The sequence below is a fragment of the Pantherophis guttatus genome, chromosome 1, assembly GCF_059756535.1.
Source record: "Pantherophis guttatus breed Tessera chromosome 1, ASM5975653v1, whole genome shotgun sequence".
Classification (NCBI taxonomy): domain Eukaryota; kingdom Metazoa; phylum Chordata; class Lepidosauria; order Squamata; family Colubridae; genus Pantherophis; species Pantherophis guttatus.
The window spans coordinates 118,947,764-119,091,942 of NC_142063.1; the positions used below are offsets into that span (position 1 = coordinate 118,947,764).

The 144,179-nt window shown below is 41.9% G+C and overlaps 2 protein-coding genes across 2 annotated transcripts; one reads left to right on the forward strand and one right to left on the reverse strand.

Moving 5' to 3' along the window:
- Nucleotides 1-23,850: 23,850 nt before the first annotated feature.
- On the forward strand, nt 23,851-86,289 carry WNT10A (Wnt family member 10A). Its single transcript, XM_034433736.3, has 4 exons — nt 23,851-24,939; nt 47,689-47,951; nt 65,790-66,166; nt 85,149-86,289. Exons 1-4 carry the CDS (start codon nt 24,875-24,877, stop codon nt 85,614-85,616), a joined length of 1,173 nt encoding a protein of 390 aa, XP_034289627.1. The 5' UTR covers nt 23,851-24,874; the 3' UTR covers nt 85,617-86,289.
- A 47,093-nt stretch (nt 86,290-133,382) lies between these two features.
- LOC117675264 (A-kinase anchor protein 4-like) lies at nt 133,383-135,306 on the reverse strand. Its single transcript, XM_034433735.2, has one exon. It carries the CDS (start codon nt 135,192-135,194, stop codon nt 133,653-133,655), a length of 1,542 nt encoding a protein of 513 aa, XP_034289626.1. The 5' UTR covers nt 135,195-135,306; the 3' UTR covers nt 133,383-133,652.
- Nucleotides 135,307-144,179: the final 8,873 nt, after the last annotated feature.

A 144,179-nucleotide genomic window follows, 5' to 3' on the forward strand; every position in this document is an offset into this window, starting at 1 on the left:
TGTGATTGGCTTCCGTGGATCAATATGATGCTGCTTAAGCTTCTTGAGAGCTTCTAGTTGAAAGCATTGGTCACTGGAAGGAAAGATGAAGACTTGTAGCTATTTCTCTTTCTCCTAGAAACTTTTCTTTTCACATGGCAGTGGAAACAAACAGCTAGCCAAGATTACTGGGATAAAGATTAGGGAAATAATAAGAATCCTTGTTCCTCCCAATCACGTGAAAATTGTGGAGGAAGAGAAAAGCCTCTTCACTGTAAAGAACTGAATTTGTAGGGAATGTATGTGTAAGTGCTAGAGTACCTGATTCCAGAGTGCCAAAGTTGGAATTTGTGCATTTTTGCCAATCTAATGATTTCTTCATTGCTAACACTCTTCAAGCAGCCAAACCTGTGCCAATATACACGGACATCACCAGAATGGAGTACTCAGAAATAAAATTAACTATATTATTGGAACAGAGAGATGGAAGAATCCAGTTATCATAGCAAAGACATGACTAGGGGTGCCAGGATACATCAGCTTCCAAGTTCCAAGTCAAGCTAAAGTGGAAGAACAAAGCAAACCAGTTTCACCAATATTGTACTGAGCATATACCTGGCCCACCATTTTCAAGGACAACATTATAAATAATTTTGAAGCCCTTAAGCTTTTTTTTTATAGGGAATAAGGGGAACTGTATAATTATTGTTGTTAAGGATGGTGAAAGTGACTGCCAAAGACCAGGAAAAAGAAAAGCCAAACAAACTGGAGGTCAGAACAAATGGTGGAAGATGCCAAGAGGAGAGGCCACAGCCAAGAAAGACAAATGATCTCAAGAAGGAACTTAGCAAAGACTTTTAGAAAGCTTTTAGAAGAAACAAGCAGTATTACAATGACTTCGGTAAAGACACTGAAGATGGAAATGGAGAAAAACAAGGAAATACTTCCAAATGATTACCAAACTCAAACTGGCATGCTAAAGAATGGCAATGGATAATAACTAACCAGTGTATTTAGAATAACAGAAGTGGAAGGGACTTTGGGGGTCTTCTACTTCCAACCCCTGCTCAGGCAGGAGACCCTATGTCATTCCAGACAAGTGCCTGTTCAGTCTCTTCCTAAAAGTCTCTAATGATTGACCACCCACAACTTCTGAAGGCAAGCCATTCCACTGGTTAATTGTTTTCCCTGTTAGGAAATTTCTCCTTATTCTAGATTGCTTCTCTTCTTGATTAGTTTCCATCCATTGGCTTCTGGTGCTTTAGAAAATAGGTTGACCCCCTCTTCTTTGTGGCAGTGCCTCAAATATTGGAACACTGCTATCATGTCACCCCTAGTCCTTCTTTTCATTAGTCCTGACAAACCCAATTCCTGAATCAAGGTCATGGGACATATTAGTACTATTTTATGAAGCCTTAGTAAGACTACACTGAGAATACTGCATCCAATTTTGATCACCATATTATATAAAAGTTATAAAGACTCTAGAAAGAGTGCAGAAAAAAGCAACAAAGATTAGGAGGCTGGAGACTAAAACATGAAGAAAGGGATTTTTCGATATTCAAGTCTGTTGAGATCCATCTGGATCTTGAGACTATCTTCTGGGATGTTGGCTATTCCTGCCAGTTTAGTGTCATCTGCAAATTTGATGAGTTCCTCTTCTATTCTGTCATCTAAATCATTTACGAAGATGTTGAAGAGTACTGAGCCTAAAATAGAACCTTGGGATACTTCCCTCCATGTAGATGTAGTTCCATTAAGGACTATATGTTGAGTGCAGTTTGTCAGCCAGTTACAAATCCATTTGGTAGTGATGCCGTCTATCCCACATTTTTAGCTTATCAAGAAGCTGGTTGTGATCTACTTTGTCAAATGCCTTACTGAAATCCAAGTATATTATGTCCACTGCATTTTGCTGGTCCACTAATTTAGTCACTTTGTCAAAGAATGAAATAAGATTTGTTTAGCATGATCTGTTTTTGACAAATCCATGTTGGCTTCTGGTTATAACATTGCTTCCTTCTAGGTGTTGCTTATCTTTTCTAGAATCTTTCCAGGTATTGATGTTAGGCTGACTGGTTTGTAGTTTCCTGGATCTGAAACTCAAAGAGGATCAAACAAAAATGGAAGGAGCATTCTGTATAACCGATGTCAGAATACAGCGTACCTTAGAAGGTATTTTCTATTTAAAAGAACCATAAGTGTTAGAAGATGAAATTAGATTAGCACTCTGGTGATTTCATTTCCAAGTTGGAAGGCTCTAGCAACTGATGGAATATCTACAGAACTATAGTAAGCAATCGGTAAAGGCTTTTAACCAAACTATGTTAGCAAATCTAAAGAGTTGCATAGTGGACCACAGATTGGAAAAGGTCAGTCTGCTTTCCAATATCAAAAAGGGGGCTTAGTAGAATGTGCAAACTATCATACCATATCCCTAATTTGGAACATCAGCTGATGTAATGCTGAAGATTGTACACCACCAATTAGAGTTCTACAAGGAAAGAGATGTCAGATATTCAAGCTGGTTTTAGAAAATGTCAGGGAACAAAAGACGTTATTGTTCATGCACAGTAGGTAACTGAGGAAGACAAAGATTACCAAGAGATATGTGCTTCACTGATTATAGAAAGGCCTTTGATTATATTGACTATGTCAACCATGTCAAGCTGTGGAATGTTCCTAGAACATTTGATTGTCCTCATGCAAAACTCACCCATAGGATAGGAATAAATAGTCCGGACAGAACTTGGTGAAACCGAGTGGCTTAAAATTGCCAAAGGAATGAGACAATGTTGTATAAGCTCTCCTTACTTTGTCAGTTTAAGTCTGCTGAATATATATTAAAGGAAGTTGAATGGGAAGATCATGGTCTACAAATTGAGGAAAAAACTTCAATGTTACATTACATTACTTTCCTGACCATACTCTGGTAACTGAAAATACAAATAGTTTTTGAGCTCTAGTAATGAAAATCAAGGAACACATCAAAATAGTTGAACTTAAGTTTATACATAAAGAAAACTAAAGTAATGACAACTGGTACAGTAACAACTTTTGAATTGGCAGTGAAGATACCATACAGAAGTGGCAAACAGCATCTGATTTTTAGGATTATCCAGTAAAGGAATATCCAGTAAAGGAATCCAGTAAAGTCTTTCCATAGTCAAGAAAAACTTTTTTAAAAAAAGGCAGTACTTACTGAGCATTCATTCAGTGACCATTCAAAGATACGAAAGCACTGAAAAAGGAGACTTATGACCAACCCTCAAAGTTATGCCCATCGGCGCATCAACAGTATCAACAGTAGAGGCCTTCAAATTTCTAGGTTCTACCATATCTCAAGACCTAAAATGGACACCTAACATCAAAAATGTCATCAAAAAAGCACAAAAAGAATGTTTTTTCTGCACCAACTCAGGAAACTCAAACTGCCCAAGGAGCTGCTGATACAGTTCTACAGAGGAATTATTGAGTCTATAATCTGCACCTCTATAACTGTCTGTTTTGGTTCTGCAACCCAACAAGAGAGAGACAGACTTCAGAGGATAATTAGAATTGCAGAAAAAACAATTGCTATCAACCTGCCTTCCATTGAGGACTTGTATACTGCAGGAGTCAAAAAGAGGGCTGTGAAAATATTTACAGACCCCTCACATCCTGGACATAAACTGTTTCAACTCCTACCCTCAAAACAGTGCTATAGAGCACTGCACACCAGAACAACTAGACACAAGAACAATTTTCCCCTGAACACCATCACTCTACTAAACAAATAATTCCCTCAACACTGTCAAACTAGTTACTAAGACTGCATTACTATTAATCTTCTCATCATTCCTATCACCCATCTCCTCCCACCTATGACTATATGACTGTAACCTTGTTGCTGGTATCCTTACGGTTTATATTGATTGTTTCCTAATATGATTTGATTGCTTATTTGTTCCCTATGACTATCATTAAGTGTTGTACCTTATGATTCTTGACGAATGTATCTTTTCTTTTATGTACACCGAGAGCGTATGCACCAAGACAAGTTCCTTGTGTGTCCAATCACACTTGGCCAATAAAGAATTCTATTCCCCACAATCACATGATCGCAATTTGGGCACATGGTGACTGTCATGTATTTACGATGTTCATAGCATCCTGCAGGCACATGTTCTTCATGTGCAACCTTCAGAGCCAGCTTCCAACAAGCAAAATCGTTGGGGAAGCCAGCAGGAAGTTGCAAGTCATGGTCAGGTGAGATTGTGCTTATGACTTGTGGCGATTTGCTTAATATTCATTTTTATAATATTTTTCTCTTAACGTGAATTTTATATTCTTTATATTTGTTTTCGTATTTGCTGTTTTATTTGACTGTTGTTTTATTTGACGCCGCCCAGAGTTTCTTTTTGTAAGATGGACAGCTACATACATTTGATCAATCAATCAATAATAACCACGGCTGCAACTGATGATGTTAAGGGTGCAGTCACGTGATATTTCTCTATATGACTGCACCACCTAGTGATTGAATTGTTGGTCCCAATTGTGGTTAGTAAATGAGGATTACCTATTACCTATATATAAAAAAAACCCCAAACTGGTTTTAAAGTAGGACAGGTACAACAATCAGCCTTAGAATGAACAATGAAAAATAAACAATGAAGATATTTATTCTACCTTTTAGGATAGATTGTCCTATCAATTGTTCTTGTGTCTAGTTGTTCTGGTGTGCAGTGCTCTATAGCACTGTTTTGAGGGTAGGAGTTGAAACAGTTTATGTCCAGGATGTGTGTCTGCTGTCAGTATGAAGGCTATTGCTTAACGCATTGTAAGCCGCCCTGAGTCTCCGGAGAAGGGCGGCATATAAATAATAATAAAAAAAAAAATAGTAAGGAACTCGTGGTAATGTAGTTGGTGCAGATAAGCAATAGTTAAGGTAGCAATGAAGGCTTTGGAAAAGACACTCAGATATGATGTGCCTATATCTAAAAAGATTAAAATCATGTTAGCAATGGTTATCCTTGTGACATTATGAAAGTGAAAGTTGAAGAAGTCGGATAGAAAGAGTATGATGTTTTCCCAACTTTGGTATTGAAGAAGACTTCTAAGAATACCAGGGATAACTAAGAAAACAAACCAATGAATTAGAGAAAAAGGAAGAGCGGAAAAGGACAACCAGCAACATAATGGATGAACTTGATTACAGAGGTGATAGATTATCCCTGGAAACCTGAAGAGCCAGGCTGGGGACACATCATACTGAAAATGGTCTGAGTGATTGCTGAGAGCAGACACCGGCGTAATAGTACATAAGCAATCAATCACTGTATCCTCTTAGGCTAAACTTAAGAGTAATGTACATGCGTGATTATGGGAGATTCTCAAGTACTTTAGCAACTGAGAAACAGCAGACATCAAAGTACATAACAGAGAAATTATATGCCAAAAGCATTTTGGCATTTGAGCCTTCTAATATTGTAGCTCCCCCCCCCCATCCCCACCCCAGGGGCATCCATTTGGGATCACTTCTCTTTGATTCTTGCCTCCTTTTTTCACTTACTACTTTTCTCAATAAGAACGAAACTTTATTTCCCTCCCCCTTTGTTTCTCTCCCCTCTGCTTTTCTTTCTGTTTCTTACAAATGGAGATGTTTCCCCTGGTTATTTTTAATGAACATTTGGAAAATATTTTTTCCCCCACAAGAGGGCACCAAGGGATTAATTTAATGCAACTTGTGCCTGCATTGGGAAGTGAGCATCTGTATTATAATGGATTTCTAACTCTGTATGTGAACCCTGACAGGAGAAGGTAAGATAAAAGGTGCCTTCTAGTGTGAATCCATAAGGGATGCGGTGGTTCAGTGACTAAGATGCTGAGCTTGTCGATCAAAAGGTCGACAGTTCAGCAGTTCGAATCCCTAGTGCCACGTAATGGGGTGAGCTCCCATTACTTGTCCCAGCTTCTGCCAACATAGCAGTTCGAAAGCACGTAAAAAATGCAAGTAGAAAAATAGGGACCACTTTGGTGGGAAGATAACAGCGTACTGTGCACCTTTGGTGTTTAGTCATGCCAATCACATGACCACAGAGATGTCTTCGGACAGCGCTGGCTCTTCGGCTTTGAAAAGGAGATGAGCACCATCTCCTAGAGTTGAGAATGACTAGCACATATGTGTGAGGGGAACTTTTACCTTTACCTTTTAGTGTGAATCAATAGGACTCAGAAGTGTTGTCTTTTTCAGCCCCTGCTTCCATTTTATAGATAAAAGGTGTTTTAATCTGATTAAACATACCTCTCAAAGGATTTGGGTCTCTACTTCTGAGTCTCGGCTTTTTCCCCCATGATAATGTTCTTTTAATGTCCCTGGTGTGACTCTGAGCATTTATGGTTGGCATGACCTTATCTCTATGATGCTCTACAAAATATACCAACTTTGGCTCAGTGACCTTATGGGGAGAAACCTTTGTAATGTATAGAGATACAGTAGCAATGTGACCCTTTGAGGGAAATCTAATTTATGCATATCTGATAGTGTGAGGGCTACATGTTGGTTGGGTTGGTGAGAGAGCTCAAAACATCCACAGGCCATCCATAGATACAGGATCCCCTAGAGGAAAGACAGATAATTGCAACACTATATTTTAGGTCAAAATAGATAACACTGACAATATAACCAACCTACCCCCCCCATAACATATCACATGACTGCTAAATGGAGGGGAGATTGTGTTCATGTGGGGCACTCTGTCGCACATGAACATGAATATTTATGAGTAGGCAAACCGAGACACACAAGGGCTGTGCTCTCTTTGTCCTCTGTTGGTTCATTGCTTCCTCCATACTAAGCCAGGCTGCATGGATGGGATAACTTAGTGAAGTTATAGTAGGATAAGAACGTCTGATTCTCTCAAAGTGGAGCCATGTGTCAGCCTTACCACAACACAAGCAGATAATGAGAGGTTTCTTTCAGCATGGTGGGAGCAGCAGAAGGGGCTCCTCTGGCCTTTTTTGCCCCCAGAATTCCTCAAAGGGGTCAGTGCAGGTCATGCTAAAGCTTCCCTGACTTCATCTTCGTCCAGCTTGGATTGTGCTGTCATTAATTTTTAAGATTTTGATAGGTTCTTGGAGCTCTCTGTTCATAAACCTCTCTTAGATTCCATGAATAAAGCTCCAAGAATAGATGATCCTTTTTGTGCCTGGAACAGATACATACATACATACATACATACATGCATACATACATACATACACATATACATATGTATGTCCGCTCTTGTCCGTCACCACGTTTCAGCTTTAGCCGCCTGTTATACGGCTTAGTATATTACTCCTATGGGAAGGCAATACAAGAAATAAAGAAAAAGTAGTAATATTTGATATAGCATGTATTTCCCAATGTGGAAGGACACTGCAATTGCCTTGCTTCTGTTCTGTTGGGTAGGCCCTAGAACAGAATGTTTGTCTCAAAATCCTGCCCTCACCAGGAAACTGCTAGAAGTCAAGACAAAAAACAATATATATATGAGAATAATGTAAGAGAAGGTTTGGAATAGTGGAATAGAGTTAAAATAAAGGTTATTGATGGGAAAAGATTTACAGAGCCCCCTTTTCTTGCGTTTAACTCTCCCCTCACTGCTATCCAGGGGTGGGTTCTACTTACCATTACTACCGGTTTGCAATGGGATCGCGCATGTGTGATCACTTCGCTCATGTGCGTGCCTTGCTTCTGCGTATGCGCAGATCGCAGATGATGACATCCGGGCAGTGGGCGGGGCCTCCCGCCGGTTTTACTACTGGTTCTTGCGAACCGGTCCAAACTGGGGACAACCCACCACTGCTGCTATCCCACATTAAAGAATTGTGAAAAGAATCAGCATTTAAATTTTCATTGTATGATTGTGAAAACCTCAGTTAAAAGCTCTAATTTCCAATAATGCCATGGGAGTATCAATTTAATAAATAGCCAGTATTTTAAGGTATAGAAAAATCCACCAGCATTGACAATCTTCTATTCTCCTCAATTTTATGTTTCTTTGTTGTAATCTAAAAATTACTAGTTTTGCAAATGAGGCCAAGCCATGATTTGCTTAAACCCAGGTTGGTGAATAAATCTCAAACAGCTGTTCTTAAAACACGTGGCCAAAAAAAATACCCTAATGGGATATATGACCCCAACCAATATGAGCACAAAAATGAACAGTCAATAAAATACTCCTGCCTTCAAGTCAGAATCATAGAAATTGAACTGATACATTTATACTTAAAATAGTATATGTTCTATTGCTTAGTGTAATGTAATTCCAGAGTTTGCAGTTTCTAAACCATGATTTCTGGATATTATGCAAATTTGCCACTTATGGTTTATTCAATAAACCATTAAAACCCCTTAGCATGCTATAGGAATACATCATACTCAGGGGTGAGTTCTACTTACCTTTACCACCAGTTCGCAATGGGATCACGCGCACGTGTGAGCGAAGCGAGCACATGTACCTCGCTTCTGCGCATGTACAGAAGCTTCTGCGCATGCGTAGATCGCTAATAACGACATCCGGGGCAGTGGGCGGGGCCTCCCACTGGTTTTACTACCAGTTCTTGTGAACCGGTCCGAACCGGGAGCAACTCACCACTGATCATACTTCATTCTGGTGTGTCTGTGCTTAGAGAACACCAGAATTGTATGTTCCCATTTCAGAGAATATCAGAATACACTTGATATGCAACTTCACTTAATCAGGCTACCTTCCTAGAGGCAAGCTTGCTTACTCTTTATGTGAGGATGGTGGTAGGGTCTCCTTCCTCCTCATTTTTAAGGTGGTACAAAGTCATTGCTGTACAGGGGTGGAATCCAAATTTTTTACTACCGGTTCTGTGGGCGTGGCTTGGTGGGTGTGGTGTGGCTTGGTGGGCATGGTTTGGTAGGCATAGCAGGGGAAGGATACTGCAAAATCTCCATTCCCACCCCACTCCAGGGGAAGGATGCTGCAAAATCTCCATTCCCACTCTACTCTGGGGCCAGCCAGAGGTGGTATTTCAATGGTGGGTTGCCCCCGATTTGCACCGGTTCTATAGAACTGGTAGTAAAACCGGCAGGAGGCTCCGCCCACTGAACTCAACGTCATCAAAACGCTTCTGCACATGCGCAGAAGAGCACGCACACGCATTCGCTTCGCATGCATACGCACGCCCTGCTGCAAACCGGTATTAAAGGTAAGTAGAACCCACCCCTGTGGTATTTGCCGGTTCTCCGAACTACTCAAAATTTCCGCTGCCGGTTCTCCAGAATCTGTCAGAACCTGCTGGATTTCACCCCTGCTGCTGTACATTATGATTGGTAGGAGAGCTATTTCAGAATAAGAAATTGAAATGAAGGTGAAATGCAGACTTGCTCAAGTAACTCCAAAGTTGAGTGTCTGGATTTAGTAAACAGCAGCAGGAAGGGGATATTTTCACTTGGAACCAATTATGTAATTAAGGCTTGGAAATAGATCAAAGCACTTCCCTTCACATTTGACCAGATATTGATGTGTGTGTTTAGGTTCCCCACAAACATCTGCTCTTCTTAAAGCAGCTCTTGTGGTCATTCATTAGATAAGAAGGCGGTGGCCAGGTAATGTGATTATTAGGTGGAAGCTGTTATCTAGCAAAGAGGTTATGCAATTGAGGACATGCATAATGCTTAGGTATTACCACATGTAGAAGGTTAGCAGAATGAAATATTCTAGGAAATATTAAAAAGGCAGAATATTATATTTCCCTAGATGAGAAAAGAAGAAACATGTTTTTAAAGACAAAAAGCAGCTCCCTGCAGCTCCCTGCCCCCAGCAGATATTTGGTGTCCATTGAGCAGGACTGGGCCAGCCTATCTACAAGACAATTAGACCTTCAGCTCCAGGGTGATGGGATTAAGACATGACCCCTCAGGACATAATAGGATTAGCCCTCTACACATCTAGCAGCAGGGCTCACTCATTTCAAAATTTCCTAAGGAGGTTGCATCACCCAGCAAGGTTCAACCAAACTGATCTCAGACAAACTCAGCTATGACCCCTGCATCAGGGGTGGTATTCACTTACCTTCACAAATGGGAGCGCATGTGCCACCTCCGTGCATTCGCAGGATCTTCTGCACATGCGCAGAGCATCAAAAACGGAATGTGATGACATCCGGGTGAGTGGGTGGAGTCTCCCGCAGCTGCCGCTCCCGGTTCACCTGAACCGGATAGAACCGGCTGAATAGCATCACTGCCCTGCATAGCCCCGTGGGAGTCTGACAGCAGCCAATAGAATACATATTCTTACACAGGAACAGGAAGCTCAAGTTCAAAGCCCATGACAGGGTATAAATACCTCTCATTCTCCACTTGATGTGTTCAGCTCAGGGGTGAAATGTTCCCGGTTTGGCAGCGGGTGGTTCAGAGAACCGGTAGCATAAATCCGTGCGCCCCCCCCCGCCCAGCTGAGCCGCACGATCATCAGAGGCTTTTTTTTTTTGCTTTTAAAAGCATTTTTTCTACAACCTCTTCCGACGAAAAAATGTTTTTAAAAGTTAAAAAAAAAAAGCCTCTGATGATCGTGTGGCTCAGCTGGGATCGTCAGAGGCTTTTCAAAGCATTTTTTTCTGCAACCTCTTGGCCGAAGAGGTGGTAAAAAAAATGCTTTGAAAAGTCTATGATGACCCCAGCTGAGTTGCCTGATCGTCAGAGGCTTTTCAAAGCATTAGAAAAAATGCTTTGAAAAGTTAAAAAAAAAAAGTTGGTCACACCCACCCAGTCACATTACTCCCCCCCACCAAGCCACGCCCACAGAACTGGTAGTAACAGATTTTAATTTCACCCCTGGTTCAGCTGCCCAGGACTTCAAACTCATGTGGTCCTGTCCCTCAATAAACCATCTTTCCAATCAGCCTTCATGTTTCCAGTGTCTTTCTCTTCACTTGGAACTGGACCAGATGGATATTTCTTCCAACACACAATTAATATGGACTGAGGAGAAGAAAGAGAGAGATACAGCTAAAACATTTTGTATATAATTTTCTTCTCTACTCCAGCACAATTTAAAAATACATAAATATATTAACTTGCATTTAAATATTAGGATTTGAAAGCTGCTATAAAAATTCAATTTTCAAAGCAGTATCTTAGCTCTCAGTTTCACATTTGTCTGTTACAGCTTTTCTTCTGGTTAATGAGGTTGCTAAATCTCAATAAATCAAATGTCAGCTATTGCAGCAAATTAGCTATATAACATTAAAAAAAATCATTTTTGCTTTTAATACTGTATCAAATACATGCAAATATTTGAAGTAAATAGAAAATGACACTTTTTATAGCTCTCCCAACTCAAAAGAGTCTGGGTGGGTTATAACATATTATACATGCTACAATAACATTAAAATCTATATTATAAAGACAACAATAACAAGAAGACAACAGTAGCAAGCTAAACCTCTCCCAAGATGGAGGTAAATAAAAGTTAGTCAGAGTTGAAAACTCAGTAAAATATTACTGTCTTTAAACATCTTCTACAACCACAAGGGAACAAGTGAGCTTTACGGTGGTTAGAGTGCAGTACTGCAGGCTACTTCAGCTGACTGCTAGCTGCAGTTCAGCAGTTCAAATCTCACTGGCTCAAGGTTGACTCAGCCTTCCATCCTTTTGAGGTCGGTAAAATGAGGATCCAGATTGTTGGGGGCAATATGCTGACTCTCTAAACTACTTAGAGAGGGCTGTAAAAGCACTATGAAGCAGTATATAAATCTAAGTGCTAGTTGCTAATTGCAAAGAGTGGTGATCACCTCAAAAAAGGCCTCTTGTCTTATGCAGGTCTCCTAACTTCAGAGAAAGGAGGGACTGTCAACAAATGTTTCTGGAATGTTCTCTTTACATGGGAAGAGTTTATTTCTTCTGAAAAGAGGAGGAAGAGGAGATCCATCTGTAAACAATGGTCCAGCAGTGCACCAGAAAAAATAGAGCTTTATGCTAAATATGTAAAACTCATAAGAGTTGGATTGATAATGCTCATTTGTTAATATGTAGAGTTTGTTCCTATACTGTATAAACAGAAAGTTTAATCAAGTAGATAGATGATATGTCAAGATGATATCCCAGGAATAGGCCACTCTAGATGGAAGCAAGATAAATCCAGATGTTGGAGCATAGAATAAATATGAAATAATTATTTTAATGCTACACACTATAAAGATTGTACACTATAAACTGTGCAATTGCACACTGCACACTATAAAGATGTTGAGACTCTAGAAAGAGTGCAAAGGAGAGCAACAAAGATGATTAGGGGACTGGAGGTTAAAACATATGAAGAACGGTTGCAGGAACTGGGTATATCCAGTTTAATGAAAAGAAGGACTAGGGGAGACATGATAGCAGTTCCAATATCTCAGGGGTTGCCACAAAGAAGAGGGAGTCAAACTATTCTCCAAAGTACCTGAGGGTAGAACAAGAAGCAATGGGTGGAAACTAATCAAGGAGAGAAGCAACTTAGAACTAAGGAGAAATTTCCTGACAGTTAGAACAATTAATCAGTGGAGCAACTTGCCTCCAAAAGTTCTGAATGCTTCAACACTGGAAGTTTTAAAGAAGAAATTAGATAACCATTTGTCTGAAGTGGTGTAGGGTTTCCTGCCTAAGCAGGGGGTTGGACTAGAAGACCTCCAAGGTCCCTTCCAACTCTGTTATTCTATTCTATTTGGGCAAATTGATGAGGTTCTTTACATAATATGTAAAGAAAACATTCTGGTTTATGGTCAACCTAAAATATTATGTGGAATTCCAGTAGGGTTGATTAGATGTATTACTCTGAGGAGGCAAAGGCAAAATATAATGAGCTGTAAAAATAACCTTGAGGAAAAGGAAGAAGAGCCATAACCATGGGCAACAGCTCTCGAGTCCGAAGCAGGAATGTAATTTGAAAAAGCATCTCAGACTCAACCTCCCTGGTTCTATTGTAGGGAAAGGAAAAACACATTCAAACTTCCAAGATTCTGTTATGTAATCTTGTAATAAAAGTCTTATTATTCATAACCTTGATTTCCTAGTGGACTACTTGAAGGGTAAAAGACACAAGTACTGGAATGTTCAGTGATGGTTACTTTAACTAATCTCAAACAGAAATTAATAGTTTGCTTTTAGAGGAACTAATTCAGAACCATCCTGTTAAAATTCCTGAATGTTGTTTATTCTGCCCATCACTGTCTTTATATGAAGAACTCAGACCAGAAAATTTCCTGGAAGTCTAGCAGTTTTATGTAGTAGGATGCCATTTTAGCATGCAATTTGTTGCTAAGATGCCATTTTAGTTCAGGGCCCTCCAGGTGCTTGAAAAAGGTTATTAGATTTGCATGCAGTTAACTCTGGTTTGTAACTATAGACTTATCTTTATCAATGAATTAATTTTTGTCTACATTACCCTCCTCATATTGGCATCTTCCAGTTTGGATTACAAGTAGAATTCCTTTCCAGTTGGCTGAAGATTCCAAGGGTTGCAAACTGAACACAGATTGGGGAAAACTGGTTTGTTCTCAGGACAGGCATACTTTACCTGGGTTGTAACCTTCTGACTGATAGATTGTAGGAGAAGATTAGCTATTTTGTATCTCTTTGTTGAGGGACATGGTGGCTCAGTGGCTAAGATGCTGAGCTTGTCGATTGAAAGGTTGGCAGTTCAGCAGTTTGAATCCCTAGTGCCGTGTAATGGGGTGAGCTCCCGTTACTTGTCCCAGCTTCTGCCAACCTAGCAGTTCAAAAGCAAGTAAAAAAATACAAGTAGAAAAATAGGGACCACTTTGGTGGGAAGGTAACAGCGTTCCGTGCACCTTTGGCATTTAGTCATGCCAGCCACATGACTATGGAGATGTCTTCGGGCAGCGCTGGCTCTATGGCTTTGAAACAGATGAGCACCGCCCCCTAGAGTCTGGAACAAATAGCACATATGTGCGAAGGGAACCTTTACCTATCTCTTTGTTGCCCACTAAGACTCACCCGGATTTTTGCAATACAGATGTTACAATTTAGGAGTAAAAGTTTTACTTGGGACAAAATCTGATCACTGGGCCTCAATCAACAATGTTGATTTGACTTTGGACAGGAGGGCTGTGTAGTGGATTCCCAAACTTAACTTTTTGATTTGATTAATCAATATATAACAATTCAGAACATTTATATTTTATAAAATCTTGGGGCACCTATCTTTCTAAAAGAGTAAAAAATATATATCATGCTGATAGCCTGCTGAGGGAAGTAGGAAAGTGAATTGAAAATAAGCTAATAACTTATTGAATGACAAACATTTAATAACATAGTTATTAGTCTAATATAACTCAGCATCCCATCAAATATTAGTTAATGGGGCACACAATTTGAGTATCACTTTCCGACCTAGTGTGTGGACTTAAAAACACAGGTGTTTTCCTGGTTACTGTGGAAAAAGATGCTAAGCTTAGTGGATCATTTATTCAATCTAATAAAGTTATTCTACCCATTTAGCTGTCTATCATCCATAATCTTAAAATATTGTAAGGAACGAGAATTCTCGACTGTCTTGGCCCAATGTTTTAGAGAGGGCCCTATCTAAATTGCTTCTCCTTCTCTTTCTGTTCTTTCTAGGTATTGGTGTACTCGTCTGTAGGAGCAAGCTGATGGCATTGTTTTGAAAACTTACTGGATAGATTGCAGGTTTGTGGTTGTTCTCTAGAAGGAGGGCACCTATTACAGAAGAGCAGCTGTTTACATGAAGGTCAAATGTACAACTCTAAGGTTATAGCCCAGTCATAGCCCCTAGTAATAACAGCTCCCACCCTAGCTAGAGAAAAACATGGATCTCTGCCTAGGTGGAACTGCTGAGCCAGCTACTGTCATGATATACCACATTTAAGCACCCCGCCGAGCCCATTTACACAAAGGTTATGATTATAGAGATGAAAGCAATGATTTAGACACCTGTAAATACTAGAGCAAAACCCCATTGCTATCTAGCTGATTCCGAGGAACTCAATGATCTCATATCCACTGTGGTCAAAAGTGACCAGGGATCCCCCCCCAGCTGATATACCCTGCTCAATGCTAGGTTATTCATGAAGTAGAATTCTATGGTTCTGGAATCATTTCTGCTATAGTCAACTTCAGATGCAGAACAGAAACAGATTTGCTTACTCCATCTTTAAAACACTCAGCCTAGGCCTTCTCCATACATTTGTATTAATTATGAATATAAAGGAGTTGCACTACCATCTAATTAATATGCAGGCTCATTTAAACATACCGGTTCTCAAGGTCAAAGCCCAAGATCAGGGATGGGCTGTCTGTGAGCTGAAACCTCTTGGCATAGAAACTAGTGTCTGCTGTGGTATTCCGAGCCCTTTCTTGAGAGAAGAGGGCCAGTCTCTTGACTTCTATTTTGCCTTCCAACCAGAGTGGATCCAAATTGCTGCACTAAAGCAGCTTATCCTTTATAAGAAGATAAGAAAACCCTCATGGGGGAAACTAGGTCTTTTCCCCTTCATCACAACTTGATCTCCACTGCTTCAGTTCTTGGTGTGTGCTTTAAGGTAGAGGTAGTCAAACTTTGGCATCCAGTAGAATCAGGGCGATCAGTTCTAGGTGGAAAACAATATTAAGAATGTGTAAAAAAAATCCCCACGACCTCAGTGGGTGCTTTCATTTTGCTTTCTCAAAAAGAAGGCCAGATCCTGAAGATCAACTCAAATACTTTGGCCACCTAATGAGAAGGAAGGACTCACTGGAGAAGAGCCTAATGCTGGGAAAAATTGAGGGCAAAAGAAGGAGGGGACGATAGAGAATGAGGTGGTCGGATGGAGTCACTGAAGCAGTAGACGTGAGCTTAAATGGACTCCAGAGGATGGTAGAGGACAGGAAGGCCTGGAGGAACATTGTCCATGGGGTCGCGATGGGTCAGACACGACTTCGCAACTAACAACAAAAAATCCCAAGTATGTGAATAAAAATGGTGTTTAATGTCTGCCTTGGTTCTTTTATATCCATATACATAAATACAGGTTGTATCCTTGTATAGTTGTGCCTTGGAATGTAGTGGAAATCATATTTTGTTTTAAATGAAGAAAAGGCTTTACTCCCGGGACTAGGCAAAAGAGTGCTAGGGGCACTTTCCTTGGCACTGATAGGGCTCCCTGGTTCCATTTTTTAATTTTAGCCAATTCTTTTAATTAAAAAAAAATCACAAGAGAAGATGACATGAGGCAAAATGAAGTTTCAGCCTCTGGCAACATTTTTAATAATGAAAAGAAAAGAATATTCTTTATTGGCCAAGTGTGATGGACACACAAGAAATTTGTCTCCAGTGCATAAGCTCTCAGTGTATAATAGAATGCCTCTAAACCCCACATACGGCCCATAGGCATTCCTAGCACATAAAATGGAGGGACACCGTTCAATATTCCATGAAAAATGTGTTGTGGGGTAAAAAAAGCAACACATTTGTATGGGACAACCCAGAAGATCCTAAGGGACTCGTGAGGGCATACTGATCTATCTTATTCACTTCATCTTCTGATATCTGATCATTTCTGAGGAGGATCAGACATCGTGGCAGCCATGTTGCCAACAATCTCAAAGCACATTTGCATATTTAAAAAATGCTCAGTAGCCAAACCTCCCCCTGCCACAAAGTATTAAAGATTGGGGGGGGGAGAAAAGAGATTTAATTAAACTAATTGCTCTTTGATTGACCTAATTGCTGCTAGCAACAGAATAGGAATTCATGAAAAGGAGCCTGCAATAGTTTTCAGTGATTTGCATTTTTCCAACACAATGTCGGAAAGAAAGTCTGTAAAAGAGCATCTTTTGGCAGGATCTGTGTATGAAAAACTGTATAGAATTTGAAGTGGAAGACAAAGAAAGAAAAGAAGATTTTAAAAATGAATGGGATCTGAGGGCTGTGGAGAAAAATAATCCAGGGGAAAAAAAAAAAACACCCAACAACCATCCCTGTGGAAAAGGAAACTGACGGGCCCATGATTCATGGTTGGGCTACTATTAAAAAAAATTCCCTGAATTATTTTATTAAGATTTTGCTATTTTCTTTTTTAAAAACCTGAAGAGCATTTTATGCTCCGCATGTAATCCCTCAAGCACCCCCATATTTGTCCTGTTGAGATTTTAAGTGAAAATTACTGATTTTGAACCATGTGATTTGTTTGTTTGGGTTTCGGACAGAAATAACCAGCATAATAGATGCCTTCCCCAGTGGCCAGCTAATTAGTATGAGCAGCTAGCCAACAAAAACTGTTTCTTTTATAATTAATGACAACAGGAGGCTGATCATCTGCTCCTTGCCAGCTAGCTGATTTGCTGACTGCTGGTGGAATGGGATGCGGATTGTGGGTGCTTCCATGGGGATTTATACATGTGTCTGGGAGAGGAAGAGTGTACTTAGGTGTAGCCCTCAGGCTAAAAAAAATAATGCCTCACAATTTTTATTTGAAATAGTTAATTGATGGCATCATGATATTGGGTATAAAAAGGAATTTAGGAATCCAGGGAAATCACAGGGCTGTAGACTTTTCCAAAATGAATTTTATTTTAAGTTATTATACCTTTAATGACCGTACATCCTTTATTATAAAGGATGGTCCTTTATTTCAGAAAACCATCCTTTGCATTTATTTAGTTTGCAAAAATTGTCTTTTGTCCTTTATGTTGGTGATTTAACTTTTACTGTACTAATGGTAACACTTAATGCACATGTTTTCTTTAATTTTGCTCTTGAGTTTTCCTTTATAAAGTGAAGTTATATAAACAGAAGCATTAAAAATGTTTATCTTTATTACTTCTTTTAGATTTGCTCCCTTTTCAGATTTGTTCTTTATTTTTTCAAAGAAAATGTGGTCACAGGAGTTATACCCCCTCCTTTCTGGATCTACTTCTAGCAAGGCCAAGAAATTGCATAAAACAATTTTTGAAATACAGCCATTACACTGTGAACATAATTTGATTAGGTCAGTCCAAAAATCTATGTAATCCTGTTCCCAAAATGGGAGAATAAAATGGGTGGATTCAGCTGTTTGTGGGAAACCCAAACACAGATAGTAGTCACCCTTTCTCTCATGCACCCGAAAATTGGTGTTGAGAGATTTATTGTCTCTAATATTGGAGATAATATATAGCCAAAATTAAAGCCATTCCAGTTGATAGCATTTTAAAGTAATGTATAGTTTAATTATCCTTTGTGTCTTTGAAGTACTTACTTTTATCTGTCCAGAATTGTCTACCATCCAACTTTATTGGTTGACCTCGCATTATGGAAGACAGAGAAAAGGTAGCTTCCATTTAATCTACAGCAGGTATAACTTTATGTATTTCACTTATATCTTCTGTTGACATGCTTGGTTTTTTTCCGTCAAGGTCTATCCTAGGAATATTTTTGTCCCTTGATTATTCTGTTTGCCTTCAAAGTGCAGAATGGATTGAAACTGCAGCAGAATTAATACCTATTCAACCACAGCTTAGTAGGAAAGGATGATTAAAATAGGATGCTTCCATTTGGCTATTAATATGGTTTTTTCCCCCCTCCAATGGTCTAGTGCGTTGACACTAATCTGGAATAAAGAAAGATTCTCACCCTTTGTTGTAAAAAGGCTATTTCACTTGATCTGGCAAACCATCATGTTTCCCGACTATCCAAAGATGCCTGGTGGCACAAAACATTTTGCTGCTCAAAGTGGAATGCAAACCCACTTCCTGTCCCAGCACAGCTAGGTCAACTCTTTAAAATCTTGCTGCATCATACTTGCCCTTGATACATGCAACCTCTCTTTCTCTATTATAGATAAAGCATTGCCTGAAGCAAATCACTTCAGCCTACTGCATGGCGGAGCTGGCCCCAGCTTAAAGATCCCTTCAATTCAAATGCAACTGCTGCATTTAATCCTGGTTGCTGGTCCTTTTCTTTGAAGTCTTCACCACAGCTGTTTCCCATACCGAGGACTGGATTATCTCGTCTGTACATGGTAACTTTTTCAAAGAATTATAATGAATAGCAAAAGTGACACCATTTATTAAGTGCCTCAAAGAAAGATAACCTTAGCTGCCTGCACACCTACCTCGAGCAACCGGCATCACACAAATAGGAAAGATAACAGGATGAATAGAAACAATCTAGTCAAATCTGCAAGAAAATGTTGGAGTATTGGGGGGGGGGGAGGTTGATTTGTAATGCCATCCAATGCCATAGAGTACAAGAGACAAATAGATATTCTGGTCTGGTTCTCTATATTTCTTCCACTAGCAATGAGCATTTCCTGACTATGAATAATCTAAGTAGGGCTTTATTTGAAGTCTTCTCCAATAAAGACTCATAGTAAAGTTATTTTTTAAAAAACACTCTTCTCATCTTTGACTTTTCTCAGCTCTCCAGTATTCTCCTTTTGGATTTGGACTGGGCCATTTGGATTACATGACATAATATTTAAGGAATACTTTTCTATTAATATACGTATAGGACCCTTCCCCAAAGTAGCGTGTTCTAGGTCTAATGGACCATAATGCCTGGCCAGTCTAGCTTTTGAGATGAGGTTTACTTAGATAAACATAGGCTAGGAGAAATCTGAAGAAAGAAGTATAGAGACTATATTGATATTTAGAAAATATGACCCGGTCATAAAGCGCATCATGGGAGAATGGGAGGGCTAATTAAATGAAAGTAGATTACTTTGAATACCTGGACATGGTGTTCTTAAGAGAAATCATCAGCATAGCAGCACCAGAGAAAATATGGGCAAAATAAAGGCATGTTCCTGAATTTATGGCTTCTATTAGAATAGCAGCTAGAAGCCATAGCAATGGGAAGTTTGCCCCATTTCTTTTGGTGCACCAGTAATGCAGGAAGACCTAAGAATATTAAACTAAATCCTCATTACTACCATAGGACCACTGCAATATGTTGTTCATGGAGCTGCCTTTAAAGACCACTTGAAAACTACAACTGGTCCAAAATACAGTGGCCCATATGCTAACTGGTATCTGCTTCCTGACCAGCTCAAGTCTGACTCAGCCTTCCATCCTTCCAAGGTTGGTAAAATGACAACCCAGATTATTGGGAGCAATATGCTGACATTTGTAAACTGCTTAGAGAAGGCTGTAAAATGAGGACCCAGATTGTTGACGATAATATGATGACTCTGTAAACTGCTTAGAGAGAGTTGTAAATCACTGTGAAGTGGTATATAAGTCTACTGCTATTGTAGCTGGGAGCAAATTACACCTGTTCTTCAGGTATAGAAGAAGCCAGCAGTGGCTTCTAATAGGCTTCTGGATACTTGAACCCAAAATGTTGGTTTAACCTGTACAGCCCTTTATTGCTTTGCCCTTAGCTATCTCTAGGTGGAATTGGAAAAACTCAGTCTCAGGAGAAACAATTGATAATTTCTCTCTTCCAGGGAAATAAACATGAGGGAAGCAGGGAGACTTTTCAGCAGCAGAGCTGGCTCTTTGGAACAGCCTTGCAGTAGAAATTAGACTGATTCCTCCTTGATCGTATTTAGGAAAATATTAAAAACTGAGCCCTTTCATAGAGCATTTATGATCTAGACGTAGCCACTAATATAGCTATGGATTCAACACGATGGCATATGTTTTTATCCATTATGTTCAATTATTTCAGGGCTTTCCAATTAGGTGTTTTTAATTAGTTTATGATGGGGATTTAATCATTTTATAACTTGTAAACTACAGAGAGTCATACCTAATCATGGCAGAACTCTCTGTGGTTTATAATATATACTTTTCTTGAAAATAGATACATTTGATATTGAAAACTGGCTCTGGACACTGCAACATACTTGCTTTCTAGTTTTGCCCTTTATTAAAATAATTTTAAAAATCAGTAAGTGTCAGGTGCACTGATATGCTGGGTACCACACTGAGAAATCCAAGAGTAAAGGCCTCCTGTTAAACAATCAATCTAATTATCCAATCTTTTGTGACACTCTCCCATCAGAAAGCCATCCTCTATCCTTCAACAAAGAATAAATGGGCAAGTCTTGTGGAGTGCTCCATCACTGGATGTTTTCAAGAAGAGACTAGACATCCTCTTGTCTGAAATGGTATAGACTCTCCTGCTTGTGCAGGGAGTTAGACTAGATGACCTACAAGGTCCCTTCCAATTCTGATAATTTATGTTATTCTCTGAAATGGTATAGGGCAGTGATGGCTAATCTTTTTGCTGTTGTGTGCCAAAAGTGGGGGGAGCACAAGGGGTTTGCGTGCGTGCATGCCCACACCCATAATTCAATACGCCCCACCCCCCCATGCATGCGCTCCCCCCCCGCTTTTGGCACATGATGGCATGGGGGGCCTGGTAGGCCTGTTTTTCGACCTCCCTAGGCTCCAGAGGCTTTCTTGGAGGCTGGGGAGGGCAAAAACAGCCTTCCCCATTCCCCAGAGGCCCTCTGGAGGCCGGAAATGGCCTCTTTCCCGACTTCCAGTGGGCCCAGAACAGCCAAAAACCAGGTGGCCAATGCGCAAATGCATGCTGGAGCTGAGCTAGGGCAACGCTCGCGTGCCCACAAATATGGCTCCACGTGCCACCTGTGGCATGCATGCCATAGGTTTGCCATCATGGGTATAGGGTTTCCTGCTTGAGCAGGAGCTGGACTAGGTCCCTTCCTACCTCCTGCTTCAGTTGCTGAAGATGGGATTGGACCTGATGGCTTAAACATATTTTTCCAACGCTATAATTCTTTAGGTCCAAGGGAACCAAACAAGAGGACCCTCTACTATAGAAGGACGATTGAATTGTGTACCTGCTTGGGTATATATATGCACTTGTCCATTTAAATATGGAAAAGTGCTGCTGGCTATATGTAATTAATTGTACTTTTAAAAAGCCGCAATTGATTTCTGAATCAATTTCTGTTTGGCAATTTAAGTAATCCTCAACGTATGACCACAATTGAACCCAACATTTATGTTGTTAAGTGAGAAGTTTGTTGAGTGAGTTTGCCCCATTTTACGACTTTTCTCATCACATTTGTTAAGCGAATCGCCGCAGTTCTTTAATTAGTAACACGGCTGTTTAAGCGAATCCGGTTTCCCCCATTGACTTTGCTCATCGGAAGGTCACAAAGGGGGATCCCTTGACTCTGCGACACTGCAACCTTAATAAAAAATGTGAGTCCATTGTCTAGCATCCAAGTGTCAATCACGTGACCCTAGGGATGCTGCAATGGTCATAAGGGTGAAACATCGGTCCCTTTTTCCAGTGCCACTGTAACTTTGAACAGTCATTAAATGAACTGTTGTAAATTGAAGATTACCTGTATAAGCCCGCGGGGAGTTCCTAATAGTAGCCGGCCCTTGCTTTGTTTGTCCTCAGCACAAGAATATAGAGCAGTGGTTCTCAACCTGTGAGTCGCGACCCCTTTGGGGGTCAAACGACCCTTTCACAGGGGTCGCCTAAAACCATCGGAAAACACATATTTTCGATGGTTTTAGGAATAATTTTATGTGTGTGTCCACCATTGGTGATAGAATGTTCCATAATTAATCTTACACTTCCAGCATTTCGGAGAATTGCTGGGGAACATTTTTGCTATTCTTGCTGGTGGAAGATGCCATCTGTGAAACATTTTTAGTCTTTTTAACTATGTTTAAAATAAAAAACTTTTTTTTTTAAAAAAAGGAATAATTTTATGGTTGGGGGTCACCACAACATGAGGAACTGTATTAAAGGGTTGTGGCATTAGGAAGGTTGAGAACCAGTGGTGGCATTCAGCCGGTTCGCACCACTTCGGGAGAACCGGTTGTTAACTTTCTGAGCAGTTTGTTAAACTTGATAGAGCCTTGATAGTACAGTGGTTTAGTGCACCCTGTCATTAACACAGCTGCCTGCAATTTCTGCTGGTTCGAATCTCTCCAAGGCTCAAGGTTGACTCAGCCTTCCATCCTTTCTAAGGTAGGTAAATTCAGGACCCAGTTTGTGGGGGCAATAAGCTGACTTTGTATAAAATATACAAAAGAATGAAGGCTATTGCTTAACGCATTGTAAGCCGCCCTGAGTTTCCGGAGAAGGGCGGCATATAAATCAAATTAAAAAAAAAAAACTGGTTGTTGGAAGAAATCATTAGGGCAGAGAACCGGCTGTTAAATTACTTGAATCCCACCACTGTTGAGAACCACTGATATAGAGTAGCAAGGCAGCAGAGAGAGAAAAGTGCTGCTGTGGGTGTTTCGTAGGGGTGCATCTCCAGGGTGCATCTTGGGGAGCCCTTTGGCGATGTGGCTTGCATGCTCCCCGTAGAAAGGGGAGCGAGCGAGCGAGTGAGCCTCTCCGAAAGAGGCTTAAGAAAGCGCCAAGTGACAAGCGCGGCCGAGCAAGCTTTGCTAACCCGGGCGAGCGCCTGAGCTGAGCGTCGCTCGCTCTCCAGCTGTGCCAAAACGGAGCAGCGCGCCCGGCCGCTTAGAATAGATGCTTGCTTAGATGTCCGCGTTAGGCGACGGCCGTGCGTCTTGCTGTGGCGCGCAACGCCTTTGAAAATGCGCCTGCCTTTAGGAGGGCGGTTGGCACACGCTTCCCGACCCGTCCTTTGCCTGCTCGCCCGCCTGCCCGAGGGCTCCTGAGCACGGGCGTGTCGGGACTCGGGCTTGGGGCGCTGGCTCGGTAGTTGGGAGAGAGAGAGAGAGAGAGAGAGAGAGAGAGGGAGGGAGGGAGGGAGGGAGGGAGGGAGAGAGAGAGGGAGGGAGGGAGGGAGAGAGAGACAGAGAGAGAGAGAGAGAGAGAGAGAGAGACAGAGGGAGGGAGGGAGGGAGAGAGAGACAGAGAGAGAGAGGGGGAGGGAGGGAGAGAGAGAGACAGAGAGAGAGAGAGGGAGGAAGGGAGGGAGAGAGAGAGACAGAGAGAGAGAGAGAGAGAGAGAAAGAGAAAGAGAGAGACAGAGGGAGGGAGGGAGGGAGAGAGAGAGAGACAGACAGACAGAGAGAGAGAGAGAGAGAGGGAGGGAGGGAGAGAGAGACACAGAGAGAGAGAGAGCTTAATGCTTGCCGTCCCGTCCGAGAAACCACCGCCGCCGTCAGTTTGCCTCCTTGTTCACTTTCTTTCTGGCACCTCAAGCGCCAGGACCTCCGCGCGGGCATTTGGGGCACTGGCTGAAGCAGAGGGTGCCCAGTGGGGTCGGGCTGCCAAGGGGCGCACGTGCCTCCTGACCTCCACCTTCCCCCCCCCGCCCTGGAGAAAGATCGCTCTGCCCAGGAAGAGCTGCTGCAGCCCTGCTGTAATTTCCACCGTCGGGGTGGGGTGGGGGTGGCTGGGGGTGGGGGTTCCCAGTTGCAAAAAAAAAGAAAAGAAAAGAAAAGAGGGTGTGTACTTAGATAGCAGGGCGTGGGGGGGGGGGTGGGGGTGGGAGAGAGAGAGAGAGAAACCATTGCCAGCCTCCTTTTCTTCCCTTCTGCGCCCAGCGCGCTCAGATGGGGGCGGAGGAGAAGGACCTGTCCGCATGGAGTTCCGAGAAGCTTCGCGGAGCCTGTTGCTCTCTTCTGCAAAGGGCAACGTCCGACGTCTCTTCGCCAACCAGCCACCCTGGTGAAGAAGGGAGAGACGGGTGGAGAGGAGGGAAGGCAGGCCCCGAGGTGCTCACCGCAGGTTAGCTCGGCAGATCTTTGGGAACAGCTGTCAAATTAAAACAGCCTCCCCTCCCCCCCCAATTGACATAAACAGAAAAACCCAAAGCCGAAAACTCTCCACTGGGAGGCAATTGGTGAAGTCCTAAAAAAAAATAAAGTAGCCAGAAGTGACAAGGCGAAGAGTCCAAGAGTAGAAGGGAAGGAGAGACGGACCTACTGCCCCATCTTATTTGGGCTGGCCGCTTAAAGGAGAGGAACCAGCTGGTGGAGACAGAACTTCCAACATCCAGGATGGGACAAGCCTGGCTGCTTCTTTGGCTCTGCCCCCTGCTTCTCCTCAGCCTCTGGGGCCAAAGGTAAGAAAGACCCCCTCTTCCTCTTTTTCATTTCGGATTTCCTTAGCAAACTCCCTCTTGCCAGAATCTGTTTCTTCTTCTGTTGGTAGGCAAGACCTTAACACCCCCCCACCCCCATAGGCGGGCTTGGCAGGGTCCTTCTTCAAATTCTCCTGCCCCTGGGCCAGCAAATGCACCGGTACTAAAGGGAGATTAATGACACATCCCTCGCTAATGCAGCTCTTGTAAGCCCCCCCAAGGGCCTGGAGGCTATGTCACTTGGGAGCTGTTTCTGTAATTACAGCTCTCCCAGGAATGTAGTGTCGAAGCAGATTTGTCTTTTTTACGAGTGGCTCTAGTCATCAGGATTATTTCACCCCCACTCGTCCCCCCCACCCCCCCAACAGCACATTATAATCCAGGCTGTCATCTCCTTGTAACAGACGTATTCTCACCCCGTTGGTAATCTTGAAATTCTCACCAAGAGGCATTTGCTTTGACATGAAAGCGTCCTGGAGGGGGGGGGGAGCCTTCATTTGTCAATGTCGATTTTGGAGTTCATCTCTGAATCTCTAGGGTTAGGAATTTGCTTCTTGCATCTTCTAGAAATGGGGTTAGAGAAAAGGAAGAAATCAGTCTCTCCCAAGTGGTTTTGTTCTAACTTGTTAGCCATATTTCTCCTACCGTCAAAGCCGAGGACGGTAGAAAGATTGATTCCTGCTTGATCCATGTATGGAGCAGCTCAATTCACTTCTTAAATTTGGAGAAAGATGATCATTATCTGTAGCTGGGGGTGGTGGTGGTGGAATCCTTCAATGGATAAATTTTAAAGATTCTTTTGATCTCTGCCATCATTCACTTGAGAGGGTCACGGACTTGAGATGGTCTTCCCTGAAACTGTGTTATCTTTTCTACAGCATAGTCACTAATTGAAAACTTACTATTTAAACTTGGTTGAGCATGGTACGTATCCTGCATTGAACTGTTTGCCATGGCTTATCTGGGCTTACCCTGTTCTATCGTAAAACAAGGTAACAAAAAACATCACATTTGTGGTTTGCCTGGTCTTTTTGCAGGCCTTGATGTTCAGCTGGTGTTTGTGTTACACAACTACCCATGTTATGTGTCAAAGTACCACAGAACCCAATTCCCTTACTGTAGCGGAGTTTTGGGACATAGTTTGAATACTTGTATTTAGAAAAGGAAGAGCTGGTCTAAATTTCATTTATAGCATGAAGCTTATTAGATAACCTTGAGTGACAATCTCATACAATAATGCTTTCCTTGCAACCTTTTTTTTTTAAAAAAAGAAGGTAATGTAGAACAGATTATAAAAGGAAATAAGAGACTGATAACTTGTATCAAGTCTCAGAAATTTGATAACAGAAATGGGGAGAAATTTAAAAGGATAAAGGCGGCTCAATGGTGGGGTGGAAAACACCACCCTTTCCAATTTAGGGAGAAAGGTGGGGGTCAAATGGAGAAATGGGACATGTGCTTGGTTCTGAGTCCAGGGGGGGTTTGTCTCATTCTGCATACAAATTAGTAGTTAACTTCTTTTCTTTCATCTCAGTGACTCATTTTTACAATAGGGTTGGGCAGGAGTTGTTTATGTTGCTCAAAAGCCAACGGATTGGAGATATTTTATTTACTTTTTAATGGGGCAGAGGATAAGTTTATGAATGAATCAATCAGCGTCACGTTTGGAAAAGGCTTGAGGATGCCACGCGGAGTGCTTTCATTATAGCAAGCAAAGCTAGGCTGTTCAGAGCCGCCTTATTTTAAAACACACACACACACACACAATCTCTTAATCATTTCTTCGAAGGGCAAGTCCCTTGCTTGAGGGCTAGGAGCTGATCACTTCCAAGAGCAGACATGCCTCTCTTAAGCAGGGCCCACTTACTTCGGGGCTTCAAGTGAATTTTGGATTTGGCATGGATTTTCAGACTGGATCAGGAGAGCCCTTCCCTTTTCATAAATAGGCAATGCAAACTGCCTCTCTGTTCTAGTTCCTCGACATGGGTACAAGAAACCAGACATGATTTCGAATGGGTTCAAGGGGAAGAGAGTGCACACAGTCCTCAATTAACAACAGCTTGTTTAGTGACCGTTCGAAGTTACAATGGCACTGAAAAAAGTGACTTAAGATCATTTTTCACACTTACGACCTTCGCAGCATCCCTGTGGTCACGTGATCAAAAATTCAGCCGCTTGGCAACTTAACTCATATTTACAACGGCTGCATCCTGGGGTGATGTGACCCCCCCCCCCCTTTTGTGACCTTCTGACAAGCAAAGTCAATAGGGAAGCCAGATTTAACCTGGTACTAACTTAACAACTGCAGCGATTCACTTAATGACAATGTTAAGAAAGGTCATAAAGTGGGGCAAAACTAACTTAACAACTGTCTTGCTTAGCAATAGAAATTTGGGGCTCAATTGTGGTCGTATGTCGAGGACTACCTGTACTTCCTGACACTCTGAGCCACGTATTCTTCTTCAGTTCATGATATGTAGATCATTCGTATTATTTTGTGCACTGAGAATCAGACAAGAGATCCCATAACTTCTAGAAAGATAGCTGTAATTTAAGGGGGAGACTGACCAATGTAGTAGAACTTTTATGTCTTGTGATTTAAAAAAATCTGTGGGAGCAACTTAACACTAAATTTGCCTTTTTAACAACCATATCACACTTCTCTTTCATTTGTCATCAACTACAATTCCTGCTAGGTATGTATTATTAACAAGCCAGATATCCCTGTCTTATGGCTGTATGACTTCTTTTTCTTAAATGAAATGTTTTGCATTTGTTTATATTAAATTCCAATCTGCTACATCAATCTCATTCTCTAATACATGAAGATCATTTCTAAATTTTGCCTGTCTTCTGGAATATGAGCTGTCCAACCTAGCTCGTTTGATAATGTCCAACCTAGTTTGTTTGATAAATTTGATCTAAGTTATAAATTAAAATGTGAAAGATTCAGGAGCAAAACCCACGGTACCCCTTCAATACTTAACTACACTTTAATTAGGAATTATTATTATAGTTTTCAGGCCAACTGTAGACCTACATCAAGCCCCAGCTTAATCAGTTTGCTAATCAGAATGACATGGGATGCTTTGTCAGATAGTATTGCTGAAGTTCTTCCATCTACCACATCGCCACAATCTGCTAAGGAAATTACCCAATTAAAATATACTGCTCAAAAAAATAAAGGGAACACAAGCAGAAGACATCTGAGATCTGAATGAATGAAATAGCCTTATTAAATACTTCGTTCTTTACATACAGTAGTTTATACACTGCTCAAACAACTAAAGGGAACACAAAACTACTGTATGTAACTAACAAAGTATTTAATAAGGCTATTTCATTCATTCAGATCTCGGATGTCTTCTGCTTGTGTTCCCTTTATGTTTTTGAGCAGTGTATAATAGTTCTCTGCCTGGCAAAGTAGTTCCCTGGATCCTTCCTTTTCCCTATTTTGACGATTGGGACAACATTTACATTTAATTTCAAGTTATCTGATATTTCAGTCACTCTTCAGGATTTCTCAGAGATCATACATAGAGGTTGGCCAAGTGATTAGCACATTTCTCTTCAGATTCTAAGGCAGAATTCCTTTGGCCTGGAGATCTGAACTCATTCAAGGTCAGTAAATATTCCCTGACTTCCTTTCTGTCAGTGTTGAATGGGAATCCTGCTATTCCCGCCAGGCCTTCACAGATGCTCGATGGAAGATCCCTTCCACCTCTGTTACTGTTAAGCTGTTGAGGCATTTCTTTCTCCAGAGAAGACTGAGACAAAACAGGAGTTCTACTTGTTCTTGGTTATCAGTTGCCATTCTGCTATGTTGACTTGAGTAGCTTGATTTGAGAGTTTTCCTCCTTCCCTGATGTCACCTTTATAGTTCTGAGCTATCTATATGTACCCTTTCAGATATTCTGTATATGTTTTCCATAATTTTTGCTAACCTTTTTGTACAGCCATATTGGAATTTTTTGGCCGTCTTCCATCCTCCCCTTGTTGGAACGGTTGCATAACGTCCCTTCCATATTTCCATTTTTTAGAGCTTTCTGGTGATCATAAGCTTCTTTTCCCATTAAAGTCTCTTGCCATCCTATTTCTCGCTGTTCTGAATTTGTTAAGCTGTTTTCTGTATAAGTACTCATCTGTAGTTTGAGTGGCTGAAATCTGGAGGGAAGTGATGGGTTTTGGGGGGGGGTATTAAGGAGTGTTCAGAGATATTCTGCTCCCACTTCCTTCCCAAAGTGTCCCCAAATAGCGGGTGAAAAACATTCATTCATGTACCTTTAAGATATCACTGGATAGCTCCTTACGGTTTCTTAGATGATTGGAAAGCTGTCTTAGCCAATCAGAGATTGCCTGTTCATGTCTTAATATGAAGAAATCCAGCACTACGCAATCATTTTCCCCACAGCTTCCAGTTTGCCCACCTGCACTGATCATAATCAGATCAAGGATAGTTGATCCCTTGTGCCTTCCTTCATTCTCAGAGACAGTTATAAGCAAGAAAAGGCAGAAATTTCCTCTCAAAACATGCATCCAGAGTTTCTTTTCTAATGAAGTATTACTATAATTGAACCTCCCCTTCAACATTGCTACTTTATGTCCTCTTGGAGAATCTGCAGTTTGTTTTCGGGAAATATGATCCGTATCTTATTCTTGGGTGATGGTTAATAGTGAACACAGGGGTGAAATTTACTTACTTTCCCTACCGGTTCGGAAGTGCACGCGCCCCACACACGGACCCTCTGTGCATGCGCAAACCCTTCTGTGCATGCGTAGAGGGTAAAAAACAGGTTACTTCCTGGTTAAAACCGGGTAGATGGGCGGAGCCTCGTGCTGCCATCGCTACCGGTTCTCCGAACCACCCGCTACCATCGCTACCGGTTTGGCTGAACCAGTCCGAACTGGTAGCATTTCACCCCTGATGAACACCCAGTAACAGTATTGCTGTTATTTCTTTTTCCACTGATTTTAATCCAGATTCAAATTAATTCCAAGTTAACCCAGCTAATTCCCTCGGATTTCTGTGCAGATGTGGATATTTTTTTTTAAATATATGGTGCAATTGTTCCTCCTTTTTTATTATTCAGTTCCTCTTGAATAAGTTACAGCCTTTCATTGTATTCAGTTGCTGCAAACTCATGCTAAGGCTTGTTATTATTATACAGCGTTCTCCAATGGGTACACAAATTGGAAGTGACAAGAACTCTATACTCTGCTATCTTCCAGGTACTCCTCGCAGAGATGGCCAAACTGACTGCTCTGATTAAAGAAAAGAATTAACAATTAACTGTTAATTGTTAATGGAATTAACAATTAACATGGAAACCATTTTTGGACTTTGTGTTTGAGGGGGGGGAAATGAAACTTTGATTTTGGGTTTTGCCAATTAGATAGGTTTGTTGCTATAGAATTGGCTAGTGTATATTATTATACAAAAGTAAAAACTTGAGATTTGATGCTATTCTCTTATTCTACTGCACCAAAAGGAGTTGGAAGCCAACGCTTTTTCTTTCTTTTTTCCCCTTTGTCCCACACTTTTCTCTTTCCCCTTTCCTCCCTTATTTTTCCCTTATTTTCTTTTGTATTTTTGCATTTTATATTGTATTTGGATAAACTAATAAAAATTTTGAATTGGCAGCGTACGGGTAGTCCTCAACCTATGACCGCAATTGAGCCCAAATTTTCTGTTACTGAGAGACTTAAGGGAGTTTTGCCCCATTTTATGACCTTCCTTGCCACAGTTGTTAAGTGAATCGCTGCAGTTGTTAAGTTAGTAACATGGTTGTTAAGTGAATCTGGCTTCCATATTGACTGCTTGTCAGAAGGTTGCAAAAAGTGATGACATGACCCTTGAATACCATAAGCGTCATAAATATGAGTCAGTTGCCAAGTGTCCATATTTTGATCACACGACCACGGGGATGCTGCAATGGTCTTAAGTGTGAAAAACAGTTGTAAGTCACTTTTTCAGTGCCATTATAACTTCAAGTGATCACTAAATGAATGATTGTAAGTCAAGGGCTACCTGGAGAGACCTCTGTTTGATCAGTCTGCTCACTCTAGATGAGATGGACACATTGCCAGATGCTAATATTTTACTCAAAGCGTTAGGAATAGGGCTCCTTTTTGTCACAGGCACAATAATCCCCCAGTTTAGCAAATTTTATATGCAGTAGACTAAACCTGATGGTACATTGTGTGCTTCTGCAAATGCATGAAATCCTGTTTTGAAAATATGCAAAATATGCCTACATAAAATGCATGTACATATAATCCTATTTGGATGAAACAAATATTCCTTTCTAGCATTGCAAAAAAAAAAAAAAAATTATTGCAATTACAAAAAAAGAAAAAAGAAAAATACAGCGAAAACAATGTACAGAAACAAATGAATAGAAAAAAGATTAGTATACAGTTCTAGTCTTTCTATGGCATGAAAGCCGGCTGAGTGACAGTCATGCTCTCTCAGCCCAACCCACCTACAGAATTGCTGTGGGGAAAATAGGAGGAGGAAGGAGCATGGGGTATATTCCCTGCCTTACAGTGGTCGGATTCTATCGGTTCTACCCGGTTCGAGCGAACTGGTAGCTGCAGCGGTGGGAGGCTCCACCCATCCGCCCGGCTCTGCACATGCACAGAAGTGGTGCGCGCTCACATTTGTGAACCGGTAGCGAAGGTAAGTGAATACCACTACTGCTACCTTGAGTTATTTGTAAAAATCATTATCCAAAATGGAACTTTACTCATTCTTGTCAAAGACCTAGTTACAGAACTAGATCTTCAGGGCTCTCCAAAATATGAGCAGAGTGGAGCCATCTGGTAGGAACTTCATTACAGAAGTCAACATCTGTGGAAAAATGAAAACATGCTCACTGATTATATTGCCACTGTTGCATATTAGGCAAAATTAATTCTGTCTATAATTGCTGAACATCCTTAAAATAAACATTATAGATTCGAAGAAGCTATTCCAGACTGTGCCGTACTTTCCAATAAAACATCTTACCACCTATCTTTATAGTAGAGTTTTGCACCGGGTTAATGAATCATGAGATTCAAAACTCAGTTTATGCTCCAATAGGACCCAAATCTGCCTAGCTGCTTAGGAAATGAAACACCCTTTTTTTGGCATACATTGACAGGAGTCATTGCCAAGATTTTAACCGAGATAACGTAAACTTTCCATTAAAGCCCGTTGAGGCTGAAAAGTCGGTTCAGCACCCATTCCATGTAAAATGTAGGTGATAAAATAAAGCAAGAATGGTTTGTTAAGAGTGTACAGAGGAAGCTACTCACATGTCTGCTACTATAAGTAGTTTAATTAATTGAATTAATTTGATGATGTGGGAATTGGAGGGAGATAATTGTTTGAATAGCAATCATCAGAAGGAATGAGATGCACCTTGTTTTGACTTGTAATCATGGCCAGCGCTTTTGTTTCTTGGCTGTAGTTTCCTTGCTCAAACAAAAAAAAAAAAAAGTCAGCATTGAAAGCAAGGAAGGGAAGGGTTAATAAGGGAATCCCTCCTTCTTTCCTAAGTTGCCGGGAGTTTTAATAGTTCTGCTTCTGAGTCGCTTTTCTCTCCCCCTCCTTAATATATTATCGTTGGAACTTGCATTAATTAAAGCAGCAGCAACCACCACTGCTTGTGACCTGCGGCCATTCCTGGTGAAATCGTGTTTCAACTCATGTAGAGCTATGGAGTGGGGAGGAGCAGGAAGGCAGGTTATGCAGAGAGAGTATGCCCATTCTTGGAGCCCTTTGGTTTTCTTCCCCACTGCTGTGGGGCTTGGACCTCTCTTGCTTAGCCTTCTCAGGTCAGGAAAAAATAAGTGTTTGTACATGGGAATTGATAGTCCTGTGGTTGGGTGGTGAGGGATTTTTTATTGAGCAGACTCCAACTCCCCCAGAGAGTTGTAAAGTTGGAGTGCAGCTTTACAACTTTTGTGGGTTCCTTCAGTGGTAAAGGAGAGATAGGCATTCTGGTCAAAGTGGGTGACCAATGAGGTTTGTCTGCAAAATAGGGTAAGTGAAAAAGGAATCTAGACATATTTCTTAAAACTTGTTCTTTGTCCTTAAACACTGTCTATTTGGTTAGACCAGGCTGTCGGAATTTAACTCAATCTCATTTGGCCATCATTCCTGCATCCCAGGTAACTATAATAGGCTTTGTTTAATGGATGATAAACACTGCCTCTTTTGACAAATTTCATCCTATTTTTTTCCTGGGAAGGGGTCATGCTGCGTAAACAAGGGGTGAATGTCTGAATGGTTCTCAAGCATTCACGCTGTGCAGTCCCTGTTGCCCCCTCTGTCAAAGAACCTAGGTAACTTTTACTGTTACACCTATACAGGTTTTCTGCTACTGTACAGAAAGCACTAGATTGGGCACAACATACTGTATGTCCCTTAATTATCATTTCAGTGCATTACCCTGTGTCTCACCTAGACTATTTCTGGGTCCTACCCTGATATGTGTATTATCACTGCCCTTCTTGAAGGCCTAAGAAAACATAGTTGAGAAATATATGGAATAGCATTAAGTTTCACCAACTGCGACATCTAGCGTGGACTAATTTTGAGAATGCCCCAACATGTATGACCATTTCTGGAGAGTCTACCATAGCTATGTTCATGTTGCATCCATAGTTGATATAACCATTTTTTATTAAATCCAATTTTATTAGCTTGTCTAACACATAAAATCAGAAGTCAATATTTTAGGGCTTGCTTAACATGCTAGGTTAAAATACGGTTAGCTGCTTATGATTCAGCTTCTTAGATGAAGACAAATAGGTAGTCTGTAAATGATTTATGAAAACAATTTTATCAAATGCATTGACCTTTTTGAGAGCCGCTTTGGCCCCGATTACAATTAGATGTCAGGCAGTGTTAAAAAAATAAACAAATGTATAAGATGCTTTTAATTTTGCTGGTACTGGCTGCAGACACAAAGACTTAGTCTTATTTTTGTCCTACTGGGTGTGCATGTTTTATATGGGACCCATTCCCCAATTAAGGAGAAGATGAAGCTTTTTAAAATCTTGTCCCAGGCAGCACTGAAAATCCAAAGCAGAGGAAGGAAGGAGAAATATCTGTTCATTCTAGACAGTTTGTGGGTTACTCAACTCAAACGGTGTAACATGCAACAAACAAGCAATAACCAAGATAATCATGTAACTTTAAAAGATACCCAACATATAATGTATAAAATGGCAACTAAACACAATCATAAAAGCAACTAAAAGGTGACTCTTCTCAGCTGGGCTCAAATGTCTGTTAAAATGTTGGTTCCAACAAGCCTTAACTTCATCTTTCCAGAACTCCTCTCCCCTTAAATCTGAGCCAGGTAGAATCTGAGACTTGTAGAGACCCACTCTGCTTATTTCAGGATTATAGGTACAAGTGTTTGGCTTTAGATACATAACAATGTGTGTTCTAATTCATAGCAGGTTACATAGTTGTATGCATAGCACGGAGAGACATTGTGGTAGAACTGAAGAAGAATTTAGTGTAGGGTTATTATTTCATCCTATGAAAAATCTACATATGTATGTAGACAATTAACTTCAGACTCATTTGACTATGTGGAGTAATTAATAAATTGGACTTTCATGCTGCCCTGAGCCATGATTTGTTTTAATTATGGCTTGTACAATATGCTACAGTGGCTTAGTTTTTTACACCATGATTAGCCAAAACAAACCAGCCTGATAGTGGCATGTCACAATGTGTGAATCCAATGTGAATGATTAGCTGCCACTTTACCATCCTCATATAATTTTGCAGATAAGATTACTTTCTGATTTTTATTATGTTTGTACTACTAAGTAAATGTTAACACCAGTGTTACTTGCACTACATACTGGACCACAGCAATTTTAAGAAGCGTGTACTTCAACTGAATTCTGGGAAATGAAGTTCCACTTATCTTGAAGCTTCTGAGGTTGAAAAACACCGCTTTACAGATATGGGATGAATTCCCAGCATTATGGATCTATAACTGAACTCTATCATTTACTATAGAACAAAATGCTTCATAATGAGCCATGGTGGCGCAGTGGTTAGAGTGCAGTACTGAAGGCTACTTCTGCTGACTGCTGGCTGCTTGCAATTTGGCAGATCGAATCTCACCAGGCTCAAAGTTGACTCAGCCTTCCACCTTCCGAGGTGGGTAAATTGAGGACCCAGATTGTTCGGAGGCAATATGCTAACTCTGTAAACCACTTAGAGAGGGCTTAAAGCACTGTGAAGCAGTATATAAGTCTAAGTGCTATTGCTATAATTTTATCAAGTAATGGCACACCCTTTCAGAGTGATGCTCTGTTGTTGGACATGGTTGCAAATACTGACAGGTGATGTTGCTGATTTTCGAAGTTTGGACCACTGCTTATTTTGAAGATCTAGCAGAATTGGAAAAGCTCTTTTCTGATTTGGGGATTGTAGACACCAGTATGTCATTACAATGTTTACATTGTCCACCCTGGGTCATTAACATGGAGAGAATGTCCTAAAAGGGACCAGAAAGCTGGATAGTCACAACCAATTAGGAGCTGGAATAGGTTCCCGTATCTGCCTTGCATAACCCTCTCATCTTTAGATAACTGAACTGTGGATTATTCAAGTAATCCCATTTTTTGGGTTTTCACAATATAGTGACCCATTAATTAACCAAGGACAGAATTCATACAATATGCTGGGCTGCAATATGGCTGGATAGTTTGAAATTAATGGGAATTAATTTCCCATTAATTTCCAGGTGTTTGAGGTGCACATATCATACAGACACCTTATTGTTTTTAGCCTGTTTAGGTCCAAATAAAGGTTATTGAAATAAATGAAGGATTAGGTATGCTAGGGTTTGGACAGATTGCCAGTTAGGCTAACCCTTTCACAATTTCTATGGGAAGACGTTGCTTTTCCTTCTAATGGATGCAGGAAGGTTCTAATTTGCATTAATGCCTGCCTGACTGCATATGTGCGCTTGCTTGTTAGTTAACAAGGATGTGATCCTCTTTACATGGTGTCTGATGCTTGATGGATGAGAATTTAGCAGTTTTACTTGGGTGCATTGGGTAGCATTTTGCAGATTTGTGACTGCCTGCTATTTCTGTATGCCATAAGGTGGGCATACAGGTAAGGTATGCCTGGAGATGCATGAATGCATCCATTTCAATGTTCATTTCAGTTTTGGATGGTCAGTTCATGTTCTTCTTAAGTTATCCTGTAGCAAGTAAATATATGGTGAGTCTAGACCAGGGGTGTCAAACTCGTGGCATCATGGCGACATCACATGACTTTTTTCCCTTCGCTAAACCGGACGTGGGCATGACCAGTGCGTGACTCATCTGGCCTGCGGGCCAGGAGTTTGACAGCCCTGGTCTAGGCCACAGCTGCAGGCTTGTTTTATCTTCATGTAAAAGAAAATAAAACTTGATAAAACTTTTAAACCACTTGAATTCGCCCATCTCAGACTGTTACTGTAGCTTTGATGTTTCTTAAACAGTGGAATAATTACCACCATGATAAATTGACAAATCAACAGCATAAGAGAATATTTCATCCACATAACCCAGAGAGTGTTGAAAAACCAGTCAAGAAATGGAACAGAGGGACAAAAATACCCCGTGGCATGTTATTTCATACCACTGTACATGTAGGGGCAGATTCTAGAGCAATCCTATATATTGGTAATCGGGCTGATGGCTCATAAAGCTTGGCAGAAGCCCTGTTATACAAGGAAGTCATTAGCATGAAAGACACCGAAACAGAATGCCTGAAACTGGTGGAGCTCTGGGCAAGAGAAGACTGAAAATAACTTGAGAGAGAGGAATCTTTGCAGGTAACAAAGTGTCTCCAGGATTCACGTGTTTCTCTACCCAGAATATTTTTGTGTATTTCACTTTGGAACTCTAGACATAAATCTCTAATTTAGTCTTACAGCTGGAAGTGTCAGGACAGAGCATACCACATTGGTAAGCAAGCAAGAGAGACCTCGCTTGTTGCCAACTCTGTTGTGTGTGGGGTTTTTTTTTTGTCTCCAGTGCTTCCTGGTCAGAGCTGAGTTATGGGCTGCAATCTGAGTGGGCTCTAAGTAGAAGATACAGTGGGACTCCAGTAGCAGGACATTGAAGGACTAACCAAGAGACAGAGTCAGAATATTGTATGAGTTAGAAGCAAGGGTGGGTTCTACTTACCTTTACTACCAGTACACAACAGGACAGCTTCTGAGCATGCGCAGATCGCCAATGACAACATCCGGGGTGGTGGGTGGGGCCTCCTGCCGGTTTTACTACCGGTTTTTGCGAACCGGTCTGAACCGGGGGCAACTCACCACTGGTTAGAAGTCAAGCCAGAGGACAAAACCAAAGCCCACGAATGCATTGCTGAAATAGGAATATTTAAGTAAAGCAGTTCCTTTTTGTTTGATTTGTATACTGTATTGAGGCATACCTTGTTTAACCATGATTTGTTGAATAGATCCCATTTGGCTGGATTCATGTATTAACCAGGTCTTAGAAAACCACAATGTCTTGATTGATATAAACTTACTAAGACAAACAATCATGCTCTGACTTCCTCATGAATGAACCAGCTCATAAGCTCCTTTGCAACCCAGGAAGAATATGTGCTACTTAAATGAAAGGATTTGATCTAATGCAGGAAAGTTCTCCTAGGTAAGATCCCTCTTCGGCAAAAGATCAGCCACTGCACCCAAGAGTGGTTTGGATGGAGGCACCAGTGTGGATGAGAGCATCGTTGTCATGCAAGGACTCCCATCAAAATGGTTTTATTCCCTATAACTATTCAAAGTACAAACATTTTTAATACAGCTACGAAAAGCGCATCTGGCCACCTTGTTTCATCCCAACCATAGTCATTGCTGAAGAATTACTTGTGCACACTTTCTATTCACAGAATCCCAAACTCGGTTTATGGAGCAGAGCAAATTGTCATTACACACACATATAATTCCACTGTCTACATAGGAAAAAGGGTTTGTCTTTGTATAGACCTGGCAGCCTCCCCCTCTGCCCCACTGTGCGCAATTGGAGACTAAAGCTACAGCACAAATATTGGAAGAACATTCAGGTGATAACCCCCAATTTTTTTTCTTTCCCAATCTCATGAAAATTTACTCTATCCAAGTCTTCCTTTACTTTCACAGAATTCTCTCTTACAGCATAAGATCAGTCATGGTCCAGATGGAAGTGTGCCTCATGAATACCAGTAGGGAATAGGATGCTTTCTTCTGGTAGATTACCAACACATTTGCTCTAAACGGGCTGCTCTTCCATTACAAGCTTTCCCATGTCTATCTGTTTTCTCCTTAGTTTCAGAATCTTCTCCGTGTTAATAAAAATATGGTTTGTTATGTATGTTGATTCCAAGAGTGTGGCAAACTGAAATTAATTTCTGATATCCTAAAGTAAGGATGCAGAGCGGAACCCATGGCCCAGGATCTGCATATTATTTATTTCTTATAAAATTTGTTTGCTGGATCATCTTGCTGCAAGGTTTTGTTGGGCAGCTTGGACAGCTTTTGTTGTTGTTGTTAGTTGCAAAGTCACGTCCGACCCATCATGACCCCATGGACAAAGTTCCTCTAGGCCTTCCTGTCTTCTACCATCCTCTGGAGTCCATTTAAGCTCACGCTGTCGTCCCCTTCTACTTTTTCCCTCAATTTTTCCCAGCATTAGGCTCTTCTCCAGTGAGTCCTTCCTTCCACTTTTTGTCTGGTAGCAATAAGCTTCCACATGACCATCTTACATCTGTCATTTTCTCCTGTTCATATTATATATAATATGGACAGTTGGGAAAGGTCACATTTTCTTTTACTTTATTTGGAAATCAGTTGAGCTGTGAAGAGAAGGAAATTGTTCAGTGTGGGGATGTTATTCCAGTAGTACTACCAAGTACTACCAGTATTGAGCTATGCTTCCTGTATCATCAAATCATCAAATCAGAGAGATGCTGTTGTCAGGGTTAACGAGGCAGCCAGTTATAGAGGGACCTGGCCAATGAAGTACTTGTTTGGAATACTGGTCTAGTCTGCAAAATTGAAGAGTGATGCATTGGATCACGAGGACAAGAGGTGTCCTAAAATGGCTATGAGGAAGCCTAACACTGTTCTCATTGGCTTGGCCATGAGTTTATGTTTTCTTATAATATATTATGGCATTGTTTTCATGATCCACCACCTCTTTGGTCATTCTGGTTTCTTATGTATCTGTAATCAGATATTGAACAAAGATCCTACCATATGTTTTATTCTTGTTTTCTGGTACACTTAAAGCATAAGTTCTGTGGTACTTATAATGTAGATTTAGATCCTGGGAGACTTCTGGCTTCACTCTGTGTAAAAAGTGTAGGGGATTTATTGTTCCATGCTCCAATTGCATTCAGGTTCTTGGGACGTCACAATCAGTTGCCTTAATCTACTTCTGGGGCTCCCTTTCTCGCACTTCCTGGGTCTGTCTTTAGCTGCTGAATGAATTTGCTCCTTGGGGAAATCATGAACTTTTGGTCCACAAGGCTATGTTTTCTGAATAAGATGCTGTCCGTGTTCTTGTTTGTGTGTAGGATCTCTTTTCTTTTCTCTGGGTGTGCAGTTGATGAGCAGAAACAGCTGCTACAACTTTTACTAGCAAGGTGGACTAAAGGAATTCTGGTGAGCATCTCTGTGCATCTGTCTTTCTTCTTCATTTGTGTACCTGGATACAGGTGTGATCAATTCCATTGTGTTCCCAGGTATGTGGGGTACAAGTTTATACACTACTAATTTTTCAATTGTGTATTTTTATCTACCCCCCTGGATTGACCAGGCCTAGGATAGAATACTAGATCTGAGGTACAAAACTCTAGACAACCACAAGTGATAATAGTTTTGTGCATATCTTTGCTGCCATTTAGTGATTTTTTTTTTGCAGCTGCTTTATCTGCATCATCTCTTCTCTTTGGTCAATATAATTGGTATATAGGGTTGTTTGGTTAGCCTCTTCCTAGGAATACACATTACTTATCTATTTCAAATTATCTATTAGCACAGGCTTGCTAGAGGGTGCTACTTTCAGATGAAAACTGGTTTTCAGATACTTTCAATTCTAACAATGGATTCTATGTAGCCCTTCTGAATAGTTTGAGAAGTCCATTGGAGAATTCCCTAATTTCTCTGTGAAACAAAAAGTCCTGCTTGGAGAGAAAGCCATCAGAATTAAACCAGCATATTTATATAGCATGTTCATGTTTTAATCTTCAGACTCAGAGTCAATGCTGTCTTGCAGACATAAATATCACCATCCCATACTAATACTTACTAGCTCTTTTTTGTGATATGTTGATGGCCGGAATAACAATAATAAGGTAACCATCTTTATTTACCAAGTGGGGGATACCGTAATGCAATTTCTATTTAATGTAGGCTTAGTTTCCTTAATCACAGTTTGAGCTGCATTGCAGGTATTTGCATGTTGTGTCCCAAAGGTGCTTTTTCAAGAGGCAACTGGACGTCCTTGTTTTTCTTAGAAGATGTTTCACTTCTCATACAAGAAGCTTCTTCTACTCTGACTGAATGGTGGGGAATGGAAGGGTTTATATTCCTTTCAGACAGCTGGCCATTTGCATTCTTTTATGCAATGAAACTATTGATCTGCTGATGGCCTCTGTGGTTCAAACTGTTGATAAATGAAACAGCGGACTGAGGTATTCTTTTTGGATAATAATTGGCAAACTTGGGGTGGTACCAAGTAATTGACTCTAGGTTGTTATGACTTTTATATGCAGGGAACTGTATGATAGACACAGTTACCCAAAGTTGTTATAAGATGCTGATATTGAGCCTCACAACCACCAAAATTACGGTGAGATGTAGGATTTCTGGAACTAGAGGTTGATTACAGCTGCCAACTTGAGCCAGTAAGTAAGGTCATGTTGCATAGAAAACAAATTATCTAGTCTAAGGAGCTTCCCCTCTGGTTAAAGATTCCCTCTTACACAACCATGAAATGTAGTCATGTGTTGTGCTTGGCACCTGTACTTCCAGCACATTTAGAAGGCTAGCAGGGTGTAGAAAAATGCTTCACAGGAATCTGGAATTGTCACTCATTTTCTTTAATAATAAGGACTCATCAGCTTGCTTTGCAACTGGGAGCTGCCATACATTGTATTATATAGAATGTGGATTGCTGTATTAGTCAGAAACGTATACAAGTTGTGATAGATCAACTAAATCTGGGAAACTGTTGGTCTGAGAGAAGCCCTGATCATCTCTCATATTGACTACTTCAGTGCAATGTACATGGGGTTATCCTTGAAGAGTATCCAGAAGCTGCATCTGGTTTAGTATATGGTGACACAAGCATTTCAACTGGCAGCGTCTATTCTGGGGAAGAGCCTTCTCTGCTATTGGGTGGATGGATAGATATAGTCAGATCAGTGGCGGATTAAGGCTCACTGGTGTCCTAAGCACTGACAAATCTCGGTGCCCCCTCCTTTCAATGAAGAACCAATCTTCATTGGGTTTTTTTTCTTTCTCAATTTTGTGGTGTCCCCTTTGGGCCTGGTGCTTAGCACATTCTTAGTCTGCTTAATGGTTAATACACCACGGAGTCAGACAGACTGCTAGAGAGATGATAGATGATAGATATATGATAGACTGCTAGATTAGATAGAGATAGAGATAGAGATAGATAGATAGATAGATAGATAGATAGATAGATAGATAGATACATAGAAAGATAGATAGAGAGAGAGGGGGGGGTAGATAGATAGATAGATAGATAGATAGATAGATAGATAGATAGATAGATAGATAGATAGATGAAGGTCAGTAGTTATGTGTTGAGTCTTATGCATTTTATCTATCTTGTTTCTTTTGCTGCCTCTATTTGCAACTTGGCCTCATCCAAAAAAATAATAAAAATCCCCCCTCCCCTTAACAAATCCCATTTGGGCAGCAATCCATAGCTGGTCACGTTGCTGAAATACAAAGCTTGTAATAGAATGACAGGCATTTTCAAAGAAGTGGTTGGAGGGACAGAGCAGTTTATATCAAAAGGTGGTGAACTATGATCCTGTGGGAGAGAAGACACCGTTTCGTGCCTCTGCCTTTGATGAAGCACTGGTATTAAGGAGTTACAACCACCTTTACATCTCTTAAAATTGAGCTATTAGAGGCTTGGAACTCTGATTTTTAAAACTGCCAAAGGAAACACTGTACTGTGTAATTAGAGCCTTCTTGACTATTATTAACCTGTGTCTCTCTGATTTTTTTTTTCTCTGTTCACCTGGTCTAGTCAACTTACAGATGGTGTGATTGTGGGAAATCTGGTGATATTTAGACGAAAGAAGATGGATTGGCCTTTCTATTCTGCAAACACAGACAGAAACTACAACACTGATTGTTGTGTGATAATGATTTTTAAAGGCGAAGGGAATTTTTCATGTTTTTAGTGGCTTCCACGGGTATATCAGTTATAACAGGGGTGAAATGCTACCAGTTCACACTGGTTTGGGCGAACTGGTAGTAGTAAAAGCTACCGGTTCAAGCGAACCAGTAGTAAAAAAATACTACCGGTTCATCTGAACTGGTATTTCCGACGATCAGCTGGGCCGCGCAATTTACAGTATATTCGCTAAAAGGAAATCCTACTTTCTAGCTAATTTAAATTGTGTGGCACAGCTGTTCCCCCCCACTCACTGTTCTACTTATCTTCTTAAGCCTCTTTTTTCTGCGCTGCATGGGAGCGCCTGCAGTGCGCATGCACACAAAGTGCGCATTTGGCGCACACTACACATGCAGCGCACCAGTGGCAAATCTTGGAGGATTTCACCACTGAGTTATAACATGAGGAGAGGGCCATGGCAGAATATATTTTCTCCTATATTACAAATGGAAAAGACCATTTAAGCCACTGAGTACAAATTTAAATTTATGCAGGAATGCAAATGAAATCCTTACCATCAGATTGTTACTTAGCCTCTGTTTGGTCAATTCCAGTAGGGGGGAATCCATCACTTCTCTGACTAGTTAGATCTACTGTCATATTATGAAAAGTTTCACCTCCTAGAATTGGAATTTGCCTTCCTGTAATTTAACTCTATCATTCTATTTCCTGCTCTCTGGAACAATGGAAAACACATCTTGACTAGTTTCTGATGTGACATGCTTTCACGTATTTGAAGAATGCTGTTGTATTCTCCCAGAGTTTATTGGGTCTGAACGTTCCCATTTTCTTGAATGCTTCTTCATATGGCTTAAGTTTCTGATTATCTCCTTTCCTTTCCATTCCTTTCTCTTCTCCTTCCCTTCCCTTTTCTTCAAGTGAGGTTTCAAAACTGGACAAGCTACTTTAGGTGAAAGTACCTGGGAGTGCACTATTTGCCAAGCAGGCTCCAGTCCAGGGGTGAAATCCAACAGGTTCTGACAGGTTCTGGAGAACTGATAGCGGAAATTTTGAGCAGTTTGGAGAACCGGTAGTGGAAATTTTGAGTAGTTCAGCGAATCGGTAGCGGAAATTTTGAGTAGTTCAGCGAATCGGTAGCGGAAATTTTGAGCTGTTCAGAGAACTGGTAGCGGAAATTTTGAGCAGTTCAGAGAACCTCTGGCTGGTCCCAGAGTGGGGTGAAAATGGAGATTTTGCAATATCCTTCCCCCAGGAGTGGGGAGAGAATGGAGATTTTGCAGTATTCTTCCCCTGCCACGCCCACCAAGCCACACCATGTCCACCAAGCCATGCCCACAGAACTGGTAGTAAAAAAATTTGGATTTCACCACTGTTCCAGTCCCAAATGATGTCCATTTTCTCCTCTGCAAAATATTGCTGAACAAGGCAGTTTGCAGTTGAGAAATGCCAGACTGGGAAAGGTTTCTCTCAGGTTCTCAATTTCACCTGTTCCAAAATAGCTTTTCATTGTTTCCATGTGATGTGGAGTTTTGTGAATTGTGATGACTGGCTCTTATTAAGCCATTGGGCTACAAATCTTGATTTAACAGACCATTTTGGAGGAGGGATGCCCATTAAACCCAAATATTCACCATTTGTGTAAGTTTACGTGATTTTGTGTAATTATGTAAATGACATAAAGGAATCGTTTTGAATGAATCAATTTAATGCACATTGCCCTGATTTAGCTGATAGAAATCTCTTAAATAGTGTAGAAATTGAATGTATAAATGACTGAAGAATGTGTTCATTGTATCCAAACCAAAGTCCAGTAACTGAGAATTTAAGGCAGTATATTCTTCATACAAGATAACTTTCTGTATAGTAAACTTTATTTTATTACGCGTGGCATGTCGTCATTTAAGTATTAGACAAATAAACGTTGCAGTTACTATAGCATTGAATCCATGAGTTTTCCTTTAGATCCTAATAGAAGGTTATCAATGGACCTTTAGAACTGGGGAAAAAACCAGTAATTTATTTTGTGGTTCTTTTTACTGTTTGAAATTTCATTTCATTTCATTTTATTAGATTTCTATACCGCCCTACTCCCGAAGGACTCAGGGCGGTGCACAGCCAAACAATAAAAACACATACAATACAAAATTTAAAAAATAGAATAAAATCAAATTAAATAATTTTGGCCCCGACAAATTTAAAACCCCAAACTTTTAAAACCAATTTAAAATTGAATATATAAAATACTAAAAGATATTTAAAATTTTAAAAATCTTTTATAAAAGAGGGGGAAAATTAGGCCAGGCCGGCCTGGTGAAATAGTAAGGTCTTTAAGGCGCGGCGGAAGGTGCGCAGATCCGGGATCCTCCGTATCTCTGGGGGGAGCTCGTTCCAGATAGTAGGTGCCCCCACAGAGAAGGCTCTCCCCCTGGGGGCCATCAGTCGGCATTGTTTGGCTGACGGCACCCGGAGGAGCCCCTCTCTATGGGAGCATACCGGCTGGTGGGAGGCTATTGGTGGTAGTAGGCGGTCCCGCAAGTACCCGGGTCCTAAGCCATGGAGCGCTTTAAAGGTGGTAACCAGAACCTTGAAGCACACCTGGAAGACCACCGGGAGCCAGTGCAGCTCGCGCAGGAGGGGTGTTACATGGGAACGCCATGTCGCTCCCATTACCACCCGCGCGGCCGCACTCTGCGCCAGTTGGAGCCTCCGGGTGCTCCTCAAGGGGAGCCCCATGTAGAGAGCGTTGCAATAGTCCAGGCGGGAGGTGACAAGGGCATGAGTGACCGTGCGTAACGAGTCCCGATCCAGAAAGGGACGCAACTGATGAAAAATCAGGTCACGGCCATCAAGTGCTCTTCTAAAGACAGCCGTGAATCCAGGAGGACGCCCAAGTTGCGAGCCCTCTCCGTGGGGGCCAATGATTCGCCCCCAATAGTCAGTGATGGCGTCAACTGACTATATCAGGACATCGGAAACCACAGCCACTCAGTCTTGGATGGGTTGAGCCTGAGCCTGTTCCTCCCCATCCAGATCCGTACGGCCTCCAGGCACCGGGACATCACTTCAAGGGCATCGTTAGGGTGATCCGGGGTGGAGATGTACAGCTGGGTGTCGTCAGCGTACTGATGGTACTCCACCCCGAAACCACGGATGATTGTTTTATAATTTTAGGATTGTAAACTGCCCAAAATCAGTTGAGTTGGGCAGCTAGAGAAATTGAATAAAATAAATACATAAATAAATAGTTCAGGTGCTATATTCATTTACAGAAGATTTGTGTGGATCTATTTGCATAATAGATTCCCCCCCCCCAATTTCTATCTGAATAGAAAAACACGGGGCTGCTGAGATGCACGACATACTTTCTCTCTGTGGGTATTTATGAACTAGTAAGCTGTGTTGTCAACTCTGATTATATCAGCATTGTGTCTGGACAGGGAACAGACTGAGTAGACACAGCAAACTTCTGCTGCGCAAGAGCATGTTTTGAATTAGGGTTAGGAAATACCTCCTGATACTTCAGCTGCACTCTGTTTCTGAATCACTTGGCCATGGAAGAAAAGAAGTAATGCCTGCCACAACAGCCAGATGTTCATACCTTAGAGAGAAAGGCTTGTTTCCCAGCTGTTCCTTGCCTTTCAGCTCCCAGTGGCCAAAGTTAGAGAGCAAAAGGATTTATAAAGCTTCCTTAATCTTCAGATGTTCCAGCTGTCCCTCTCTTCCTAAATCTAGAAGATCTAACTTTACAGGTTAGAGATTCCAGCCACTAAGAGAACAGCCAGATGTGGTCTTTCACAAGATCCACCTTCTTTTTTAGCCACTTTGCTGCTTTTGATGCCATTGAAGCTGCAGCAAGTTTGGCCTCAGGAGGCCAAAATGGAAATATTCTTGAAGTAAGCAAGGTGAAAACAAGGTAAAGGATCATGAGGCGGAAGGCAATTTAATTTCTCCATTGCCTGAGATAACTGTAAAGGTTACACACATTTATATGTAGAACAGAATCCAGAATTTTGGTAAAGTCCTCTTGTATTAGGAAAAAAAAAGGAATGATCTGGTCTTGATGACGACAGGATGTCAAAAGTGTCTGAGTGTTGTGGCCCATCAGCAGCCTGTGCAGTTAGTAGCTGATTCTGACAGTGAGGAGGCTGGTGTGGTAGTGTGCCACAGCCTGTGCAGTTGGCACTCGAGTCAGACAATGAGGAGGCTGGAGAAGATGTGATGCCAGAGGCGGGGATTCAGCCAGGGCCTTCAGAACCTCCAGAAGCTCCCTTAAGTAAAGAGGATGAAGAGGAGGAGCCTCTTTGCGATGCACGAGTGCACAGAGCTGCGAAAAGACAGGAGTGGCTCCTCAGGAGGAGGTCTCCTCAAGAGTAAGGCTTGGGGCTAATTGGCCACTCCCCTAGCCTATTTAAGGAAGGACGATGATTGATGCAATTTGCAGGAAACAACTTCATTCACATTCCTTCGTGTCTTAATTCGGCTCTTGTTTCTCTCTTATCAGTTTTCCTGCAAATTGCTTCTGGGCATTCTGCCAACCACAGTAAGATTACAGTTATCTGAAATATTGTGCCTCAGAACTGATTTATTATTCTTTGGATTCTTGTTGGCTGTTAATGAAGTTAACAGGGCCTGGTGCCTCAGCAGACTAAAAGCATTGTGATTAACACCAGCTGTCTGCAATTACTGTAAGTTCGAATCTCACCAGGCTCAAGGTTGACTCAGCCTTCCGTCCTTTCTAAGGTAGGTAAAATGAGGACCCAGTTTGTGGGGGCAATAAGCTGACTTTGTATAAATATACAAAAGTATGAAGGCTATTGCTTAACGCATTGTAAGCCGCCCTGAGTCTCCAGAGAAGGGCGGCATATAAATTCAAATTAAAAAAAAAAGTTAAATTAACAGCCTTTGTTCAGAAAAGACTAATTTAAATTAGTAAACTAAGGTTTGTACAGATTTTGTGTGTGCTGTGTTCTTTGGGGTCCGTAGCTGAGGCAGAACAGTGAGTGACCCTCATCTCTTATAAAGTTAGCTCCAGCAAACATCATAGCTGTAGGCATCATATCAAAATCTTCACCTTTGCTTGTTGTATTGACTTTTTAAAATTTTAAATAGATGAGTGAGTGGATGGAAGGATGGATGGATGGGTGGATAGATTATAGATAGATAGATGATAGATGGATGGGTGGGTGGATGGATAGATAGATAGATAGATAGATAGATAGATAGATAGATAGATAGATAGATAGATAGATAGATGAAGTGTTTACAGGAAAAGTGCTCTTAGATTGTGGTAATGACATTGCTGATGGTCTGTTTTCTTTCCAGCTCTTTCTCTAATGAAATCCTGGGCCTGAAACTGCCTCTGGAGCCTGTGCTTAACGCAAACACCGTCTGCATGAACCTGCCTGGTCTGACACGGCGGCAATTGGAGGTTTGCAAACGGGACCCCGATGTGACGGCGTCTGCCATTCAGGGCATCCAGATTGCCATCCATGAGTGCCAGCACCAGTTCCGTGATCAGCGTTGGAACTGCTCCAGTCTGGAGACAAAAAATAAAATCCCCTATGAAAGCATCATCTTCAACAAAGGTGAGGATTTGCCTCCCTACCTGTAAAATCTCCAGCAATGCAAAAGTTGGTAATGTTTGGGAAGATGCTAAGCTGCTTTACAGATCAAGCAGTAAGAAATTGGGACATTAGGATTTGTTCTAGAATTCAGCAGCTTCTCAGAATTACCAGGCAATATAATTGTCTTAAGTGATAAGAGTTCCACCCCGATCACCTATTGTATACAGATAGTCCTCGACTTACAACAGTTCGTTTAGTGATCGTTCAAAGTTACAATGGCACTGAAAAAAGTGACTTATGACTGTTTTTCACAGTTACGACCATTGTAGCATCCCCACAATCACATGATCCAAATTAAGATGCTTGACAATTGGTTCATATTTATGACGGTTGCAATGTCCCAGGGTCATGTGATCCGCTTTTGCGACCTTCTGGCAAGCAAAGTCAATAGAGAAGCCAGATTCACTTAACAACCATGTTACTAATTTAACAACTGTAATGATTCACTTAACAACAGTGGCAAGAAAGATCGTAAAATGGGGCAAAATTCCCTTAACAAGTGTCTCACTTAACAATAGAAAATTTGGGCTCAGTTGTGGGCATAAGTCGAGGACTGCCTGTATTTGGTGCATTTATTTCTGCCCTTCCAGAAAAAATACCCAAGGGAATAGGAAGATCCAAAAAGCCATATTAAAAATATCTCAAAATAATAAAAGTACAAAAATCTGCTCTTATTTTTGTACCGCCTTATGATAAATTGTTTATTCTAATGTAGATATTTTCATCATTTTTGTTTAAATGATGAAAATATCCACATTAGAATAAACAATTTACCATAAGGCGGTACAAAAATAAGTGCAGATTCTAAAGATCAGCATATTTAGTTTAAAAAAAATTCAGATAAGAACAAATGAAAGTTTCAGCCAATGCAAGTTGGATCTGCTGAAATGGTAGACTAACATTTGTCTTGCTGGTGTTGGTTGTTACAATTTTATTTGAATATTGAACACATTTGTATATAGCTGCCCATCTTATACCGAACTCAGGTTTGCTTTTTAAGTGAGAATCCAATGTCTAATCATTGTGTCTTAAATTTGTATAAAAAAGTAACAGCTTCTTCAAGCTCACCTCAGCTCCTGGTGCTTCATGAATTTTTCTGTGTAGTTTTCCTGGCAACAATATAGAAAAGATTTGCTATTTCCTTCTTCTGGGATATTTTCCCAGTTTCCCAGTTTTTCCTCTGGTATGGAATTCCCTGGGGGGTTTCCCATCCATATATTAAGCAGTCTTAGTCTGTCAATACTACCCAGCTGAGATGAGCCAGGTCCTCTTACTGCTGTGACAAAAACAAAAATATAAACTCAGGGAAGATCTGTCAACATTTAAAATAAAGCCAATATGAATTGATTGGAACATTGCACAAGAGTTCAATGTGCTTTTCAGGATTCCTGGCTCTGGGACCCACCTCAATTGTCTTGCAGTCAGTCTGTCTGTAAATTAAAATCCTATTGTCTCACTAGTTGGGAATCTGTTGGTGCCAGTTTTGGGGAGTTCTGGCTGCTTTGGGATTTTGTTACGTATTTGCATGTGATAATCTCTTCCTGAGGTTGATCAGAGATACTTGGAGGGTGAGTGGGTGAGATATATTGCATAAGTTAATGTAGTACAGTAGCTCTTCTTCAGGAATCGGGATGTATCAAATTCCTTCCCAGTTGGAAAGCCATGTCAGATATGTTGGGTAATAACATGTTGAGATAGATTGATGTAGACAAGGCAGGAACTTCAGATGCTTATCATGAAAAACTCTTAAGGAAGATGTTTGGCTGCTAATTGGAAGAAACAATGCCCTTCCACGGGGCTTTGTTAATTGCTGGAACTCACTGCCACAGGATATATTTCATAGCCTGAGAATTTAAGATGAAAAGGAATCGGATGTCTCCGGATGACAGAATAGCAAGGCTTCTACATAGCTTCTTGTAGATCTAGCTTTGTGGTGCTTAGTGTCAGTTGTTGCTTCTTTGCAGACGCATTGCATGGTTCTTGGGGAACAAACTAGCTCCCCACTTGATTGAATACAAAAACCTTGCCAAGGTTGGCTGAGGCCATCTCCTTTGGATACATATGTGCATATTAGAGACCGGCAGCGTCATCAACAGCTCTTATTGGCGCCAACAGAAAAAAGTCATGTATTTATTTTTTAGTGTAGAGGTGAGTTTCATCTCACTGTGTCTCAAGATTTGGGTTGCTTACAACTCTTGTTCTTAGTAACCTAAAGTGGGCAGATCCTTTGAATTATTCATGCCTTTACTACTGATATTAGCTCCATCATTTTACTGTTCATGTTATATAATATACAGTTTGCACTTCTATTTATTTGTTTCTGATCTTTTACACACCAACATTTCCCCTTCCAATCATATGAAGAAAGAAACTGCCATCTCTCAAAGTTCAGAAGCCTGTTGTTCTTCTCCTTCCAATCTTGGTTTATCTGGATGGCCTGAATTGGTTGGACACCAGGAATCTGCTTCTGGCTAATGTAATGGGGAAACTGCAGGTAGATGTGAAACAACTGTGTGGCTTGCAAACAAAGCAGCAACGGAGTTTCTGTTGTGCTGGATCCCTCAGAAAAAAGGTACACACCAACTAATACTATTTTGCTGATAATTTGCAATAGAGAATCATGACAAGAGTTGTGTGTGCACACTCTGCAATTTCGACATGGATGCATTGGAGGATTTCTGGAATTGGTTTCTGCATCATTGCCTTTTTGACAAAACGCAAGATGTCCACATAATCCCTCATTTTGTACGCTTAGACAAAAAGTGGTGCTGTCCCACTGCTTTCTTTTTCTTTTTTTAATTGCGACTTTCTTTCATTAGAAGCTTCTTTCTTGCTCATGGAACTGAGCCCTGGGCAGCTGAACTATTGAAGGTGAAGAAACAATGTGGCAAGGGAAGGAAGGAAGGAATGAAGGAAGGAAGGAAGGAAGGAAGGAAGGAAGGAAGGAAGGAAGGAAGGAAGGAAGGAAGGAAGGAAAGAAAATAGCTTTATCTTTCTTTTCCCTTCCAGGAAGACTTCTGTACACGGCTTGTATGCCATTCCTTGACCATCTCACTCTCATCCAAGATATCATTCCCTAGGGCAGCTAACCTGATTCTTTTGGTGCTTGGTTGTGGCACATTTCTATTATTTGCAGTGCTCAGATGCCCACAAAGCTTGGAACAAGCTATTTTCCCACTTGAGGGAAGCCTCCCTTGAAGCTCTCTAGTAGAATTCACAGGTAGCCTTATCAACAAACCTCCAATTCTTGCCTCATCCTGCCTCCCAGCCTTTGGGCACAAGCAAACCATTCTGCTTTACCATGCATACCATGACTGACACTTTTATTTATTTATTAATTCAATTTGTATGCCGCCCCTCTCCGAAGACTCAGGATGGCTTTTTAGGAAGAATGACTGGTTGTGATGTGAAAATGTTATGCATCACTGCAGCATTCAACTGGAACTTATTTTAGGAAGAAGGTCATCTTGAGTCTCTTTTATTAGCATTTTGCACCAGATCTAGCAAGAGATGAGAATGGGAAACTGGCAATTTATTTTACCTCTTTTGGTTGAACTTGGGGGAGCAGAGAACTGAAAGGACTTTTGTTACTCCAGGTGCTGCTGTAACACAAAGCTACATTTTTCACACTGATTGGCTCATGATGGGATTCCATGCTTGCTCTCACAGTTTTAGGTTTAGCAGGCTTGCTTCAGAACTACTTTGCAGGGATTGGAGAATAAAAATGCTATCTTAAACCTATTATTGAACCCAATGACAGTGAAATAACAATAGTAATACCCTGTTTTCTCCAAAATAAGACATCCCCTGATAATAAGCCCAATCGGGTTTTTAAGTGCATGGTAATAAGGCCAAGCGCTTATTTCAGGGCAACATCTGCTTGTCTCAGGCCAAATCCAGGCTAAACATCTGGCTCACTGTGCGACCAACCATAACAATAACAAAGTCTCCTTCAATAGTTTGAGAGTCTTATATATTTGCTTATAACATATATTTAGTTCTCTTGAGATCTAACTCATGATCACTTTGACCTCAGATGCTGAATTTGGCAAGGGGATCTCAAAGAAATCTGATCAGAATTTCCCTGCCAAGAGAAGCACAGTTAGATGACTCTGGCAATGGATTGTGTTTTGATGTTATGCCTTTTAAAAATGCAGTCTCTTGATATATTCTGCAGCACAAGCTATAAATGGGATGGATTTCTAAATACATACGTATAGAAATCAAAAAGATGAGTGAATGTAGTAGAACCCATTCTTTGTGATCCTGCATGTTTTAGGATGGGTTGCAGTTATTCAACTTTGTCATGTTCTCTTTTTTTTAAGAAAGACTACGTGTCCTTGGGATGGGCAAGGTAAACATCATATGTGCCACAGCTCAAAGGACACAAATCATATACAGTGCATCATTTGCATCATGGTGCAACAGATACAAATTATGTAATTCACATTAGCTGAATTGTGATGTTATTGAGACTTCTACAGTACTGGCCCATGTGGGCAAGGCCTTAGTAGATGGATACTTTCTCGTCTCTTGTTTCCTTCTTGCGTTTGGCTTATAGGGCTTTAAAGTTCCAAATCTGGTTTCATAGTTCTACCTAAACCATTATTATTGTTATATTTTGTTCAAAGAATCTTTGAAGTGGGTAGGTTCTTTGGATCCATTCTGTAGTGCTGCCACTTTGAAACAGCTTTACATTGCTGACCAAAATTCTACAAACTCTTTCTCTGTTCAGCATAGAACTGGTTGTCAATCTCCTTTTGCTGTCTATAAATGGGACTGTGGTACCTCAAAATTCCTTGCAATTCAAAGCACAGAATGACATAAGAAGAGTAGGAATAATGACACTATTTCCAAGAGCAAAAGGATTGGTAGAACAAATAATAGAAGAATAATGCAGAGTAAAATATTTCCTTCTCTGGGTAAGATTTTGGAAATTTGGGCAAAGTAGAAGAGTTGAGTTGTATGATGCTGTAGTTACATGACTCCTTTTGTATGTGATCTGGAAACAGCTATGAAAGGATATGCAAGTGAAACATATTGATCCCATCCTCTTGATCCCATCCTCTCAGTTTTAATTGAATTTGGTTTTAATTGGGTTATTTTAATTACTGGGCCAAAATTATTTAATTGTTTTTAACCTGTTTTTTAAATTTTATATGTTATGTTTTATCTCGGCTGTGCACCGCCCTGAGTCCCGCAGGAGAAGGGCGGTATAGAAATATAATAAAATAAATAAATAAATAAATATTAATGTGTTCTCCACTCTGGTGCAAAAGGCAATCTACTGAAGCAATTTTCAGGCTTTCACAGAGAATAGATAGTATAGTTCAACCATCAGCTGGAAAACAGTGAGAAATTCCTCTTCAGCCAGGATAAGGGAAGCAGATACTAAGTCATTTGCATTGACCATTCCTTCATCTTGTTGCTTGTTTGTCCATCTTTTTCTTTACCTTTGTTAATAATAGATAACGTTTCAGTTTAAAAAAAAATCAAACCTAACTTGGATTTCTCTTTTGTTCCCAACAGTTAGTTTTGTAGTTTAATGTTATGTATTTCCAGTAATGCAAATCCTTTGTTACAGTTCACTTCTTATGGAAGTGCAAAAGAGACAATATAAAGAAGAAAGGGAGAGAGTCAGAAGAAATAGAGACAAGAATAAGAGAAATGGGGAAGGATGGATAGAGAAATGAAATAGTTGTTCCTCTGTTTTGTTCAGCAAGATACATTCCTTGCTGTTCTTTTTTGTACACTTAAACTGTGACCCATTACAGATAGTCCTCGACGTACAACCACAATTAAGCCCAACATTTGTGTTGCTAAGCAAGGCAGTTGAGTGAGCTTTGCCCCGCTTTAAACAATTAAGGGAATCGTTGCCGTTGTTAAGTGAATCACGTTGTCGTTAAATGAATCGATTTCTCCCATTGATTTTGCTTGTTGGAAGCTGCTGGGAAGGTTACAAAAGGTGATCACATGACCCTGGCACAGTGCAACTGTCATAAATACATGCCAGTTGCCAAGTGCCTGGATTTTGATCACGTGACCATGGGGATGTCATAAGTGTGAAACCTGTCATAACTCACTTTCTTCAGTGCCGTTATAACTTCAATCAGTCACTAATTCACCGAATGGTTGCAAATCAAGGACCACTTGGATCTGAGACTTTTTCTCATTTGTAGTGGATTTTTTGGAAGTCTCTCCCATTGGTAGAGCTGCCTGGCTGGAAGGGCAAAATCACTGGGCCATCGTTGTGACTTTGCCTGTTATTTGAGCCCCAGGCACTGACCCGGTGACCCCGTTAGGCACATACATCTTCTGTTATGATTTCCCCAGGGCTACGTTGTGTCTTCCTCAGAGGTATCAGAGCAGAGGGTGGTGCTGACATACCAAGAGGAGAGATATCTTCAATCCAATTTGGCCTAAGGCTCCTCTTTTAATCTGACTTTGGTTTCAGCTCGTTTCAGTCTGGAATGTTTACACCTCCGCCTAGCCACGGATCCCACTACCAGACGTGACTTGAAATGCTGTTTTGCACTGGGTCTTAGCCTCAACTCTGCTTCTGCAAAATGGGGGCAGTCATGCCCTATATTCCAAGTCTGTTGTGACTGAAAAACAAAACACCGAGCCGAACGCTAGCAAAGATGAACTGGCACTTACCAGAGCTTATAACGGGGATCTGGAGTGCACAAAGATGACACGCTCCAAAATGCACCTCGAGTGATCAAGATTTCAGGGGCTCTTTTGGGAAGATGGAGGGAAGCAAGTTACGATCTGCCACGAAAAGCTGAAAGTCTGGCAATCTGCCAGTCCCTGGCGGGTTCACCTGCAGTTTAATTAGGGAACGAGGGAGGAGGGACTGAGGAGAGGAGCAGGAGGCATGTTTCAACTGGCCGGATGCATAGCCTTTGGAGGAACAGGGAAGGGGAAGGAGTAGGTAACGGCATTTAGGGTATGGCAAGCTTTCCAGCATCCTCAGAGTGAAGTCACCTCCTTTTTGACATTATTAATAGCAGTCTTGAACTAATTGGGGAATAATCTGCTAGGGCACATCCAGCAAATGTTCATGTTAGACAGGTGTCACCGAATGGATCTTAATTGGTTGTGCAAGAATTTCATCTTAGCGTGTCGAAGAAAGTTATGTTGTTGGTACAGTCAGAGCTGGAGGGCTTCCAGGATTTCTGCAGCTTGGATACGTAACAGTCTTTCCCAATCTAGGATCTGTCAGATATGTTAGGATTCTAACTCCCAGAAATCAGAATGATGCTGATTGGGAATTTGGGGAGTTACATACACACACACACACACACACACACACACACACACAAAACTCTGTTCAGGGGAAGACAGTTCACAGAATTGCAGAGGAGATTTTGGAGACCCTACTGCCATGTCATGGATTCCCTTTTGTTGACGATGAAAATAAGTTCATTGATTAGCCAAACAAAGATTCATGGTGTGCATTTTTCTAGCTTAGGTAGTGGCTGGATAAAACAGGTTTGCAGAGCCTCCTGTAGCCGATTATTGCAGATTATTCTAGTTTATGCTGCTCTTTACCAAATCTATCATGATGCAATCATCTATGAGAACTGACATTGTGACAGTTTGGATTATTTATGCTATATGACAGTGATGGCTAACCTTTTCCGGACCGAGTGCCCAAAGCATGCGTGTGCGCCCCATGCGTGCCCCCTCCCCGCATGCGTCGCAGAGACCCAATGACCAGGTGGTCAGCGGGAGGCACGTGTGCATGCACAGTGGAGCTGAACTGGGGCGATGGCTCACGTGCCAACAGAGAGAGCTCTGTGTGCCACCTGTGGCATGCGTACCATAGGTTCGCCATCACGGCTATATGAGATACCTACAGTTTGATTCTATACAGGTAATCCTTGATTTACAACAGTTTGCTTAGTGACCATTCAAAGTTACAACAGCACTGAAAAAGATGACTCACAACTGCTTTTCACACTAATGACTGTTGCAGCATTCCTCATGGTCACATGATCAAAATTCATACGCTTGGCAACTGACTCATATTTATGATGGTTGCAGTATCCTGGGGTCATGTGATCAATCTTTGCAATAAGCAAAGTCAATGCGGAAGCCAGATTCACTTAACAACTATGTTACTAAGATGACAGCTATAGTGATTCAAGAAAGTTGAATAAATGAGGCAAAACTCACTTAACAAATGTCTTGCTTAGCAACAGAAATTTTAGGCTCAGTTGTGGCTGTAAATTGATAACTATCTGTATTTGAGAAATGGCTACTGGACTGGATTAAACTTCACCACTGGTAGAATGCCTTGCAAATTCCACCTAGTGTTCCTTTATTTTTACATTTTCAATACAAAACACAGCTGGAAGTGCAAACATTGGTAAAGTAGGCATGGTGGGGAAGGGGTTGAAACGTGGATGGAAAAATTGTCCCCTCATTCAAAAAAAAAAAAATGTTTCCCCAATGTGGTAATGGTACAATATCATTGCAGCAAAGGAAAATGGCCAAATGACTGATCACAATGGTACTTTGCCTGTTGTCCTTCTCTGTCTCCAGTATGGAAGACTCGATCATGATTAGCTTGGGAACTAATCTTCTAGAGAGCATGCAAGATCCTTGAAGGAAATACCGTACATTGGATCTCTTTTATTCTGGCTCAAGACCTGAATTCACAGAAAGAACTCTGGTGATGGGATATTTGGTGAAAGGAGACGCTTTCCGAAACCAGCGAAGAGCTGACAACAAATTCATATTGAAAATGAGTCACAGCCGTCTTTGCTCAGAACTCTTCACAGGTTCTTTCGAAGACGATAGACACCCTCACCAAAAGCTCTACTCTGCTGCAGCAGCTGGGTCTTTTCAGGAGCAAAGCAGAGCAAGCAACCTTGTCAGATTTCAAATATCCTGTCTCCTTAAACGCCCCAAGACTTCCAGAAGGACTACGATTTCTGACCACCTTATTTCCTCCACTTTTGGGTTTTTTTTGGTTTGGCAAAACTGTTGTGGTTTAAACTTCCTATGTAGGCATTTCTCGCAGAGAGGGCACAGAGCATGGGTAGAATGGGAAGTTATGTGGGCAAAGCCTCATCCTTCCCCAGAGCATGTAAACTCTCACCACACACAAAAGAAACCTAAACAAGCACAGCCTTTGTGGTTGATGAACATCACACACTGAGCTTCGTGATTTGCTTTCTGCAGAGTCATAAATGGGGGTACGAGAAGTGGAGGAAGAGATTTACTATAGTTTTGACATGGATCGGATAAGTAGTATTCTGCCTTTGTAGGCGAATAATCCAGATACTGATATCAGGCAAGCATAGTATATGGAAGGAAGATAAAGTTAGATGAGACACTATTAGTGGCACTGTTTGCTATAATTTCCGATCATCTCCACAGGCAAGTCGCCAATGGATCCACATTCACAGATGGAAGGCACTTACCTCTTCTCCCCCTGTCACCCTCCATTCTTATATAGGCCACAAGCCAAAGAATCTGTTCTATCGGAGGTTGCCATGTTTTTTTCTCCCAGGACTCTACCTCTTGGAAATATGTACCTGTCAGAAATTGAACAGGGACAAACATTTCCAAGATAGATACATAACAAAGGAGAATTTATCCCTCTTACTCTGCAAGCTGTCCCATGTCATTTGGAAGCATAGAAAAAAGCTGTTTATGAGATGCTATCAGAATTCTACTGTGATATTGTTCAATATAGGTGGCAACTATCTCAATTAGCTCCCTTCTTTTTCCTGATGTTAAGCAGATAGGGAAACTGTTACCTCAGCTGTAATGTACCTTAAATGTCTTCAGGACGGCACAACCGAATAAGAAGATGACGTATGTTCTGTTGTACAGTACTCTATCATCAGCATGTTCTAGTGTAGAGCATATTGTTGTCAATGGGGCTGCATTTACATCTTCTGTGACATGGACTCACTTTGCCCTCTTCTATTTTCCTGCTGCATTATTTTTTCCTCTTGAGTTGGATGCCAGTTTTCATACGAACTCTTGTGGGCTTGCTACTGTAAGGCGATTTTCTTCCCTGTATTCCTGTCTATTTCTCTCTCTCTATTAGAGGATTTGCTTTTGTCACATTGAAAGTTAAATGCACTGGGTGTGGATAAATGCACAGTGTAGATTTTTGGCACAACAGTGGGACTTGGGGCCCCTGTCCCAAAGATTACCCTACAATGGTGTGTGTGTAAGAGAGAGGGGGGAGGGAGGGAGGGAGAGAGAGGGAGCAATTGATTGGTTACTAGTTTTGAGCCCACTGCTGGGCTATACATTAAGGCTGTTTTTGTGGCTAGAATGTTGTTTATTCCTTTGTTATTTCACCTTTGCTATTTTCTTGTCAGAAGACCTTTTTTTGTAGGCTGCCACAAGGTTCAAACCTGTTTGTGAAAGAGGCATTGGAACTTTTAGATAATAATATCAGTTGCTTTCCTTTATTATTGGATTTCTTATGGATTCTGACACAAAAGATATCAGGAGCTCGTCTTGACAGTTTGAACAAGCTTTGGGTTGAAGGGGAAAATTTAACTATGTTCTGTCAAGTCACAACAGTGCTGCAACAGTGCCATGCTTTCAAAATTGCCAAAACATTTTGTGTAGCAAATTAACATTATTCTGCTGAACCCTGGGCATTTAAGGCCAACCTAACAATAGTTTGAAGCCATACCAGAAGATACTTTCTTTAGACTGAAATCAATCCTTGGACCATTCTAATTCATGAAAAGCAAACTTAAATGAAGGATATACTGTACTGTATTTGCCCTTCATATTTAAATCTGATTTTCATCTGTGGTTCTGACAGTTTGTATGTTTGTTTGTTTCCAAGGCTTTTATGCCATTTCAATCTAAAAAGAATTCTCTTATTTGAGCAACCTTTGACTCACCATGGGATATTATTAAAAAACAGTCTGTACATTAGATATGATTCAGAGCATATTACTTGATTACTTGTGCACATTTTAGGAAAACATGTTTAGTCTCACCATTTGGAGGCTAATGAATAAGAATATTATTAAAATGCCTAGCAAGAGGATAATGAGATGGAGAGATTGGTTAATTCATCTTCCTTTGCTGGTTTAGTGGTTGAGGGACAAAATAAATGAGATAAGGAGAACTACCATTGGATCCCCGGAGGTTTATTTTTTAGTCAAAGTTCGACTATTGTAATATGTTTCCTTTGTAGTCCAGGACTGTAGTTACTTTAGGCAACACAGGCATGGGGTGTATAGGATAGATTAAATTGGACAGGATAAAATCAAACGTTTCCTGATCTTAGTATGTTATTTTATTTTGTCCTCAAGATGAAGCTGTTTAATACAGTTTAGTGGTAGAAAATCATGCTTTTATCATGTTGCTTTGCCAGTATTGATTGAACAGTAATAGCAGAATGCTTGCTATACTTTTGAAGAAGAATCCTGAATCTTGAATGCCTTGCAAATATTAGCAATAGCAATAGCACTTAGACTTATATACCACTTCACAGTGCTTTACAGCTCTCTCTAAGTGGTTTTTAGAGTCAGTGTATTGCCCCCAACAATCTGGCTCCTCATTTTACACACCTCAGAAGGATGGAAGGCTGAGTCAACTTTGAGCCTGGTGAGATTCGATCTGCCAAATTGCTGGCAGCCAGTGATCAGCAGAAGTAGCTTGCAGTACTGCACTCTAACCACTGTACCACTGTGGCTCATTATCCTTCAAGAGCTAATAAAGATCACCACCATCCAATTAACTTTCCTAAGCTTTCAGTTTAAGTGGTTTTCACCTCCTCTCCACTATGAGAATATAAACCCCACAGCTTTTTTTTTTGTTATGCCCTTTTGTTTTTGTATTGAACCTCCCACCCCCAGGTCCTATTCGACCATCCTTCAAGCAGTTTGTGATAGTTGAAACATCAGCCACCCAATGACACCTCTCACTCTTTGCTCTTGACAGGGCGAAATCTGGTTAAATAAATATCATTATTTTGGACTTCTGGAATTAAGTAGGCTCTTCTAAATGGTTAGCACTCAATATCGGGTGGGCTTCAGGCAGACACTGAGCCTTGATCTCACAACTGGACTATTACAATATGCTCTACATGGTAGCTATAGCCGGTTGAAAACACAGCAGCACAAGCAGTAATAATAGATATTTATCATGCTCATGTATCATTGTTGCTTTGCATGCTGCATTGGCTGCTAATTGGTTTCCGTGTGCAATTCAAGTGCTGGTTGTTACTTACAAAGCCCTATGTGGCATAGAGCCTGGTTATCTCAGCGGCAACCTCTCTCCAGATGTTACTGGAGAATGGGTGTGCTCCGGGAATGTGGGTGCACTTCAATGGGACATTCATTGCCAGCTTATGGGTCTGAGGAAGTATTGATTCTCCTAGAATTCTGGAAAGCCCCTAAGATTTGGCTCTGCTCCCAAACCTGGGGGCAATGTATCTGCTGAACCCCTTTAAAGTTTTTATTGGTGTGATTGTTTTCAATCTGGGTTGCCATGTCTTGCCTTCTGTTTTTTTAAACTGTTTTTAAACTGAATATTTGGATACCATAAGCTGCCCAGAGTCTTCTGGAATGGGCATCCATAATAATATAATAACATTAATATGTTTTCTTCATTCTGCTTTCCATCCAGCCAGAGTTCTTAAAGAAGCTTACAGTGGTTGAGGCAGGCTGAGTCTCTATCTAAGCAGCCTGCAGGACCAGACCTGCTTAGCTTTAGCAGGGAACTGTGTCATGTGCCTTGAAATCACTCAGTTAACAATACAGAACAGCAACAGAAAAAAAAGTTGAGATCTTAAAGGCTGTGAAACAGATGGAATAATAGATGTTGAAATCTCACTTTGTGAATGCTTGAATACGTGTGGACCTCAGACACTGAGGGAGCTGTAGCCAGAAACAGCAATTGAAAAACCCAACAAGGATCTATCTTTCATCTTGAATTAAGGTGGTAGTGCAGAGCCAGGAATGTTTGGATAGCATTGAATTTGCAATTGACAAAGGGCACAACTGCCAGAAGGCTTGCGTTTTGGGATCCCCTCCTCCCACTTTCTAAAACACTCAAGCTCAAGAGATCATGGGTGACTTTATTGTAGAGTTTGGCAGAAAGACAGTTGAGTGCAGCATTCCCTCCCTTCTGCATAGAGAAAATGGCATTAGGTAATATAACTTTCTTGTGATAATTTAGAGACATTATTTTTTAAGGTGGATAACGATGAAAGAAAGAGTGAAAGAAAAGCAAAGGGAAAAAAAGTCCACTTTCCTCAATATCCATTTTGACTATAAATTACAAATGAGATACGACACAGATCTTTTCCTTTGCTATAACTCCATGATTGCATATTGGTGCCTGTGGAATGTTTAAAACTACATCCAGAAACACATTTTGGCACTAATTAAAACAGTTGCAAACAACATCAACGCAGGTGATAAATGGAACTCACTGCAAATATCCTACTGACTCTGCTCAAGTCTGAATGCTGCTTGCATTGTTGCCCACCTGAAAGCTACATTTACTGAGCTGCTGTTCTTCTTCCCTTCTTCTGAAGAAGGTTGGGTTTTCTGCAGTAAAGATTGAAGCAGTTCTAGGAAAAGACCACAGATTGCAAATGAATGACAGCATTCTATGGATCCCTTAGTAAAATGCAAGTAAATAAAATGAGTTTTGCAGGAAAGGACTACAGCACAAGACATTCAGAGCTCAGTTTAAGACTCATATAGTATGTTGCTTTGTCTGAGTTAAGAAAAGGAACAGGGTGAAAGGATCTATATGCTGACAAGCCGCTTTGATGAGTAAATTAGATTATCAACAGCTGTTTGTGAGCCTTTATTATTCTTTTGACTGCTTACAAAATGATCTATTTCAGGGGCATCCAACCCTGGCCACTTTAAGACTTGTGGGCTTCAACTCCCAGAATTAGAGAAATTCTGAGAGTCAAAAGTCCACAAGTATTAAAGTGGCCAAGGTCGGATGCCCCTGATCTACTTGTTTCAATGTTGCTCAGGATTGGCATTTTATAGATTGTTCCCTCTGACAGATGATGTGAATTTGCCCATTGCTCGTGCAGTATATGACTTAAATTAAATGTGTGTGAGAGTTATAATGTCCAGCCTTGCATTGATGCTTAATTAAACCAAAATGAAATCTTGGGCAAAGAGGAACAGTTTTACTTTTCTTGGTGATTAAGGATCAACAATCAATTGAAAAAGTCATGTTATAAATGGGAGCCACAAAACCTTCCTGTAAATATGCAGACAGCCTCTCTTTCATCAAGTCTTGTCTATCCATGTTGTGTATTTCATGAACTAGTTCATATGTGTAAGATAGACTATCATGAGGTATGTGTCTCTGTGTGTTTGAGCCAAAACATGAAACATCCTCCAGCAGAAGAATTTGGAGCAGGGATTGTTCTCTTCTATTGATCACTGCTCCATTGGAAACCTCCTTTGTACACTGAAATAATGCTTGGCTTTGGAGACTGCAGCCTGTAGCTTCTTCTCGCGTGACTCCAATGTATCTTGTAGGGCATAAACAAAGCCAAAACCTGAAATGCGCTCTAATTAAGATTGGCGAGCTTTGCAGTAGTGAGACTCCAAGGTGCCTAGGGTTCCTTGTCCTTACCTGTCCTTTCAGGCTGTCTTCGCTGCTTGTGCCAATGCAAAAAATTGCCATTAACTTGTCTCCACAACTTAGTTTCAAGGAGATGTCTCCATCCAGCATCCTGGTCTCCTCACTGGTGATACAAATTCCAGAAATTGGGCTGAAGGAGCCTTAGTCTCCCAATGTTGCTCCCAATAAATTGCTTTCAAAGGTATTGCTTTATCTTCTGTGAAATGAATCCACGCGAATGCATAATTTACCTTTTTCCCCAGGAGATGTAGGAAGTCCACACAAACTTATTTTTGGAGCTTCATACAGGACGTTACTTGGAGCATCAGACCCTTCTTCCAAGCTGCAATCTTGCTCAGAGAATTTTCCTGCCTGTCACCGTGGCATTTTTAGAAGTTTTTGCAGCCCATGACTCATTTTCTTAAAGAAGAAAGATTCTGATCACTGGAACATTACTAGAGCACAAGACAGAAGAATTAATTTTGAAGTTCCTGTGCAGTTTTTTTTTTTTAATTTTACTGCTTGTACATACTTTGCTCTATGGCAAAAGGATTTTCTGATTTCTGTAACTGTGTGCAGTTTTTCAGTGGGTATATTAATGGCGGGTATGTTTTCTTGATAAACAGCAGGTAACTCCTCTCGATAGACAGTTGTAGAGGGAAAGATGGATCTAGACTAAGAATACTGTTGGTTTCTACCTGGTGGTTTTGAAAGACTGGCCATAGCCCATAGATACTGCAGGAAGATACCCGATGGGTCAGAATCCGCTGGTGTATCCCTGCAAGCTGGATGAAAGTCAGCTGATACAGAGAATCTAATGCAGGAATGGGTTCTACTTACCTTTACTACTGGTTTGCAACGGGGCCGCGTGCGCACTCTTGCTTTGCTTGCACACACATGCTTCTGCACATGCGCAGAAGCTTCCTGATGATGTCAGGGTCGGTGGGCGGAGCCTCCCGACGGTTTTACTACCGGTTCTATGGAACCGGTCCGAACCGGGAGCAACCCACCACTGATCTAATGTAATATAACATGCTAGTTGCTGAAGTGACAGGATGAAATGATGGTCAATTGGACATCCTTTTTTTAATAAGAATTTTCTCCAGTTTTAAATGACCAAGGATTATCATAGGAGAAAATGGGCTGGAAGGACAGTACAGTATTGGAGGAAGTCAGGTCTTTGTTTTCCTAGCTTAAAACTCTCAGTCCCTGTTAGCCCTTAGGTGTGTTCACAGAAGGTCTTTTGATGGGGGGGCAATTTGAGATCAGCTGCAGGCTTGGGCAGGCTCATGTATCTTTCTATGCATGTTGGAATAAAAAAGCTATGATTTTGTAATGTGGGCATATGTAATATAAATAATAGGAGGGATAATGTACTCAATTCATCCCTGTGTAAAAGCAATGCTGAATTTAAGACAAGGTAAGCTTTCCAATTCAATCTATCATGACATAGAGAGAAATTGTCTCCAAAAATAATGAAGCAATAATGAAATTATAAACTGGAACAAGCTTAGTACTCCTTTTCTTTTCAGAAATTTGAAGAGACTTGTTTCTTTGAAAATGAATGTGTTTGGACAAGTAGGCTAATGAAAATTGTTCTGCAACTGGAACAGTGACTGTTGTGAACAGGAATTAGAACAGGAAGCAGGAAATAATGGGATTCCACTCCGGGAAGTATGGGGGGAAAGCCAAGCACAATCTAGCCTACGTATTCTGATCATCATTTTGACCTTCCTGTCTGAATGTGCCTTTGAGGGAGGTAAGAGCTGATGACCAAGGAATTAGATGAGTGGACTCTGGGCCTAAAGTACAATTCCATACCCTGTTTCCCCTAAAATAAGACATCCCCAGATAATAAGCCCAATCGGGCTTTTGAGCGCATGCACTAAAATAAGCCTCTCCTGAAAATAAGCCCTCCCCGAAAATATTTAATTGCATGCGCAGCCTGGTCCCCGCCATTTACTCTGGTTTCCTCTACACACCCCAAAATAATAAGACCTCCCCGAAAATAAGGCCAAGTGCTTATTTCGGGGTTCAAAAAAATATAAGACAAGGTCTTATTTTCGGGGAAACACGGTATTTTTTCAACCCAGTTCCATAAAAATCTCATAGTATTATTTGGTCTCTCCCAGTGGTGGGATTCAAATAATTTAACAACCGGTTCTCTGCCCTAATGATTTTTTTGCAACAACCAGTTCACCAAACTGCTCAGAAAGTTAACCACCGGTTCTCCCGAAGTGGTACGAACTGGCTGAATCCCACATCTGGTCTCTCCCCAGATGCTAACAAACCTAATATATTAGGTTTGGCAGTTTGATTCTCACCGGCTCAAGGTTGACTCATCCTTCCATCCTTCCGAGGTGGGTAAAATGAGGACCCAGATTGCTGGGGGCAATATGCTGACTCTGTAAACTGCTTAGAGAGCACTGTGAAGCACTGTGAAGCGGTATATAAGTCTAAGTGCTAGTGCTATTAGATATTAGATATACTAGAGATTAGATTAGATATATATAATCTTTCTGTGACTGATAGTGGAGTAGAACCTGGTCTCCCCAGTGCTGTCCCAACACCTTAATCACCAGGCCAGCCTGGCTGTCTTGTGATGTTGATAGGGTTGCCAGGTCTGCTTCCAAAAAATAGCGGACAAGCGGGGTGGGTGGGTGGGGGTTAAGTAGTAAAAAAATAAAAAAAAATTACAATTAAATTATATATTTTCTTACAAACATTAAAATAAATAATCACTTCAAAACTTTACTTAAAATTCAAAACATCAAATATATTATAGTAATATGTAAAATATTAAATTACATTTTACTTTGCTGTCGTGTGTATTTTTTATTTGACTGCGCAGCTTTGATCAATTCTTTGTGTTTAAGGAATAATTCTTTAATTTCAGTACAACGTTGAAAAATATTAAAAAATATACAATCATAAAGCTTTTGAATAAAAAAAACGTCCACTATTTTGTGAAAAAAAATAGTGAACATAATGTGAAAAAAGCGGACTGTCTGCTCAAATAGTGGACACCTGGCAACCTTAGGTGTTGAGATAAGTGAAGTAAGCCCATGGGTAAGATAGCAGATGTTCATGCATGGATTATGCTGTTTGAGAAATACCCATGTAGTAAAACTGCAGCGAGGGTGGTACTTTTGAGCTTTGCGGCAGAGATTGAATAACATGGTTTATGTTGCTTGCTTGCAGGTTTCCGTGAAAGTGCTTTTGTCTATGCCATTGCAGCTGCAGGAGTGGTACACGCGGTCTCCAACGCTTGCTCCTTGGGCAAACTGCAGGCCTGCGGCTGCGACCAGAAACGTCGAGGGGATGAAGAGGCTTTCCGCCTCAAACTTCATCGTCTCCAACTGGAGGCCATGAACCGCGGCAAGGGAATGATGCATGGCGTCCACTTGGAGCACCTGCCAGCCGAGGCCCCTGGCCTACAAGACTCCTGGGAGTGGGGGGGTTGCAGCCCTGACGTTGACTTTGGGGAGAAATTTTCAAAGGAATTCCTAGATTCCCGGGAGATCCATCGTGACCTCCCATCCCGTATGAGGCTTCACAACAACCGTGTTGGCCGGCAGGTGAGTAAAAAAACAAAAAGCATATTGATATAATAAGGGGACAAGGTTTTCAGCTTGTCAAAATCCTCCTGATGCCCCCTAAATACTGTACATTGGGCTGTATTTCCCAGAATTCCCTGCTCAGTTATGATGAGCATGATACAGTCTAAGGTGTTTTCTAAGGAAAAAATGATTTAAGACATCTGGTAACTTGCTTGCTGGGGAATTCTGGAAGTTGAGGTCCACACATTTTATAGTTGGCAAGTTTGAAAAACAGACCGATCTAAAACATCTGGACATCATCTCCATGAGAAGGTTGTCTAAAGGTGTCTGAAAGAGTGAAAGAAAAGCAGCAGATCACGGTGCTCTGGAGGCAAAAGAGAAGTTCCTGCTCATCCAGTTTGTACTGAGTTGATGTGGGTGGTGGGGCCAAAAGAAATGCAGTGGCCAGGATATTATAGATTCTGTTTTAAATAATTGCATGAAGCTGCCAAAGGAGGCAACCCATCAGCTTTCAACGCAAGCTGATGCTGTTTTAAGGCATACAAGATGAATTGTGCTGATTTTTCACCAGCAGTGGCTCCTGTCCTAACCTAATCTCAATGTTCTTCTTTGCTATCAAATGGAAAGGAGCAAATAATCAGATCTCACCATTCAAGATTCTATTCCCCAGAAATATTTTGGGAAATGATGATCCCATCTAAGAAAAAAAATTGCTGGGAACCTGCAGCGTCAACTGGGACCTTGTGGGTGCCAGTGAGCCTGCAGAGATTTCTCATGTCCCCTGTCATACTTCATGCAACATCTTAGTTTCCCCCCCCACCCGGACTTTTTTAAAATTTGAAAGAAAGAAAAAACTAGCCAGTTTAAAGTAAAGTGACGGTCGTTAATGTAATCTTCATATCGAAGAGCTATAGAATCCTGCATATATTCCAGAGGGTTTAACAGGAGGCTATATAACTCAGAGCTCTGTTTGGAAATATGACTCAGCACCTGGAAAAGGGATAGAAGAAAAAAGTGGTAAGAAGATAGCTTGGGAGCCTAGACGTGTTGATAGGGAACAGCCCTACTAGTTTGCCTCCTGACAAAAGAGATTTTGTGACTGGCACCATTTTGGGTGAGTGACTATGAGATGATCTCACGATTGCTGTACAAACGTGCCCACCGGCCTAAAAGAGCAAGTACTGTAATTCTGTTTTAGTACCTAACAGCTTTACTCACAGACAAAACAAATCATTTTGTAATTTTAAGCCTGATGACAGGTTTACTTGAGTTGAAGAAGCTCTTGATAAGAGGCTGCTCAACATTGCGATATGGAGCTGGTAATGCCCACGCTTATTTATTTGAAAATTGACAACATTTTTTTCCCCAAAGCAGCCTACTAATATTCCAAAATGCATTATCTAAAAATAGATAATAGATAAAAATTATTTATTAAAAATAGCAACTGTATAGACGATGGTATGGTATGTTTCTCAAGGTGTTAAGAATAGGCACTTTACAACATACAGTATATTTACTGTGATATACTATTCCACTACTGATAATAGGCAATGTAAAATTGCTAATGAAATATTGAAAAATCTTTGACAGTACTTAAAAAAATCTGTGCATGGACAAAAATTTCCGTCTATCCATTACAAAAGGCCCCATTGCTTGGATCCAGACATAATACTACACCAATAGGGGTACAATAGGGATCCCTAATCCCCTGTCTGTGGACCAGCACTGGTCTGCGGCATGCCAGAAACGGGGCTGCATAAATAAGTGAAGCCCCATCTGTGGGATGCAGGCAGCATGCAAAACTACATCCCCCTCCAGTCCACAGAAAAACCTCTCTCCATGGAACCGGTACCTGGTACCCAAAAGGTTGGGGGCCATTGCAGTACAACATCTTAGATTCTTGGAAAGAACTCAGTGCACATGAAGGCTAATATCAACTAAAGAACTGGTACAGTGGTGGGTTCCTCCCTGTTCGGCCCGGTTCGCGAGAGCCGGTAGCGGTGACGATATGATTTCACCAAACCGGTTCTCTGTCTTCGGGAGCTGGGCCCTCCCGCCCGCCCTGGCATTATGCCAATCTTATATTTCTTCTTTTTTCGCCCAGCTGACAGGTGCGGCCGCACCTCAGCTGGGCAGATTCACAACGCGCTTGCACAAAGTACAAGTTTGGCGTGCAGGCAAGCAAACCGAGCATGCACACGGCGATCGCGCGCAAAGCGTGCGCACAAAGAGAACTGTTAGTAAAGCCAGTTAGAACCCACCCCTGAACCGGTAGCTCTGATTTCACATTGGTGTGTGTAATAATATAATAATCTATATACTCCTAGAACTCATGTTCCCATAACCTTTAATTGGAAAAAACAGTGCCTCATAGGGGAACAATTTTTGAATCAAGATATCTTCAAATGGGCTAGTTTACAGAATGTGTTCAAAGTTGGAGACTCTTGACTCATGTGGAATTGAAATTTGGCATAAAACATTTTATGGTATAGAAGTGATCCTAAAACAGTTTGTGACATAATATAAAATCTAAATAATATAAATCTATAAAATCTAATATAAAACTGCCATAGACTCTGCCCTTTATAGTAGCCTTATGTACACCAAAACAGCTTGTGAATATACAAAGATTGTTCATAATTAACATATTTGAGATTTTTGCAATGTTTGGGCTATACATACAATTGAATTGCAGATATTATGCAGATACAGTTGTATTTTGTGAATTCTGCACACAAAACTTCATGCCACACTATGTAATTTGTTTCAAAATTGCCACAAGACTTTGAAGTGCCACCCTCAGTTGCATTGCATATAACTGGTAATTAATGTCTCAGTTCATGTAATGATTTTTTAGCTAAAGAAAACTATCATTTGGGGGGAAGTATAATTCAATAAGATGCCTCATTCAATTGTTTTTTATTGTTTAGAGGTGTTGAAAATGTTGAGGGTATGACTGCTGATATCTGAGGGAAATTTAAACCTTGTTAATCCTGCACGATTAATAATGACATAGGAAAATTTAGTGAGAGTTACAATTATTCCCTTATCATCTCTAACAGGAATGTGGTTTTATAATAGCAAAAGATGAATAAGAAGTTATTTGCTTTGGGGAAATATGGCAATAAAGATTTTCAGTGAAAGACTGGCAAAAATTGCTCAGTGTCTGCAGTTTGATGCATATCTGATGCACTTATTTTTAGCATCCTGCAGCCTGAAAATGGGTGTGGGTGCATAGACTTCTCACTGTCTTAAAAAGAATGGGGAATTCCCCTAAGCCAGAGAAAATGCACGATAACAGAGAAAGTATCTCAAAAGTGTCACTGGATTAGGTTGCTTGCCTTTGCCTTATCATTTGAAAGTATACTGTATTATCCTTCAGAGTATTCCATGACACTAAGTCCAAATTGGAATGTGTTGCATTAAATACAGTGGGGCGGAACAAAGGAAGGAATATCTCAAGCGATTATATAGCCATTAACTTTCTTATTTTAGACAAAATATGAAAAGTTGGCAGTCTGGAAAACATGCTCTACCCCTTTAATATTTCTTCTGTAGTAATTCTGTGATTGAATAAGACAACTTATACCCTTGGATTTCTCATAATATTATGAGAACGTTTTGCAAGCCATTTAAAAGCTAGATTAACTCAGTGTATTTTGTTTAAGCTGTATTATTTAAAACATTGAAGAAATGAAGTACAGCCTTCTCAGACATAATGGTGCTTTCAGTAGAATTGCTAGCAAGAGGACATCTGTGAGATGAATTGGTCTCAGAGACATTAATGTTTCCTCCATCCATAATAGTTTGATATTTATAGGTACCAGACCTCCGTGGCAGTTAAACAGGGCGAGGTCCATGCGTGTATGCAGAATGCAAATCCAAGCAATCAGATAAAATTAGGACATGATATCTAACGTACTTATTGTAACAGCTGAATTTAAGTACTTTTACAGCTATGAAACCACAAAATAGACATTTGTTGCTATAAATTTCTTTAATGAGGATTTAACGTTTGAAGAGGAATGTCAATTCTGTTAATGGATGTAGAAGAAAGATGACAACATAATCCTTGTACAGAAGAGTTTGATGTAGTTGATGAATATCCATTTTGTTTATTTGTTTATTTAGCTGCTTAAAGTTGTTCACGATACCGTGGGCCACCTCTGGTTTAAGCATTGTGGGGCTGAAGATGCTCAGGGGAGAATTATAAACACATATTCAGAGAATTAGACACATTTTCAAATGTTTCCCTCTTTAACGCTGCAGTATGGAAGTTGGCAGGGGAGCATATCTGTTCATAATAGTCTGTATAATAAGCAGACAAATGTCTACATAAGCCTATAGTTGAGGCTCCAGTTGACAGAATGCCTGCTGGATAGACAGAGTTGTTAGAGAGGCAACTTCTTCAGATTTGAGTATACAGGTAGTTCTTGATTTACAACCACAATTGAGCCCAGAATTACAGTCATTAAGTTGTTCTTGTTAAGCAAGGCACCCATGCAATCCCAGCTCTCCCCATTGCTCTCCCCATTCTGGAGCATGGGATGCCTCAGGGGGTGGAGGAGGTCTGGGGTGGCTGAATGAATGATTGCAAGTTGAAGTCTACCTGTAGAAGTGTAGCATCATATCCTGTGATCGTTGTAAAATACTTTTTGCAATCTTAAAAATATACATTACCTATTTCCTCTGTTTCCTTCTTAGTTTTCATACCACTTGTATGCAATTCAAAAGAATGTGAGCATCTACACAAAGCCATTTAGGATGGCCATTGTGAAATAAGTAAGAATCAGTTGCTCTTTCTGTTTAGCGGGGACAAAGAATAACAAATTTAAACAACAGCCTCAAACATTTCCGTTGGGCATTAGAAAGCATTTTCATAATCCCTAAATTGGTGGTGTAGAGTTAAGGAGTAGAGCAGGGGTCTCCAACCTTGGCAACTTTAAGCCTGGAGGACTTCAACTCCCAGAATTCCCAAAGCAAAGCTGGCTGGGGAATTCTGGGAGTTGAAGTCTTCCAGGCTTAAAGTTGCCAAGGTTGGAGACCCCTGGACTAGAGTATAAAAAAGATGGCATCTCTATCAGTGAACAGTTGAGAAGAAGCTAAATATATATTTAGCTTTATATTTATATATAATTGTTGCTGGTATCCTTATGATTTATATTGACTGTTTCCTAATATAATTTGATTGCTTATTTGTACCCTATGACTATCATTAAGTGTTGTACCTTATGATTCTTGACGAATGTATCTTTTCTTTTATGTACACCGAGAGCGTATGTACCATGACAAATTCCTTGTGTGTCCAATCACACCTGGCCAATAAAGAATTCTATTCTATTCTATTCTATTATTTATATGGATTTACCCTGAGTAGATGGATTACATCAAGGGCTTTTTAAAGCTACTACCAGCCTTCTAGCCAAAGATAGCCTTCAGTAAATAAGTGGCTAAAGATATCCTGCAGCAAAAATGGGTGTGAGTAGAATTGCTGAGTTTGGCAAAGGAAAAAACAGAAATGTTGTAGATGTTTTTTGACTCCTCCATGCAAAGGCAGAAAAATCGTTTTCTTTCCAATCATCTTTGATTTCATTTTTTAGGGGATAGTTAGCATTTGAATGGTATCTGGAAGTTTGCAGTTCATTTACTTAATTAACTGCATGGAGCAGGATTACTTAACAATGCAAATATTTTTAATAATTTAAGGAAATTGTGCAGATAGTCCTCGACTTACAACAATTTATTTAGTGACCATTCAGTTACAATAACACTGAAAAAAGTGACTTATGACCATTTTTTCCAGCATCCCCATGATCATGTGATCAAAATTCAGCTGCTTGGCAACTGGTTCATATTTATGACTATTGCTGCATCCCAGGGTCGTATGATTTCCTTTTGCGACTTTCTGACAAGCAAAGTCAATGGGGAAGCCAGATTCACTTAACAACTGGGTTATTAACTTATCAACTGCAGTGATTCACTTAACAACTGAGGCAAGAAAGATCATACAATGGGGAAAAATTCACTTAACAAATGTCTCACTTAACAACAGAATGTTTGGACTCAATTGTAGTCTAAGTCAAGGACTACCTTTATTCTAGTTACACAAAGGCATAAAAAGACATCCATTTTGATCATTATGATTTTGAAATCTGATGGTACAGGTAGTCCCCAACTTATTACTAGTTGCTTAATGACTGTTCAAAGTTACAACACATACCCCAAAGGCTATTTACAATCCATTCTCAAATTTAGGATAGCCACCATCCTGTGTGGTCACATGATTTCATTGGCAACTGGCTCACCTTCACAGCCATTTGTAGAATCCCATGATCATGTAACTATGATTTGCCCCCCCCTTTTTTTTTTGGCTTATTTCTGGCATTTACTTACAGTTCTTGGCAAAAAGTGTCCATTGGGGTAAATTTATTTAATGATCTTGGCATTCACTTAATGACCACTGCAGAAAACATTGAAAAATCAATTCCAACCTTGTGATGCTTCAATTTATGACTGCAACAATTTATGACCATACTTCCAGGATCAATTACAGTCATAAGTCAAGAACTAGCTGTACTGTCTTTGATGAAGATAATCGTGTGCCATCAAAACATTTTCAGTTCCCATTTACCCCATAAATAGATTTTCTCCATGAGGATCTATCCCTAATTCTTCTTTTCTATCAACCCTGACTGCTCTTTAGAAGGCCAGATCCTGAAGATGAAACTCAAATACTTTGGCCACCTAATGAGAAGGAAGGACTCACTGGAAAAGAGCCCAATGCTGGGAAAGATTGAGGGCAAAAGAAGGAGGGGACGATAGAGAATGAGGTGGCTGGATGGAGTCACTGAAGCAGTAGGCGTGAGCTTAAATGGACTCCAGAGGATGGTAGAGGACAGGAAGGCCTGGAGGAACGTTCTCCATGGGGTCGTGATGGATCAGACACAACTTCACAACTAACAACAACAATGGGGTACGCATTGCCCCTGTAAGTGACTCCATCCACCTTCCTCTTCTTGGATGTCCTCTTCCTTCTACCTTTCCCAGAATTAGAGACTTTTCCAGAGAGTTAGGTCTTCACATAATTTGTCCAAAATAGGATAACTTGTGCTTGACCATTTGAGCATTGAGTGAGTTGATTTGTTTAATGATCCACCTGTTTGTTTTCTTGGCTGTCCACAATATTCTCAGGATAGTATTTAATATTTAACATGAACAAATTAAATGATATAAAGATATAAGTAAGGCAAAACAGCTTGTTAAATTCTGAAGATTTCATCCTGTTGATTTTCTCTTTGCTTTGTCTGGAAAAAGGAGATAGTTGGCCATGTCTGTTCAAGGTGACTGTATAAATGAATGGTTTGCGTCTCAAATTGCCTCCACAACTCTTCTAGGGATATTTTAGGGATAATCTCAATCCACCTTATCTGTTGTCTTCTCCTTCAACCTTTTCCCTAATCTTGCCAAATATATATTTTTTTAATCCATCAACAATTCAAATAAGAAAAAGCCTTTGAAGGGTGCGCCTAAAAATTAAAATTCACAACTTTGCTCAACTCAAAAGCTACTTGGCATAGATATTGGATTCTTGTGAAGCAAAACAACCTTTAGCCAATTAGTTTATTTTATTAAAAGTGCTTGAAAGTGATGGAAATATTTGTATGGTAAATGGAATTTTATTTTGGATTAATTGTTATTATTGCTTAAGATAGAGCTGGCTCCAGTCTGCTTTGGACTCTTGCTGTGCACTGCGTTGCATTAGAGGGAGTTCCACAGAGAGGGTCATGAATAATAACCATCCTCGATTACCTAATGCAGAATATGATGGAATCATATGTTGTTAAAAGCATACAGAAATTAAAGGAATTAGGATTGTCCTGATTACAAGAAATCTCCTATAGCTGTAAATTTATGTAACTTTTCTGTCAAAAACTCTTTGAGGGAGATGGGCAGTTCAGAAATGTGAAAAACAAACAAACAAACAATTAAATACCATGTATGGTAACATATGTTCTCTTTAATCTTAAAAGAGGAGTAAGGAAACTAAAGCCGTCCAGTGTTACTGAACTACAGCTCCCAGCATCCACCAGCATTAATTTCTTTGGTGGGTTGTTTCATTACTAGTCTTACTAGTGAGACACACAAAATAATTATTTACCATGTTTGAAGAACAGATTCTGTCTGCTCTTCAAACATAGTAAAGGAACAGTAGGAAAAGCTCATCGTAGCTTTCGGATTAAGTGTGCCTCAAAGCACATGGCCAACCCCTTAATAGAAGGTCTGTTTCACCAGTCTGCAGATTGTGGGGGTTGGGATGGTGGCCTTTGCTTTTGCCAGATCAGAGAGATAGAAAGATGAAAGGGCACCAGAACCCTCCATTAGCTGCACAACAAAGAACTTCTGGTGCAAGCAACAATAAAGCATTTGCATACGAATCTCTTAAGAGAAGGATGTTTAGCTGGTAGCAGGTTGTTTTGGATTCTTCTTTTAGACCAGGGGTCTCTAACCTTGGCAACTTTTTTTTTTTGGCAACAAAAATCAGAACACCAAATACAAGCTAGGCGGATACGACCTCTTAGATGACCCTCACTCTGTCAAGGACCTAGGAGTACTCATTTCAAAAGATCTAAGCCCTAGAGTTCACTGTAACAGCATTGCCAAAAAGGCCTTAAGAGTTGTTAACCTAATTTATTTTATTTATTTATTTATTTATTTATTTATTTATTTATTTATTTATTTATTTATTTAATGTGATTTGTATGCCGCCCTATCTCTGTAGACTCAGGGTGGCTCACAACAATAAAAACAAACCCAATGAAACATAAAATACATACAAAATACATAATGTATAAATATAAATTTAGAACATATATTAAAACCCATTAAAATAATCAAACCCCCTCAGTCCAGGTTGGGCGATGTAAACAACCATGTTTTTAATTTGTGGCGGAAGGTGCGAAGGTCAGGAGCCAACCGAAGCCTCAGGGGGAGTTGATTCCAAAGAGTGGGCGCACCCACAGAGAAAGCCCTGCCCCTGGGGGTCGCCAGCCGGCATTGTCTAGCCGATGGCACCCGGAGAAGGCCCTCCCTGTGAGAACGTACCGGGCGATGGGAAGCTGTTGCTGGCTGCAGATGATCCGACAAATATCCTGGGCCTAAGCCATATAGGGCTTTATAGGTCATCACCAGCACCTTGAATCTCACCCGGAGGGCAACCGGTAACCAAGGCAAGTCGTGCAGGAGGGGTGTAACATGGGAGTATTGGGACCCTCCCATCACAACCCGCGCGGCTGCATTCTGCACCAGATGAAGCCTCCGAATGGTCCTCAAGGGCAGCCCCAGGTAGAGAGCATTACAGTAGTCAAGACGGGAGGTGACTAGTGCATGAAGCTTCTTCTCCGGTAACATTGTACTGCAAACCAGAGCATACAAAACCTTTGCCAGACCAATTCTTGAATACAGCTCATCTGCCTGGAATCCACACTGTATATCGGACATTAATACAATTGAACGAGTCCAGAGGTATTTCACGAGAAGAGTCCTCCGCTCCTCTACTCGCAACAGAATACCTTATACCACCAGGCTTGAAATTTTGGGCTTGGACAACCTAGAACTATGCCACCTACGGTCTGACCTAAGCTTAGTACACAAAATTGTCTGCTACAACATCCTACCTGTCAATGACTACTTCAGCTTCAACCACAATAATACACGGGCAAACAATAGATACAAACTCATAGTAAACTGCTCCAAACTAGATTGCAGAAAATATGACTTCAGCAACAGAGTGGTCAATGCCTGGAATGCACTACCAGACTCTGTTGTTACATCCTCAAACCTCCATAACTTTAACCTTAAACTGTCTCACCCCATTCCTAAGAGGTCTGTAAGGGGGCGTGCATAAGCGCACCAGCGTGCCTACCGTCCCTGTCCTACTGTTCCTATTTATTCATACTCATTTCTTATGTCTATACTTATACCTGTTTATACTTATATGTTTATATGTTATGTTTATACTTATACTTATTTTCTCATAAATGCTTGACTAAATAAATAAATAAAATAAACTTTAAGCCTGGAGGACTTCAATTCTTTGAAGTCCGCCAGGCTTAAAGTTGCCAAGGTTGGAGACCCCTGTTTTAGATAACTAGGTTCTGGGGCCTTTTTTACCTTGATTTGAAGAGGTGGTAAATCTAGAGACTATGGCTTTTGACAGGCAGAAGCCCAAATTCACTCAATTCCCACTTCATTAATTCATTAACTAGCAAATAAAGATGATGCATGTATGTTCTTCCCCCTTTTTTGCCTCTATGTCATCCATTTGAAGTGGAAAGGTGAAATTAGCACTTAAATGCCTTTAGAGTATTGATGTAGGCGACATAATCCAGGTTAATGACTGTAATACAGGTTAAGCCATCCTCTTGTAAACAAGGTTGCCCTAAACCTGACCTCCTGGCCTCCTTGACTGAGAAGGAAGGCTGCCTTCTGCTCTCTGCCTGATTCATCAGAGTCAGACCGCTCTGGCACTGCTTTGCATCTGGGTAGTAGCTGTTAAGAGGAGCCTTTGTTCCACCTAATCCAAGATGGTTAGTACAAGAATCAGTGCTTTTGAAATACAGGATGACGGACCAAGATTAAATATAGGATACACGGCATAAGAGACCCAGAAGGGTTGCAGATTACCTTTATAAAAGAAAGAATGCCTAGTCCTTCAGAATACTTGTCAGCAGATTGTTTTATAAGTCATTCAAATGTAAAATCTGAATCAAACTGAAGTATATTGGATAGATAAATAATCAGGATGGTTGTCTCTAAGGAGATAGGGGTATGATTCAGTAGGTATGCAAAGGATTATAAATATAATTACCAGTGGCAAATTGATTTTTCATGCTGATGATGAACATTTGCTCATTTATTATGGGAGTTTATTTTTCTAATAGGGAAGCATAGAAGGGTACCGCTCAGAGGAATATGTGGGTAAACCGCAACATAGTCAAAATATGTAGGGACTCTTCTCACCCCTTTGATTTACAGAATAAAAGGGACGTGCTCATTTTGCCTCTATGAAGCAGGAAATAGAAGGGTTAAACGGGTTGGATTGGCCAGAACCTCAGACAAAAAGAATGGCTGTCACAGGCCCATTGGATCTCTGCATATTATGAAAGGAAGGCAATGAAATTACAGCTTTGCATACACCAGCCTTCTCCAAAGCCGATGGCGTCATTGTGTAAGTGGATCTTAGATTTCAACCTCTGAAAGAGATCACTTTGGCCCTCCTATCATAGATGCACATGAGTACCTGTGTTGGTGTATGTTGTATGTATGTATATATATATATATATATATATACATATACATATACATATACACATACACATACACATACACACATACACATACACATACACATATACATATATATATATATATATATGACTTTGACAACCCTGTGACTTTGGCAACCCTGCACTATGATGTTGGCTTCAGTGATTGCACAATGCCCTGAGATAATGCTTCAGTGGAACATTGTGGGAATTAAAATGGCAGCTTCTACCCAGAAGTACAGTGGCAGCATTTCAGAGTCACAGCTTCCACAGGCTGTCCCATTAGTAGCCATAGACATGAAGGGTTTCACAACAGGGGTGAAATGTAAAATTTGTTACTACCGGTTTTGTGGGTATGGCTTGGTGGTGGGGATAATGTGACTGGGTGGGCGTGGCCAACTTTTTTAAAAAAAACTTTTCAAAGCATTTTTTTCTAATGCTTTGAAAAGCCTCTGCCGATCAGGCAACTCAGCTGGGATCCTCAGAGACTTTTCAGAGTATTTTTTTCTAATGCTTTGAAAAGCCTCTGCCGATCAGGCAACTCAGCTGGGATCATCGGAGACTTTTCAAAGAATTTTTTTTACCACCTCTTTGGCCAAGAGGTTGCAGAAAAAAATGCTTTGAAAAGCCTCTGACGATCCCAGCTGAGCCGCGCGATCATCAGAGATTTTTTTTTTTACTTTTAAAAGCATTTTTCGTCGGAAGAAGTTGTAGAAAAAATGATTTTAAAAGTAAAAAAAAAAAGCCTCTGATGATCGTGCAGCTCAGCTGGGCATGGAGGGGGGGCAGGGATTTTTGCTACCGGTTCTCCGAACCACCTGCCGCCATTGCTACCAGATCAGGCGATCCGGTCCGAACCTGGAGCATTTCACCCCTGGTTCACAAGGAAGATGTTCTGTGGGTGGCCTTCTTGAACCTGAGCAGAGGCTCCTATATATTAAGGAAAGAGAGTGTGATGCCGGCTTATAACAAAGGCAAACTAAATAAATCAGTAATTGTGTTACAAATAGACATGAAAAGGACATTTCTTATAACAGATTTGAGATCAGTCATTTCTTGCTACTTTAATTCTAGGCTTTGCTTCTAGGCTTCACCCTTTCCCCCTCCATCCCAGAAGAGTGGGTTTCCTTTCCTCGGGACATATGCCTCCCATGCTACCTAAAGAGGAGAAGACTATAAGCTTCGGCCTCTTCAGAGACCCAATTTTTAACGGCTTCCCTATGGATTGTTCTCTCTGCCCGATAGAATTATGGTGGGGCTGCAAGACCTGTTTTGTTTTGTTTTGCTTTCATTACAGCTGCCGTTCTGTATATCCACTTACTTGGAAGTAAGTTCCATTGAACTTGGTAGGCTTTTCATCCAAGTAAACACAGAGGAGGATTTGACTCGAACAGCTGTTCTTTGGGATTAGATGCCCTTTGAACAGCTCAACTTTAAAGAGTGCATAATGAGGAGCACATGAGCAGGGATGGGGTGGGGGGTGGAGACAGCTTTGGAAGGAGAAGAGCTTAAGGTGTGCGACTTTGGTTGCCTCCTTCCTTATGTAACCATCCAGGTTTTTTGCTCATGCGCTATCCTTTACCTAAAATTTAGGAAATCCTCTGAATGACATTGGTCTACTTTCTCCTTGGAGAAGCTTTGGCCTGAAGAATGCTGCCTTCCACAAGACTGGACCCTTTGCAGGCAGGCAGGCAGGCAGTCCCTTTGGAACACACACAGGAAATGGTTTAGAAACCACTAGGTGGGATGCAAAGGGGATAATGGCTCTAGCCTATTAGTGCTCTGTAATTTGGTGCTAATTTCCCTTATTACAGTGTTCTCGCACTGCAGGGGATGGTCCTGTCTTGCTGCCTGGGTGGGGGCTGTGGGGTGTGTGTGTGTGTGTGAGGGCTGGATCTTGTTGCAGAGTGTAGAGACATCAGAGCCACTGATGGTCAGAGAGGTGACATCAGAGTGCTTTGCAGGCTGGTTTCCATGTGCTTTCTTGGCCCCTTTGCCTCTCCCAAGGCACAAGGGAGTTTAATTGGTACATGTAGATCATGATGAAGTCAAGGAATGCAACTGTGGCCTTCATGTGATGCCATAGAACATGCCCACCACTGTGGGCACAGGACATCCTCCTTGCTTTACTAAATCAGAGTGATTTCCGGTCTAATCTAGTGCTCAGCTGACTCACTGGGACTGCCATCTTAAACTTGCTTTAACTTTCTGGAAAGTTTTAAATGGGTGTGTGGCTATTATCCCTATCCTTTGCTTGACATATTGAATAAGTTGGTGTGTGTATGTGTGTGTGTGTGTGTGTGGTTTCTAACCATGGTAGGTCTGGTGGATTTCTGTTCCTTGGTTTGAAAGCTTGGAAGTCTTAGCCATAAGAGGTGAAGGGTTCAGTCCACATGTGTGCCTTTCAGACTTGAATCCACCTCCAGTTGAAGTTCATCATAAGTAACTCACACGCCAAGTATTAAAAGAAAACCCCTGAAGCTTATTGATGCAAAAGACAAAGTTCTGTGGTGATGAAGGCATATATGCTAATGGGAAAAATGGCTTAAAGGTAAACATGTCCTTGAGTTGAACTTCACTCCTGGTAACGGCATGGGTACCAGTTTTCATGAGAGTAGTTTGCCTTCTTCCAAAATGCTTGACTTTTCACTCTAGTTCAGCGTTTCTCAAACTTGGCCTTTTTTTTAGATGTGTGGACTTCTAAACTCCCATGATACTCCAATCAGCACGACAGCTGGGGAATTATGGGAGTTAGAGCCCATACGCCTTACAGTGGCTAAAGTTCAGAAACACTGCTCTAACCAACAGCCTTAGAGTTCTCAGGTGGTCCTCCATCCCTATTGTCACCAAGACCTCCTCCAGTTTAGCTCCTAATTTTAGCCAGAAAGAGTTTAGGCAAAGAAATGCTTATGGTCTCTTGTTTCAAAGGGTACATGAGTGGAAGACAAGGGTCTGTATTTCCAGTACCAGGACCAGCGTGCAGTAACTTCTGTCACATTTCAGTTGGCTGAGGACCAGCTTGGCTATATGATATGCATAGTTTTGCCTAAGTAGAGAACTCTCTTCACTGCAGACTTGCCGCTGCTGAACTTTGTGTACAGGATGAGAGTGTTACAATTTGCTTTGACATGAGAGGGTGTTCGAATGTGCTATTCCTTTCCCTAATCTATAAAGGCGTGCATTGCATGCTGCTTCTACATATGTACATGTAAGCAGTAGTTTTTCTGGCTATCTTCCTACTTTAGCGTTAAGCAATGGGTGGGCTCCCATCCAAGGACTAACTTGGATGCAGGACCCTGCATTAGCTTTCTATGGCAGACAAGTTCTATTTAATGCTACTATCTAACCAGGGAAAATAATGAGAAGTCCCTTTGGTGGAATCTGGTCTCGGAGGCAAAGAATATGGACTTTGTTAAACATGGTGATCAAAATCAAGTTTGTTGATTCTACTGCATTGAAAGTTCCATCCTAGGAGCCTATAACTTTTTTCTCAAAATATGCTTTTCTCTAACAGTACAGGTAGTCCTCGACTTAACGATCATAATTGAGGCCAACATTTCTGTTGCTAAGTGAGGCATTTGTTAAGTGAGCCTTGCCCCATTTTACAACTTTTCTTGCCACCGTCGTTAGGTGAATCAGGGCAGTCGTTAAGTTTGCAACACGGCTGTTAAGTGAATCTGGCTTCCCCATTGACTTCGTTTGGTCAGAGGTTCACAAAAGGCGATCACATGATCCCAGGACACTGCAACTGTCATAAATGTGAGTCAGTTGCCAAGCGTCTGAATTTTGATTATGTGGCCCCAGGGATGCTGCAATGGTTGTAACTGTGAAAAGCGGTCATAAGTCACTTTTTTCGATGCCGCTGTAACTTCGAACAGTCATTCAATGAACTTCGTGAGTCAAGGACTACCTGTATAACAGCAAACCCTCATTCATGAAGAACCTATTATAGATAAGTAGACCATGTTTTCAGAGCTTGTAACAGGCCTTATTTTCTGGCCATCTGAGGTTGCAAGGTTGCAAACAGCTGGTGGTGGATAAATTAGTATCTGGCTGATGGGTTGAGTTCAGCTGGGTGGGTCCAAGTTGTTCTAACCTAAAGTTTTAGGTCCAGGAAGTTCTACCAATGTTCTAATTACGGTACATCTTTTCTGTGATGCTGTGGCAGACTCCACAGTGCCTTAAACCTTTTCTCCCGTACACTGATGTTAACAATTCTCTCATGAAGAGAGCAGAAAAGGCTACCATAAGTACAGACCTATGGCAAGTACCTTGCATAAGTAGTAATTTACAATACTTACTGTGTTTATGTAATCCGGCAGCTACGGTAGGCTGAGAGATGGTGACTTTTCAAGGAAAACTGCACTCCACTCCCTGTTTACCCAAGACTGCAGATGTGTCCTTCCACAGGGTAGTGTCTGGGCTGCTGGTGGTGCTGGGAATGGAAACCAAGTCCTTTCCCTACCTTTTATGAAGATTATGGGAGGCAGCTGTGTCTCTCTAGGTTGAAACACACTATAGCATACTGTTTTAGTCACCAAGCAGGCACTGCAAGAGGCAGGGGAAGTGAGGTCCTGCTCCCTCTAGCTTTAAAGTCCTACTCCCTTTTAGTTTTAAGAAACTGGCTTAGCCCTGGCACAGCTGCACTCAGACAAGAGTACAATTCTTTTCCTAATTTAACAAATTTTCTCTGGAAAGACATAAGTTGGCAGATCCAAGCTGAAAACATCCTGTCTCCACTTGATTGGCCCGCAAGAGGAAGCAGCCCAGAATCCAAACACCTATTTTTAGCTTTTTCCAGGTAAAACTGGTCCACCAACACTAATGCCCTCAATCTGGAGATCTCCCTGCCCCCCCCACCCCCATCCTAGGAAAACGTACCATTAGAAAATGATTTCTAGATCAGGGAAAGCATTTGAACAGGAAACAAGTAGGCGGGTCACAGCTTAGTTCTGCCAGTTCTCAAAGCTGCTCCCACAACCATCTCCTTTGGATGTGCTGGGCTGTAGCATCCATCCTTTCCGAACTCATTGTGTAGCCATCTAGAATTATAACTCGTGTTTTCATTCCAGACCTCAAGGCAGCCTACCTAGTGCTTCCTCTCTTCATAACTTTGTCAGGTAGTTTGGTCTGAGAGCAGTGGTGAAATCTGAACCGGTTTACTACCAGTTCGCTGGCTGTGCATGCATGCTGCGTGCCAAACTTGTGCTGCATACATGCATGCGCAATGCCCACACGCAGTGCACACCGGAAGGAGGCATGGGGTATGTAGAACAGCGCACGAAAGGGGTGATCAGCTGTGGCGCGCGATCATCAGAGCTTTTTTTTTACTTTTAAAAGCATTTTTACAACCTATTCAGGTGAATAGGTTGTACAAAAATGCTTTTAAAAGGTAAAAAAAAGGCTCTGACAATCACAGCTGTGGTGCGTGATCATCAGAGCTTTTCTTTTACTTTTTAAAGCATTTTTAACTACCAGTTCCAGAGAACCAGTGTTAAAAAAAAATGCCTAAAAAGTAAAAAAAAAAAAAGTTCCGATGATCAGCTGAGCGACGTGCGATCTTTGGAACTTTTTTTTTACTTTTTAAAGCATTTTTAACTACCAGTTCCAGAGAACCGGTAGTAAAAAAATGCTTAAAAAGTAAAAAAAAAAAAGTTCCAACGATCACGCGTCACTCAGCTGATCGTCGGAACTTTTTTTTTTACATTTTTTACTACCGGTTCGGCAAACCAGTAGCCTTTTTTACTACCGGTTCGGGCAAACCGGACTGAACCGGGAACATTTCACCCCTGTCTGAGAGGCAATGCCCTAAATCACCTAGAGAGTTTCTGTGGCTGAGAGTAGATTGGAACCTCCTTCCTGGTTCCAGTCCAACACCTTAACCATTACATTATGCTGGCTGTTTTAATACCTTAGCAAAACCATGTATCTCTTAAGAAAAAAGAGGAAAAAATGGTACTGAAGAGACTTTTAATGAGAATGGAGTAGATGTGCCTTGAAAAAACGCAGAACATCCCTCAGTGATATTGGAAAAAGAATTCTAGGTAAACAATAAGAATTAGAAACTTCCTCGACATTCCCAGAAGAGTATCCTTAAAATAAAATTCAAAATATAGGGGAAAATCAGGATTTGAAAAAAGGGCAAGGCTTGTAGAATCAGAACACAAAACAATGCTCCAAATTTGTCTCTGCTGTAGCCCTAGCCAAGAGAGGTGCCACTCAATCTCATGAACCAAAGTTGATGCAGGTAGTCCTCGACTTCTGACCACAGTTGAGCCCAAAATTTCAGTTGCTAAGCGAGACGTTTGTTAGGTGAATTTTGCCCCATTTTATGACCTTTCTTACCACAGTTGTTAAGTGAATCACTGTAGTTGTTAAGTAAACCATGAAATCATTAAAGTGAATCTGGCTTCCCCATTGACTTTGCTTGTCACAATGTCGCAAAAGGTGATCACATCACCCTGGGACTCTGCAACCATCTAAATATGAGTCAGTTGCCAAGCGCCTGAATTTTGATCCCATGACCATGGGGATGCTGCCACGGTCGTAAGTGTGAAAAATGGTCATAAGTCATTTTTTCAGTACTGTTGTAACTTTGAATTGTCACTAAATGAACTGTTGTAAGTCAAGGACTACCTATATTAGCTTACTTATTGGTGTACGTTTCTAGATGGGATGGGAAAGTGGGGGCATAGGGTATAGTTATTCAGATGGCAGGTTTAATTTCTGTTAAATTGGCTCTCCTCTGGAGGAATCCTGCAAGCCAATGTTTGCTCTTTTTACCTGCATAGTTGCAGAAGCAAGCCTTCATGGAATGCCTTGTGGCCAGACTCCACAATAAGGAGATGGAGGAGGAGAATGTTGTCTTTAGCTTATTTAAAGCCATTTAAAACCCCATTCTTTGAATTTTGTTCTAAATATAAGGTGATGACACATTCTTGTTGAAATAATAACTTCATCTCATCCTGCAAGTCTGTAAATGATAACCCCAAACAATCTGCAGTTTTGGAATCTCTCAACACATGTTGTTACATGTAGTTGGGAGCATTGCATAAACTCTCTTCACCTCTTAATGCTCCCCATGGCTATCTGGAAGGCTCGCCTTTATGCTCCATCTACACCTTTTAGTCTAGTAGGCTCTGTGAACCTATAACCACCATGGTTAGCCTTTGGTTCAAGATGTTATGCACATCTAGAAAGATAGTTAAATTGATTGTGTGAAGTCAGTCAGTACAACCAATCGCTTATGTAACTGCTTGACTGGGTTGCATAAACCGTACACAGAGGAGTTGTGACTATTTGTTTGTGCTTCCAAGTCAGTCTTGACTCCTGGTGACACCTGGGCAAATCTCTGTAATTTTCCTGTCAATATTTCAGAAGTGGTTTACTATCAATGCTTTCTAGGGCTGAGAGAGAGAGAGAGAGAGATTGGCCCAAAGTGACCCAGATAGCTTTGGGCCTACGATGAAGTTAGAATTCACAGTCTCCCAGTTTCTAGCCTGGTACCCTAACCACTACATCAAACCGGTGCTCTTGTGCCAGTAGCACAAGTTGTCTCCAAGGGATGGGGACCAAGTTCCAAAGCCAGCTAGACAGAGAATTGAACCGGATGGAGCTCAGTCCTTCTGCGTGGTTCTTGAGTTCTTCTGACTGCTGTGTTCTTGTGCTCCTGACAGGTGGTGATGGAGAACATGAAGCGGAAATGCAAGTGTCATGGAACTTCCGGAAGTTGCCAGCTGAAGACATGTTGGCAGGTGACTCCTGATTTCCGGCTGGTGGGTTCAGTGCTCAAGGATCGCTTCCATGTGGCAACACTGATCCGGTCCCACAACAGGAACACTGGGCAGATGGAGGTGGGCCAGGCCCGCCACCGGCGTCGTGGTGGCATCAATGACCTGATATACTTTGAAAAATCACCTGACTTCTGTGAGAGGGAACCAAAGTTGGACTCTTTGGGCACCCAAGGACGTTTGTGCAACAAGACCAGCCCAGGCATGGACAACTGTGAAAGCTTGTGCTGTGGAAGAGGACATAATATCCTGCGGCAAACACGCAGCGAGCGATGTAACTGTAAATTCCATTGGTGTTGTTTTGTAGCTTGTGAGGAGTGTCGGCTCACAGAGTGGGTCAGTGTCTGTAAGTGATAGCTGCGTTCTTATAGATCCAGCAAAAGTTCCATTGTTTGCCTTTGCAGCACTAAAGATGGAGCCTTGCATTAACAAAAGGCAGAGTTTGAGGTAATTGATACATGCTAATGTTTCACATCTCCCATCACTTCCTTTCTGGCCTTACATGAGCCCTTGATTCCACAAGGTCCTATTGTACAGACTTGAGTATTGGCCTGACATTTCCAAAACACCAAGATGTATATAATATAATATAATATAATCTTTCTGGAGACCCTGAGGTTGTCTCTAGCTGTTTCTAAGCATTGACACCTTCAGCCACTTCAGCTTCTCAAGTCTATGAGTTGCAGTTCCTCAGAAAACAGCTGTCATTCCCACCACATCCACTTTCAAATGAATGCCCTTTAAACCCAACAGAGAACATTCAGGGGGTAAGGGAAGACTATCAAATACCTGTTAACCTAGGCCAAATTTGTTCCATTACAGTTAAAGTGCCATGAGTGCACCTTTGTTGTTTGGGGGAGAACAATGAAATAAAATGCAACGTTCGTTGGAAGAAATGTTTCTAAAATGAGATGGACGAGTTGGGAGTACGGAGCTATCTCTGGAACAAGTGCCACAGGCACTGAGTGCAAATACTGTGGTTGGTAACTTATTTTATTATTGTGCAAATAAACACAAATCCAAGACAGTAACGTGCATGTGTATATCTGAAGTAGAACTATGGGGTGATTTGTGAGGAGTTTCCTCCAGATGTTTATGGCATCGTTTCTCCTTTGTGCACCTTTGAGATGTTGTCATTGCAGAATGGACTGGACAGAGAGATTCTGTCTTGAAAGAAAGCTATGCCTGTAATCGCTCTCTTTTAAGTTCCTGGGTTGAGCTCCATTGGAAGAGCCACAAATGTTTGATGAGAATTCAAATGAGCCTTTCCCAGCTGGGATGTTACACTTATGATTTCCACATGCAGAGACTTGTGAGCTGATTGGCGTGTGGAGTTAGTCACGATATTTGTAAATTGTTTTTCAGGGGAGTAAACAGGTTAACCTGCTGCAGGAAAAATACTATCAGACTTTAAAACGCCACTAACGTTGTGGATAACAGGCCACAATGCCGGATTCATGAAATGTTATCTTACTGGCCCTCATGGCAAAGATTGTCATTTGTAAAGTCCATGCAGACTAAAATAAGACAATGGCAATCGTGGTTGAAAATAGCTCCTGTTTCTCTATGTATTTTCTATAATAATGCCCCTGGCACTGTGCCTATATACGTAGGATTGTGCATTTTGGGACCAAATGCATTTGATGACTGGTTTGGACCCTGAAAATTTATGCTTGAATCCTTAGTTTTTAAGGTGCCCCAGAACTCCCTGGTTTTACTAACATGATTATCCTGTTGGAAGCCTCTTGTTTTTGTTGCACATTCCGAAGATTATTACTGCAACCCGGGAAGGTTTAACGGGTTTGTTAAATGGAGGCTATCAGGGTATCTATAATTCTGGCCAGGGACTTATAATTGCTAGGGGCTGGGATGACACTGAGAAGAATCTCCTTTTAAGAGAAGCATGAGGTGAAAAGTGAGGACAACAAGATGGCAATTTATTTTGGAAGGGACCTTCCTTCCATGGATACGTAAAGCAGTAGCACAGGTTTGCAAGAGTGCCATTCATTCTCAAGTGTTTGAAAGCGAGTGTTCCTCTCTAGAACTTAGCAATAAAATATTGGGCTGTCAATGTTTGAAAGAGAGAGCTTCTCTCGACTGCTTAGAGAGTGTCCTCATAGAATGGGTGAGTGGGATTTAGGGTTGATATACGAATGATGAAAATGGAGCGAGAAGTAAGTAACTGTTCTAGGCAGCCCCAGCTGCCTGCTTTGCCCTTCCTGGGCTAGATGGTGATGAATCACCTGATTGGTATTGTGCACTGTCTGATAAATCCCCACCCTCCCTGCCTGTAATGTCAGCCCAGAGGCTATGCAGCAGGAATACGAGACAGGAAGGAGAGCGAAGAGTGGGCAGGCTGCATCGGCCTAGCCAACGGGGAGCTTTCTGCAGCTGCATTTCACAAGGCTTCGAGGCACTTCAAGGTTGGCAGTGGGTTTGCAGGCAGCCAAGGAATGGTGGGGAGGGGCCATTCATCTTCCCAAATGCCTTTCCTGGGAAAGGCACACTCTGATTCTACTTTGGGGCCTCTGTAAGGGCAAGCCCTTCATTTCAGCTTTGGTACCTTTGAAAGAACAAGGAGGTATAATAATATGGCTAGAGCCCAAGCCAAAGTCCTGTTGAAGGTCTTCCTTACTTCACACGTAGGTAGCAAAACATGGTTTGCTTCTAGCACTACCTGTGATAGCTTGTAATTCTGGCAAAGGCTTTAGTTATCATTACTTTTTTCAGGCTGGTGATAAGTGGCACCAGTAGGATTTTGACTTGCCAGGCAAACATTAGGTCAGGAAAAGTGAATCTTGAAAATGGAGATTGCCTTCTGCACTTGATGTATTGAATAGAGGACACATGTAAGTATGTACATATGTAACTGAACACATAATCTCCAGGTATGATGATCTTTGATTCTCCTTGCCTCTAGCCAATATAGTTTTGACCGCAACCTGCCCCCAAGGCTTCTCAATAATATGCAGGGTGGCTCTCATTTGAGCAGTATCTGACTTGGATCTCATTTTTAAATGGGCCATTAAGGTGGCTTTATGGAGGTGGAGGGGGCTCTACCAAATGCTCTCAGTCTCTTTTTAGACATGTCAAAGTCAATAGAGGCAGCATTGTTTCAGGGTGACAGTGGGGCAGGGGGTGGACCTTGCAAGAATTTGTGACTGTTGGAATTATATTGCAATTAAAGCTTGATTGGAAGAGAATTTGCCTTATTTTCTTCCATCTCCATTATTCTATTTTCATTTATTACATTTATTCTATGATGTGAGAACCAGGAGCAATGTTAAGCATTCGATCTCTTAAGCAAAATAACTAAATTTAATCTGTGTCCCACTTCTATACTCCCTTTATTTTTTTTTAATATGTAAAAAGGGGCAGAGAATACTTTTACAAAGGTATTCATCACTCTAAAGCTTTACATTTTTTCACCTCCTGCTATCAAATTGCAATTTGCATGTACATAAAGTTTGCCTAATCTTAGAAGTGGAACAATTAAGCAGATGAGCAGAGATAAGGTCTAAATAGCTGAGACTTTGAACAATGGAATAGATTTTCAAATATAGAAAGAACTTCAAATTATTAGGGGTAACTTCTTCAGACTACAGGTAGTCATCATTTAGCATCTGTCCCAGACAGCAACTATTCAGAGTTACAAAGGTGATGAAAAAATGACTTTCTGATCCATCATCACCTTTCTGACCTTCGCAGGTCTATAAAGCAAAGGAAAGCTAAAGTAAGATCATCAGCACAGTCACTTTTGCACTTAATGACCACTTCGCTTAACAACCAAATTGCTGATCCTAATTGTTCCTAAATGAGGACTATATTGTGCCACTGACAGGGAAATAGCATCCTTTCATTCTGGTATCCTCCCTCCCTCCCCCCCCCCTCTCTCTCTCTCTCTCTAAATGGGAGAGCATGTTGTGCCCATTTCCTTTGTCTATTTGTTGATTTCTGAGGTTGGTATTTAATTAAAAAAAAAAAAAAAAACCAGAGCATTCACAAAACCCAGGGTGCCTTCTGCAGTTTTTGAGATAATATGCCCTAAAGGGAGGCACTATGATGGAATCTTCCCACCATGAGTCTAATCCTCTCAGGTTCTTGCATCTCCCACCTATCCTGTGTTGTTTGATACTCAGAGCCATCATTCTTCCCTGGCGCAATACACTCCAGTCTCTTGAAAAACATGGAAAGAAGGGGATATCAGGCTATTAGAAGAAATAACTGTTGGCAGAAGATAGGGGGAAATTATCTTTTGCCAACAGTTATCTCTCCTAATAGCCTGACATCCCCCTTACTTTCAGTAGTCTGAACCCGTGGCTGTTCCCCTACTGCACTTTATCCAAAGAGCTAAACCTCGTGGTTATTCAACGCAGCCGCTTTCAACCAGATTATTGTCATTCTCCATTTCTTGCAACCCAGTAATATCAGGAACCCCCCACCCCCAAAATGATTTTCAGAGGTAAGGGCCCCCCACCCTTGAAGCAAATGTGCTATCACCTGCCTTTCCAAATGCCCATCTAGAGTTAGTCGGTGGTCAGCTCTAATCTCGGCATGCTCACACATTTCAGCATCTGCTTGCCCCATCCTTAATAGTCAGGATTCTTTCATCTTCCTTCCCAAAACCACCTTCCTTCCATCTGCATTCTCCACACTCAGCCACTCCTTTATAAGAAGGGGAAGGAGAAAGCAACAGGCATGGAGTAGGTGGGGGGGGAGGGCAGAGAGCAGCAAATTACCCAGACACATCAATCACGCCTCTGCCTTTTGAACTCTGCATCCGTTCGCAAGCTCAAAGCAAAGGGGGATTGGCCGAGACTCTGTGATCTCAGCCTGCCAACAATGATAATGTAAATTGCCAAAATGGCCCTATCCCAAGCTGTAGCTTTAAAATCCCACTGTGGTGCCCTTTTGCGACAACTATTCACCATGAACATGTATGAGATGTTCATGGTACACGTATGAGAAGACCGAGCAGCAGAAGCTACCTAAAGTCCAACATGCTTGTCCCCATAAGGACCCACATCTACATGGAGGTCTCTCCCTGCGGAGATGCAACAAAAGCTCCTGTCCCGCTTGTTTTAGAAAAACCTAACCGTGGTGCACAATCCAATTACAGGTAGTCCTTAGTGCAACGGCACTGAAAAAAGTGACTTATCACTATTTTTCACAGCTACTACTTTTGCCACATCCCCATGATCATGTGATCAAAATTCGGATGCTTGGCAAGTGGTTCATACTTATGACCGTTGCTGTATCCCCAGGTCATGTGATCACCTTTTGCAACCTTCTGACAAGCAAGGTCAACGGGGAAGCCAGATTCACTTAACAACCAGGTTACTAACTTATCAACTGCAGGGAATCACTTAACAAATGTGGCAAGAAAGGTCGTAAAATAGGTTGTAGCCTAGATGGCTAGCCTATTGGAAAACGATATTGGAAGAAGCCACTGCCATATTTGAAGATTTAAGATCTAAAGACTTAAGATTTTTAAGAAATCTACATGGGTGTACATATGTAGCATTAGAAACTCAGCTTGATTTGATGGAGTCTTGGTTTCTCTCTAAAGTCCCCACAAGGATCAGCAAATCATTTGTTTGGAATCCTTCCATGGGGGGGGGGGGATACTGGTTTTCCAAGGGGGATGACCAGTGGAAGAGGTATGTGCTTGTGTGTTGATGTGTCTTTGATTAGGACATTGGGCATATATTACTTGCTTGTAAGTTATTATTTTAGAAAAAAGCAATCAAAAGTTCAGGTACAAACTCAGGAGGTCTTTGAATGTTAGGAACACATGTAGGAAGACACTGATTACAAGCATATATCAGTGCTAAAAAGACAAACATTTCTTCTTAGCCTACAACAACAAAAGTATGGTTTCCAAGTGGCAAGAAGTAATAATTGTTCTCCCTTCTGCATTGGCTCTCTCTCTCGCGCACACACACACACACACACACACACACACACACACACACACACACACACAAACACAGACACACCAGTATTGTTTCCACTACTGGGTGCCATATTTTAAGACAGATTCAGAAAGAACAGAACAAAGAAGGGTAGCAGGGATGAGCAGGGGATAAACCTTCTTACAAGGCGAGACAGAGGAAAGGGAGTAAAATTTAGCCTGGAGCAAAGGCTGAGGGGTCTGTATATGAGAGAACTCATCAAGTTTTTCAAAAGGAGGCATTGAAAATCTTTCCCTCTCTCCTCTCAGAATGCAGAACATGCGATTGTGGGGTTAAGTTACAGGCAGGCAGATTCTGGTTAGATATTTGGGGTGGGGGGTGGGGGGGAATCTAGTAAAAGAAGAAATTGTATGAGTGGGGGGGCTCCTGTCCTGGACATGTTTAAGCCCAGCAGAGACACCCGCTAGAGGTGCTTCATGCTGAATTCCTGCATTGAATGGTTGCCTTCAAAATCCCTCCAAGCTTTTGATGGTTTGAGCAGGAGTCCTCCACAGTTGCCATAACTTAAGGGCAGAGGTGGGTTTCAGCAGGTTCTGACCAGTTCTGGAGAACCGGTAGCGGAAATTTTGAGTAGTTTGGAGAACCGGTAAATACCACCTCTGACTGGCCCCGCCCCCATCTATTCTCTGCCTCCAGAGTCCCAGCTGATCGGGAGGGAATGGGGATTTTGCAGTAACCTTCCCCTGCCACGCCCACCAAGCCACACCCACCAAGCCACAACCATAGAACCAGTAGTAAAAAATTTTGAAACCCACCACTGCTTAGGGGCCTTGTTCAGAGCACTGTATTGTGTCCCTTCTTCCCCCAAAATTGGTCTAAGATCCCTAGCAAGTCTTAGCCCAGCCTTTGAATCATTGTGCTGGTTCACCCTGAAAGAGAGACCAGTCCCCGTCCCCCCCCTCAGGCATCTAATAAGACCTCTGAGATACTTTAGTAGTTATGTACATTAGTAGTAGCATATTCTTATCTTACCATATTACCCCACAGTGGAAGGGGCCCTTTCTTTCCTGGAGTTCTTTTAGAAATCAATCTTTGCTAAAGGAAAAATCTTCAATTCCATTTAGTTGGTAATTTCCTCACTTACCAATTAATTACCAATTACCTGAAGGCCAGACAAGGAATAATGGATGGAAACTGACCAAGGAGAGATTCAACCTAGAAATGAGGAGGAACTTTCTGACGGTGAGAACAATCAACCAATGGAACAGAAGTTGCCTTCGGAAGTTGTGGGACTTTCATCACTTGAAACTTTCAAGAAGAGATTGGACTGCCATTTGTCAGAAATGGTGTAGGGTCTCCTGCTTGAGTGGGGGGTTGGACTAGATGACCTATAAGGTCCCTTCCAACTCTGTTAATCTATCTGTTATCTAATCCAATTCAGCTTGACTGCAATTACACTGCAGGTGGTCCTCGATTTACAATTGTTTGTTTAACATTGGTTCAGTGGTCTGACACCCTTGGAAAAAAGTGTTTTACAACCTATCCTCACACTTATGACTGTTACACTACCACCACCACCACAATCATGTGATTGCAATTTGGGTTGGATCACCCTTATGACCGGTTGCAGTATTCTGTAGTCACACAATCACTCTTTGCAACCTTTCTTGCTGGTTTTCAGAGAAAAATATCCACTGGATTTGCTTACATGGCCGCATGATTTGTTTTAACAACTGTGGTGATTCACTTTACAAGCACAGTAAAATGGTTGTAAAATCCAGTTCAGTTCACACGATGACTTAACTTGAAACCACATCAACTTACAACTGAAATTCCAATTCAAATTGTAGTGGAAAATTGAAGATTACCTGCATTTCTCTTGTTGCTCCAAGAAAGGAAAGTCTGTGCAAAGGATTTGAAAGCTGCATCACTTCAAAAATGTGATCCCAGCAGAAGAATCATCTGCATGCACACACTGCATTCTAAATGGCCAGATAAGTTTCCAGAAAGAGACGGCTGCTTTAATACATTTAGTTAGCATCCTTTGAAAAGCACCCCTTTATAAATATTAGTTTCTTCCTATCAGGGATGCCTTCTACAATCAAAATTTACTGTAACTTTGCATTTCCCCCACAGATATATTAGCCCTATTCCGCGTATTTTTGCATTTTGAACATCTACATGTGCTCTGTCGCACTGCAGACATGGCTTTCAGCAGTGGTGGGATTCAAGTAATTTAACAACCGGTTCTGTGCCCTAATGATTTCTTGCAACAACCAGTTTGCCAAACTGCTCAGAAAGTTAACAACCGTTTCTCCCGAAGTGGTGCGAACTGGCTGAATCCCATCACTGGCTTTCAGGCCCCAGAATCACTAGAGGAGTGGGACAGGAGTAGGAGATGGGAGGAATTACAGAGATATATCTGTTATATTTCTGGAGTTGTTCTTATTGGAAAATTACTGTGGCTAATTTTCAGTTTAGTTTACACCCAGCACACTTCCACTCAACCCCTATATCCAGATCAAAACAAACATATACACAATACCTACTACAGCTACCAAAACTATAGGTTGACTTTTGTTTGTTAAACAGACATCGAAACGTTTAACTGGTAAAAAGAAAAATGAAGATGAGAGAAAGCTATGAGCAACAGGCATGAATATACCTTATCTGTATCTATCAAAAGGGGAAGAACTTTCCAGAACCACTGGAAACTGTGTGTCAGGTTTTCAGGCCGTCTTCAAATAAACTGCGTCTCAAACAAAGTCTTTTTTGAAACAAACTTCCATTTTATTTAGCACAGCAACTTTTACACTGACTCCATGCAGCCAGCACTGAGGTGCTGACCCAAAATCCCTCCTCTTCCTTCCCCCACTCCTCTGCATTCATTGGCCATCTTCCCAATCATTCACCCCTAATCTACTGCTCCAACTCAAAGAATTTCCCCCCTCCCATCCATCTCCCAGCTAAAATAAGTAGGTGAAAGGCAACCGTCCCGTTGCAGACACTTGCGTTCTCCTTCTCATGTCAGCACTAGGATAAATGCATCTTGATGTGCTGACACTGTGGTAAATAGCATGGACCTTAACCTTTGCATAAATATAACAGTAGAAGAACACCAGGTGATTCCTCCTCTTCTTTGTATTATGGAAGAAACAATTTCATAATTGAGGATGATGTATCCAACAGTTCTAGACAGAACAATTGCAACTGGGGCAAATATTTATTTCCTTCTTCTTTTCCACTTTGTAAAAATATTTTAATTTTGCCTTGTGGCATTCTAAGGAGGAAGGAGTGAAAAAAAAAGGAGCCAGGAAGATTGCAGTTTAATAATCTGAAGTAAAATAAACTCAGTGCAGCCCGTCCTGGCTTTGATAGTATGAATTTAGTTTTGGAGAGAGCCTGAGGAATTCTGCATTCCAGCTCAATTGTTTCCCATTTGATCCTGTTCACCAATAAGCCAAAGTCTGAACAAATATCCACCTAATGGGAACAAATGGACAGGCACCAAAGAGGACTTGAATTGACCATCACTGCAATCCAAATACGGCTCTGGCTCTCCCGCTTGGCAGAACCAGAGGGCAGTGTTTAATCGATAGGACCTGGAGCATGCCAACTCTCTGATTATGCAGGATGGGCAGAAACTAAGGAAGACAAAAAGTCCTTCAGATAACTGGGTCTTTTGTCATGCAGGGCTTTATAGGTGATAACCAGCACCTTGAATGGTATCTAGAAGTCTATTGGTAACCACTTCAACTCATCCCAAAGGCATTTTTCCAAAAGGCAACTGGGCTTTCTTGTTTTTTTACTTGAAAAATATTTCACTTCTCATCCAAGAAGCTTCTCCGGTTCTAATTGAATGGAAGGATTTATATTCTTAGCAGTCATCTGGTCATTAGCACTCCCAGCAGAGGTGGGTTTCAACAGGTTCTGACCAGTTCTGGAGAACCGGTAGCAGAAATTTTGAGTAGTTGGGAGAATCGGTAAACATGGCCTGATTGGCCCCGCCCCCATCTATTCTCTGCCTCCCGAGTCCCAGCTGATTGGGAGGAAATGGTGATTTTGCAGTAACCTTCCCCTGGAGTGGGGAGGGAATGGAGATTTTACAGTATCCTTCCCCTGCCATGCCCACCAAGCTACACCCACCAAGCCATGCCACGCCCACCAAGCCACACCCACAGAACCGGTAGTAAAAAATTTGAAATCCATCACTGACTCTCAGGGTCGTTTATCTCAGGCGTCCCCAACTTCCAGGATGCGGACCAGCACCAGGCCACACAAGGAACAGAAGCGCCATCCGCACCTGTGTGTGAAACCATGGCCCCCCCTCCCACCCCAGTCCATGGACAAACCTCTCCAGAAACCAGTCCCTAACTCCCAAAAGATTGGGGGCTGCTGGTTTATTTGTTATCGTTTATCAGAAATTTATCTGTATCTTCCGAATCACCTGGATCAGATGGGTGTGGAACCTTCTTGAGATTGCTGAAATGACTGTGTTGTAAACAGAAAAGTGTATGAATTAGAAACCCTGTCCATGAATTAAATGTAGCTGCTGCATTAATAGCATCCCAGGTGTGAATCTGCATCTATCAAAAGGGGAAGAACTTTCCAGAACTACTGGAAACTGTGGTAAATGGCGTACACAGCGCCGATGGCCAAAACCTTCCAGGAACTTTAGATGGATTCCATTCATTTAGGCCCGCATGCTGCTGGAGGCTTGCACATTGCTAACTAGACCCTAAAGTCACTTCAAAACCCGTGACTAAAGGCATGTGATCAGGTTTCATTTTGTAATTCGTAAGAAGACTAAATTAACCGGAGAGGTTTTGTTAGGCATCTTCATAGTTTTGAAGTAGAAATTAAATTTAAAAATGTGTGCACACATCTCAAAACAGAAATACAAACGCTCTCCAAGTGTAACCCCTTTTCTCTGAACTCTGAAATCTCTCGGGTTTTTCAAAAATTCCAGCAGAGGTCAGCAAATATTGTACTGCATTGGGTTTTTCCCTTGCTGGAGACTGCGGCATCTTCTGGAGAGAGGTGGTGAATGATTGCGTGGAGCGTGTGTGTGTGTTTTGTGACTGTGAGCAAGGCTTTTGGTATTCGTTCTCTGCTTAGAACATACATCAGGTATTCCCCCAGAGGCACTTGTCAAGATATTGGGAACACCCAGCCACAGCCACACAGTGGTTTTGCTCAGCAGACAATCTAAGCAAAGGTAGGAGAATGTTACAAGGAAAGGAAATATCCACCTCTGTTTTTTGACAATGGCAAGGAGCAGAGCTACTATCAAAGAAGGGACTTCTTCCTTCATGACTGGACATCCCAGAATGTAGGAACTCTCCTTTTTTCTTCTCCTCAGAAGACATCTGGCAAAATATATGTCATCCATAGAAACAATGCCATCTCGTTCTAGAACAGCCTTTGCCAACATGTTATGTTCTGTGTATAGGACACAGTTTCTCAGAAATTTTAACGATGATATAAAGGTAAAGGTAAAGGTTCCCTCTCACACATATGTGCTAGTTGTTCCTGACTCTAGGGGGCGGTGCTCATCTCTGTTTCAAAGCCGAAGAGCCAGCGCTGTCCGAAGACGTCTCCATGGTCATGTGGCCAGCATGACTAAACGCCAAAGGTGCACGGAACGCTGTTACCTTCCCACCAAAGGTGGTATTTATTTTTCTACTTGCATTTTTTACGTGCTTCCGAATTGCTAGGTTGGCAGAAGCTGGGACAAGTAACGGAAGCTCACCCTGTGGCACTAGGGATTCGAACCACTGAACTGTCGACCTTTCGATCGACAAGCTCAGTGTCTTAGCCACTGAGCCACCGCATCCCCTCAACAATGATATTAGAAGAACTATAATGCTGCACATCTGGGAAACATCTAGAAGGGTGTTCTAGAACCTTACCAAGATGCGATTTTCCAAAAGTTATTTCTGTTACCCTTCATTTTTTTCTCCTCTGGCTGAACCTTTATTTCTAACACCACTTACTATTTGGAAAATTCTAATCTGTAATTGGAAAATGAGTAAGGGAATCAAGTCAGCACAATGACTAACTTCTGAGGAACTGAGGACACACAAACGTCTGTATGCAGTGTGTGTGTGTGTGTGTGTGTGTGTGTGGTGTGTAGGGGATAAAGTGGTAAACAGGTGTGAATGTAGTCCAGGCCTGTGTTTCTCTCTGGAATCCCTCTTTGGTGTTTTTAAACGACTTCAGTAAAGGGAACTGAGCAGATGTACTTTGTATAATTGGAAGCTATCAGATAATGACACCATAGTAAGGTCCCTAATTTAGCTGTCCACATTACAGCATACTTAGCAAAATGATTGATCTCTGTAACAAAGGAGGTTCTAAGTGGCAAGAGATCTGCTATGGAAAATGGAGGTTTAAGGAAGGAAAACAAACACTTGTAAGTGACAGGAACATTCAAAGAAGAATTCCTATGCATCAGATTTCATGTCTTTGCAAGGTACAAATTTTAACCCTGAGCTTTAATCACATTAACCTGTTTTTGTACGTAAAGTCTGACAAATGCTGATAAAGAAAGATTGCAGCAAACTTTCCCCTTCTACATAATTTAGGGATTTTGTATATTTGTAAATCATGATTACAATAGCAGTTGTTTAATATAAATTGTCCAAATCCAATTTTCCAAACTGTTAAATATATTAGATGAAGAGAGATTTTTCCACTGGTGTTTTTAATTATCATTTCCTTGAGGCTTGCTCTTACAGCACATTAAAACATTGACTAGGTAGTATACTGCAGAAGTTTCATTCTCATAACCTCTTTTCTTTTCTTGACAAAATGAGAATGTTACAATATCAGTCAAGTTAGGATTAGGCAAACTGACATCCTCCTAATAATTTGTACTTTATCTGGTACAATTAGTACTCACAACCTCAATTGAGCCCAAAATTTCCATTACTAAGCAAGGCAGTTGTTAAATGAGTTGTGTGCCCCATTTTACGACCTTTTATTGCCACAGTCACTAAGTGAATCATTGCACTTATTAAGTGAATCATGCAGCCATTAAGCAAAATTTGGCCTTCCCCATTAATTTTGCTTGTTGGAAGTTAGCTTGGAAGGTTATAAATGGTGATCACATGACCCCAGGACAGTGCAACCCAAATTTTGTTCACATCACCATGGGGATCATTCAATTTACATAAGTGTGAAAACTGGTCGTAAGTCACTTTTTCAGTGCAATTGTAACTACGATTGGACACTAAATGAATGGTTGTAAGTCAAGGACTACCTGTATCAGAGGTGGGTTTCAGCAGGTTCTGACCAGTTCTGGAGAACCGGTAGCGGAAATTTTGAGTACTTCAGAGACCCGGTAGTAAAAATTCTGACTGGCCCCACCCCCATCTATTCTCTGCCTCCTGAGTCCCAGTTGATCAGGAGGAAATGGGGATTATGCAATAACCTTCCCCTGGATTGGGGAGGGAATGGAGATTTTACAGTATCCTTCCCCTGCCACGCCCACCATGCCACGCCATGCCCATGCCACGCCCACAGAACCGGTAGTAAAAAAAATTTGAAACCCACCACTGACCTGTATGGATTCTGACCATAAATTTATACCCTAAAGGGCATCAGATTGTTCCCTCTGGTTTGGAAATCAAAGAAAATAATTTAAGGAGATAATAAATGCAGCTTAATATGTTGTAGATTTTTGCTTAAATGGGGCTTTAGAAAAAGAATAAGTTTTTGATTAAAGGAAATTAGATAGAAATTAACTTTACCTGATGTCTACTTCAGTACAGTAGTGGGTTGCTACCGGTTCGTACCAGATTGGGCAAACCGATAGTGTAGGTGGCAGGAGGCTCCGCCTACCCTCCCAGAAGCTTCTGCGCATGCGTAGAAGTGCCCCGCGCGTGCACATGAGCGAACCGGTAGCGACCAGAGTTGGAATCTGTCCCTGCTTCAGAATCTCTACCTATTTATATAGTGTACACTGGACCTTTTTCAGGGGTGGGCTTAAAATTTTTTAGCAAGGGGTTCTCTGCTCAGTTGCTGGATGGGCGTGGCCATGGTGGACGTGGCCTAGTCGGCCTCCTGCACTACGGCGGGGGAGGCATTTTCGCCCTCCCCAAGCCTCCACACACGCCCTGCACTTACTCTCATCCAAAACAGGCTGTGTGGGGACTCCTGGGAGGGGAGGGGCAGGGTGGGTGGGGCCAGCCAGGAGTGAGATTTGGGGGTTCTCCAAACTTCACAGAATCTTAGCTAGAGGTTCTCCCGAACCCCTGCAAACCCCCAACAGCCCACCCCTGGCCTTTTTACTGCTAATCTGAAAATCAACATAGGTCTGACGTCTGTATTCTTGGAGAGTATTGGTCTGTCTGGGGTTCTGTCTTAGGAATTCTCAGGCAGGAAATAAAGAATCTAGATCAGGGATATCAGGCCTGAAGTCGAAGGGATGTGTGAAAGGGGACTATGTATGTGCATGGGGGTCTTCTTCCAGCAGCCTCTAGATCAGGGGTATCCAATCTTGGCAACTTTACAACCTGTGGACCAGAGGTAGGATTCAGCAGGTTCTGACCAATTCTGGAGAACCGGTAGCAGAAATTTTGAGTAGTTCAGAGAACCGATAAATACCACCTCTGACTGGCCCCACCCCCATCTATTCTCTGCCTCCCGAGTCCCAGCTGATCGGGAGGAAATGGAGATTTTACAGTATTCTTCCACTGCCATGCCCACCAAGCCACGCCCACCAAGCCACGCCAACAGAACCGGTAGTAAAATATTTGAAACCCACCACTGCTATGGACTTCAACTCCCAGAATTCCCCAGCTAGCCATGCTCTGGGAGTTGAAGCCGACAGGTCTTAAAGTTGCCAAGATTGGACACCCCTGATCAAGAGGCTGCTGGAAGACCCCCCATGCACATCCACGAAGTCCCCTTTCACACATCCCTTCGACTTCAAGCCTAGGATCTGGTGCCAGCCACCTCACCTGCCTGGCAGTTGGCTTGCAATCCAAACTTTCTAGAGCCGTGGGTAAGCCTGACAGAGCAGCAGATGCACTGTTTGCAAGTGATTGCCATGGCAATGAGGTCTGAGGAAGGGCAGGGTGTCCAAAGCTGCTGCCTGAGCCTGCTCTTGCTGATCAGCATGAAGGAGATCAATGGGCCAGGTGAGGCCTGGCCTGTAATCCAGGCTCTCATGTGGGTGCCTGCAGCTGCTTGTGGTCTGCTCGAGCCCCCTCTTTCCCAGTTCTTGGGTGCTGGGGCTTTCCAGCTGCACTTTAATTACAACCCAAGAGATGGGCCCATTATGTAAAAGCAATGTTCAGGGTTTGTGGATAGGGGAGCTGGATCTGGGGAGGCTGGTTCCCCCCCCGGTTCCCCTCCCGAGTTTCATAGCACCTTATTCCATTCAGTAGAGTTTTCTTCCAGGGCTGGTGACTTTATCAACTCAGCCATGTTGCTTCCTTGGCAACAATATGCAAGTGATATGCTCTTTATTCATGGGGAAAATGTATCTATGTAGTGGCTAGGAATCAACAACCAACATTATTATTATTATTATTATTATTATTATTATTATTATTATTATTATTATTATTATGTCATATTTCTATGCCGCCCACTCTCCAAAGACTCTGGGCAGCTTACACCAAAGACAGTATACTAAATAGCATATTGCCCCCAACAATCTGGGTCCTTATTTTACCCACCTCGAAAGGATGGAAGGCTGAGTCAACCTTGAGCCGGTGAGATTTGATCCGCTGATCTGCCGAACTAGCAGTCAGCTGAGGTAGCTGCAGTACTGCACTCTAACCAGTGCGCCACCTCGGCTCATAGCACCTAATAGCACCTAATCAATCGATCAATCAATTTCCTTTGACTTTTTCCTGAGTTTTAATGGTTTCCCAGTGTAGTCTACACTCTTGAGATTTCCTAGTGGTCTCCTATCCTGGTATTAACTAACACTGACATTCTGAGAGAAACCAAAGTCAGCTGTTGGCTGTAAAGAAAGGGGATGACATTCCTAGCTGTCTATGCTGAATAATTAGGATATTAGGCATTCACTTTCAATTGCATCCAATGCAGAACTCCTGGGTTTAGTTTCAGAGCCCAGGCCTAACTTCAGGACCTTCTGTTATAACTGCTGTTTTTAAATTCCACCGGGACAAAAACAGCAACGTAAAGCAATGTGTAGCTCAAAGACAGAACAGGGTCAGTGTTTGCTTGGTCAGTTAGTTCTGGCAAGCATTTCCAAGTTATAAAGAGGGATCACGAAACTTTTTAAAATACTTACCAGGCCACCTTAGGGGATCTGTCGGGTAGTTCAGCATTCCTTAGCAGGCAGTTGAATGCAGGAAGGGATCCCAGAAGTCTTGCCAGTGTTAAATTTTGGATAGAGGCAAAATGTCAGATTCAGGTAGGAATGTTATGTGCATATGGAAGTTTGGAAATTACATAGAGACTTTTTTAAATATTTGATAAATTTTATACTCTATTAAATAGACTAAATAAATAAACTCTCCCATAAAAGTCTGCTACAGAACATGATAAAAATGCTGGCTAGACTGTATTATCATTAGTTTAGATACAAAGCTGGTTGAACAATTGTACTCTACGAGTGTATGTTAATGGGTGGAAGGACATGTTGAGGGGAGTACTGAACACTGTGCTGTTTAGCGCATTTATAAATGGCTTGGAAAAGGCATTATAAAATATGGTTACATAAATCAGACCTCTGCTTTTGTCACAAAGCAAGGAAAAGGGGCTAAAAGCGGCCACTGTGCTATTGGGCCTAGGGTGGGTTGAAGATGATGCTGTGCTTTCTTGTCCTCAGTGAATAATTATTGGGGCATTCTCATATTGGGCAAGCAGACACATGCAGATGAATCCCAGGGGGCTTGTTTCAGCAATTTCCCCACTTTTTACAGTGCGTAAATCTTGATCTAAGGCTTCTTATTCAGAGTTTTCATTTCCACCTACTGCAAGATTCAATGCAAAGCCTTCCAAATAAAATTTACTTTTATTTGTAAAGTAACAGTAACAGGGTAATAAGAGTTGGAAGGGAACTTAGAGGTCTTCTAGTCCAATCTCCTCACAAACAGGAGACTCTATGCCATTCTGGACAAATGGCTGTCCATTCACTTCTTTAAAAACCACAAAGCACGTACAACTCCTGGAGGCAGGCCTTTCCACTGATTAATTGTTCTCATTGTCTGGAAATTTCTCCTCAGTTCTAGGTTGGTGAAATCCAAATTTTTTTACTATCAATTCTGTGGGCGTGGCTTGGTGGGTGTGTTGTGACTTGGTGGGAGTGGCAAGGGAAGGATACTGCAAAATCCTCATTCCCTCCCCACTCCTGAGGGAAGGATATTGCAAAATCTCCATTCCCACCCCACTCTGGGGCCAGGCAGGAGTGGTATTTGCCGGTTCTCCGAACTACTCAAAATGTCCGCTACCGATTTTCCGAACTGCTCAAAATTTCCGCTACCAGTTTTCCAGAACCTGTCAGAACCTGCTGGATTTCACCCTGGTTCATTCCTTGATTAGTTTCCATCATTGCTTCTTGTCCTGTCTTCAGGTGCTTTGGGGAATAGATTAACCCAGCGATCCATCTTTCCAAGGGCAGTAAAATGAGGACCTAGATTGTTGTACAGCACTGTGAAGCAGTATATAAGTAAGTGCTGTTATTAGTCAGCATCCATTTATTTCAGTTCCCATTTAATGAGGGCCCAACTATCATGTCTCTTCTCTTTGTTTTGTTTTAATAAGACACAGTTGCTTCTTCTTTGGCTTTTGGGGTCCATTTCCTTTATCCTGTTCCATGGGATCTCTTTTTCTTTTCCAGAACCCTCCGAGCTTGGTTCCTCTACAACAGGGGTGTCAAACTCGATTTCATTGAGGGCCACATCAGGGTTGTGTTTGACCTCGGGGGTGGGGGGCATGGCCAGGGGGCATGGCCAGCTCAAGGTCACTCATGTTGGGGTGCCTGTGGTGGCTCAAGCACTCTGCCAGCGAAAATGGAGCTCGGGAGGGATGCGCAGCCTTCCGAGCTCTGTTTTCACTGGCGGAAGGCTGCAGGAGGCCGTCACAGCCAAAAATGGAGCTTGGGTGGGCCGTACACGGCCGTCCCAAGCTCCATTTTCACTGGCAGAGGCATTGTGGGCTGGTCCTTCACTGTTTCCAGGGTGGCCCCACGGGCCAGATCTAAGCATCCCGCACCGACCCAGGAGCATTGAGTTTGACACCCCTGTTCTACAAGAACCTGAAAATTCCTTTGGAGATCCAGGAATGGAAAATATCTTCTACATCTCTTGTTCTTCTAAAAATGAGATCCTGATCTTTATGGCGTTACTTTTACAGTTGTAAAAATAATGTAAAATCACATTTTACAGCTCCAAAAAGAACGTAGAAAGTAGCCCAAGATCAAATTGTGCCATTAGTCCTTTTAGTTCAGTACTGTCTGTGCTGACCTACAGTGGTTCTTCAGGCTTTTCAGAAGGGAAAAAAAAAAAGATTTTATGAGCCCTAATTGGTGCTACTAAGGATTGAACCTGTGACCCTTTTCCTTGCAAACAGGTATGTTTAGCAAGCTTTTGGTCCTTTATTATGACACTACAAACATTCTTTTCAAATGAGAACGTGATCTCAGCTTGTCCACCTGCAGTTTGAGAAGCCTTCACATCTGGCTTCCAACTTTGCAATGTGAGTACATTTCCACGTAAAGTTCTTATGGCTCAAATCTGAATGAGCATGAATGTACAGCTTTAAATGCCCTCTTATAGAGTATAGCTCTTATTTTTCATCAAATAATCAGCAAATTAATCACTTATATTTACAGACTAATCTCAATATATTGGATTTTAAAGCAGTCCAAGATTAGTTGGCAGACAATTTCCTTTAAAAAGTCAAATTTTAATTGCATTTCAAAATTATATATATACATATAGAGAGAGAGGAGAGGGAAGTGGGGAGAGAGAGATGTTATAAGCTTCTCTTTCTTCACTAACACTTGCCTAGAAATAAATGCAAATATATACATTATTTGATTAGACAGCACTGCTTTTCCAATCTGCTTTGAGCAAAACCTATATGAATATTTTGTGAAATATAAGTATTTTTTATACGTTGGCTTTATTTCACATCCGCTCAAGTTCTGAATGAAAAGTAAATTGTCCTAAAAGATGTGGCTATGTCTGAACAGAAAGTACAAATGTAGAGTTCATGTTTGTGGATCTGTCTGCTATTACATACATTAGGGACATTTCTGCCTGAAAAAAAACCCATTGTTGTATCATCTAGAAGATAATTCAGAAGCGAGATCTGAATACACAGTTCAGTTGAGCTACAGACTCAGGATTAAACTGGTAAGTACAGGTAGTCCTTGATGTAGAACATTTCGTTTAGTAACTGTTCAAAGTTATGACATCACTGAAAAAAGTGACTTATGACTATTCTTCACACTTATGACTTTTACAACATCCTCATGGTCACGTGATCAAAATTTGGATGCTTGACAGCTGGCTCATATTTATGATGGTCGCAGTGTCCCAGGGTCATGTGGCTGGTTTTTATGAACTTCTGACAAACAAAGTCAATGAAGAAGCCAGATCATCAGTCCTGCCCCAATTTGGTCCGTTAAGCAAGAACAACCCTCAACTCCATTCGGTGTGAAAGGCTTACTTTACTAAAGGTCAAGTGGATTACAGTATAGCAAAGCCAGAACTGAGATTCACGTGCCAAACTTTCCTGGGTAACGTCTTCTTTGTCCCTTTCCATTGGTTATCCCTCATTGTCCAATCATATTTGAATAAAATGTTTTGGGAATGGTCTCTTAAACTGTAGACTGGGCAGTGCATGCCTTTCCCAGCTGTCTGACCTTGAAGTGGTGTCTCTAGAAGGTACGATGGGTCAGCCTTCCCATCCAGCTTCCTTCCTCCATAGTTCATGGCAGACTGGCAGCTAGCGATTGCGAAGCACAGGCGTGAGATGGCAGTTCTGACACAGATTGATTTAACAATTGTGTTACTAACTTAATCATTGCAATGATTCACTTAATAACCATGGCAAGAAAAGTCATAAAATGGGGGGGAAAGTCACTCAACAAACGTCTCACTTAGCAACATAAATTTTGGGCTCAATAGTGGTTGTAAGTTGAGGACTACCTGTACATAAATCAGCTCCAAGGAATTCCCCTTTTGATTTGATTTGATTTGATTTGATTTGATTTGGTTTGATTTGATTTGATTTGATTTGATTTGACTTGATGTGATTCTAGTCTAAGCACACAATGAGTTGATCTAGACTGGAACCACCACATATGAATGGGAAAAATCTTAATTTATTTATTTATTTTATTTTATTTATTATTCAAATTTCTATACCGCCCTTCTCCTTTCGGACTCAGGGCGGTGAACAGCCAAAATAAAACATTTATACATAAAGTACGATTAAAAATAGATTTAAAATAATTAAATTTGGCCCATAGTTTAAAATTTATCAATTTAAAATCCATATCAAAATTTAAAATCAACCATAAAATCATAAAATCAAGAGAGACCGGCTAACTGAAAGAGATGAGTTTTTAGGGCCCGGCGAAAAGTCCGGAGGTCGGAGATCACTCATATCTCTGGGGGTAGATTGTTCCAAAGGGTAGGTGTTACCACAGAGAAGGCTCTCCTTCTGGGGGTTGCCATCCGGCATTGTCTAGCCGACGGCACCCTGAGGAGGCCCTCTCTGTGGGAGCGAACTGGCCGGTGGGAGGCTATTGGTGGCAGAAGGCGGTCCCGTAAGTACCCTGGCCCTAAGCCATGGAGCGTTTTAAAGGTGATCACCAACACCTTGAAGCGCACCCGAAAGTCCACCGGAAGCCAATGCAGCTCGCGCAGGAGAGGAGTCACATGGGAGCGCCCCGTCTCTCCCATAATCCCCCGCGCAGCCGCATTCTGCACCAGTTGGAGCCTCCGGGTGTACCCCAAGGGGAGCCCCATGTAGAGAGCATTACAATAATCCCCTTGCCCATGCCCCTTTTTAAAAAAATAATACAACAATGCATGGCCCTTGGTTTTAAAAACTACTTTCCAACATCCTAGTGAGATGCACAGGGCAATCTCCAGATATGCACCTGTTTAACCATGATTCATTGAACAAACTGCACTTGGGGTCCAAAACTAAGCCTCCTTTTTCTGGTTTGTGTGTTATGTGAATCTATCTGCTCTGCTGCAATTTCTATCTTGGCATTTCTGGGAAATCTGTTTTTAGAATCTCTGTGTTATTGCATTGCTATTACTAGTAGTATGCTATGTAACACAGGTTTCGTAGCTGCAACCATAGTTGTTGTTGCCTGGAGTGGTAGGACTTAGCATTGAAGCAAATGGAACCATTAATATTATCTCTAGAAGACTTTACCCCAATCTGCTGAATAGGGTTTAAAATGCATCTTTAACATCAAGATTGTGTTAAGATTATAAATATCTATCTATTTATCTATTGTGTTAAATTTATATTTACTGACAAAAAAATAAAGGGAGACTTTATTCTTTGTCAGTAAATATAAATTTAACAGAAAATAGTTTGTCGTGAAAGCGACTGCCTGAGAGCTCCTGGATTGGGGCTGAAAGGCAAAAGGAAGCAGTATGCTCCTTCCCATATTTGGATAGACCAGGTTGCTTCAATAGAAAGTATCTGAGGCTTCAACAGTAGGGATCAAGAAATAATCTGAAAAAGCAATTCTTTTACAAAAGGGGGAAATGGAGAGAAGAAATTTGAGTTTAGCTAAGAGAAGTCTACATCCAATGAATCAGGGCAGGGTTCATTGCAATATCATTTTTCTATCCTCATACACAACAAATCAATACATATTAATCTTACAGATGAAGAATCCATAGTCCCTGATGCATAGCACCTCTTCAATACTGATGCAATCACAATAGTTACGCAAACACGAATACATTTTTGCTTTGGTTAAGACAAAAGTCTCTTGCTGGAACAAACCATCTATCCACCTATCCACTGCTTATCCCTACATCCAGAAGGCATTAAGTAAACCATTAGAAATTACTCTGTGTCTGAGCTGGTGATGACCTATCCTCCATGCCCCCAAAAAATCATATTAGAAGATGAAGCTGGGTAGTGATGTAGAGATTGAAGCCAAACTGAGATGGCACAATTCAAGGTGCGCATAAGAGGCTGTCTGCAATTAAAGTAAGTTCGAATCTTGCCAGGCTCAAGGTTGACTCAGCCTTCCATCCTTTCTAAGGTAGGTAAATTGAGGATCCAGTTTGTGGGGGCAATAAGCTGACTTTGTATAAAATATACAAAAGTATGAAGGCTATTGCTTAACGCACTTTAAGCCGCCCTGAGTCTCCGAAGAAGGGCGGCATATAAATCAATTTTTTTTAAAAAAAGAGAGAGAGAGACAATTGTTACAACACAGAATTAAAATACTGATCTTCTAATTCTTTCGAATGGATTCCGAGACCAAGCTAGGTAAGATGGATCTAAGTGTATTGAATTGCTATGGTGGTTCTTGTGGACTGCAGATCCTGACATGAATATATTTGATTCCATAATTTGATGTTGTATGCCTTCCTTGACAGGAGCAACATGACTTATGCTGAGGTCATGCTTGTTTCCTGAGTCCCATAGCACACCCATGGGGTACCCCAAAAGTACTTTTTGAAAGGCAACTGGACTTCCTTGGTTTTTTTCCTTGAAAACATTTCAAAGAGACTAAAGAAGCTTCTTGGATGAGAAGTGAAACATTTTCAAGGGGAAAAAACCCAAGAAAATCCAGTTACCTTTTCAAAAGTGCCTTTGGGACAATTGTGACCTAGATGATTAAGAATCTCCATAGACATTTATCCGTGGGGTATAGTAACAATGAGCACCATGGAGCTTGCAGAGATAATATTTGTTTAGCATGCAGCTGTCAAGGTAGAGAGATATGCTAGAGATTCTGAACCTGTTCATTGAAAAGAAAAGGCTGCAATATAAATAAGATTTTGATAGTTAAGAGGGATTGAATGGAAGGAACAGGCTCTTGTAGCGGTAGCCATTGGCTCCCCTATACTACCCGTGGAAGATTGCACGCCCTAAGACCAATGCAAGGTGCTGGCTTGATCAGACCATTGATCAGTCCCAATGAAGTAGGCTCTCATTTGGTTTGGAGAGCTTTGATTTGATGAACCAGCACATTCCCAGCTGCTGCTTGGGTAAGACCAGATGCCCAGGACGATGCCATGTCTAGCCGGGCTGCAAACAACCAAACTTCAACAGCCATAGCTCTGTAATTACTGCTGCATAGACTGTGGAGATAGGGTGGGGTAGGGGAGCGAGTCAAACCTGTGTATACAAACACTGCTGTGCTATCTTCTCGATGGCATCACCCTCAAAGAAAGGGCTCAAAGAAAGCTCTAATTTCAGGGCTTAAGGCTGGGGGTGGTTGTTATCGAAAGGGCTGTGACCACCAGCTTTCATCTCAGCTGGCGGAGGACGAGCACACTTTCAGCATGAGGACTGGCAGTTCTGAGCCATTCCCAAGGATGTGCCAGCAGCAGCATCGCTGTTTGGAACTGGGAATTAATGTATGTCACTGGGTCCTTTTGAGCCTAAGGTCCAGTAGCCTGCTGCATCCATCCTTCTGCTCAAGATTTCCATTGGGTTCCTTGCACAAGGGAATGAAGTAACTCCATATGTAGAGTTTGCACTTCCCCAGGATTGACTCCAGTGGTGAAATTCAACCACTGCATTCTCCAACTGATTCTGTGGGCGTGGCTTGGTGGGCATGGCAGAAGAAGGATACTGCAAAATCTCTATTTCCACCCCACTCCAGGGGAAGGATACTGCAAAATCCCCATTCCTTCCCCACTCTTGGGGGAAGGATATTGCAAAATCTCCATTTCCATCCCACTCTGGGACCAGCCAGAGATGGTATTTGCCGGTTCTCTGAATTATTCAAAATTTCCGCTACTGGTTCTGCAGAACCTGTCAGAACCTGCTGGATTTCACCCCTGATTGACTCCATAGCTGTATATATTTCTATATGATTTAATTCTACTTCAGCTGATACTTCATAGGAAACCAACGTTCCAGCAGAAACCCTGGAACTCTCTGGAGATTAAAATGGCACTTTTCTCATTGATAGATGCTTTTGCCTCCCACTATCTTCCATTTCTGAGCTTTGCCCTCAAAGGCTAAATGGCTCTAACTTCGTGATATCATTTCTCTGTTGTGACACTATAATAAACTGAGCAAGGAAATGGTATCTTGATGGTTTTGAAGCTCCTCTCGTTGCAAATGCCTGGATGTTTTTAGTACCATACTCAAACATACCCTAGAGGCGTTGGTTGGATTTGGTCTTACATGGAATGGGACAACTTGGTGTGGTCAACTTGCTGAAGCCAACTCGCAGCAGGACAACTCACCAGGGCCAACTCACTACAGGACAAGTTGCTGTGGGACAATCCAACAATTCAAGTACTGTGTTGTCTAGTATTGTAAGAGGTGGTAGTATGGAAGGGTTTCTCCTAAAGTCCACCACCATTTCTATGGTTTTGAGTGTGTTCAGTTCCAGATTGTTCTGGTCGCACCACGAGGCTAGTTGTTCAACCTCCCATCTATGCAGGTTCATCATTGTGTCAAATGAGACCAATCACTGTTGTGTCATCTGCGAACTTCAGTAGTTTAACAGATGGATCATTTGAGATGCAGTCATTGGTATATAGAGAGAAGAGAAGTGGAGAGAGCACACAGCCTTGTGGGGCCCCTGTGCTAATTGTACAGGTATCTGATGTGATTCTGCTTAGCTTCACCTGCTGCTTCCTGTCTGTTAGGAAGCTTATGATCCACTTACAAGTGTGTTCAGGTACCGCTAGCTGGTTTAACTTAATTACAAGAATGTCTGGAATGATGGTGTTGAATGCTGAACTAAAGTCTACAAAAAGGACCCTTGCGTAGGTCTTTGGAGATTCAAGATGTTGTAGGATGTAGTGCTTAGTTAGTTAAATCAGTAGACTGTTACGTCAGACAGTTCCTTGATCTCCAGGGCTTCATGTGGAATCTTCCTCATTGTAATGGCAATGAGCATTCATTAATATAAACTTGCCTTATCTGAACAACATTGTAAACTAAGCAGAACTGCTATCTTAAGTGTGCTTAATTGGCGTTTGTCCCATTATGGAAAGCAACAGGAGTTGCTTTTAATTAAATGAGATTAGTATGTGCCTCTGGATACAGAACTAAGAATCTCATTCTCTGGAAATTCCAAATGCTTTCCTCTATTCTTATGGGTGGCATTGATTCTTCTTCTCATCCTGATAGCTTCCAGGGCCAAAAATACTGATTATTGGTGGTGCTGGAGTCTTTTTCTCTTTTAGGCTGGTTGATTGTCTCTTTTGAATAATCTAGAGATATTGTTAATGTTTATGTCTCTATTGATGGCTGATTTGTTAGGCTGCCAGGCTTCTAGAAATTCCCTGACATTTTTTGATTTGGCCTAGTCTAGGATTGCGGCTTTTTCCCAATTGAAACTATGGTTAAATCTGTCTATATGCTGTGAAATTAAAGAATTTTCGTCATGCCTTCTGACTGCCAGTTGGTGTTCATGGAGAAAACAAGCAAGCTCAGAGAGCACCAAGGACTCCTTGATTGATTGATTGGTTTGCAATTCCAGGAGGATAAAAATCTGAGAAATAATTAAACAAATAAATTGCCCTGTAACTTGATATACTAAAAGGGCAACTGATTAGCTAGAGCAATTTTTGTAAGTAGAAAAAGATTGTGTCAGTCCTATAAAGCCGACCAGATTAAGAGACCAATGCCCTACTGGTCTCAAACTGTTTTCATTAGAATAGCTATGGTAACAGAATTGTGCTTCTATTTTTTTTATATTTAAAAAGTTTTTTATTAATAATTCAAAATTTAAAACATTGGACATAGATATGATGTCACAGGTCCCAAGCATCTTCCAACACTTTAAACTAATACATACTATACTAATGATAGTATATTAATATATTTCTTAAACCTTATACGTTATTTAAACATAATATAATAATAATAATTTATATCTTATTTCTATATACATATCTATACATATCTATACCTATCCATACAAATCACATACACATTTATCTATAATAACATATATATTTCTAGTCTAACACTACACATTTGTCTCGGCTATCCTCCTTTTATCTAACTATTCGTAGAATTTTATCCAGATTTTATAGTACGATGTTTCGCTTTTATCCTTGAGTTCCAAGGTGAGTCTATCCATTTCTGCGCAGTTGAAAATTTTTAGTAGTATTTTCTCTTCAGTTGGGGTATCTTTCTCTTTCCACTTCTGAGCAAAAGCTATCCGTGCTGCTGTAAGTATATGCAGTAATAGATAATTTATGTCTTTCTTGTATTTACCCTCTGTCATTCCCAGGAGGAAAAGTTCCGGTTTGACTTCTATATTTATTAATAAAATTTCTTCCAACCACCTCTTTATTAGATTCCAATATTTTTTGCCTTCCCCCCCCCGCTTCCTATTGTCCTTCAAGGCCATTGTGATCTGTCCCCGTACCCACACACACACAAACACAGCCAGCCGAGGGTTAAGGAAACACTTTGGAACGCACCCAGGTCTTATCTCCCACTTGGCAGCGATAGACACACCGTCTGCCAAATGCCTTTATTTTCACAAACAGACAGATAAGGTACTTAACGTGCAAAAAGTCCAAGCAGAAATAATATTTCTCTCCGCAGTTCCGAACGAGGCTTTAGTGACTATCCAAGGTTTACTTTTGTTCGTCACAAGGATCACTGACCACTACCCTCTATTATATAGTCTCTGGGGTGTGGTCCAGTGACTCAGTTCTAATCCCTAGCACGCCTCCTAAACTGCTGCAAACGTTTATCACGCCTTCGGAGGCGTGCGTCCAGGAATGATGTTTCTTCGTCACTCTGATCCGAGCCAGCTGTCTCCCTACTGATCTCCTCTCCCTCGGCCGGCACCTGAGACAATGCCAGAGGGAAGGGGCCTGGAGAGGGAGGCCTGGCTGACTCCTCTTCCTCATGCTCGGAGCTTTCTTCCTCCAATGGGACAGGCTCAGAGGGCGGGGCCACAACACATTGTTTCTACAGATCTTACTCCCTCTTTCCCCGATATCCGGTAAAACCAAAAGATGTCCCCTCTGCTAAAGAGAGTATGAGAGATGGTTCACTCTTACTTTTTCCACAGCCCCCTCTCCAAAATAATTCAAGAGGGCACAGGTCACCTAAGCTAAAACTCATTGTAGGTGAAAAATATAATCAAGAAGTGACTTGTACATCTACTTGGCGATAATCAGAAAGTGAAATGTGGTAAGATCACTGCTCAGCCACATCATTTTATTAAATAATCAAGCATTACTGTTAAAGCCAGGTCCAACAAAACAGGAAGCCTTGCTATGATGTAATCTTTACTCCATTAGAGAAAGACATGGGAAAGCTACTGTTATCCTCAAATATGTCCTGAAATGATACTACCCTAAGACATCCCCTGATAATAAGCCCAATCGGGCTTTTGAGCGCATGGCAATAAGGCCAAGCACTTATTTCAGGGTTCAAAAAAATATAAGACAGGGTCTTATTTTCAGGGAAACACAGTATCAAAGGGGTTCAGTTATGTCCAAAGTTATAGACTCTAGACCAGTGATGGCTAACCTTTTTGCTGTCATGTGCCAAAAGCTGGGGAAGCATGGGGGGGGTCACGCATGCGTGTGGCCACACCCATAATTCAATGCAGCCCGCCCCTTGCGCATGCGCATGCGACCCCCCCGCTCCCTCCACTTTTAGCACATGATGGCATTGTGGGTCTGGTAGGCCCGTTTTTCACCCTCCCCAGGCTCCAGAGGCTTTCTTGGAGCCTGGGGAGGGCAAAAAGGGCCTTCCCTATCCCCCCGGAGGCCCTCTGGAGGCCGGAAATTGTGTGTTTCCCAACTTCCGGTGGGACCGGAAGGACTGAAAATCAGCTGGCCGGCGCAGACATGTGCGCTGGAGCTCAGCTAGGAAAACACTCGCATACCCACAGATATGGCTCCGCGTGCCACCTGTGGCACGCGTGCCATAGGTTCACCATCACGGCTCTAGACTCTACAAAGAGTGCAGAGAAAAACAACAAAGATGATTAGAGGACAAGAGGCTAGACCACATGATGAACTGATAGGTCTAGTCTATCAATGGAACTGATATGTCTGTCTAACAAAGAGACGAACTAAGAGGGTGACATGATAGCAATCTTCTAATATTTGAAGGGCTGCCATGGAGGGCTTATTCTCCAAACCACCTGAAGGTAGGACAAGAAGTAACAGATGGAAACTTATCAAAGAGAGCTCCAACCTAGAACTGGGGAAAAATTTCCTGACAATGAGAACAGTGGAATGTAATCAGTGGAATGGCTGGTCTTCAGAAGTTGGGGGTACTTTGGAGGTTTTTAAGATGAAATTGGATAGCCATTTGTTCAGAATGGTATAGTGCCATGATGGCGAACCTATGGCACGTGTGCCGGGAGTGGCACGCGAGCCGTCACCCGTTGTTTTTCCAGGTTCCGGTGTGCCAGCCAGCTGGTCTTCATGCATGCAGGAGCATCGCACCCAGTACACATGCACACACTGGGAACATGATCTTCTGGTTTCCAGCATGCACATGCGCACCAACCACCTGGTCTTCCAGTTGCTGGCGCACATGTGCCAGTGAAGACAAGATGATCAGTGCACATGTGCACACCAGAAACCGGAAGATCATTTTCCCAGTGTGTGCATGCGTGGCGGGTGGCTGTTCATTGAGTTTCCAGCACACGCATGCGCGCCGGCCAGCTTGTCTTTGCGTGTGCATGCACGCCAGAAACCAGAAAACCAGGTGGCCAGTGCACATGCGCACTCCAGAAACCAGAAGATTGTGTTCCCAGCGTGCGCATGCGCGGTGGGTGGCTGTTCTTCCAGTTTCCAGCACTCCTGCGCGCGCTCCCGTTTTGGCACACAGTGCCGAAAAGGTTCGCCAACACTGGTATAGTTTCTCCTGCTTGAGCAAAGGTTTGGAGCAGGAGACCTCCAAGCCTGTTATTCCGTAGTTTGTATTGACCAGGTGTAATAATGTGACTATTACCATAAAGGGAATGATAGCCTCATAGGCATTTTTCTGTTTTTGAATAACGGGATGGAATTTTCCTCCTCCTCTTTTATACCTGTTTTATTTGGTTTGGGAAGGCATAGAGCAAAGAGTGGGCAGTGAGTGGGAGCTTGGCAGGGCCACTGTTCCTGCAGGCCCCTTGGTGGCTGCCTCCCCTGCCTTGGCTAGACTGATACCGCTCTTGCCTCTCTTCTCTTGCCCTCCAGTTCTAATACCATCAGTGTCTTGCAGCCATCTTCCCCAAGCCTGCAATTAACATGGTATCTTATGTGTTTCTCTTCATGTACATAGCAATTGAGGACCCAGTTGGTGGGGGCAATAAGCTGACTTTGTATAAATATACAAAAGTATGAAGGCTATTGCTTAACACATTGTAAGCCGCCCTGAGTCTCCGGAGAAGGGCGGCATATAAATCAAATTTAAAAAAAAATAAAAAATTACATTTTCCTTCAGTCAGCAGTTATACCAAAAGATAAAACAAAACACAAAACGAAAATGATAGGCAAGCAGATATCATTAATTCTCTTTGGCATTGCAGGTACTATTGGATCAGTAGTGGCAAACATTGGACAAAATCAAGATGACAAAGTAGACATTTTCCTTTAGTACGTGCACTATACAAAACTATTTTACCATCTAGCCTGTATTCCAGACATTCCACAAAAGAAACCAGAAAAGTTAATCTAATACAGTGTTTCTCAACCTTGGTAGATGAAGATGAGTGGACTTCAACTCCCAGAATCCCCCAGCCAGCTGGCTGGGGGATTCTGGGAGTTGAAGTCCACTCATCTTCAAGCTTCCAAGGTTGAGAAAAACTGATCTAATATAAAGTTACTTTGCCTGTACTGTTTCCATGTTGAATATTTTCCTCTCCCAAAATTTTCAGTACAGTGCAGCATTTCAACATGCGTTTATAAAATCTTTATCTCAAATAAAAAGTATTGTATAATATTCCGTAAGATATGAGCTAAAGTAACATTAGTATTTGTTTGGTGACTGTCTTGTTTAGCAACCGTTCTCAGTTACGATGGCAATGAAAAAAATGTTATGATCAATCCTTGCATTTGTGCCTTTTGCAAGTCTGTAAAGCAAAAGAAAGCTGAAGTAAGACCATACGTTGTGGTTTCACTTAGCAACTGCTTCACTTAACAATTGAGCTACTGGTGCCAATTGTGGTCACTAAATGAGGACTGCCTGCAATTAAGATAAAGAAGTTCAGTTCTTGATTGCTTTGGACATATTTCTTAGCCCCTCCTCTCTCAAGGTTATTCTTATGGGTGGAAAATTAGAGGAGGATGTTTTAAGGATGCCACCTTCAGCTCTTGGGGGAAAGGCAGGATATAAACAGAACAAATTGACTCATTCATTCATTCATTCATTCATTCATTCATTCATTCTTCATCAAGTCAGGGTTGACTGTTAGGGATCATATAGATCAATGTTTCTCAACCTTGGTAGTTTGAAGATGTGTGGACTTCAACTCCCAGAATATTGTGCTGGCTGGGGAATTCTGGGAGTTGAAGTCCACACAACTTTAAACTGCCAAGGTTGAGAAAACACTGATTATAGATAGATTTTATTTATGATGATCTCTTCTTATTCTAGTATTTTAGGTCTTCCACTGCCACTGTAACTGAGTCCATCCACATTGCAGTTGGTTTGTCCTCTTCTTTTCTTTCCTTCCCTCTCTCCCAACATTCGTGGCTTCTCCAAAGAGCTAAGTCTTCACATCATGTCAAAGATGTGACATGTGACAAAGCAAGATCATTTGAGTCTGATCATTTGTGTCTGAAGTGAGAACTCTAGAACTGATTTGTTCCATGATCCATTTGTATGGCTTCTTCTCAGAAGTCTTCTCCAATGTCAAAGTTCAAAGATGTCAATAGTCTTTGTGTCCTGCTTTTTTAAAGTCTAACTTTTGCTTCCATAGAATGTCACAGGGGTTACTATCAGGGGTGAAACACTCCCGGTTCGGACCAGATCGTCTAATCCTGTAGCGAGTGGTTCGGACAACCGGTAGCAAAAATCCCTGTGCCCCCCCCCCCTACCATGCCCAGCTGAGCTACATGATCATCAGAGGCTTTTTTTTTTACTTTTAAAAGCATTTTTTCTACAACCTCTTTAGACGAAAAAATGTTTTTAAAAGTAAAAAAAAAAAGCCTCTGATGATCGTGTGGCTCAGCTGGGATCATCAGAGGCTTTTCAAAGCATTTTTTTCTGCAACCTCTTGGCCAAAGAGGTGGTTAGGCATACCTCTTCACCACTTGTTCCTTTATTACTGATGGTTCATCCTAAAAGACAGAAGCTGTCTATCACTTCTGTATCTTCATTATCAAATCTAAGGCTGTTTCTTGCACCTGTTGTCATTAGTTTGATCTTTATACTCGATTTTAATCCCATTTTTCCATTGTGAAAGAAAACAAATAACATTAATTGATTAATAAGATTAATACGACAAACAATTCCTTTTATTATTTGCCTCTCCTCAACATCAATTTGCAATGTATGGCTGTGAAAGTTGGGCCATAAGAAAGGCTGAGCGCCAAAGAATTGAGGCCTTTGAACTATGGTGCTGGAGAAGACTCCTGCGAGTCCCTTGGACTGCAAGGTGATCAAACCAGTCAGTCCTAGAGGAGATCAACCCTGACTGCTCTTTAGAAGGCCAGATCCTGAAGATGAAATTCAAATACTTTGGGCACCTAATGAGAAGGAAGGACTTGCTGGAGAAGAGCCTAATGCTGGGAAAGATTGAGGGCAAAAGAAGGGGACAGCAGAGAATGAGGTGACTAAATGGAGTCACTGAAGCAGTCGGTCTGAGATTAAATGGACTCCGGAGGATGGTAGAGGACAGGAAGGCCTGGAGGAATGTTGTCCAAGGGGTCGCGATTGATCGGACAACATTCCTCCAGGCCTTCCTGATTGATCACAACTAACAACAACAACAACAACAACATCAATGCTATTACATGATGTGTTTGCTTGTTGATCCATAATTCCTAAAATCCTTTTTGGGTATTCCTCATTGATACTATAAAATACATTTAGAATTCAAATACGAATTTACCTCACTTCATTGTCATTGCATCAAGAGTTATTCTAATTTTGCTGCATCAAACTACAAGGAATTTTAGTTGTGGAATTTACCCTTATCTCTCCCAGTCCTATTGCTTTAAGGTAACAAGAATTTGAGTACTCTGACAATGTAAAGTCAACACATACCCTGAAAAGTTGCCTAAATAAAAATTCTTTATTGCTCTTAAAAGATATCCGGGGCTGGGCAACCCTCAGAGCACTTGGACAATACTTTGCATTTCCCTAAGGGCATTAAATCTCTTATCTGGATGTACTGATGAACAGGTTGCTTCCCGCTGATATGAGATAACATAAAAGCACAATTCTTTACAAAAAGAGACGATTTAGCAAAGCCATCATTGGTATTTACTCCCAAAAGAATCTTGCTATGTTCAGTGTACCTTCAGGCAAACAGGTTGAGGTTTACAACCTCACATTGCAATGCACTGTATCTTGTTTACAAAGAAATTAATCCTGCTGTTTTCAACTAAAGAGTGCATTACATCGCAGTCTAAGGAACAAATTGCATCTGAGATATTTTATGCTTTAAAAAAAAAACCAAGATGCTAAAATGGTGCTAAACTAGATACTAATTCCTTGCCCAAGAACTCAGCCTGGCTCCCAGGTTTGTTGTTTGCGACAACTATACTTGTATATTTTAGTAAGAAATTGATAAAAATAATTCCAGCTCAGCTTGATAACCTTCACTCTGGATTGGATCATCATAAGTGCTTTGACTTCAGCAGTAAAACTGACCAGTTTATGCACGTTTTTAAAGTATAAATAACGTAAATTACAGCTTGCCCTTAATACACTTTAGAACGTGACAAATTAAGCCTGGGTGTCGACAAGAATTCAAGGCACATTCTGGAACAATCCTGACACACGATTGTATCAATCTGTGCAACCATCTCAATCTCTGACGTTCTGTCCCAGTTTATGTTACCGAACTGCCTTCCAGGGTGGCTCCTCACAGACTCTATTGAAGTAGACAAGAGGCCAGGTTATGACCTCTTGGATGATATTACCAGGCTGAAACTGGAGGGCTTGTGGGTGGGGAGAGGAATGTCTGTAGCCTTCCTATCTGTTGTCTCCAATCAGTCTGTTCTCTGGAACTTTGAAATTATCATGCTTAATTTTTCCAAACATATCCTATGACAAATAAAAATATAATTCTGGAGTCATTTGCTTTCAGGAGGAGAGTTGGAGGAGGGAGGGGAGGGGAGGGTGGAAAGAAACAGACTTGCCTGGTGCTTTCCTTGTAATCATAGGCGTGTGACCCTGCCGAGGCCCTCTCTTCTGCCATTTTGTGGCTGCCTAAATACAGGTTTCCTCCCGAGGGCAGGCTGGCTTTTGCCAATACTGAATGTGCCTTACAAAGCTAGTTTAAACAGCAGCAGCTGTGTAAAGCATGGACATGTGGCAAAGCCCTCCATGGTGACCCCCAACTGCACTTTGCCACTTCTGGATGAAAGCAGGCAGGTAGAGAGAAGACTGGAAATCTCTACAGATCAATAGAGGACTCCAGACTTTGGGATAATCCTGAAAATAATGCAGTTCAATGATAGGCCTAGACATGGTGGTGTAGCTTCTTCCTGATCTGACTCTGTAGCTCCGCCGTTCTTCTGAGCTTGCCTTCCACATACACGGGCCCTTTACTATCTGTTATGGTGAGTAAAATGGTCTTTGTTGCCCCAGAGTGGAAGATGCTTGATGAGGAGGGAAGAAAAAAATTGTGTTGTACATGGGGCTTCCCTTGAAGACCACTCAGAAGCTGCAACTGGACCAGAATGCAGCGGCGCATACGACATTGTGTGTTCCTGGGTTCACCCATGTTACACCTCTCTTGTGTGAGCTGCACTGGCTGCCAGCTTCCTTCCAGGTGCAACTCAAGATGCTGGCTACCACTGGTGGGTTTCATATTTTTTTACTACCGGTTCTGTGGGTGTGGCTTGGTGGGCATGGCATGCCATGGTGGGCATGGTTTGGTGGGCATGGCAGCTGAAGGACACTGTAAAATCTCCATTCCCACCCCACTCCAGGGGAAGGTTACTGCAAAATCCCCATTTCCTCCCGATCAGCTGGGACTCAGGAGGCAGAGAATAGATGGGGGCGGGGCCAGTCAGAGGCGGTATTTACCGGTTCTCCAAACTACTCAAAATTTCCGCTACCGGTTCTCCAGAACTGGTCAGAACCTGCTGAAACCCACCTCTGTCCTACATGGCATGGCACCAGGTTATTTGTGGGACCGCCTCTCCATGACAGTATCTGCCCATCCTATCAGATAGAGTAAGCATGCTCCAAGTCCTTTCTCTGAAATCTTCAAATTAATGGGTCTCAGAAGCATGCCTTTTTCGTGACTTATAGAACAGCAATCCCCAACATTTGCGGCTGGGAGGGGAGAGGGGAGCCAGGCCGCTTGTGCGAGTGGAGCTGCAGGTACATGTGCGTATTGGCCTGCCATTTGCATGGCGGTGTCCCAAATAGGCCCCTGCCCACTAGTGGGCCATGACCTGAGGGTTGGGGACCCCTGATATAGAACATCCTCCCTTGGGCAATTCGACAGATCCCTCCCCACCTTCTTCGCTTATCAGAAGACCATCAAGATCTCTTTCCCCCCCCCCCCGCGCCTCCCCCTCGGGACTGGGATACAATGAAGATACCTGAAGTTGGTTGTGGGGCATCTCAAGGGGGTGACTGAGGCACTGGGCTTTTGTGTTTGTTTGTTTTGTGTTTTTTTTAATTGGTTTTATTGTTGTGAGCTGCCAAGCATTGGTTTAAGATAGGCCTCTTTTAAATAAATAAAGTCAGGAATTTAAAAGGGAATTGCTGGATGATGAGTACTCTCTCGTCTACCTGCTGGTCCCCTTTAACAGAAATGCTTTTCAACTCACTGAAATAGCAGGGGGTGGTTTCACATTTATAATAGTTTTATGCCAATGAGATATAGCTGCCATTTTAGTTCCACTTCCCTAATTCTCAACTTTTTTGTAAACCAATCTAAAAAAGCAATATATAGTACCAGTGGTAGTATTAATTCATGTTCAAAATATCTGCATTCTTGCACACCCCGGAAGCGATCAATTGCAGAGAGCTACAGTATACCTATTTTATTTTATTTTATTTTATTTTATTTTATTTTATTTTATTTTATTTTATTTTATTTTATTATTTTATTTTATTTTATTTTATTTTATTTTATTTTTTGTTTGTTTGTCAACAAGTTCAAGGAAAGAAGTAATAGATATAGACATGGACACATGAAAAAAATTTGGCACAAATAAAAGGAAATAAATAAGCAAAACATAGCCATAAACACATAAAATGAGTACATATAAATGGGAACAGTAGGATAAGGATAGTAGGCACGCTGGTGCACTTATGCACGCCCCCTTAGGGACCGCTTAAGAAGCATGAAAGATCCACGGTAGACAGTTTAAGGTAAAAGGTATGGGGATTAGAGAGACTAACAACAGGATCAGATAGAATGCTCCAGATATTTACTACTCTATTGCAGAAGTCATATTTCCTACAATCAAGATTAGAGCAAATTACATTGAGTTTGAATCTATTGATAGCCCTTGTATTATTACAGTTGAAGTTAAAGAAGTCATTAAAACTGATCAGCAAAACCTTCCCAGCCTCAGAGTACTTCGCATTGAGAGAAAGATGGGTGGTAATAAAACTGAAGCTGAAAATCTGACATCCAGCTAAATAAAATGAGGAGGTGGCGTAAGGTATATTGACATGGCAATAGAAAGGCTGCAACAGACCTTAGGACCTGTTCACATCTGTCTAACAGGTGGTGGGACAACCTGGACTGTGAGTGCCCTCTTGTGGATTGTAAAAGTAATTGCACTAACATAGGTGCTGAGTTAGTGGAGACGCACGTTATTGGGCAGGAGGGCAAGAGAGTAGAAAGAACTGCGATGAACATCCAACCTGATTAAATGGAAAGCTTATGCATAATAGTTCTTTCTGCCAGATTGATTTCTGAGTCCAACCCATTCTACTCTAGTGACTCTGAGACATTTGGTAGGAGCTGGAGGCATTGCTATTTCCCTGAATGCATTTATTTTTATCCTGGCTTTATTACATTTATCAATAATTTAAGGTGGCAAACATACGTAATAATCTTCCTCCTCCATCTTTTATGCCTAAGGGAGTACTAGAACTCACCGTCATCTGGTTTTTAGCCTGGTGTCTTAACTACGAGACCAGGGATTGGCAACCTTAAATAGAGGCCTCAAAGAGCCACAAAGGTCCTAACCGGAAGCCCCGGTTCAATTCTGGAGCCAACCGAAAGTCCAGTTCCCCCATCATAGCCTCCTCCTAGTGCTGTGTCCTTTTTCCTCCTGACTGGAAGTCCAGTTCCCCCATCATAGTCTCCTCCTACTGCGGCGTCCTTTTTCCTCTACCTGTCCTAACCGAAAGCCCTATCAATTGTGGAGCCAACCAGCAATAGGGAGCCACAGCAGAGGGATGAAAGAGCCACATGCGGCTCCAGAGCCGCAGGTTGCTGACCCCTGCACTAGACCAAGCTGGTTCTTCTCTCCAACCCAGCAGGAGGTATGGGTTACCCATAATCCATTTCCACTTGTCTACAAACAAGGTCATCTCGGGTCCTTAGACTCCACAGCCCCAAAGGAAAATTTCACCCCCACTGTTTAAAGGCACATCCATGCTTGCAAAACTGAATTCCCTCTGGGGTTCACCATCTTTGAAGCAGCTTCATCAATGAGAATGCATTATAATAAAATCTGCCCTTTAACAACAGTAGATTAAATGCCATTAAATTATGTCCAAAAGACGTGTGGCCCCTGATTGGTACTGAGGTCTTGAAAAGAGAATTCTAGGAATCATCAGGGAAAGTGTTGGCTTGAGAGCTGTCAGTCTGGGTCAATTCAAAGACATTTAGAAATAGATTGTGCCCTTTGTTTAGATTTTGCTCAAAGGAAGTGAAAGGGTTTTAATTTTCTTTGTTTATATTGGGGTTCCCAAAACATGAAGCCCTGGGGGTTTGTGAGCAAATCTGAGACATGTTCTGCCTGGACATGTACAATTTTTATTTTACTTTATTTATTAAATTTGTATGCTGCTCATTTAAGTGTTAAGCCAGGGGTCCCCAACCTTTCTGGCGTGGTGACCCAGTGAGGAAGATAGAGGGGATGGTTCTGTGTGAACAGCAGGCACATATGCTCACGCACGAAGCTTCACTTATATGAGCGGCAGGCACACGCACCCACCAGTCCCACAAATGGAGTTTCATGTGTGCAAGTGATGTTGCATACGTGCCCAGCACTTGTATGGCCCAGTTCCAAGCAGGCCACAGCCCGGGGTTTGGGGAACCTTGTATTAAGCGACTCTGGGTGGCTTCCAATACCATAAATAACAAAATAAAACAATTACACAAGTAAAACATAGGGCATTAAAAGTTGAAACAGTAAAATGAATATTAAACCAAACCAAAAGAACCAATTTGTAGTTAGGGTGGAGATTGGATCTTCTACTAGTCTACTCATTGTCCCAAAAATGGGATACCCTCCTTGGGGCCCCAAGCCAGTTGGCAGAACCAGGTTTTCAAACAGATGTTCTCAAATGGATGAGCTGCAGCTCGCTTCTGAAGGTGAGTGTTTCTGGACTCTCTTGTGGGGCCATTATGGTAGGTCCTGGTGTTGAGCCAGCAACCTGTGTGCTACACCTTCTTTTTACTTCTGGCACAATGATGCCTTGCAATGAGCATCTTTTAGCTGGAGATCCTCCTGAAGCATTTCACCACGTTCTGGATTTTGTCCACTTGGCTGCTCTTGAGGTGATACGATCCCAGGAAGCTGTTTCTCAGTTAGGGCACACACCTCCCTCCTTGTAGTGCCTGTCCAATGGCCTGCTCCACAAGTGATTTTGCACTTAGTTTTCTGACATATTTCTACTTCTGGTATTCAGTCACTCTTTCTAAGATTGCTTTCCAAGGCAAACTACCCTCCTGGGGCCTCTTTAACCTGTTCCCACTTGCAGTTTAGCATGTAACCATAACATCCTGACAATCCCCCTTCTCACAAAGTTGGCCCATCTCATCCCTAGCCCATGATTTAAAGTCTTAGATTGTCAGTTAGTTCTTCCTGCATCTGTCATTGCCATCTGCCAAAAGGTCTTTTCACGTGACTCTTACCGTGGCCCAAATGCCTCCTGGCAACCTTTTTTTTGCTTATTTCTCAGCCCTGTCTGTGAATGAAACAGGCTTATCTTCCCCTGTGCTGTCTTCCCACAATCTGATTCTGTCCAAGGGCAGCTTCAGGTGTGCAAAATTTCTTAAGCTCTGTCGCCCATTACCTGGGTGAACAACCAGGTGACAGAAGTGACTTCAAATAGAAGCAGGATGTGATGAATTCTGATTTGGGCAGTGGAATTAGAGACCCTCGGGGAGACATTGGGGCAGATTATTCTCCAGAGAGGAAGAAGATAAATCCTGCCCTGAGTGTTGCATGGAAGGAGCTGCTTTGATTCTGGAGCACTTTAAACTCTTTTACATTCTAGAATGTATCTAGAACAGGGGTGTCAAACTCACGTCGTCACGGCGGCATCACGTGATGTATCGGGACTTCCCCCCCCTTTGCTAAACCCGGCGTGGGCGTGGCCAATGCTTGATGCGTGATGCCAGGAGTTTGACAGCCCTGATCTAGAAGAATATTGGTTGTATCATAGGGTGAAGATGAAAGAACTGGGCAGGCTGATGGTGATCAGAGACAGGATGGTTTGTCTGTCTCAGTACAAAATGTCCAAATCACTGACTGACAGCTTATCCAGGCACTGTATGAGCCTCAACTGATAGCAGGAGCCCTGCCCGAGTGTGGTCTGACAGTTTTATTTGAGAGGCAGGGTGGGTGTCACATACATTCATGTTTTATTTTAGGGACAAAGAGAGTATGGCTTTATAACAAGATCCAGGTCTATAGAGCCTGAGTCCTGAGCACACTCTTGTACTGCAGTGAGTCGTGGACCCTTTACGCACAGCAGGAGAGAAAGTTGAACTCCTTTCATATGCGCTGTCTCCAACAAATTCTTGGCATCACCTGGCAGGACAAAGTTCCAAATAGCGCAGTCTTGGAACATTCTGGAATTTCTAGCATGTATGCACTATTGAAACAGCGACGTCTACGCTGGCTGGGGCATGTCGTGGGAATGGCTGATGGTCGGATTCCGAAAGATCTCCTGTATGGAGAATTAGTGCAGGGAAAGCGCCTCAGAGGGAGACCACAGCTGCGATATAAGGCTAGCTGCAAGAGGGACCTAAAGGCCCTGGGAATGGACATTAACAACTGGGAAACCTTGACCTCCGATCGTTCAACTTGGAGGCTAAAGACGCAGCATGGCCTTCTCCAATTTGAAGAGACACTAGTTCGGCAGGCTGAGGCAAAGAGGCAGTCCCGGAACCAGCGAAATCTGGGGGCTGGGCAGGGGACAGAATGTATCTGCCCTCAGTGTGGAAGGGATTGCCACTCTCGAATTGGCTTTTTTAGTCACACTAGATGCTGTTTTAGGACCTCTTTCCAGAGCACGATACCATAGTCTCTTGAGACTGAAGGATGCCAATGATTTTAGGGACCCAGAAGAGATGTGAGTGCAAATTCTATAGCTGTCTTTTTATCGAAAGCATGGAATTTGCCCCTCTTCTGCTCCCCTTGGCCAATGTTTTTTTTTGGGGGGGGGGTAACACATCTAAAACAAAAGCTCCAGTCTAAGTTTCTAAAACTCACCCTTCTTCATGTGCAGATTTGTGACCAATGGGGAGTCCAGAATATCTTCCCCAGGTTTCTTCACCCCAGGTTCTTATTAGATGGCCACAAGATAATGGAGTTTCCTTTCCTTATTAGTAGATATAGTCATATCATGGAATCAGTAGATAGGTCATATGAAGAATGGACTGATAGTTTAGGCTAAAAGTTTTTTTTTTTTTTTTGCTTTAATTTATATGCCGCCCTTCTCCGGAGACTCAGGGCAGCTTACAATGCGTTAAGCAATAGCCTTCATACTTTTGTATATTTATACAAAGTCAGCTTATTGCCCCCACAATCTGGGTCCTCATTTTACCTACCTTAGAAAGGATGGAAGGCTGAGTCAACCTTGAGCCTGGTGGGATTTGAACTTGCAGTAATTGTAGGCAGCAGATGTAAGTGGATGTTAATAACAGTGCTTTAGCCTGCTGAGCCACCAAAGCTCCTTCAATCCCTCTCTCTTCTTTCCCCAGATAGTAATTTTTTCTTGTTAACTTGTTGACACCCCAACACAAGGATGCACTTGTCCATTCTTTGCATTCTGCCTTTCTTTACTTCCTGCCCCCCCCTCTCTGTGAAATCTAGAAAAAGAGGGAAGTCCAACCTTTGTGCTCTGAATCACAGAAGGTCAGTTTTGTTCTGACCTTCCAGCTTCCTGTTCTATGAAGGTGGATATGGAAGCACAGAACCATCTGATGATGATGGAGGTTAATATTATTGGCCCATTAAGTGGGGCAGGACTCTTTCACCAGAGTTCTTGAATTCTGAAGAAGTGAAATGATCGCACAGGAGAGGGGGGTGTTTGGGGGAATGAGGTGCTTCTGGGATTAGCTGATGACATCACTGTTGCCCAGGGGATGCCCGGTTGGGGGCTCCTTTCATGTCCCCAGCAGGAGCTGGAGAGGAGGGAGTTTACCCCACCCCATGGCAGCCCTCAAGTCTTGAACGTGGACTCGCTAACCTCCAACCCAGACTCCTAACCATGTGCTCCTTAGTGAAATGATAATAGCACTTCTACTTTTATAAATGGCAGCCAAAACAAATGCAATCTCCATCGCACCGAACTTGCAGCTGACCCCATTGTATCCTTGTGGACTACACTGTGGCTAAATTTGGGCAAACACAGAGAAACAGGGGAGAACAGGAGAGCCTGGCATGCTATGGTCCGTGGGGCCATGAAGAGTCAGACACAACTTAGTGACTGAACAGAGCTGAGATGGCGCAGTGGTTAGAGTGCAGTACTGCAGCTACTTCAGCTGACTGCTAGTTCAGTAGATCAGTGGATCAAATCTCACCGGCTCAAGGTTGACTCAGCCTTCCATCCTTCTGAGGTGGGTAAAATGAGGACCCAGATTGTTGGGGGCAATATGCTATTTAGTATACTGTCTTTGGTGTAAGCCGCCCAGAGTCCTCGGAGAGTGGGCGGCATAGAAATATGAATAATAATAATAAAATAAAAATAAATAAATGCTGTGTCCCAAAGGTGCTTTTTCAGGAGGCAACTGGACTTTCTCATTTTTTCTTTTGAAGTCATTTCACTTCTCATCCAAGAAGCTTCTTCAGCTCTGACAGGATAGTGGGGAATGGAAGGATTTATATTCCTTGCAGACAGCTGGTCATTTGCATCCTTTTAGAAGGTCTTCAAAAGAAAGAACAAGAAATTCCAGTTGCCTCCTGAAAAAGCACCTTGGGGACGACCATGACCTGAATGACTGAGAATCTCTACAGACTTTTAATAAATGCTGTGGCTAATAGAAACAGGAATGGGATGAAATTTTGAGGGTCATGTTCTGGTTAGTCTTAGAGGCATGCTATCCCTTAGGGCAGGGCTCTCCAACCTTGGCAACTTTAAGCCTGGCGGACTTCAACTCCCAAAGCTGGATGGGAAATTCTGGGAGTTGAAGTCCGCCAGGCTTAAAGTTGCCAAGGTTGGGGAGCCCTGCCCTAAGGGAACCTCTGCCCTTTTATGAAGTTCGCCTCATGTTGAAGAGTGGTTTGGGGATGCCCTGAAAGGACAGCCCAGAATGGACAGCCCGGAATGGCCACTTTCAGCAAGTGAAGGGGGTGCCCGTGTTTCCCTGGTCTGACAGACCCTGCAGTGCAGACTCACAGTCTTTCACCTTGCAGAGACGGTGTGCCTGTTTCTGTCTGCCTCCTGCCCTGCGTACGTCTTTGTGCTTCAGTGTGTGCACGTACATGCCTGAGCCTTTTGTTTGGCTTTTCTGGCGCATCACTCATGTCTCCAGGTCCAGCTCATTCGGCTGGAATCTCTAGCCGCGGGGCCCTGTTCTAGATGAATACTTTTGAAAGCTTTTTTTTTCTCCCTTAGTTACCACATTTCCCGGGGACAAGAAAAGTGCCAGCTCCCCCCCCCCTCTTAAAGTTGGGGAGCCTTTAGGAGCTTCTGTTGCTCCAGGGCTGCTGATCCGGCCCATCTCTTGGCCCCTCCCTCCTGACTCATTGGGATACAGGCAGCGGGCCAGGGGAGGAGGCTGCATCTCTGCCCTGACCTGCCTACTGAACCGAGGTCACCTATTTGGAGCCCAAAAGGTACCATGGAGCAAGGAGGCTGGAAGTCCAGGTGAATATCTCTTGGTCACTCTTCCTTTCCAGCTATGCTGTGCTTAGACATAGCTTTTCATGTAACAGGAAGTGCCCAATGCCACCACCATCACGGTGGCCATCTTCTCTTCAGGCAGCCCATCAAAGGGTATGGGTTTACATCTTAGTGCAGATATGGCTGCCTCTGGTAGGCTTACTCACTCCCTTCTTCTTCCCATCCTTTGTTCTGCTACTCAGGCTGAGATTCTCAACGTAAGTTCATGCTTCCAAGTGGCATTTGTAAACACTTCCCTTTGTTCTTCGCTTTACTTGTTGTGGCCTATGACTATGCATCAAGCACACATCACTCTTGGGCAATCCATTCACACTTTCATGGGCAAACACACCCTGGAAAGAAAATAGCCCACACCTACAAAAATATTTTTCTTCCAAAGTAGTAAAGGCATAAGAACACTGTCCTTTTTTGTGCCAAAAATATTGGCCTTTTTTTTTTTAGCAGCTTAAAGTGTTTGTTCATCTAGATCAGGGGTGGGCAAATGTGGCTCTTTTACAACCTCTGGACTTCAACTCCCAGAATTCCTGAGACAGCCAGCTTGGCTATCTCAGGAATTCTGGGAGTTGAAGTCCACAGGTTGTAAAAGAGCCACATTTGCCCACCCCTGATCTAGACTAATATTGTCTATTCGGACAGGCAACAGCACCCTTTGTCGCCACCTCCTGTTGACGCTGATGAGACTGATTGAACTCGGGACCTTCTTCATGCAAAACATGTACTTGATCACTGCTGTATCTTTCATTAAGTGGAAATCAAAGTGTTCTTATCTTCTCCATATCAAAGTCGAGGAGGCGCACTGGTGCATCTGAATGAATTGCTTAAAGTGATGCCATTTATAGATGCAAGTGGGTATAGATGAGTCTGCCTAGTGTTAGGATACTACAGCGGGATGATGAACTCTGGTGAGGCAGAAAGCAAGAATATCACTGCCTTTCCCTTTTCCCCTTTAGCATCTGGCAACAAATACAACTTTTCCCAGTAGGGACCAGCTTTCCTGTAGATTTCTTTTAAGAAAACTGCAACAATTTGACAAGTAACTGCTTAAAAATTAGAATCCCTGTCCCCTGCTAACATTTAGGTAGAGTGGTGGGATTCAAATTTTTTTACTACCGGTTCTGTGGGCGTGGCTTGGTGGGCATGGCTTGGTGGGCGTGGCAGGGGAAGGATACTGTCAAATCTCCGTTCCCTCCCGATCAGCTGGGACTCGGGAGGCAGGGCCAGTCAGAGGTGGTATTTACCGGTTCTTCGAACTATTCAAAATTTCCACTACCGGTTCTCCAGAACTGGTCAGAACCTGCTGAATACCACCTATGTAGAGAGTTGTTTGGATAGTATCTGGATGAAAAGTGACAGTGGGCGAATTTTCCTCAGCAAAGAGTGAAGGATAAATGCATAGGTAGAAAAAAGTAGGGAGGGTTTGCTGGGGTTGTTTATTGTTCTAGAAATACAGATAAGTATTTTGTTTATTAAATGTATATGATGCCTCTCTCACCCACAAGATGCACACTGTTCATTTCCAAGTGTCAAGGTAGTTGTGACTCATATCTAGAGCTGGCCCTACCATTAAGCAGAATAAGACGTGAGCCGTGGTGGTGCAGTGGTTAGAATCCTAACTCTGCCAACTGCCAGCAGTTCAATCCTGACCACCTCAAGGTTGACTTAGCCTTCCATCCTTCCAAAGTCAGTACAATGAGGACCCGGATTGTTGGGAGCAATATGCTGACTGTAAACTGCTTAGAAAGGGCTGTAAAGCACTATGAAGCAGTGTATAAGTCTAAATGCTATTGCTATCACTATTGCTATAAGGCACCTTTTCAAGTAACTACTTTAGCTAAATAAAGAAGACCAAATAATAAATAGGTAAATGTGCTACTAATACACTGCTCTACAGGAATTTCCTAATTCTTGTTGGAATAATTTGGCTGATTCGAGAGGATAGGACATTTGTTTGTTGAACCTTCATAAGCAGCAGAAATATCCTGAACGCGGTGCTTGGTTCAAGATAGGGCAAATATTTCAGAATCAACATGGAATATTAGTCAGAGTGCTGGATGACAACAAGAAAGCTTGCGTTCAAAGCCCAGCTTTGCTGCAAGGCTCACTAAGTAATTATGCATCAGGTACAATCCCTCATCTTAATTTACTGAGGTATTTTGCATTTCTAAGAGGTAAATGGATTTCTCCATGAACACTTGAATTGTAGGGTGGGAATAAATGGTGCTTGGATTCATGATAGCATACCATCAGCATCTGCAGAAACTTGCTGCTTTTGTCATTCTGCCCCATCCTTGACACCCTCATAGTGAATTTGAAATATGGGTAGAGGCAGTAATTTCAGACAAGCCAATTGATTTTCACCTAACAGAACATAGAATCTTAAGTCTGGAAGGAAACTCAGAGGTCTTCTAGTCCAATGCCCTGCTCAAGGCAGGAGATCTTATACTGTTCTAATCAAATGGTTCTCCAGTCTACTGTTGAAAACCTCCAGTGATGAAGCACCCACAACTCCAGGAGACAGACTATAACAAGAAAGTGAACTATAAGACTATTAAAGTTATTGCTCATGGCACTGTTTGATACACATTTGTGTGCTGGAAATATCAAAGGCCTATCACTAATCTTTTTCCTTTTGTTCAGGTGGTGGTATAGATCCTGTGGTGGGATTCAAATAACTTAACAACCAGTTCTCTGCCCTAATGAACAACTGGATAGGCATGGCTTGGTGGTCATATGACCGTGTGGCTCGGTGGTCATGTGACCGTGTGGGCGTGACCAACTCAATGTTGATAGGAGTTTCACCTTAGCTGTTACAATGTAATAAGGCTTAACCAGAGAGGCAGTTTCTGTAAGCAGGGCAATAAAGATTAGGCTAGAAACAACACCAGAATGTTTCCTTCTTGCCTTCTTTACAGTATTAGCCCTGTAAAGTGGGAAAAAAACAAAATAAGATTTCTTCCAACAACCGGTTCTCTGAACTGCTTAGAAAGTTAAAAACTGGTTCTCCTGAATAGGCGCGAACTGGCTGAATCCCATCACTGTATAAATCCATCTTCTGAGTTGCGAACTGGCTTCCTGGATTAATTTTGTTGATCTCTGAGGGACAGAATACACTGGTTTGGACTTTGGGATGATCGCCTCTCACTTTGGCATTCAATAATTCTCTATTTCTTGTCCAACAGACTTACAAAACTGATCAAGGGTAAAAGAGACTCAGATTTTTATAGTAGTTGGAACATGTGGTATGATTGGATCCAGAAACGATGGGAGAGAGACAAAGGATAATGTTGGATTATAATTATAGATGATGGTATAATTATGATAATCAATAAGTATTGGAAATGTAAATTTGTATATAAGAATCTGTAAATATTTTCTATTTTTACTTTCTGATTATTGGTGTATATATACATGGATATTTTGGTGATGTTACACCATGATAGAAAAACTATTATACATTTGTCTTTGTTTTGGGTTTTTTTTTAACTATAATAAAAAAAAAATTTTTTTTTTTAAAATAATAATTCTGTATTTCTTGCATATGCATCAGTGATGGATTGCTCCCGGTTCTGTCTGGTTCTTTGGAACCGGTAGTAAAAGGGGTGGGAGGCTCCACCCACCTGCCCGGATGTCATAATAATTGATGATCTGCGCATGTGCAGAAGTGCGCACGCTCCCGTTGCGAACCGGTAGTAAAGGTAAGTAGAACCCACCCCTGATATGCATCCTGTTACTTTCTTAGTTCAGTATCTGGGTATTACAATTCACAGCTCCTTTTCTCTGTTTATAATCCAGGCAGGGGTAACATATATTTCTGTATGTGGAATAAGACTATATATATGCAGTTCATCCAATTGTGCATTTTGAATTTCCTGAGCTCCTGAAGGAAAGACGAAATATAAATTCAGGAGGTGTAATGGAATGTGTGGATGATCTAAGGCATGCGTGTTAAACTCGCCATGTCATGTTGCCGTGATGTGATGTTTTGCTATGTTTTTCCCATTTGAGGAGCTGGGGTGGCCATGGCCTGTGTGTGAGGCATCCAGCCCCCAGGTAGCCAGTTTGACACTCCTGATCTAAGGGAACAAGGGGGAGAGACAATCAAAGAAGAGAGGCAGGAGCCCCCCAAAGGTCAGAGGAAGAAACTTAAGAAAAAATCAAGCAATTAAAAGTAATGGCAAGAAGTACTTTCAGACTTGCAGGATTCTGTTAATGTAGCCTAACAATAAAGTAGAATTATTTCATCTGGTCGTGTTTCTGGTTTGGCTTACATGGAAGGTCTGGCCATAAATAAATACAATAAGTTTTGGTCTGTAACAAAATGGGAAACCCAGCTACCAGCTAACTAATGGGAGGCATGCAGAAAAGGATGGCATCTCCTCGATTTACAACCATTCGTTTAGTGACTGTTCAATGGCCCTGAAAAAAATGACTTATGACCGTTTCTCACATTATGACTGCATCCCCATGGTCAAGTGATCAAAATTCAGATGCTTGGTAACTGGTTCATATTTACAGTGTCCCCCGGGGTCATGGGCTGTCTTTAGAAGAGCACTTGACGGCTGTGGCTGGGAGGACTTTTCGTCAGGTCCGCCTGATTTGCCAGTTGCGTCCCTTTCTGGATCGGGACTCCTTACGCATGGTCACTCATGCCCTCGTCACTTCCCGCCTGGACTACTGTAATGCTCTCTACATGGGGCTCCCCTTGAGGAGCACCAGGAGGCTCCAACTGGTGCAGAGTGCAGCCGCGCGGGTGGTTACGGGAGCGACATGGCATTCCCATGTAACACCTCTCCTGCGCGAGCTGCACTGGCTCCTGGTGGTCTTCCGGGTGCGCTTCAAGGTTCTGGTTACCACCTTTAGAGCACTCCATGGCTTACAGGACCACCTGCTGCTACCAATAGCCTCTCACCAGCCAGTACACTCTCACAGAGAGGGGCTCCTCAGGGTGCCGTCGGCCAAATAGTGTCAGCTGGCGGCCCCCAGGGGGAGAGCCTTCTCTGTGGGGGCACCTGTTATCTGGAATGAGCTCCCCCTGGAGATACGGAGGATCCCAGATTTACGCACCTTCCGCCGTGCCCTCAAGACCTTTTTATTCCAACAGGCTGGCCTGGCCTAACTTTCCCTTTTAAACGATATATGCGTAATTTTAAATCTGTTTTTAAATATGGGAATGTTTTAATTCGTCTCGGGCCAAATTGTTTAATACGTTTTTATACTGTTTTATAATCTTTGTGTTTTATCTTTTTGGCTGTTCACCGCCCTGAGTCCTTCGGGAGTAAGGCAGTATATAAATCTAATAAAATAAAAATAAAATAAAATGGGATCACCTTTTGCAACCTTCTGACAAGCAAAGTCAATGGGGAAGCCAGATTCACTTAACAACCGTGTTACTAGCTTAAGAAGTGCAGTGATTCACTTAACAACTGCAACAAGAAAAGACAAATTAAAATGGGGCAAAACTCACTTAACCACTATCTTGCTTAACAACAGGAATTTTGGGCTCAATTGTGGTCGAGGACTACCTGTATTGCTCCATTGATATAATGATCTAGGATCAGTTGCTATGGGCTTAAGCTCCAAGGAAGCAATAAATAACAAACTCTCTTTCCTCTTCTTTTAGTTTTTAATTGATGATCTTGCCCAGCTACCATTGAATCACCCAATCTGAATTCACTCCACCGCAGCTGTGGGGCTGTGATGATGTCGCCTAAATTAGCTAAAACCAAGAGCAAATGCCTTTAGTTATCAATAAAGAGATCATTTGCATCCCACAGGTTGATCAATAAATGTTCTTGTCCATCTGCTGCTTATTGCCATACAGATCTGCTACTCCATTGGGCTGGTTCAGAAGAGGAGATTCTTCACCTGTAGGGACTTCTGCAATCTAGCATCTGTTCTTGTCCATGCAAAGGTCATCAGGATTGAAGCCAATCTCTTGAAGGATCTTCTGGATCACAGACAATAGAACGTTGCCTTTATCTCTGAGGCCATCACAGTCCATTCTCCCATCGTAAGACTTTGATGAGCGCTTCAGGCTTCTCTCACCACTTCTGTCATAGGTGGAGTCCTGGTGAAGATAGCCAAATGAGTTGGCATGGCTTTCCCGGATTCTGGCTTTCTTGGTTTTTTCTAATAAGTGCTGCTGTATCTGCATTAAGGCTGTTAAAAGAATCTCTTTTCCATACACGTCCGCTGACCCTTGCTTGTCTAGGCCCCGACTTCCTGAGGCATGAGGTCTCCCTTGTCCCCCCATTCTTTCCTTCCCCTGGCTGTGGCACTCACTTTTCAAGGATGCAAATTGCATGCCTTGACCTTTTTGGTTCCCCTGTGCTCCTAATTTATACGAGGTAAAGGCTAAACTTTGCGCCCGAGTCTTATCATCTCCAGCGAGGAGCTTGAACAAGCGTCTCACCATGGCTTCCAAAACCTCTGTGGACTTTTGGCTTCCAACACTGTAGAGATTCTTCTTCATCCCGCAAATAAAATCAGAGTCTTTCATGAGTGCCCCGGTGATATTGTGTAAATTTTTCATGGAGGAATCTATCAAGTCTGAGACTATTTCCTTGGCATGATTCACAAGCACCTCTTTTAAAACAATGCATGCTGCTGGAGGGTGTCTTCCCTTCTGGACGCTCATGGTCTTCAGGAATGAGAGCATCATGTCTGAAGCCACCTGGTTTGCATATAACATCAACCCTTTATTGACAGAAGTACAATCATCTGATCTTCTTGTTCTGTCTGAATACTGTCCTTCTTGCTCCTTGGCTTCGTCTTCGGAAGATGGTTTGCTTTCTGTTACACTAGGTTTCCTTCCTGCGTTATAAGAATTAATGTTTTGGCATAGGTATTTTCTAGTATTCTCCCATCTATCCTTGATCTCTTTACGTGTCATCTCAACTACTAAGGAACAGAGCTTATTAGCATAGTAAGCAAGATCATCTGAATTTCCTGTTTCAGCCATCGAACCGTTAGAACCAGTGTTATTGTTGTTCTGAGAACCCTTATCAAACACCTTCAGTTTCTGAGAGGTCCTGAAAGGAGTCAGTGCGTGTTCAAATCCGAAGGCATATTTCTGGAGATCATTATTGAGCCAGCCGACAATGTTGAAATCTTGCAAGGAACCTGGCTTGAAAAGGCAGACCGCTCCGTCGGTATTCATGCATTTCCTTTGTTCATTGTCCTTGATTACAATGACCTCCTTCTCCTCCAGGTTTCGTAAGTCGAGTTCACTGGCAGGATCGTTCATGTTGTCGAGTTGGTCACTCATACCATTTGGGCCCAAATTCTTGTCTTTCATGTTCAGGTTGGCAACATTAACAAAGCAAACCATTTTATGTTCGGTGTCCTCTTTCTTTTGTCTGGATTTGTAGGAGTTAATGTTGCACACTCCAGCCTTACTGTTGATCCAATCAATTTCGTGAGCCATCTTTGTCAGTCAGAAGCAAAAATGTATTAAAAGGCGTAGGTGTTCTTTCAGCACAGCAGCTTAGATGACCCGGCCAGACTTGAGATGTTGCCCCGTCTTAATCTTCCATGCTCTTCTTACTTGAAAATGGTATTTTCACTTAGATGAACACATAGCAGTAGTGACCTCACAAAGCAGCTGTATCCTCCACCAACCAGCAATGAGTTGCTGGTGTGCCTTGCCACACCCCCTCTACTGTATCCAGAGTTATAGGGTGTCCTTGGTTTCTGCTGGAGGGCTTTGATGACCCTGCCAGACTCAAGATGTTTTCTTTCTCAGCTTCCCATTCTCTTCTGCCAGTAAAGGGTGCTTTCTTTTGGGTGGACATGGAGCAGCAATGGCATCATAAAATTTCAGAATTACCTCCCAGCCAGTAAGCGGCCAATGTTTCAGCAAGAGAGAGCTGGGCTATCTTCTTTTCAGCTCTGATTTAGCTCAAGTACTAAAGAAAACCCTTTAGGAGGTCAGGTCAGGTCAGATCAGATCAGATCAGATCAGCTCCTTTGTGAATCTGTGAGGCAGATGGGCAGTTAATTAGTTTGATAGATGATAAATAGATGATAGATAGATAGATAGATAGATATGATAGAGATAGATAGATATGATAGAGATAGATAGATAGATAGATAGATAGATAGATAGATAGATAGATATGATAGATTGATAGATGATAGATGGATGGATAGATAGATAGATATGATAGATATAAATAGATATGATAGGTGATAGATGATAGATATGATAGACATAAATAGATAGATAGATATGATAGATATAGATAGATGGATAGATAGATATGATAGATGATAGATAGATAGATAGACAGACAGACAGATAGATAGACAGATATGATAGATTGATAGATGATAGATGATAGATATGATAGATAGATATAGATAGATGATAGATAGATATCATACATAGATAGATAGATAGATATGATAGATGATAGATTGATTGATAGGATGATAGATAGATATAGATAGATATGATAGATATAGATAGATAGATAGATAGATAGATAGATAGATAGATAGATAGATAGATAGATAGATAGATAGATAGATTTTTTGAACAGTGGGCATTTTGCTGTGCTTTATTTGAGCAATTACCAGTATGTAATTTATCACTGGAGATTCAGATTCCAACTTTGCTTTGCTTGGAGGAAATTATTGTGTGTGTTCAGCTTCCAATTTATCTTTGAGGAAAGCAATGTTTTGTGACAGGCTGAATGCTCTGGGCAGCCATTTTGTAAATGAAAAGCCCTTGCTGTGGCAACTACATCACAGGAAAGTCATATATACTACTGGCACATGAGCCCCAAAAGCCTGGTAATCTCTGAGTCAAGACGTTTACAGCAAGTTTAGCCTGGGATATCAGACTGTCTCAAAGATTATAGGAGTATTAGCTATAGGGCTTGCAACATTGAAACTTGTTCATACTTCATTACAAAAATTTCTAATGAATCAAAGAGTATCATGGTATGTTTTTAAACACAAAATTTATCATTTTGGTAGTTTTACCAAAAAAACTACTACTTTTGCCTTTTGACCGTTTAGGATGCAGTGACAGCCCATTCATTATTCTAGTGTGTATGTGAGAGGTGAGGGAAACCTTTAAATCAGCGTTGATTCTTGGCGACTGTCTGGACAATTCTCCGCAATGCTCTTAGCATGATTTTGGGAAGTCGTTTGCCATTGCCTCTTTCTTAGGTTTGAGAGATAGTGACTGACTCCAGGTTACCCAGCTGGCTTTGGGCCTAAGGAAGAACTTGAACCCATGATCTCCTGGATTTTAGCTTGATGCCTCAACCACTGCACAAAACTATCTCTTTTCTGTCATGGTTCTATCAATTTTTGCAAAATGGTTCTGTCGGTTATTGATAGAAAATAAAGAAAATAGAATACTACATCTGAAACAGGTTACGCATCCTTGATATATTCTGTAAGGCAGTTTTCCTGCAAAAGTGGGTTATGTTGTGGTTGCAAAGAGCAATCTGTGAAAAAACTCCTTGCTCAAAGCCTAAAGGCACTTGTCACAAAAGTGATAATGAGTCGATTTTAATCATGGCAAGTTTGGCATGATTCCTAATGGTAAGGACTTAGGGAAGGAGTAGGGTGCAGGTGTTAACAATGGCATTCAGAAGGATTGGAGGAGAGAAGGTTACAAAAGTGCATAGCGGGAGGGAAGGAATTTCCACTCCAGCAAAATGAGTTCTAAAAATACTATTTTAAAAGGTGGGTGGGAAAGTTTATATAAATCAGCAGGTCTTTAAGGCTTTCACCAAAAAATGCACTTCATGGATCATACTGATGTTTACTAAGAGGGGGTACAAAGAGTGACACAGTACTAGAATGAGAAATGCTCAGTCCATATTTACTTACCTATTCACTATTAGATTTATATGATCATGTTGGGGTGTCAGTGGCAAAACATCAAAAGCACTGTGCAAATGTTTGGAGGTACGCTGCTGTAGTCCACATGCCCCAGAATCTAAACATTGTAAATATTTCTTTTGACACTCATCCACAGAAATTAAAGGAGATCCTCATTAGATTCCCTCATAAAAGAGATCATACATTGTCTGGATCTAGCCGGCTCCCTCCCCCACCAAGCCACAGGTGTGGAAATGAAGGGAGGAGGTTTTTAAATCCAGGGTCTGATGGAGGAGGAGGTGGCCGTAGCATTTCCCAGAGCTTACAATAGCTTTCTACACCCCCTCCATCTCTTTCCCTAACATATTTTGCATTTCTCTATCTTATCTTATTCTTGCTTGCTCTCTGTTTGCTCCTCTGTTCCCAGCTGTCCTTGTTGTTTTCTAGTTCTCAGCCCTCAGCCTCAGCTGTTTCTTCACCTGTACCCCCACCAGCCCTTCCCTTGAAGGAGGAGATAACAGGGCTCCTTGATAACCCAGAGACAAAACAAAGACCTTTTGTGCTGGGATGAGTAAGAAAGGGTGGAGGGAATGTCCTTTTTACCAGACAAAGATGCATAATCAATGGATTTGTGTGTGTGTGTGAGAGAGAGAGAGCGAGAGGGAGGGGGAGGGAGGAGGAGGAGAGAGAGTGGGAGAGAGAGAGATGGACAGGCAAAGAGAGACAGAATAGGGGAAGATGGATTGCTGAAATACTGTAACAATCATCTTCGAAAATGAGGCACAGAGCAGTATTTGGGTCCATTCTCAACCCTGGTTTTGAAAATCCAGAAGTCTATCTGCCTCAATACCCCTCACGTAATATTTAAGAGAAATCCCCTTGTAGTGACAGTCTTCAACATTAAATGGTTGCAAGTTCATAAAGTTGTGGATTGTTCCTAAATTGTGCGCTATTGTGAGCTGGCCAGAGTTGGAAGCAGAGGGTGAGTTAGTCACAATTAGGCCCAGCCTGGTATTAACAAAGAAACAAAACCATTCTCTGGGCAAATTTCAGAGCTCTCCTCTCAGAAAACACCTTCCTTTGAGGAAAAGCACTTTGGAAGGGAAGCCAAGGGCTCTTTGGAGAAAGTTCCAGACTGAGGGCAGCTTGGGTGATAAAGCTGCTTCCACCCCACCATCCCCCTTCCATTTTCTTTGGGGTGTTTAATATTCTTTGCAATGACAGATTCCTCTTGTTATCCTTTCCAAGTTCTGGCCAATGTATTAATCTCAGAACAAGTGGCAATTATTTCCTACCCAGCTGCAAGAAGGCAACCTTCTCGCCTCTGGCTGCCAGCACTGAAATACTTCAGAACCTGCTTCCTTCAGGCAGAAAAAAACTATCCCAGCTGCCTTCATGAGAAATCACAGGAAGGGGAGCTCTCCTGTCACCCTGTGGATGTCCTCTCTCCAGCTGGCAAACATTCCTGGCCCCTCCTTTTCCTTTTTTCCTTACGGTAGGATTTCTTCTCATTGCCCACATTGCCCAATATACCTGCAAAAAGATTTGCTGGGCTGCAAAAAATGTGACCAAAGCCTAGATGGCAACAAAGAGATGCAGAAAACTCAAACCTTTTTCTACCATCCGAATGTTTGCATCCCTAAACAGTATTGGCAAGAGGGGTGAAATCCAGCAGGTTCTGACAAGTTCTGGAGAACCGGTAGCAGAAATTGTGAGTAGTTTGGAGAACCGGCAAATACCACTCTGGTTGGCCCCAGAGTGGGATGGGAATGGAGATTTTCCAATATCTTTCCCCCAGGAATAGGGTGGGAATGGAGATTTTGCAGTATCCTTACCCTGCCATGCCCACCAAGCCACACCCACCAAGCCATGCCCAGAGAACCAGTAGTAAAAAAAAAATGGATTTTGCCACTGATTGGCAGATTCCTAGGTTACTACTGGCTCCTTAAATTTCAGGCTCTGTTAATAATCTGGGGAGTGGGGGTGTCACCCATTTCTTACATAGGTCCTAGTCTTATACTTGAGAAGCTGTGCTGCTTGGCTGTAGGACATATCACTTCATGGACACAATGCCACATGATGATTCTCTGAAACATGATCACTTGTTCAGCTTGTTCAAGGAATAATTGGGAGATTTATGAAAAAGTGGCTTGACCTAGCTAGCTTCTCAGTTTTTCTTTGCACGTTGGAGCATGTTAAGTCGCGTGCAGCTAAACTCTGTCTTTCTTCTCTGGATCTACACACAAAAGAACTCTAACATCTTTTGTTCTTGAAAGAAGCAGCTATGCAATAAAATGGATTTATTCCTCTAAGGCCCCAAAGAAGACAGAGCAGTAAGAGAGAGCATTTGCTATAAAGAGCTTATGCAGTACTTGGTGATTTTTCTTCATTGTAGTAGGGGAAATTCATGTGCAGTCTGAGATCAGAACAATATACGCTAATTTGGGTTGTACACAGAAGATCTTAGACAATACTGCCTCCCCCCCCCCAGCAAAAGCTAGCCCTTTTCTACCCCCTCTCCTCCGCCCTTCAAATTAAAATGCTTTACTTTTTTTGGAACTCCCCAAATTAGACTGTGAACAAATAAGAGCTATTTGCCCTCAAACAATCTCATTCCCTCTGTTTCCCTGCAAACATTACTAGGGGACGTTTGTTCAAGGACAGTCAATTCTACACCGTGTGCACAATTATTAGGCAAGTGAACGTTTAGACCATATCATTATTTTTATGCATATTTTCCACCTCCAAGCTGTATAAACTTGAATGCTTAGTTGGCATAAGCATATCGGGTGATGTGTATTTGTGTAATAAGGGAGGGTGCAGCCTAAGGAGATCAGCACCCTATATCAAGGTGTGCATAATTATTAGGCCATTTCTTTTCCTCAGGCAAAATGAGCTAAAAAAGAGCTTTAACTGACTCTGAAAAGTCAAAAATTGTAAAAAAAAAAAAAAAAGGCTTTCAGAGGGATGCACCCACTCTTGAAATTGCTAATATATTGGGGCGTGATCACAGAACCATCAAATGTTTTATTGCAAATAGTCAACAGGGTCGCAAGAAATGTGTTGAGAAAAAAAGACACACCTTAAGTGCCAAAGATTTGAAAAGAATTAAACGTGAAGCTATCAGGAACCCATTATCCTCCAGTGCTGTCATATTTCAGAATTGCAACCAATTCTGGAGTGCCCAGAAGTTCAAGATGCTCAGTGCTCAGAGACATGGCCAAGGTAAGGAAGGCTGAAATCTGACCACCACTGAACAAGATACGTAAGTTAAAATGACAAGACTGGGCCAAGAAATATCTGAAGACAGATTTTTCAAAGGTTTTATGGACTGATGAGATGAGAGTGACCCTTGATGGACCAGATGGATGGGCCCTTGGCTGGATCAGTAACGGGCACAGAGCTCCACTTCGACTCAGATGCCAGCAAGGTGGAGGTGGGCTGCTGGTATGGGCTGGTATTATGAAAGATGAGCCAGTTGGACCTTTTTGGGTTGAAGATGGACTCAAAATCAACTCCCAAATCTACTGCCAGTTTTTAGAAGACACTTTCTTCAAGCAGTGGTACAGGAAAAAGTCTGCATCTTTCAAGAAGACCATGATTTTTATGCAGGATAATGCTCCATCGCATGCATCAAAGTACTCTACTGCGTGGCTAGCCAGTAAAGGCCTTAAAGATGAAAGAATAATGACATGTCCCCCCCCTTCCTTACCTGACCTAAACCCTATTGAGAACTTGTGGGCCCTTCTTAAACGGGGGGCTTATGGTGAAGTACACCTCTCTGAACAGTGTCTGGGAGGTCGTGGTTCTGCATAAAAAGTTCTGCATAAAAAGGTTCTGCACAAAAAGTTGATCATCAACAGATCAAGAAACTGACAGACTCCATGAATGGAAGGCTTATGATTGTTATTGAAAAGAAGGGTGTTTATATCGGTCACTGATTTTTTTTTTTTGAACTGTCAGAAATGTTTAATTGTAAATTTTGAATTGTTTGTTTATTATTCTCACTTTAACAGATGAAAAAAAATGAGTGGGATGGGAAATTTTTCATTTTTCATTTACTGCATAATAATTCTGCACACTAATAGTTGCCTTCAGCACATTAAGGAATCTCAGCACAGCCTTCGGGAATTGTACCTTCTCTAAATGCATAGAATAATGCTGATGTAGGGGTGGGCTTCAAAAATTTTAGCAAGGGGTTCTCTGCTCAGTTGCTGGGTGAGCGTGGCCATGCTGGGCGTGGCCTAGTCAGCCTCCTGCATCATGGCGGGGGGGTGTTTTTGCCCTCCCCTGGTTCCAGAGGCCCTTCCCGAACTTCCGGTAGGCCCATTTTTCGCCCTCCCCGAGCCTCCTCGCACGCCCTACACTTACCTGCATCCAAAACGGGCCACGTGGGGACTCCCGGGAGGGAAGGGGAGGGGTGGGCAAGGCTAGCCAGGAGTGGGATTTGGGGGTCCTCCCAACTGCACAGAATCTTAGCCACAGGTTCTCCCAAACCCCTGCGAACCCCCAGCAGCACACTCCTGTGTTAATGGCAGGGATGGTCTGATAGATGATACAATAACCAGCCCAGGAAATAAAAACACAATGCAATGATGGGAAATGAATCCCTTCTGAATATTCTTAGGACGAAAGATTCACACGGACATGTGCGCTGGGACTAACAGATGCTGGATGCCAATAATTTGTTCACTCCTAATTATCATTTGGTACTCTGCAGTTCCTCCCAAAGTACAGGGCACTTATTTGTGTCTTACAGTTTTATCTTACTCTTCTTTCAAGGATCTCTGGATAACCTACATGTTTTCTCACTCCTAATTTGAGCATCTGAAGAACACTGTGAAGTAGATAAGGCTGAGAGAGAATGAATTGGATGAAGGTCACCAGGGAACCTGATTACTGTACTGAGAAGTTTATGCAGCTCTCCCCCCTCGTAGACAGACATTCCACCCACTGCAACACATTGCTACTTTTTCTAAGTTGTGATGACATTGTGCAGCTAGGAGGAGGTGTGGAGAAATTTGGGGCCTTGGGAAAACCACCAGGTTTTCAAAAAATAAATAAAACATGAATTTGGAGGGAAAATACACTGAACCGCCTGCCCCCAAATAAGCACAGACGAGTTATTGCAACGTTCTCAACGGAAGATTCTGAAGTGGGTTTTCTCTCACTCTCAGTCCACAGGAAGCAACAGCTAATAATATCGGAAGGAAAGAAGGAAGGAAGGAAGGAAGGAAGGAAGGAAGGAAGGAAGGAAGGAAGGAAGGAAGGAAGGAAGGAAGGAAGGAGAGCCAATGGTTTATGGAAGGAAACATACAGAAAACCATATGAAATGCTTGAGAATTCGGTTCTCTAAGTTTTAAATGAACATAATACGTGAGTATTGTTCCTCAGTTCTTAAATGCTTTATTATGTCCAAAGGGAAGCCACTCTACAGGTAACATGATAGCAGCCTTCCAGTACTTAAGGGACTGTCACAGAGATTGGACTATTCTCCAAAGCATCTGAAGACAGGACAAGAAGCAATGGATGGAAATTAATCAAGGAGAGAACCAAGCTAGAAATAAGGAGGAATTTCCTAACAGTGAGAACAATTAATCAGTGGAACAGCTTGCCTCCGGAAGTTGTGAATACTCCATCACCAGAGGTTTTGAAGAAAAGATTGGACAACCATTTATCTGGAATAGTATACGGTCTTCTGCTCGGGGTTGGACTAGAAGACCTCCAAGGTCCCTCCCAACCCTGTTATTCTCTATTCTGTATTCTACATTATTGTTTTGTGAGCCAAAAGTCTTTTTTGGCCCCACCATCAATTCTCCTCTTCTTTCCCAACATTTGCCAGGCCTACTTTTCACCTTCCTATGGACTATCAGTACCATAATATTCTGTCCCATCTGGAACAGTATAACACACACAAATCTAGATTTAATACAATATCATTTTAACCAGCTCCCTTTATTCATTTGTAGGGCATAAATGAAAGCAAATGGGTTTTCTCACCAAGAAGTCATCCCTTCTGAATATTTTGCCTCTTGTTTGGGCTGAGTCAAGCTTTCCTTTTCTTGCACTGTTTACATCACAAGTTGCTTTAAATTAATTTTGAGCGTGTATTCACAACTTCTGGAAGCAACTCGTTCCACTGATTAATAGTTCTCACTGTCGGGAAATTTCTCCTTCGTTCTAGGTTGCCTCTCTCCTTGATTGGTTTCCATCCATTGCTTCTTGTCCTGCCTTCAGGTGCTTTGGAGAATAGGCTGATCCCCTTTTCTTTGTGGCAGCCCCTGAGATATTAGATATCATGTCACCCTCTGGTTCATGCTGGAATGGAGTGGAATTCTGTGCAGGAGAGAGCAACATGAATGGCGTATGCAAGTGAAAGACGTTCAGGGTATTTTTGACTCCTAACTTTGGACCTTAACCCTACTTTTTGTTGTCATTGTTGTTATTGGATTCTATAGTTTTTAAGTAGGTTTGCCTGCTTTCCTCTTCTTCGTGGATCCAAAGAATCCTCCGTGAGCTTCAGGCATATATATCATTTTTACGGCAGTCATTCCCTCTGTGCAAGAATGGG

Coding starts and splice junctions, on each gene's coding strand:
- LOC117675264 (XM_034433735.2), bottom strand. CDS start 135,194: ATGGCTCACGAAATTGATTGGATCAACAGTAAGGCTGGAGTGTGCAAC.
- WNT10A (XM_034433736.3), top strand. CDS start 24,875: ATGGGACAAGCCTGGCTGCTTCTTTGGCTCTGCCCCCTGCTTCTCCTC. Junction 47,952..65,789: donor AAGCATCATCTTCAACAAAG/GTGAGGATTTGC, acceptor GCTTGCTTGCAG/GTTTCCGTGAAAGTGCTTTT. Junction 66,167..85,148: donor ACAACCGTGTTGGCCGGCAG/GTGAGTAAAAAA, acceptor TGCTCCTGACAG/GTGGTGATGGAGAACATGAA.